The 144,179-nt window shown below is 37.8% G+C and overlaps 1 protein-coding gene and 1 long non-coding RNA gene across 8 annotated transcripts; one reads left to right on the top strand and one right to left on the bottom strand.

The window, feature by feature from the left end:
- Positions 1-45,373: 45,373 nt before the first annotated feature.
- CSNK1G3 (casein kinase 1 gamma 3) lies at positions 45,374-137,953 on the bottom strand. 6 transcript variants are annotated; one of them, XM_042787765.1, is made up of 15 exons: positions 137,696-137,953; positions 116,450-116,860; positions 112,740-112,780; positions 106,046-106,115; positions 89,912-90,060; positions 88,411-88,645; positions 76,087-76,172; positions 75,871-75,955; positions 71,156-71,304; positions 70,005-70,100; positions 69,477-69,572; positions 61,576-61,682; positions 61,194-61,217; positions 48,986-49,078; positions 47,576-47,686 (listed from the first exon to the last, which is right to left on the bottom strand). In XM_042787765.1, exons 2-14 carry the CDS (start codon positions 116,619-116,621, stop codon positions 49,021-49,023), a joined length of 1,368 nt encoding a protein of 455 aa, XP_042643699.1. In that variant the 5' UTR covers positions 116,622-116,860; positions 137,696-137,953; the 3' UTR covers positions 47,576-47,686; positions 48,986-49,020. The 6 variants fall into 6 exon arrangements, with proteins under 6 accessions (XP_042643698.1, XP_032839923.2, XP_042643701.1 ...); XM_042787768.1 differs by having other exon boundaries at positions 69,483-69,572; XM_042787767.1 differs by lacking the exon at positions 48,986-49,078 and having other exon boundaries at positions 47,515-47,686.
- A 220-nt stretch (positions 137,954-138,173) lies between these two features.
- Positions 138,174-141,852, top strand: LOC116959460. 2 transcript variants are annotated; one of them, XR_004405852.2, is made up of 3 exons: positions 138,174-138,402; positions 139,453-139,611; positions 141,142-141,852. It is a non-coding gene; the product is annotated as an uncharacterized LOC116959460 (long non-coding RNA). The 2 variants fall into 2 exon arrangements; XR_004405851.2 differs by having other exon boundaries at positions 138,174-138,712.
- The last annotated feature ends 2,327 nt before the right edge of the window (positions 141,853-144,179 follow it).

Genomic DNA, 144,179 nt, shown 5'->3' with positions numbered 1-144,179 from the left:
CAAAATGCTGACTTTGTTAAAGCACAGACCTCAGCAGGACAAGGAGTGTTGAGGATGATTGATTTAAATTCAGAACATCTTACAAAATTATATCTTTGACATAGCCACCAGGGAACTCTTGTTTGTTGAACTTATTATTCATTCATGTATTCATGAAAAAAAAAAAATACAATAAAAGCATAATCCCTCCACAGTGTCTGAATGATCACATTGAAATGAATCCAGAGCTTTGCAGTGCTAAGCGAGGTCTTTACTTTGCAACAGAAAAGCTTTATGTTGCAATATCATTAGCTGAGCCTAGAGTTTACATTATACTTATAAATCAGCAAGGGAAATTTAACCCTCATTGTAATCTAAGGTTATGCTGAAAACCAGATATTAAAAATACACATGTATAATAACAACTGCTTATGTGACTTTTTTATTTTCTTCTTAAATGATTTAGCAATTACCGTGTTGAAATGTAACTAAGACTGTGAATCTGTTTGCATTTTGACAACTAAAATATGGGTCAGAACAAATCCAGAAATAACAAATAAGCTTTGCTTATTTGAAAGAATTTCCTAGAGTAAACCAATAGCATAGGAAAAAACTGTTATTTGAAATAAATTAATGACAAGATTTATATCAAACTTTCTTGTGTTCAAAATACTGAGAAAATAAAGGATAACAGTTTAAGGGACAAATCCTTATCATAAGCTCCACCATTGAATAGCATTGACATTCACAGATGTGAATGGGATATATATAATTTTACTGTGAAGTATGACACCAAACAATGCCTAATTTTCCATTCCTTACTAAACTTTCCTGCTGTTCCTCTTTCTAAGCTAAACTTCTGAATGTTTCTATTCAGCTTGCACTAGTTTTACATTGTATATTCACATCCTGTCTTATCTTAAAAAAAAAAAAATATTTACACACTAGGTACATCAGGTTTTGCATTACTGATTTCCATAATTTGTCATTTGTTTTCAACCACAATAGATGCAGAGGCACTAGGCAAGGCACTGTTACTGTAGCTGACATTGCATTTGTCAAACTGTTGAGCTAAACCACAAAGACTTCTGGAAATCATCTTGACAAGTTGTTTCCACTTGCTTCAGAAAGAATCTCCCCTCCTCTCTGCTAAATGCTTATAACTTGAGATAAAAGGATAAGGAGTCCTCCTTGACCTTGAAAAGTCTGGGTCAGCTTTTAATCCAATATTTTCTATCAGTGTTGGTCAACGAGATCAAAAAGATGAAAAATCCTTGAGTTAACAACATATATTTGACTGCATAAAAAAATATGTTTGATGGAGGGGATATAGCAAATAATCAGGCCCAAACATAGCCTTCCAAACCTAAGGCTAACTAGAACTGAGACATTCATCTCAGTTGTCAATATGAAAGTTGCAGGACTCCTGTTTAGGGGTGTCATGGTTTGAGCCTGGTCATCAGCCAACCACCACACAGCCACTCTCTCTCCCTTCTCTTCTGGCAATAAGAAGGGACAGAGAGCCAGGTTTGGGGTTCGAGATAGGACTGGGATGGGGAAAAAATCACCCTTTATGGGCATGAGCAAAAGGCAGACTCATTAGGGGAAGAAAAAAAAGAACATACATTTATTACAGACAGTAACAACATTTAACAGGGTAGGACAGTGAGAAACATTGACACATCTTGAGAACACCTTTCCCACACCCCTCCCTTCTTCTCGGGCTCAGTTCTGCTCCCGATATCTCTACCTCCTTCCCCCCAGTGGCACAGGGGCAGAGAATGGAGGGTGCAGTCAGTGCTGCTGCTTTCTCCATCTTCGGGGAGGGGAGCTTCTGGAACTTCTCCCCCTGGTCCATCGTGGTCCCCCTCTCACAGGAGGCAGTCCTCCACAAACTTTCTCCAACATGAGTCCCCACCATGGGCCCCAGTGTTTCCTTACACTGCTCCAGCATGGGACACAAACTTTCTCCAGCTGGATTCCCTCCCACGGCTGCAGCCCTTCCCAAGCTGCTCCAGCGTGGGACTCCCCCGCATGCTGCAATCCTCCCAGCACTGAACTACAGCAGTGGGGCTACCTTATCTTATAAGACCCTGGCCTTCTTCGGGCACAGCACCTTGATCACCCAGGCAGAAACCACAGGCCATAAATCAATGTCTGCTCCACCGCAGATCTTCATGGGTGGCAGGGGGGGCTGCCCTGCCATCTCACCACAGGATACAGGGGGGGTCTCTGCTCCGGCACACCTCCCCCCTCCTTTCTTCCTCCATTCCTCCACTGACCTTAGTGTTCACGCAGCTGCAGCAACTCCTCCTCACAAGTCTGACTCCTCCTCAACATGTCCCTTCTTAAATACGTTATCACAGAGGTGCAGATGATTGGCTCAGTTTTCCAAACAGAAATAGAGCTGACTTGGAGCAGGGGGAGCTTTGAGAATCTTCTCACAGGGGCTGCCCCTATAGCCCCCTCCTCTGTCACCAAAAAAACTCCACCACTCACTCAACCCAGGACACCTACCCTTACTACCTTCCAAAAAACTGCCTCCCCTTGCATTAATCTTTGTTTCTACTCCTTTAATTGGACAAAAGACTTTAGTCAGTAAAGGTTTTGTGGTTGTTCTGTTCATTGTTAGGAAGTTTTTAGGTACGTTAGACTGCCTCTCACTCTTCTAATCATCTAAACGTAGGAGATTTATATGATGCCATTCCAGCAAAAGGAAAAGCATGAAGTTTCATCTCTGAGTTGATGCACTTGGACAGCTAAGACTGTAATCAAGAAAGATTTCAGCCTTTCTGAATAAATAGCACTTTTATACTTGAACAGAAAAATTCATTTAAGGTTGGCTTCAAAATAAATGTCAAGAGACCCTAACACCATGCACGATCTCACTGTGTTCTGTAAAGGTTGTTGGGTTTTTTTTTACTTGAGAAGTTTGAAATATTTTCTTTTATTTGTAGTAAAACCCTTGACCTGTTGTTACTCTTTCTAACCATTTCTCTGTGTTCTTACACAGAAATATTAATATATATGCCTAGAAGACAATAGTGATATTTTCTAGATAATTGTGAAATAACAGCTTTTTAAATAAACTTTTCTCCAATTAGGAAACAGTGCCAATTTGTTATCAGCTTGTCATCAGTTCACTAACTACTTCTGAAATAACTTACAATTTTTTACATTCTTTTCTTCTATGTGTTGTTAACGGTATGAGCTATAAATCAACAGGAAGTCTAAAAGCACTACAAGCAACTATAAACCAGATAACTAGATATTCTGCTAACAAGTCATTTAACAATAAAGATTCCAAGGCATTGGGGACATCTAAAAATGTCATTTAATATGCAATATCAACTCTACTTCAAATGGTAATTCTGATTTGAGTCAAGCTGGAAATTTAAAAAAGTAAATCTGGTTAACAAGTTCATAAATTGCAGAACTTAAATTAAAAGGTTATTTCAGTTGCATAAAAATTGGAAGGTGTTTACATCAGAATTAAAAGGTCAGAAAAAAGGAAACAACCCAGTTTTCAGAAACATATGTATAACCTCTTAGAATTTTTTAATAGAAAATATGGTCTTTGTTAATAGAAAATAAGGTATTTGCATGATGTGATAGAAGAACCTTTCTCCTGTTCAGCTGTAAAAAAAAAAAAAAATGCATGGCCTCTCCTTCCTCATCACTTCAGAGCTAGGGGGTCAACAAAAAGGGATTCTACAAATGCCTGTCTTTTCTCTATTCTCAACACCTTGAGGACTTCACTCAATGCTTTGCTAGTCTTGTAGTAATTTCAATTAGAAAAATACAATTTAATTTCTCAACCTTCAGTCTCATTATGAGATCTTTTTCCCCTTGTGTTAAGTTTGTGTGTGGCAGGGTTTTGAGGGGGAGAGGACTACAGGGGTGGCTCCTATTAGAAGCTTCTTGAACCTCCCACAGCTCCAAGTTGGACCCATCCCTGTGCCAAGGCTGAGCCAATTAGCAATGGTGGATGCATCTCTATGATAATACATTTAAGAGGTGGAACCTGTGAGAAGGAGGAGTTGTGAGGGAAATATTTATGTAAACACAAATGTTAGTGGAAGAAAGGGGGAAAGAGGGGAAGAGGTGCACCAGAGCAGAGATTTCCCTGCAACCCAAGATAAAGCAGGCTGTCCACCTGCAGCCGATGGAGGACCCCACACTGGGACAGGTGGCTGTGCCCAAAGAAAGCCGGGGCTCTACATAAAGCCCCCGCTATTGTTGTTAGGCACTGAGAAGACAGCAATGTGCAGGGGTGCCCCATACTGGAGCAGTTCAGGAAGAGTTACAGCCTATGGGAAGGGCATGCTTTGGAGAATTTCATGTAGGACTGTCTCCCATGAGAGGGACCCCATGCTGGAACAAGGGAAGAGTGTGAGGAGTTGTCCCCCTGAGGAGGAAGGAGCAACAGAGATAACATGTGATGAACTGACTACAACCCCCATTCCCTGTCCCCTGCATCGCTGGGAGGTGGAGGTAGAAAACTGGGAGAAAAACTAAGCCCAGAAAGAAGGGAGGGGTTGGGGGGGAGATGGTTTTAAGATGTGGTTTCATTTCTCTCCATCCTACTCTGTTTGATTGGTAAATTAGTGTTGGTGGTGGTGTTCATATTAAGTAGTTGTTCTTTTTTTTCTTCCAAAATGTAGTCTACCTTTTCCCTGTGACCATAATGGATGAGTCATCCCTCCCTGTCCTTGCCTCAAACCCCAAGCCTTTTGTTTTTTTTTTCCTTCCCATCCCTGAGAGAAAAAGACTGAGCAAGCAGCTGTGTGGTTCTCAGTCCTTATCAAGGACATGTAATTCTTCAGACCAGTGTACACAATACAAAAGTATACTTGTGTACCAGTTTACTGTATCTACAAGGCAGAGAATACTGCTAGGCAGAGGTGATAGATCAGTTTGCAGAGGTATAGTTGTATTCACCCTGATAAGCAGGATTACCTGGTTCAATAGTACTGATTAAATAGTATTGATGCACCCATACAGCTTTCAGGACTTTGATTAGCTCACTTATCTTTGCATAACACCACACTGAATTGTACATCATAATGTCAGAATCACAAATATGCAATATATATGCACACTTACCAGAGCCTTTCTACCAGTCCTCCTTCAACCAAAGCTCTTACAAGCAGGAGCTACCCAGATTCTTTACTTGGAGCTATCATCTCCCTTCATTCTCAAACTGTTCAAGCAGGCTTTTTGATGAATCATTCTCTTAGAAGCTGGATCCCTCTCCCCTGTCTTAAAAGATGTCCAATATCCATATAAGTAAAGCTAAATTGAGCTAATCGGCCTGTAATTGTTAATCAGATATAATAAATGATTGCTTAAATTCTTATCCTCTTCCATCTTCAATGGTTATTGTATACAATTTCCTATATCAAATGCAAACTCAAGGAATACAAGATCTCCTGTGACAGTTAAGAAGAAATGGTAGGTCAATATACCAGGCAGTAACTGCCTCTTCTAGGAACCCTCCTAAGTGACACAGGGCCTTCCTTCCCTCAAACTGTTGATAGATTATAAATATCTCATTTTCTCTATTCATCACATTTATCTGACCTCTTACCATCCTAGTCAGGTAAAACTGAGATGAACCTGCTCTATCAGATTGCTAGATCTTCACTGAGAAGAACCATGCATCCTCTGACAGCAGCTCATGAAAACAGTAGAAGTGTGTCTTCCACTGCAGTGAAGGCTTAATCAATGGTCAGCTGATGTCAGTGAAAGTCAATGGATTTCAAAAGTCTTGATCATTCATATTAGGAAAAAAGTTCTGCCCTGTTTAGCATGCAGTCACTCCTTACTACATACACAAACACCAGCCCATTACCCACTCCTTATTCAACCATTACTAAATTTCTAAACTTGTTAGAAAATTATTCCTAAAATGTCTTCTGCCAACCTTAGTACAGAGAGATTAACATTAAAGTGTTTGGGAGCAGCAGTCTCTCTTGCTCATGCCTAAGTGTTTTGCCAGCTAATTTCAACAGGGTGTGAAAATGACAGTGATTAGACAAGTATAAGCCCCAGTTCTCATGTGAAGTTCATTTTAAGATCAAGGCATCAGTCAGTGCAGCCATAGCAATGGCAATTTTATTGTATCACACTAATATCCAAACTGTTACCATGGAACCGAGTTACAAAGACTTAGACAATCAATTCCGATTATAATAGTAAATGGTCATGACTTAAATCCTAGAAATGGTAATTTTCATGCATGTATTTGAATTAAATATTTCTACTTATTGAGGATGGAACAAATTCTGCTTAGTATTGTAATACCAGTGTAGGTCATTCAGGTTATAATATGCCCTGATATTCACCGAATCTTTTTTCTTTTTTTAAACCTACGGTCAAGTGGCATTCAAAAAGGTAAACTCCTGCTATCTTTGGAGATCAAAGAAAATCAAGGAAATTACTTCCAATCTGATCCTGAGCAATCAAACATTCAGCTGTTCGATATTTCAAAAAGCAAATACATCAGTACCAATTGAAATTGGCTTTTGCAAAGTAATTTTTTATCCTGCAGCCAAATAATAGTACAATTAAATTTCCCTGTGAGTTGCATTTGGAATAAAGCAGAAGAAAGAGAAAAACAATGGAACAGGATCATCCAAAGACATTTTTAAATATAGATTTGGTTATTATTTTAGAAAAGAAAAAAAAAAAAAATAACCAAACAAACAGAATGTCACTATTTGAGCCTGGTCGGCAGCAAAACACCACACAGCTGATCACTCCTCCCTTCTCTTCCAGCTATGAGAAGGGACAGATGAGCCAGGATTAGGGTTTGAGATAGGACTGGGAGGGGCAAATCACTCATTATGGTCACAGGCAAAGGGCAGACTTGCTATGGGAAGAAAAAAATAACATAAATTTATTACAGACAGTAACAACAACACTTAACAGAGTATGACAGTGAGAAGCATTTCCACATCTTGAGAACAGCTTCCCCACACCCCTCCCTTCTTCCCAGGCTCAATTCTTCTCCCGATAGCTCTACCTCCTTCCCCCCAGTGGCACAGGGGCAGAGAATGGAGGGTGCAGTCAGTGCTGCTGCTTTCTCCATCTTCGGGGAGGGGAGCTTCTGGAACTTCTCCCCCTGGTCCATCGTGGTCCCCCTCTCACAGGAGGCAGTCCTCCACAAACTTTCTCCAACATGAGTCCCCACCATGGGCCCCAGTGTTTCCTTACACTGCTCCAGCATGGGACACAAACTTTCTCCAGCTGGATTCCCTCCCACGGCTGCAGCCCTTCCCAAGCTGCTCCAGCGTGGGACTCCCCCGCATGCTGCAATCCTCCCAGCACTGAACTACAGCAGTGGGGCTACCTTATCTTATAAGACCCTGGCCTTCTTCGGGCACAGCACCTTGATCACCCAGGCAGAAACCACAGGCCATAAATCAATGTCTGCTCCACAGCAGATCTTCATGGGTGGCAGGGGGGGCCACCCTGCCATCTCATCACAGGATACAGGGGGGTCTCTGCTCTGGCACACCTCTCCCCTCCTTTCTTCCTCCGTTCCTCCACTGACCTTGGTGTTCACACAGCTGCAGCAACTCCTCCTCACAAGTCTGACTCCTCCTCAACACATCCCTTCTTAAATACGTTATCACAGAGGTGCAGATGATTGGATCAGTTTTCCAAACAGAAATGGAGCTGACTTGGAGCTGCGGGGGCTTCAAGAATCTTCCTACAGGGGGCCACGCCTATAGCCCCTCCCCTGCTACCAAAAAACCCCATCACTCAGTCAAATCCAGGACACAGAATAAAAAGAAATTTTAATGTTTTTCCTGATCGGTGAGAGACACAAGAAGGAGAAGAAAAGGGTGAAATAACAGACTAAGTAAAATAAGTCTCCTTGTAACAGATGACACTGAATGCTTTATCAGCATATACCAAAATACACTGTCTAGTGGTCAGAGAACCAAATATCATAGCTATGCTAGGGGTATAGTTGCTTTGTGGAATCTGATAGGAAAACAAGAATCCAGAATACTCGCTTCAGTAGAACAAGTGCAGCCTTCTCTACTCACAGTCCAAGATACTTCGGGGCCTAAACATAAGCTATACCTACTGCTCATTTGGACAAACAATCAAAGCATGCAGAAATCAAAACAGAGGCTTGTTTATTTCATGCCATCTGCCATGAACATGACATAAACTTGGACAGCATAATCCATTACTGTTTGTGCAACAATAGCATGGACGTGTTTACTGGTAGCAAGTTTTTGTTGAGAAAGTGGGTTTATTTTGCAATTGTTCAGAGAAGATTTCAACTTGTTTACATAATTTCTTGGAAGAATGCTGTGTCAATTGAATTCTTGAGTCCTATTCACCTGGAAAATATAATGTATGATAAGAAAAAAAAAAAAAAAAAAAAAAAAAAAAAAACAAACCATATAACAGCACGACCATTATGCCTCTGCAAAGCAAAAAAATGCCTGCAGTAAAAACCACCACACTGATTTAAACACTGCTGTCAACACTTGCTTCTTTTAGGCCCTAAGGACCAATAGACTCTTACAGGGAAGCAAATCTGGGTCTTACAGACAAGCAAAGCTCCTACTACTGATTATTCACAGTCAGGTCCCCAAGAACTCCTACCACATTTCATATTTTTCAATTTGAAAGAATGCACTACTTATCTTGAAACCTCCTTTTTCCCAGAAATGTAATCCATCAATAAAAATGTAACATCAGCACAAAAAAAAAACCCTACAGAACTGATGTTTGCCTCTGATTTTCCCTTAAGTGTTCAGTAAATTAATATATGACTATCCACCTCAAAAATCAGCATCCAACAGTATTGTCTTATAACCATAAAATAATACCATTCACTTATGTGAAACTAAGTTGGAAGCCTCTATAACTAGGCATAACTGTGACAGCCATCTCTGTCACAGCCTTCTTTTCCTAATTACATGTGTATTTTTATTTCTGGATTAAGCAAATGACACAAAGGAACTGAGTTTGACAGTTACATTATTGTTACAATAGTTAACCATTCATTTCTTTTAGCTGCTTTTTCCATCTCCCTAAACTGTAAATAGAAAGTAGTGAGTTAAAGGTTGATGTTATACTGAGGTGAGAGAAAAACGAGAGGGGTAAAAAATAAATAGCACTGGCTCAGGAGAGACCTGAAAATTCACAGACCTGGTTTGGAGACCTGCAGGTGTTGACACACTCCCGTCTACACTATTATGGTGCATTACCTTTATTCCTCTTCTTTTATGATTAACATCCATGTTTATGATACATAAGAGCAACAAACCATGAAAAGTTACACAAACAGCAAAGAGGACAGAGAAGCACGTATTTGTGATAATAGCTGTTTCACGAGTGTAAAAAATTTCACAGAACATGAAAGAACATCATTGATGTTTCTGATTTGTACAGAAAAAAAAAAAAAAAAAAAACAAAACAAAAACAAGCAACTGATTAAAGATTTATTACATCTCACTTCATATTACAGCATGTAAAATTTCACTTCTCTACCTAATCTCTTTCTTAACTTCTCTTCACAACCTGTGACCATGCTATAAAATATTAAAGCACTTCCCATTATCTAAACATTCAAAACCAGATTAAAACCATGAGTGTGAGCCAAGCCAGTTAGGTATACAGATATAGCTTGGTTTCTCTTCTGGACAGGGGCTATATCTGCCTGTGAATTCCTAAAGACTCTATTCTTTCCAACTAGGACTCATCTTTTATTCAAGTTGCTATCTCTGATCGTGTGAGATGTATCTGCAGAGACTTTTTTGTAGATATGTATCTGGGTATATCAGGTGGTATACCAGAAGACCTTAAAACATCATAGAGCATACATCCTTCAGATTAGACCACATTCTTTTTCAACTAGATTGAAATGTAAACAAAAAAAAAAGATGATTCCTTACTGAAGATATTGATGCAAATACTTTAAGTATAGATGCAAATGATAAACTACAAAGAAAATTTTTCTTGGTAAGTTTACGACTTTAAAACTCCAAATCTTGGATCAAATGGAGGGAACATGGCAAAGAGGATAAATACAGATATACTACTGGCATGTGACTATTTTTGTTTTGTTCAAGGAAAGTATTTTTAAAAGGTCATTGATCAACTTTAAACTGAAAAACAAGGAGCCCCGTAAAGACCAAAACTCTTGAGTCTTTGTTTTTGACATTTTTTTTTCTGGACAGATTTCTTTACCAATATCCCTGATCTTCCCTCTAGTCCCTGTGTTTTATCTCCAGTAGTGAGGAGCATGTGCTTGCTGAGACTGGTGCCAAATGAATGGCTAATGGTTGAGCTCTGCCTGCTGTTCCTGACACTTCTTTCTTTCCGTTGATTTTCATGAACCTTGAAAGAATGTAACTATCTTTAAGAAATCTAACTATCTTTCAAATTTGTTTGAAACTGAACAATTTTTGGAGGGATGAGTGGAATTGACAAACAGATGGCTTCCTTCTACCTTCTAGGCCTTTTAACAGTCATTCATGTACATAAAGAAACAATGGAGAAGTATGGCTATTAGCTTTTTTGCTCATCTGTTCTTGGTTTCCCAGCTTCTTAGAGTGCTCAAAGTACCTAGACTGGCACCTACTCCGAGATATAACTTTTGCTACCATTACTTGAAGGGATGAAGCTATTAGTTTAAGTTTGTCCTGACTTTTAATTCAAAATCAGACATCCTATTAAATAAAAAATTATTTATGAGCAGCAGTACCACCATAACTGCATACAGATATACAGGGAACACAGTCCAACTGCATTATGTGCACTAAAAAACAACAAAAAATGCACTAGTTTGCATAGTAGTGTTCATTTAATGTTTTTAGGTTTCAAAATATGAGCATAGTACTATGCGTTCAGGTGTTCTTGACATATTTGATATGTGGAAGGAACATATATTGGAGAAGAAAGTCTTAAGAGTAGTACTACCTGAAGAATTGTTAACAGACATAGATCATGTGTTTAAGCTGGAAAGGAAGCAGGACAACACCAATAAAAAATGATAAAAAAAAGATATGACAAACGTATCTCAATTTAAACTCTCTAAACTGACAAACCTGAGAAAAAAAGCATCACATTTTCAAGTACGTATGTATTGGGTTTGCACGTCAAGGTTTTGGTAGCAGGGTGGGCTATGAGGATGGCTTCTGTAAGAAGATACCAGAAGATTCCCCCATGTCCGATGGAACCAACATCAGTTAGCTCCAAGACGGATCCACCTTTGGCCAAGGCTGAGCCCATCAGCAACAATGGTAGCACTTCTGTGATAACATTTTTAAGAAGGGGGGAAAAAAAACCTGCATGACAGCAACTATAGCCCGAGAGAGGAGTGAGAACATGTGAGAGGAACGAGCCTGCAGACACCAAGGCCAGTGAAGAAAGAGAGGGAGGAGGTGCTCCAGGTGCCAGAGCAGAGATTCCCCTGCAGCCTGTGGTGCAGCCCATGGTGAGGCAGGCTGTGCCCTGTTGCCCATGGAAGTCCATGGTGAAGCATATCTCCACCTGCAGCCCGTGGAGGACCCCATGCTGGAGCAGGTTTGCTGGTAGGACTTGTTACACCGTGGAGGACCAGCACCGGAGAAGTCTGTTCCTGAAGGACTGCACCCCATGGAAAGGAACCATGCTGGCGCAGTTTGTGAAGAAGTCCAGTCCATGGGAAGGACTCACGTTGCAGAAGTTCATGGAGGACTGTCTCATGTGGGAGGGGAAGAGCATGAGAAGGAAGGAACAGCAGAGACAACACATAGTGAACTGACCACAAGCCCCATTCCTCATCCCCCTGCACTGCTCAGGGTAGAAGGAGAAGGTAGAGAAAATCAAGGGTGAATTTGAGCACAGGAAGAAGAGGGGTGGGGTGGGGAAAGATGTTTTAAGATTTGGTCTTACTTTTAATTATCCTACTCTGATTTTGATTGGCAATAAATTAAATTAATTTCCCTAAATTGAGTCTGTTTTGCCTGTGATGGTAACTACTGAGTGATCTCTCCCTGTCCTAATCTCAATCCACAAGTCTTTTGTTATGTTTTCTCTCCCCCATCCTGCTGAGGAGTGGGCATCTGGACTTCAGAAAAGGTCAACCTATCATAACATATAATTTTCCATTCTGTAGATCCAAAATGCATATTCACATCCACAAAAAAATGGGGAAAAAAAAAAAAAAAAAAAGAGGTTCTGTGAAGAGGATTGGAATAAATTGAGAAGTAAAATTGAATGATATTGACTCATCAGCTTCAGGCAGTGCCAAATACTCCTCAGCAGAATGATTTATCTTCCAAGATTTTATATTTTCTTGCTCTTCAAAAGGCGTTCAGCTTTATGAACATTTATAACGTCTTCTATACCATTAACAGATACATTTAAATTCAAGTTTTTTCTTAAGAAATCTAAAGAAAAATATCAAAACCTAGCCTAACCAAAGAAAAGTAAGCTAAAGAAAAACAATTCCTTTACTATGACAGTGCAGATGCTGTTTGTGTCCAATCAAGTTTCAATAAATGGTCAGAGATAATCTCTTATATTAAGGACATTTAAAATAACCAATACTCAACATATACCATGTGTTCCTTAACTTTTCAACTGTAGATTCCTGTCAGCTCCAAAAATTGCCCAAACCTTTGTTTTTAGATGAAAACATGGGAGATAGAAGATGTTTCCTAGGATGAATTGAAGCCTGCCTTGAAGACCAGTTGTACATACATGACCCTGAGGATCATTAGTGGTTTCTGTATTAATAGTATTTACAAGGAAATAAAATAAATTTTAAGAAGATAGTAAGCATACTTACATTCTCTACAGACCATGGTTTAAAGATGAATCTAAAATATATTCACATTTGAATTTGATAATACTGAAATCACAAGACTGTAGGTCAAAGCTACAGAAATATTTTCAGATTTCAAGAGCTTCCTTTTGACTATTTTCACCTTGAGGTGAAATGGTATAAGAATATTTAGTTTTTCTCTGGTAATTTTGGTAATTTAATTAGTAATAAAGAAATAAACACCTTATATATAAAAGTACCAACAACAAATACAAGACATTTAATTAGGCCTTCAAGTTCAATATTTACCCATAAAAAGTTCAGTTTTCCCAAAAGAGTTTCTGCTGAAATAGCAGCATGTTAATACCATTTCAGTCCACAAATGCAACTTTTGTGTAATAAACTCACTTAATGAAAAAAAAACCAACAACTTGGTCTAAGTTAAATTTTCATTGGAATTATTTATACCTCAGAATAACAAAGACATTAGCAAAATATTTCAGTCAGACCTTCCAAATCTCACTACTCTAAATTGCTCCAACTTAACCGCATTTTAAACACAATAAACCTCAGCAACTATAATCTAAATCATACACTTACCAGTCTTTTTCCCACAAGCCTTGAAGTCTAAAAGTTACCATGGAAACAAATTCTACATTTCCACAAGTTGGAAGAGCCAGTTAAAACCAAAACAAAACCAAAAAGAAATAAAATATTAACTCATTGCTAACTACACCTTATTCAAAGTATAAAGATGGCAATGGCTAACCAGCTTATAAGCAGTCAGGAATAATGACAGTGACACTCTCATTAATTAATTAATTAATCAGAGATTCCAAGTAGCATGGCTCTCATAAGACCTTCTTTAAAAAATAAATAAAAATTACACTATTTCTTCCAAAGAAGCATTTTTACAGTGTATTTATAACATGCTATTGTAACAGTTAATGTGTGATAAGAGTGTCACTAAACCACAAATTACCCTGTAACCTCAATGGAGGCAGAACTGCCGGCTGAAGCTTTAGATTCAAGCAGAATATACTCAGTGTTGCCTACATCAGAGAATTACAGAGAGATTTAATCTCTCACATCTTTGGTTTCCTATCTACAAAATGGGGATGGCAATGTTTGTAATAGCAGATAATATTTGGGAGAGGTACTGCGTAGTGTTTATCTGCATGGTTACCTAACCATGAAACATCATACTATCACCATATTTTGCTCTATTCATATTCCATGATGTTTATCTGTGACCTTGAGCAACACAAAGAAGCTGTAACTCCCAAGGTGGTCTCTTATGTCGGTAGAGGTGAACAGATGAATCTCCTGATATCTATTTTATTACAAGATCTGATACATTTCAGATTATATATGACCTAAAAGCATGTGAAAAATCAAAACACAAGGGCTAAAAGCCAAGAATACACACAACGGGGGATCAACAATCCCTGTTTGACCTACGCCCATGGATTTTCTATGAATGGATGAATTAGGACTGGAATTCTCATTACTCCAGAAGTCCTTTTCTTATCCATAGGACATAAATATGATCCAAAATGGTTTTTATATGGGAATTTGCTTGCAAAAATCTCCTGCTTTGGGGTGATATTGTTCTCAAAATACCTAAGGTAGGGGGGCACCATCCTTCTGTTCAGCTTGACATCTAATTTATCCTCTAAATCCTTGTCATTCATTTTAACCTTGTTTAATCACTATATTGATCTTAAACATTGTGTCTTCTGAGAATGCCAATGAATGTGACAGTCCTGATAATGGCTTATGTCATGTGAATCCCTGTCAATTATAAACCAGTTTCAAAGCACTAATGACATTGAAGTACATCAGATAGTAACTGTTCTCAGCCTAAACCAGATTATACCTAAACATAATATAGAAAAGTAATGTTCAGGTTTTTCACATTTTTTTTCAGTAGATATTTCTAAGAGATCTTTGAAACATGGCAAGCTATTCATCAGTTTTTTTGAACTTGTACAGTAAACAGCCACATAAATGGAAAAAGTTAAATATCAGGAGTTAACTAGCAGTCAACAGAACTTCGGAATGCATTACAGACATATCCTGACTGCATCAGGAAAAAATATATAAAAAAAAAAAAGTCATCTCATTTCTGCTTTTTTTTTTTATTTCATTCTCATAGTTTCTTATTTCTTCTTATAAAATAAGTGCTTTCTTCAGTCTTAATTGTAAAACAATAATGCTACAAAAAAAGACAACAAATATCTGAAGAACTGTACATTTCTTTACTTGAAATAAAATGTAATAAATATTATGGGGATTGAATTTTTTTACTTTAAATTGTGCATTAAAGGCAGACTAACTTCTTCCAGTTCTGCTCAAAAATGAATATAACTACAATGAGATGTCTTAAATCTTCAGCATTGTTCCTCCATGCTGTTTCAGTGCAAACAATGAAACAATTCTAGAAATTCAAACCACTCTTTTAAGTGGTAATTAGTAAATTAAAACCTATTGTTAAATAGAGTTTTCTTCTTATTTTGTCTTAAAAACTTTCCCTTTACAAAAAACAATAAGATATATGCTATTTTTGCTCTAAAAATGAAAATTTGCAAAAATACTATATGCTATTTTTGGCTTTGTAAAGCCCAACTGCAATCACAAATTTTATCAAATTTCCTAGTCCTGTCTGCACAGGATAAACATTCACTGCTCTTAAATGTATGTTTCAACATTCTCAAATGAGAAAAATTAGGTGTTCATGTGTCTTTAAGATATTCTCCCGGTTTCAGATTAGCTGCTGTCTCTGGTCATTAAAGAAAAGTAGATGACAGACCTTATAAGTAAAAGCTTTTTATCATAATAAAAGAAAAAAGTAATAGATACTAAAAGAAAGATGGGAGAGACAGCAAGAGAGAATTGCATATTTCTCAAGACATAAGGCACAGAGAACACTGATTAACTGATAGAATCTAAACCAGAATATTCAAACGGTGTTACATGTCTGCCAAAGCTTTAAGGAACAAAATAACTTTATTCTTTTCTCTGCTAAAAAGTATACACTAATCATCATTTTGAAAAAATATCATTCTGATTCAATCTTCTGTTTCATAAATCTTTAAAGCACCTCTGCATTGTTCTTCTCAAGTCCATTCTCCTGATACAGTTTGATCACCTGTAACCTTGTTCTCCCTCTGAGCCTGGAGACTCAACATCTATTTTTTTCCCACATCTTCTGTCAGGCAGAAAAGAAATAATAACTTCAATGATTTTTGCTTTCATAAAGTGACTACCATACAACTTTGAAACCATTACTACTTTTTGAAACTGTCTTTTCACACAGCAATATGGAGCACACACACTTGACCTGACATTAAAAGTCATATAGTTTATCAATTAATTTCATTTGTATTGTGCCCCGTTATCTGCCATGATAATTGATATACTGTGTAGCAATAAGTATACATACAAGACTACAATCCTATTTTTATCATTTTAGAATACTCATCTAGAGTCAACATAGCCTTTGATTTTCTAACAAACTAATCTTTGCCATTTTTGGACTACAGTCCTGAAGTTACCTCAAACTGACCTTAATGTATAATACCGTCATCAGTCTTCAACTTTATGGATGGTGTTTCTCGAGAGTTTGCTTCACCTTTGTTTCAAACTCATTTACTTTCCCAGTAGAAATTGTGTCTCCACTAAGATTAACATATGTTAATTTTACCACAAATTTTATCTAGAATCACTTCACAGTGATTTCAATAACCAATTACAAGACATACTCTGATGCACATGGAGTTAAACAATAAAGTTTCCATTTAGGATACTATAATCATTAGCACACTGTTGACCATTGAACACTTTCTACAAATAATTCTTCTTTACTATATAGGAAATAGACAAACACCTTATTCCATAAATGATGTACATTTTATCTTCAAACAAAAGTTACAAAATAGCTTTGTTCCTTATTTATATAGTAACTTGGACTAATAGCAGATATTTTTTGATCTATGTTCTCTCCATGTCAAAATTATTCTTCACACAAATGCTTGCACACTAACCTTGTTTGCAAAGTATAGATTCTTCCTTACAGTATTCACTAATGCTCTCCTTATGCAAGCCCTTAGAAATCTGTACTACACTAATCCAGACAATGCTATGTTGCCTTGTTTCCTTAGTTGAAGGCTTGTTTGATTATGTTCTGTAACATGGAAAATTGCATATGTAAAATACTCAACATCTGTTGTAACATTCTAATCTGTTAAAAACGGGAAAAATTTTGAGGAATTTATAGTTTTCATGTTTTGTAACACTTCTCACTTTCTCAAGGATTTGGACGCAGGATATACTTTCTTTGGTTTCATGTACAGCCTGAAAACTTGTTCACTCAAGTGAACTGCTGTAGATTTCCACCTTCTGAAAACTGCCTTTTTAGTCAGACTGATTTTAAGCCAGCTAACTTCCAGCCATATCCCTGTTTTCACTGGACATAACTATCACCAACAAGTGGGAAACACCATAAACTGTAACATCTTCTAATCTCTCAGAAACCAGACAACAATTAAGAGGACATTAGCATCAAGCAACGATGAGAGACTGAGCCATCACATCTCTGAAAACAGCTGACAGTTTGCCCTTACTTAAAGAAGCATTAGCAATGTCTTCCAACAATAGGCCCAAGTCTATTTCACTTCTGTTCCACAACTATATAAAGGGCATAGATCCCGTATTCAGCTGGCTGTACAGACCTTCTTAACACATCTGAGATTGCCAATCAGGACAAAAGACAAAACTCAATCAGGGTAGGTTCCACATTGACATGCTTCTGCCTTCGTATCGTTAAATTGCTGTGGAAACCATTTTATAACTGTTCAAATTGTACCTACAGAGAAAATTGAAGTAGTGTTTCTTCTTTGAATCTACTCTCTGCTATCAGGATACCTGCTTTAAAATCATGTCCCTACTCAAAGGCCTTCCACAATTTGATATTTCCTTCCCTGGAAAAGCATCTGCTAGACTTACAACACACACGTATTTTAATCACTAAAAATAAAATACAATTTGAGAAGAAATTGAACCAAAAAATTCTGTAGGGAAAAATCAGATTAAAAAAATCTAACAAATATAAACACAACTCCACAGTTATAGATTGAACTGACTTTTTTTGTTGCTATCCTGTGAAATATTTTACCAATGCCAGATTATGACCTTTGCCTTTTCATTAATCTTATCTGTACTGTTGTGTTCCCAGGCTACTACAAACATTTCATAAAGCCTTGTCTATACAGTAAGTAAGCTCTATCTGGTTACCTAAGCACAAAACCACCCCATTTTCTATGAACTGAATACAAAATTAAACATCTAAAAATGCAAACCATAGGGGAAAAGGCAACTAAGCTTTTCTGCCAGAATATTATATTTAACATTCATATTCTCCTGTCAAATTTTCAAGCAATGAAAGTGAACAATATTTAGTTTAATTTAGTTTTAAATCTTATGCTAATTGTCAGTGACCCTTGAACCTTGGAAATAGTGCTACCATCCGCATAGCAAATGTAATTATGGAATTTGATTTCCTATATGTTGTAAGCAATGAAACTGCTTTAATTGACACTGATATATATTTGTAATAACTTCTGTGTAAATTAAAAATCAATGCCAATTTTAGTTCCCTGAGTACTATTTTTATCGAAGTGGTTATTTATTTAGAACTGGAAATATGCAGAAGCAAACATTTTGCAGAATGTACAATATATGTTTTAAATGCCAGTGTAGTTTGCATGCATGCCATTTATGTTTAAAGCTTGCATATCTCACACTTATGTACACGCACAGAAAGGCAAATCCCATCAGATCTAGGCTGCTTTCAGGAGATCTTGCTTCCAGCTGATTTTTGATTGATTGTCAAGCATGATTCACAATGACTAAGTAGGATATCATTGTATTATCCAGTATCAATGCTGCAGTGCACGTAGATATCCAAAACAGGGTTACAAAAGAAACTAAAAGTATAGTTATTCACTTTACCTTTTTTTTCCCAATTTTTATAGGTCAATCTAGATTTAGTAAACCTTTCAGCCCTGTTGTGCTTTCACAGAAATACTTGGGAAATATTGCTAATTTGTTTCTTTCTTATTTTATATTTTTTTTTTTTGTCCCCATACTCACTGACAAAATGTTGGAAAGCAAACTACAAATACAAATACCTAAAATAAAGTTACAATTTCATACAAAGGAAGGTATTTTTGTTTGGCATAAATAAAAATACCATCTGGAAACAGGTATTCTTTGTGAATTCAGGTAAATTTCAGACTAGGCTATGAAATAGTCACAATAGCAGCTGCAGGGAGTGGAATATGATCTTTGTGGTTTCAGCCCGCAAAACCATCATGTTGAATTGTATAAAATATTTTTCTATTGTCATAAAAATCACAGTAACTTATAACTTTTCCCTAAAAGTAAAAAGGACAGAAGTTTATATTGAAACTACTTATTATGCTTAAATGGTGTTAATCATATACGCCACACAGTAAATAAAGATGGATTGAGGAACAATGAAGAGAATAAGAACACTCACAGCTCAAAGGTCTTGCTCTCACACACAGCACAGGGCCACATCTGATCTCACAGTGGTTTATCCTGCTGTGACTGCATAGACTTCATTAAGCTTCATCCTTTATATAAACATAAATGAATACATAAATAGAAAGCAAAGCATTGCACAGATTTTATGCTAGAAAAGTGAGGAGAGGGGGGAATCTTAATCAGGAAGCATCCAGCTACAGCTTCAGTTCTGGTTTCAAAAGCTGTTTGTTCACATTGTACTCCTTAGCAAGAAAGTTAATTTGCATCATAGCTGCAAAGCAGAACAAACAGTACAATATTATAAAATATTAGGGAAATTTTGCCTTTCAAAGAAATAGCATTTCTTACTTGTAACGGAAACTCAACATGACCTAAATTAGATCTTTAAATCAGAGGCATTGAACCATATCAGCCTTTTTGCTCTGTGTCGAGAACTCTCTTCTTTCTTGGATCTTTTCCTACAAGTACTGGTCAGTCATCAGGGTGTACCTAGGACTTGCACCCCGCAGTGAGAACTGTTACCACTAATCTTATTCCAAGCTTTTTTTTTTTTTTTTTTCCCCCCAGCAAACTGTGTTTGGGAAAAAGGGAAAATAGACAAAAATCAGACAACTTCAAAACATAATTGGTCCCTGTTAGCTTGCAAAAAGAAGCACATTTTTGTAATCAATTATGTTATTGTAAGCAGCTTCTCATGAACTAATCCCTTTTACAAATAAAGGAACAAGAACAATTTTATAAGATAGATTTTGTAAATGCCCCGGAGGTTCAGCGTAACTCAACATACCTGTAGTTATATTTTACTCAGCAAACAAACCTTCGACTTGCAATTTGCTTCTGAGGTAGCCTAAAAGCACTTTATTGTATTAAAGCTTATTGATGCCTGTAAGGCCCTTTTACCTACAGCTATTTCAAATGTAGTGAAATAATGCAACACTAATCTCTAAGACTTTTATTCCATAATAGATGTTTTTCTCACTAAATCAATTCAAAGGCTAATTGGGGTGGAAGGTGACTATCTCTAGTGGTTATAACTACATTTGCATTGCTATCAATCTTTTACGAGACTGATGTTTAACGAGGCTGAACAGGAGCGCAGTCTGGCCTTAGGACGGTAAAACCGGACTCAAACACGTAGTCAATGCCGCCATCAAGTGCCAGAACTGGCAGTTGCACCACCCGGCAGGTTCCAGCTCAGACCCCCGGGCACGACCGCCCTGACCCGTCAGCACCCACGCCGGAGGAGGAGCACCGGGGAGAGATGGCAGGGATGCAGGATGCTCTTGCTCAATTTCATCTGTGCCCCGTGGCTTCCGAGCAGCCCTCCCCACATGCAGGTGCTGCTGCCCAAGCTCCCTCAGCTCTGCTGGGCACCTGGGACTCAACCCGTTACCATCCACCGCAGTCGGGGGGTTGACAAAAAGCAGGAAGCACCTCATGACGATTTAAACCAGACAAGACTCACCTCAAGGTCTAGGCAGACCAGAAAATGTTATTGATTTCTTCAGTGTTTCTCGGACCCTAGTCTACATCCATACTTTCCAAGTCACTCAAAACATCCATAAGTACATTTCATCCTCCTGTCCAATGAAGAGTCTCTTGTCACTTTCTGGAATAAGCTTGCTCACACACAACCCAGAAAAAAAGGCAAGCACTCTGTAGTTGTGTTGGGCACATAATTTAAGGTGTTGCTCCACAAGTTCCAGGTGTCAGGAAAAAGGACCCCCAATGCTCACCATATGATCATCTCCACAAAATTTACAAGCAAGGCTGTTCGCTATATTCCTGTGAGCTGGGTAGAACAGAATATCCAAAATATAGAACTCCATCTTACCTTCCCCAAAAAACCCGGATTTGTCTGAAACAGGTGACAAGGCTCTCTTTAAACAATAAAATTAAATAAACATTTTGGGGCTGAAGCATGTTTAAAAACATTTTTACAGCTTTTGCCTAATGAGAAATACAGAGATATGGGAAAGAGAGCAGCTGTTTTTTTACCAGAAAGGTTATTTGGGGAAAGAGCCATTTTGTTTACTTGATTTATCTGTGAAACAGACAGATTATCTAAGTGAGCTCAGTGAGTCTTTCTTCCATGCATCATTTCTGCATGGACAGCCTACAGTGGAGTGGATCTTCCTCTTGAAGAGTGGTCTCAACCAATCATTCTGTGTACACCTGCAACTTTTACCCATCACAAGTCAGACTTACAAGCATTATCCATGAAAGGATCATACACAGTGAATGGCAAATATATAATAAGCAAGCAGCCAATACAACCTTTATGAAGTTACAGTATTACCAGGTGCTCTCTAGAGTTTTACAACCAGAGATTTAAAGTAGCCAATTAATGTTATGATAGAAGGCTGAGTTTACTGAAGTCAGCTATTATGATTCCAGAATTTTGTTTTCCTGTGCCTAATGTTGTGGTAAACAGTTCATAAACTGTAAGTTTTGATGTTAAGGCAGTGGGCAAGAAATTCTGTCCATTACTACCAAGCTTTTGAACATATGGTGTCAGAAGACAGTACTTCCTCTGTAAATATTAATGTTGTAGCATGGTACTTCACATTGCAAGCAAAGACAAACCTTTACGTCAATCAATAGACAAGCTAAAATGAGTACTGAAATAGAACTGGAAGTTTAAAGGAAAATAGCATTATGAAGACAGACGAAATGAGCAAAATAAAGTTAAAATTTGTTACAGACACATATACATAATGGTAGTTAATAGCACTTTCTCTAATTGCAATGCAAATGTGCAGTTTTTTAAAAGGAATTAGGGATTATATCCGTCAGATGGTCAGAAAATGAATATGTTTTAAAAGTTGTCAAAAAGAGAGAATCCAGAATAAAAGTTCAATTTAGGAGGCCTGTGGATAAATAGAGAATGAACATTACAAACAAAACCAAACTCCCCTCAAATGGTGGTTCATATGCTGCAGCATTAGAATTGCTCCTTTCATGTGTTCCAAAATCATAGCTGGTGTCACACTGACATTTTTAATTTCTGCCTCAAGTACTTTTAAGCAGAGATGTGTATAATTAGAAGACAACTGAACAGACTACATCTTCTCATTTATTATTTGCTCAGAAATTGAGACCTTCACCATTTATTGAAAGTTCCAAAATACGAGCAGTTGAGGACAAATCTAACTAGTTTGCACAGTGTAAGCAGATGTGAAAAATGAGAAACTAAGTACAGATAAAATATGCAAGATATAAAAGCAGGTATTCTAAATAGAAAAAAGGATAACAGTTGTCCAATTCAGATTATTTTCCTTGTGAAATACTGCAATGCTTTATGAACAACAATTAAAAAACAAGAACAGAAATTAACATGAAAAAGGATGTAGCACTAAATGTGCCAGTGCAACCAAGACTGCAGTCATAACCTGACAATTCCACTAATATTGCAGTGGCTTCTGAATGTCCTGACTGCTGCCATGCCACAGCAATAGAGGGGAGATCTGTGAAATTAGACTCTACCACTGTGACCAGTTGTTCAGTAACGTTGTTCAGCACCAGTCTAAGGAAAGTTTCTAAAATCCTAGTAGCATCATCACACTAGTGTACCTTAGAGCCTTCACTGTTACTATGCAGAAACTGAACCTGTGATAAGTAGAACTGGATGTTTTACAGGAAACAAAACTATCCCAATCAAGCAGTAGCACTTTTATGATCTTGCATTCTGAATATCAGACTCTGAAGTTCTACAATTATTGCACAGAATTACCAGTTCTTTCCTACAGTAGGGCTAATGTACATTTTCAGAAGTTAAAAAACAAACAAACAAACAAAAAAACAACCAAACAAACAAAAAAAACCCAACTAGGTTTTGGATAAGGTCTGCTGAACTAATCTAGTTAACAGCAAGATTTTCCAAGCAGCTAGCATCTAAAAGAGGTACATGACAGTTAACTGACTGTAAACCAGGAAAGTTGGTGTCAAAGATGCTCTGGATACATGTAGAAGTTGGAGTTCAGAAAGCAACCAGGCAACTTAATAGAAGAAAAAAAAAAAAAAAAAATCACTGAGGTTATTAAGCTGATAAATACTGCTTATAACTAAGAAAGTCCCTAAACTGTGGAATGATGAAAGATGTGACTAGTGGGGGAAGTATTGTTATAAGCTTTCATTTTCTCATATTCTTTCTTAGGTATCTGATAGTGATCACTGACAATGACAGAGTACTCTGCTAAACATACATTCAGTCTGCTGCAACATGGCTGTTCTTGTAGCGTGACTTTCAAAACTTTATCTGTTTTCACTCTTAATTTTAATTAGCATACTTGGAAAACCGACATTTGAAAAAAGTCACAAAAATTCATTAGAAATGTCCTTATAATCACCTGTCTGTGCTGAGACTGCCTGTGGTTTCTGATAAGCCATCTTAGTTTAAATATACTTCGTTAAAAGCTTCACAGCTGAGTCTGACAACCTTGTATCTTCACATCAAACATGGACTTGAAGTGATCTACTGAGTTTCCATGCAAACTGATTTTGTGCCTTTAGCTCTGCACCTTCTTTTATAGGTTATGATGGCTCACTGCTACACTGCTCTTACAATAATGTGCTTGCTGAAAGTAATGTGCAAACAAGCATAGCATCAGTGATGACCATAAACTAACATTTTTCTTATGCTAACAGAGGATGTTTGAGTTTAAATCACTAAAACACTTCAGCAAACATAAAGTTCAGTGTATGTTTTAAAGTTAAAAATTATAACATCTGGATATTTATCTATGGTTTCTTTTTTTTTTTTTTTTTTTTTTTTTTATCTAAGAGCAGCATTCATGTTTAAAAAGAAAGACAGTTTTTCTTGCATGGTAAGATCATCCACATGGAAGCAGATGCAAATTTTTTGCTGAATTTGGCCCTAATTTATATCACATTTTATCCAGCAGAAATGCCCTAGCTGTGTTGTACTATGTTACCATCTATTAAAACAAAATCAAAGTCTTTCAGTCCAACAGTTTTCCTTCAAAGTTTCTTATAGGCAGGTTTGATCTTTACATTAGGAATTTCATTTCATTGTAAGCTCTTACATTTATATTACTGCTTAACATGAACTCTCACTGAAAAGTGCCCTGACAGTTTCTATCTATATTTATTCCTGCTAAGCTTTCTACTTAACAACCATTGGGCTAAAAGTGTGGTACAGTTACTGTAGAAATAATATTTCCTTCTATTTCAGACAATGAAGGTCATACCAGCTTAACATAAAAGGAAATGTAATTTTTCATATTTTTCAATTGTGGCATATATTAAATTCCTTGTTATAATCTCCTATAATAGAGCATTTGCCAAAATCGCTTTTTTCCCCAACTCCCTCTTCTTTCTTTTAAATCGGGCATATAGTTTATCACTAGCATTGCCCCACCTACAGGATAAAAATAGCAAATACACAGATACAAAATTTACTGAGCAATACAACTGAAAAGAGAAAGCAAACCAAATCCCAAAACAACCAGGCTGAGGCCTGTCTGTGCCTGAGTTTCATTAATGCATTCTTATCACATTGACAAAATAATTTTACCTTTCTGGAGTATGGATTCAAAGAAAGGTTCCCAAAGAGATCTATAAGCTTCTTAAGTTTCATGTTCTTATTAAACCAGATTAATAAGAATAACTTGCAGAAGTCCAGTTCCATGATGAAAGTTGTGGTCATATTCTAATTCAGTTTTATCTGCACAGTAGCACCTCAGTTCCCAACTGGTCATCAGTAAACAGTAACTGTAGCTACTGTGCTAATTTCTGCAATTTGCACATTAGACTTCCGAAGTTATTGGAGGACTTGGAACAACAGCTATTGCTATCATCAAGAGACAGCTACTGAAAATTTAAACATATTTTTCTAGTTAAAAACATCAGTTGCTTTTTCTTTAAGAAGATAAATGGATTTGGAAATATGCAGATTCTATTTGTGCTCTGTAAGTATGCTTCTATGCTTACAAAAATGCTCTATTGTACAATTTATAACAATATAGTTTCAACAAGTTGTAAAACATACACATATTTATAAGATAGTTCTTGAAAAACAAATTTACAGTCTTTTTTGTAGACTAGTTACATGAGACATCTATTGAACATTTATAAGTTGTCAACATTTACAGCAGTTTAACATATTGAACACAAGATCAGTAGTTGAGTTGAAGTTTTTTTATATGTCTGGTTTTGGGATTTTTTTTAAGCAACACATTTTAGCTACAAAACAGAACATTTTCTGAAGCACTTACTCCATTCCTTGTTACAGTTCCCAATAAAGCATATTTTATTTGGAAATAACTGATTATTTAATTTATAAAACACATAAAATAAGAACTTTCAAATGTCCACTCTCTGTGGCAGCATTGCAGCACAGCTGAAATAAAGTATTTCAGAATCCATAGGAGGAATTCTGTAAAAAAAAACAACAACAACAACAAATAAAACACACAAAAAAAAAAAACCCACCACCATGGAAAATATTATTGCTCTTCAATGTTAGTTTTGTGTCTGCACAAGTGGTACAAAATATTTTGGTCCAGAGCTCTTTCTCTCCCTCAATAGCTCCATGCCTATGGTCCCAGACAGCCCAGATATCTCTCACAACAATCCTTACCTCCCTATTCCTCCCTTCCCACAGGGAATTAACTCTTTCAAGAGACTGAAAAGCTACCTGTTACGCAGTTAGTTTGTGAGAGGGAAATGTGAGTGTGTGGTGAGGGTGGTTATACAAATGCATTATTGAGGTGTTACACTCATATGAGCATAGAGAACAGCTGAGGCAAATATATTTGTGAAAATACGGAACTTGATAGAAACAGCCTCAACACTAAAAACAATCCAACCGAAGTATGTCAGCTGTATCCAATGAAATCCAACAATGTCGATTTAATATGCTGTAGTGCACTGACCAAAAAATTACATTGTGTGGATGTGGGGGTGGGGTGATTACTATTATTTTGACAGCAAATACACAAATTTAAACTAGTTGAAGAACATCATTGCACTCATATGCAACCTATAATTATAATAGGTTAAAATGTAGGGTATATAGCTCAAACTACTGAATGCATAGTACTTGCAGCCCATAATCAAGTTTTCAGCCATCAGCTCTTTTACTAAGTCCCTCAAAAGTTGCATCTAAAAACCTGTTAGCATAGTAACTGTGGAACCCAATGCTAATATTGAGTGTCATACAGCCAAGACATGGACATTCACTGTTTTATAAGTTATTTGTAGACTTCAATATTGAGAAACAGCATTATTGAGTGGTTATGATGTGCTACTAGACAGGACTAGACAAACAGCCAGATGACAAAACTGTTTGGCTGCTACTGACATAATTCTTGGCAAGGTTAACTTCTGCCTCATGGACCAATTTCAACACAGGCATTAGTGTAATAACTTTCCTCTAAACTATGTCTCTTCAAAATTATTTGTCTCTGGAAGAAAGCAGACCATATGTTACAACTTGCATGGGTGACTGGCTAGAGAGTAATTCCAACATGAAATTGAGTATCATTATGAAATATCTCTATGTCCTGGGTTGAGTGAGTGGTGGGGTTTTTTATGGTGGCAGGGGAGGGGGCTATAGGGACAGCCCCCTGTGAGAAGCTTCTCGAAGCTCCCCCAGCTCCAAGTCAGCTCCATTTCTGTTTGGAAACTGAGACAATCAGCTGCGCCTCTGCGATAATGTATTTAAGAAGTAATGTGGTGAGGAGGAGTTACGGCAGCTGCGTGGACACCAAAGTCAGCAGAAGAACAGAGGAAGAAAGGCAGAGATGCGCCAGAGCAGAGACCCCCCTGGATCCTGTGGTGAGACGGCAGGGCGGCCCCCCCTGCCACCCATGAAGATCTACGGTGGAGCAGACATTGATTTATGGCCTGTGGTTTCCAGCTGGATGATCAAGGTGCTGTGCCCGAAGAAGGCCAGGGTCTTGTGGGAAAAGGTAACCCCTCTGCTGTAATTCAGCACTGGGAGGATTGCAGCATGCGGGGGTGTCCCACACTGGAGCAGCTTGGGAAGGGCTGCAGCCATGGGAGGGAATCCAGTTGGAGAAAGTGACCCACAACATAGCAGTGTAAGGAAACACTGTGGCCCATGGGAGGAACTCATGTCAGAGAAAGTTTGTAGAGGACTGTCTCCTGTGAGAGGGGGACCACGATGGAGCAGGGGGAACAAGTTCCAGAAGCTCCTCCCACCGAAGATGGAGAAATGGCAGCACTGACTGCACCCCCCATTCTCTGCCCCTGCGCCACTGGGGGAGGAGGTAGAGATATCGGGAGCAGATCTGAGCCCGGGAAGAAGGGAGGGGTGTGGGAAAGGTGTTCTCAAGATGTGGCAATGCTTCTCACTGTCCTACCCTGTAAAATGTTAGCGTCTGTAATAAATGTATGTTCGGTTTTTTTCTTCCCCTAATGAGTCTGCCTTTTGCTCGTGACCATAATGAGTGATTTTTTCCCCATCCCAGTCCCATCTCGAACCCCAAGCCTGGCTCTCTGTCCCTTCTTATTTCCGGAAAAGAAGGGAGAGAGAGTGGCTGCGTGCTTGTTCGCTGCCGACCAGGCTCAAACCACAACACTCTAATACACTTTCTGTATTAAACATAGAGCCACTGTGTATGACTCTTAGAAGAACATCCTCATCAACTGTTAAAGTTGTATGGATCATAATTGTTTAGTGTGCCAATAGCTCATCCAAGCTCATTTATGAAAGGCATACCAGCCAAAAGCCTGAATAAAATTATCTTCCCCAGATCACAAAATGACCTATCAATAGAAATCACTCTAAAATAGTTGGCTTTTAATACTAGTCCTAAAAATATGGTATTGAATTGTCTTAATTTTCTCAATCCTTCAAACAAATACTGGAACATATGTTGTTTTTGAAAAATACATATATAAGGATAGGATTTTTTCTTCTTTTAACTATCTCAAAGGCTACTATGCTTGTAACCTACTGCCTTTTAATTTTTGCCCTCATATTCCTTTACACAGTATACTTAAATTTTATACAGCTATCAGACTCAAGCTTAGTTTGCGTTATGTGTACAAACATATATGAATTTTAAAATCTGGCTTCGATAACAGACTAAAAAGCGTTTCATGCATTGATCTCTAAAGTATGACAGCAATGTAGGAGAAGAATGAACTACCTTGTATTACTGTCCATATTATAAAGGCATGACTTTCTATGGTACTAGAATTATGAAATATAATTCATGTCTCAGAACTGACACACACTATGGCTACCAATTCATCTGCTATGCAGACAAGATGCACTTCCTAATTAGGCAAAGCTTTCAGATATAAATTTTGTATGTTTATGATGAATAAAAATTTTAAGTTACCAAGAATTACTAAGATGATCTTAATGCATCATTAACCAATCTCATCAGGCTAAAGTTAAGACTGTACTTTCAATTATAATATTGTGCAGTGCATGGAGAATGTGTAATGCAATACAGAGCACATGTGGTAAGCACTAATTCAAGAACACAGCTTCCCTGCAGCGACTCAACTCTTCCCCAGAATGTCATCTCAACTGGGGAACCGTCTTCAGACTAAATGTAGTCTAAATTTGTTTATTTGATTTTGTGAACATTATTCTTCATAAAATGTGAGGAGTGCACATCTCTGATACAGGAAAGATCTAGCACTCTAGCAATCTTTGGAATAAAACCATTAATCCAAGTTCCTCTAATATCAGGATAAACAAGTCTAAAAAGGTCCATCATACTGATTATTCAATGCCCTATTCACTGCCACTCTCGAATAGCTCAAAGATGAAACGGGTCACTTCTGTGATGATCAAATTAATTTCATCTAAGCAATTGTTAACTTTGGGACTGACTAAGCTGATCAATGAGGCAAATCAGAGTAACAGCAAAAAAAAGCAGAAATTACTGCACATATTTTCGATAAAACTATTTTTTTTTTAGTACAGACATGAACAATTAAAAGTGACACTGAGGTAAAATAAACATATTTTAATAGCAGATTTCTTAAATTATGTCGAAAAATAATTTAAAAAGGTCCAAATATCCATGCTGAATTTGCATTTGTGGTATTATCTTTTCTTATAATTTTAAGTCAAGTTACTGTTGGTATCCACTGAATTTCATGTAATTATCCATAGCTACCAAGTAAAACGTATTAGTACTAAGAACTACTTGATTTTAAACATATTTTCTAAGGCAGTTGTATACACAATGGTCCTCTGAGCAAACTAGACATTTGTAGCAAGATTTCCTATCAATCATTGCATTTATCTTTTTCAAAGTTCTAGTTTGTTAGTTCTTACACCTATCCATAAACCAAACTAACTGAGATTAGTTACTCTGTATTGTCCCTGTAACACATCGGATTTGTAAGCACTGACCAAAAACCTCCACAGATTGAGTGCCTTGTAGTCAAAATGAGACGCTATATGAATCCAGCCTCCATGACGCTAAAGAAAAAGCTTTGCATTGCCCATCTGCACAGTGAATTTGACCCTGTGTTAACACATCTGCTAAGGGGAACTATCTAGCATATTGACAGTTTCCTCAAACTTGGCAGCTGGTTTTCTAAAAAGCAGTTGATAATTGCTTTGTAAAACAATATGGCTTTTACAAAATCTGAAATCTCATCCATCATTTTGATGTCAAAATAGTCTTTCTCAATAGCTATTGAAATTGTTTCAAAAGTTATATCATATATTCTTAAAAGGTGAACTAAAACAACAAAAGACACAACAGATAAAAGCAACAAGCAAATAAATATAAAAGATATACATAGTTCCTAAAGGAGTAACTACAAGATATCTGAAAACACAGTATCTATAATTAGTTTATCATAAATATAAATGCCAGGATTCAGAGTGGATTTTTTCATTTCTTTTTGTGGAAAACCTAGCTAACTGCTATTGTAAATTGGAAAGGAAGAATCCCATCGGCACAGACTATGAACTAGCATCAGCTGTGAAATAGAAATTTGAGCACTAACTTTCATAGAATCATAAAATGGCTTGAGTTGGATTGGGAGGGACCTTAAAGACCATCTAGTTCCAACTCCCCTGCCACGGGCAGGGACACCTTCCCCCAGCCCAGGGTGCTCCAAGCCCTAGTCCAGCCTGGCCTTGAACCCTTCCAGGGAGGGGACAGCCACAGCTGCTCTGGGAAACCTGTGCCAGGGTCTCATCACCCTCACAGGGAAGAATTTCTTCCTTGTCACAGATAGAGTGATGCACTTGTGAGAAGCAGCAGTATGTTTATTGATATAAAACAGCTATTTAGCAAAGTTTGATAGTAAATGTGACAGTGGTTTAACAAGATTCGATGGCAAGGTACACTTGATTATTTATTGCATAGAGGACAGGGTCAGACAAAACCACCAGGGAGACCCTCTGTTTTAAGTCATGATATTCAGAAAGGACCCCCTTGCTTTCTAAGCTCCTCCTCAGAGAAGAGTCTAGGTGCAACTGGATCCACTCCTAGTCCCAGACTTTGTCAACAGTTTATGTTTAAAGAATTAGATATGTGCAATGAATCCTTTATAGCACTTAGAATGTATGAGCATTTCTTGCCCCGTGCCTCCTCTTCTCCATTGCCAAGGCTTATGTTACTGGAAGGTGAAGCTGTCATGCCAGAATCTTTCTGAGAGTTGTTTCATGTGCAGGGGAAGTGATGTACCTTGCTGTGAGGAGAAGGTCCTGCTGCTGCTTCTGTCAGAAATTCATCAAGCAAGTCAGATGTTTCAGGGTCACATTGCACTTAGGTGAATCCATTGAGGTGGAGCTGATGAGAGAAGCTTTGAATGTTGTCAGTTTCAAAAACTCTGCAAGGTCCTCTCTGTCCCAGCACATCCTTTTGGAAGGCTTCTTCATCAATGGCAATGCAGATGATATCATCAACCCACCAAATGAACAGAAACCCGTGGTTTTGGAGAATTTTCCAGAGCTTCTTTGGAAAGGTGAGAGAAGGAAAGTCATCAGCTTCACCAGAGGTCTCCTCTGAGAAAACAGGATGGAATCTGTTGGTGCTGTGGTCTTTACTGCATGTTGGAAATGTTTATTGTCCTTGATAGATGCTAGAGCAACATCACTAGGTGCTCTTTTATCCCATCCCGAAGATGTCTCCCTTTCAAACTCTCTTGTCAGGGTTAGACCAAAGTGGTGTTTAGCTGTAAGCATTTCTCTAGGCAGCTGGGCTCTGTCCTGCCAAATGACAAGCACCAACACACTGGCACTATCTGAATGTGAGTGCCAAGGAGGAGTTCTGAAACATCGCCATGATGCCTGTGTTGCATGGTGGTGACATCACAGCCTGACACCTGTGCCTTGACATGCTGTAGCATCATGAGAGGAAGATGCTGAATAGTGGTTGTTACTTGTAATTTCCAGAGCTGCAGGTGTTTGGACTCAAGAGTAGAGCCATAAATCCAACTGTCTTGAAATGTTGCAGGCAATGCCAGGGCAGTGCTGTGTCCCATTGTCTGTAGGAGCTGGTGGCCAGGGAGGAAGAGGAAAGGGTGCAGTGTTGGGCATCAAAGTGCCCCATTGTGGAGGTTATCCAGTCGGGCACATGCAGAAATGTTCTTGCCCTCTTTGCTGTAGTGGTGGCTTTGGAGCTTCCACTTGAGACCCTGTCTGAGCAAGACTTGTGATGGACAGAGCTGTGGCTGCGGCCAGTGCCCAGCCTGCTGGGTCTGTGGGGTGGCTCCTCCTCTGGGTGTTGCTTCGCCCTGACCATGTAATGCCCTGAATCTCACCTTCCAGCTTCCTGTATTTCTATTTGGGTTCTCCAGCTCTGTGTGGAAATGCATTTCCCAAGCTGTGAAGTTGAAGGGAGATCAATGTCTCTGCCCAGTTCCTCTCCACTCCTTCTCTAGCCTAACAAGATCTCTGTGCTTTCAGTAGCACACCTCCTGTCCTGGGCAGCCTAGGTGATGTTCCCTGATTTCAGAAGTCTCGCTGTGGCTAGTCTGTAGGAGTAACTGGAAGTAAAACACTAAGTACATTTTGAAAATGATACAAAAGGGAAATATACAACTGTCCCTCTTTCTTTGATTGGATGGTTATGCTTTTATTTTATATTTAAAATTCAGGAAGCAAATGAACAAAGTCAATTTTCTGTCAACCTTCTAAGTCAATCCCTTCACTACTGAATCAAGCGTTTTTTTCCGTAAAGGACAGGTTTGATATATAACTGGTGGGAATCATCATTTCTGTTCCCTTCAGCATTTGGGTCAGTCCTTGGGAGGTTTATGAAACCTTGACCTAAATATTTGAACAATAAAGGTGAGGACAATAAGCCTTGGGACCCTGTGGGCAGAGCTAAGTGACAGGAGTTTTGGCAGAGCAAGGAGGGTCTCCTCCAAGTGATGGACCATCCCTGAAGGCCTGGCTCAGGCAGATGCAGGTTGAAAATCAGCTGGCCTTTGTTGTTACCCTGCAGTGCTGTTCAACTCAACAGACTGGGGAAGAAGGGCTGAGAAAATGTGTCTGGTCAAGCCAAGAGGACATAGCTAGGGACAAGTTTGTGCCAGCTACTTCCACAGTAGCTAGCACATGATCTGTATAAAAATAGCTACTACTGAGAACTAGTACAGGTAACTGCCTGATGTATTATTAGTTTTACTGAAGTTCATGCAGATGTGATCAGCTAGAATGAATATTGAGGAACAAGGCTTTGGCCATGGTCTGGGAGAACATGTCTTCTCTGGTCCATCTTTCATGCAAGCTTGGGTACCCTTTTAGTTCTTTATAGATGCTAAGGATCACAAGCTGCTCTTTTGTCCCATCCTGGAAGGACAGGAGAGGTTGAGTCTTCCACCTCAATGAGCTAATCTGGAACAGAGGCAGAGGATGATCCTGTGCTCCTCACCAATAGGCTTAGGCAGCAGCTCTGTTGGTTACTTAAAGTAACCGGTGTCTGTGCAAGCCTACCTAGAAAATTGAGGTGTCCGGGGAATTAGACTTAGAAGGTTGACATCTTTCAAAAGAATGATCATTTTACAAGTGAGCTGTTTTTTTTTTTTTTCTTTGAGAACTATGAGGAGACTGTCTTGTTGACAGAAAATGGTCTCAACCTGCTGCAACTACTAGGCTGAGGCTGAAACCCAAACAGCAGCACTACAGTCTACCTATGCTGATGTCTCTACCTGGGCAGACCTTCCAAGGACTAAAATAGTTGTCCAAACCTGAGGCTGGGTCGAGGTCCAGCATCTGGAAGTCCTCTTAACACCTGAAGGCAGCAATGGATGTCAGCTGGGAGTATGCCCAGCTAGAACTTTGCAAACAAAAATCTAAGTTATCAGAAAATCTCAGCAAGCAGCACAGCATCTGGGAATGCAAGCAGGGGATCTATGCATTAGAAACAATGCTGCCAGATAAGCATGTGAAGTGTCAGTAATTGGAGATGCCTTACTGGGAAGAGCTGAAGAACCCCTTTGCTGTACAAACAACTTCTCTAGGGAACCTGGCTTCCTGCCAGGAGCTTGCCTTTGCGATCTCGCTGAGATGCTGCTGAGTCTGATGAACTTTACAGATTACCATTCGCTCCTACTATTACACATAAGCTACAACTATACTGTAATGAGGAAACTTAGGACCATCAAAAGAGACTATCCATCCCTTGGAGCAATGTTAAAAGGATCAGGAACACAAGTGGCTTTCTATATCCTTCTAATCAGAGGAAAAGTTTTAGGAAGGAGGAAATTAATTGTACAGGTAAATGCTTGGTTGTGTAGCTGGTGCGATACTCAAGGTTTTGGCTTTTATAGTCTCTTGATTCCAACATGTAAGAAATCAGTCAAGTAAGGCAGGACACCAGCACGGCTCAGGAAGGACCTTTTGGTCAAACTGAAGTGTAAGAAGGAAATGCACAGGCAGTGGAATCAAATATGTGTATCCTGGGAAGAATACAGGGAACCTTTCTGAACGAGTAGAGATGGAATTAGAAAAGCTAAGGCACAGTTGCAGCTGAATTTGGCAAGGGGTTCAAAGAAGAAGAAGAGCTTTTACAGGGACATTAGCCAGAAAAGGAAGATTCAATGAAATGTACAGAGAGATCAGTCCTGCAGAAAAGACTTGATACTGATGGGTTACAGATTGGACATCAGCCAGCAATATGCACTTGGAGCCCAGAAAGCCAATCACATTCTGGGCTGCATAAAAACAAGTGTGGCCAATAGGTCAAGAGAGGTCATTGTCCCTCTCTATTCCACTTTTGCGAGACCTCACCTGGAGAATTGCATCCAGCTCTGTGGTCCCCAGCACAAGAAAGGCATGGACCTAATAGGGTGGATTCAGAGGAGGACCACAAAAATGATCAAAGGTCTGGAACACCTCTGTTGTGAAGGAAGGCTGAAAGTTGCTGTTGTTCAGTTTGGAGAAGAGAAGGCTCTGGGAATACTTTACATTCTATAAAGTGGACTTATAAGAAAGACAGAGGGAAACTTCTCACCACAGTCTTTAGTGACAGCACAAGGGGCAACAGTTCTATACTGAAAGAGGTTAGGCTTAGGTTGGACATAAGTGTGTCAGTATGCTCCCCCCAAAGTGACCTGACCTTTATTTCCCATAAATCTGTTCAAGTGATAACCAGCAGTGGCAGTCATAACAGATGTGTCTGGTTGTGATGGCTGCATCTGTCTCAAAGTGGATTTGGGGGAGACAGATAACATGATAACCAAGGGCTAATTTGAGCATGCATCAGCCAAAATACAGCTGGTATGAAAATATGACTGTAAGTCAATCATCTTATTCCATAAATAGTGGACAGCCTAGGGCCTGTTGAGCTCTCCTGCATGGCAGCAGGCTGCATGCCAGGATCTCCCCTTGAGTAGGGATGGTTCTCAAGGTTACTTCTCCAGGTTGAGAGATGCCTTGACAAAACAGATTCTCTATAAGTGATTAATTTTTTCCTTGGGTCATTTCTCAGGTGAAAACACAAGGGTGGCCATTACTTGACAGAACTGTAGCATAACCTTTTGATCAGCCTAAACTTTACATTTCAAATGCCTAGAAGACCTCTTCAAGACTCACACTGATCTTTTGCCATAAGAAGGCTCAGTTTTGGTGTTTTCCCATCTCCCAAGGCTGGCAACTAACTTGTCTTCTTTTGCATGTTTTAGTTACTCTTCCACTACAACCCCAGCTCCAAGAGATATGACCTTCACCTGCTCGAGAGGTGCAAGCAAGGAGCTGGCCATAAGAGGAGAGCAACTGCTGCATTTTCACTGGGCCTTGTTTTGAAGGAAAACCACCCCACAAGATGCCCAGATGTGCAGCCGGGGGGGGACAGCCACTGCTTTCGAGCCTCATGCTCCCTCTCTCTTACCACTGCAGCACAGCCAGGCACCACCTGGCCTCCAGCAGTCTGCTTCTGCTCTCCAGCTCCTTCACCAAGCCATGACATACCTCCCACAAACAACTGGACACCTTGCACACAAGGGCTGGGGCTTCCCTCCTTTCCAGCCTTGCAGCCAGGCACAGCAGCTCTGTAGACCCCTGGGGGCTGCCCTGCCTCCCTTCTGGCACACATGGTTTCCCATGGTTGTCCATGATGGCAGCAACTTCTGCTTCGGCCATGCCAGGGCCACCACACGCTCAAATCCCAGCTGCCCCTCCCAGCCCAAACCCTGCTGCTGCAGGCGACGGGCTTGGACCCCACCACCCAATAAACTACATAAAGTAGACACACTAAGAACCGAGCCAGTAGAGCGTCAGACACCTGGGAATAAACTGTCTCAATAAAAAGCCCTTTCCAGTTGTTCTGTGCTGATTTTACAGCCAAATCCCAGATTGAATTTATATTTCACCAATCAAAACAGAAGCAACTGATCCACAAGCAATTACATGATTTCTTGTAACAATCAAGCTCAGATTCTGAGAAATCTCAGATCTTTCATCTAATTTGAGAACTTGCCAAGATTGCATAAAGCCATATAGAAGTAAAACAAGGTGGGAACATGAATTCAAGTAAGGTTCAGAGATGGAAACACACTAAACGTACCCAAGAAAATTGTTACTGTTAAAAATAAGCCAGGGCTGGGGACATCATTTGTACTGAGCCAGGTGTAGAAGACTTCTGGCCTTGTAATGTGGTCTCCCACAGAGGACACAAAGATTGTGCCTCACTTCAGCTTCCTCTGCCTGTGGGCTCCAACCTGGGGTGCACAAACCTCAGAAGTGAGCAATAATATCCCCTGGGGTGTGGGAAGTAGAATCTAGTAGAACTTCTATTTATATTGTTTACACCTAAAAAGACTAAGAACGAAATTAAGCTTTACTAACATTTAACATACAAATTGACACCAATGTTCCCACTCACTTCATACATCAGAGCATCCCAATGTGTCACATATTGTACTGAGGTGTCCTGGGGGAAGAGAGGGTGTCCACAGCACAGAGGGGTTCAAAGAGGTGCCCTCCCTCATTTGCTCACTTTGAGTTTATTGCCACATAGTGCCGTTCATGTGCACCTGCTTAAGTGGATTTACAAGCTCTATAGTCTTGTTTTAAGTAAACTTCCCCTCACAAAATGGACACAGACCTTAGAAAGCTTCCTGTAAAGAGACCACAGATGAAGGATAATCCTAATGCAAGCAAACAAGAACACAGCAGAGCTGACATTTCTCATGTTCCTCACAGGAAGAGCTTTAGCCAAAGCCTTAACAAAACCAGGGGACAAATTAATTATTTTAGATGAACCAAAGAAATATGATAAATAAAATATTACTATTAAATCACAGTATAGCATTTGATATTTAAGTACTGTAGGTTGTTTAACGATGTACTACACAAAGCTGATGATCAACTTGGAGGAAGAACTAACAAACACTGAAATTCCCTATACTGGTCATTGACACCTAGAGCCCATTTCACTTGGAGCATCTGGGTATTTCTGAGAAGAGTATAAAAGTTTACCTTTTTTTTTTTTTCCAGAAAAGGTGTATTTTGTAACTATTTTATAAAGCGGTATAGCACAATCAGGATATAGAGTATGATTTTTAAATCTAAGAAAATAACTCTTTATTGTAGGAACATACTCATTTTGTCCTGCATGTGAGAAACTTTTCAAATTTAGCTTTGCCTCATTTGATGAATGGACCCTTGGGGACTATTGTCTCAAACAGACCAAAGACAGGTCAAGTCTCCTGAAGAAAACCTGTTCACTGCTTGGAGGAGAGGATTGATATGATGTGGTTTTCTCCACTTCCCTCTGGCACTGCTCATGCTGCCTGCTCTGCCTTGGGTACAGAGTGCAGAGAGGCCCAACAAATCAGCGCTCTTTCTCCCACTTGGACAATGATTGGCCCAGACAAGTGGTGCAGTAGGAAATTGAGATTATAAGGGCAGACACAAGGCTGCATCATCTTGCTGCCTAGAACGGACCACCACCAGGCACAGGGAAGATCACTGGGATGCCATGGACTTTGGGTGGTGACTTGTCTCTTACTCTGTCTAACTCTTCCCTTCTTTTCCAACTTTCTTCCCTTCTCCTTTTCCTCTCTCCCCAGTTTTATTGGGAAAACCTAATGGTTATTTCTGGGTGGGAGCATTATTTCCATTGTTTCTGGAGCAAATAAACACTCAACCAGCGTTGGTTGGACTTTGTTCCTGTGGGATCCTTAGAAACCATTTGCAGAGGAGACAGCAGCCGGTGTGCCTGACACTTTAAAGCATGACACCTCAGTAAATTTAGATTGCTTAATTCAATTGTGATTTCAGTCTATGCAGGGAAGTTTTTTAATCAAATCAGATTAATTTATGTATACTTAGCTGTCCTCTAACTAATACTTTAGTTACATCTCTGCCTCCAATTCCTGTTGCTCGCTGACAGAGGGCCCAAACAATGAAAACAAATCTGAAACAGGGATTCTCACGGCAACCCTACATGGCTGAGTGAAGATAGTACATTCACAGCTGATGAAACAAACTGATTTACCAATCAAAGATAAATTCAGAATGAAGTGGACACACAAGTTCAGAATGTACATAATCATGAAACCCAAAATAAGTAGCTGGAGAAAGGATGGGGAGACTAAAATGACAATCTGGTGAAGGAATGTTGGACAAACAGAAGATTAGTGTCTAATTATTACTTCAATGCCCCTTTCTTAGCTTTCAAGTAATCCCTGAAAAGTCACTAGCAAACTGATATCGTCCTACTTCTGATTTCATTTATACGTGGATCTAAGCAATGAATCTAGAGGTTCTGAAACAACTATTATGTGTTTACAAAATGACATGTCACCATACCCTAGAAAGAGCACCTGTCAAACCTGCCAAGCTAAGTTCTCAAAAGCTAAAGTTAACGTTAATTACAATTTTTAATTTGCTACAATATATATTATAATAGATAATTTAATTATATAGACACCTACCAATCTATTTCATCCATCTGTTCCAAAACCAGAAAGTTATGAAATGATGAAAATATTTACTGCAGAAATCATGTGTCATTAATTGTAGAAATAAGAATATGTATTTGAAAAATGTTATAATTTGCAAAACAATGTAGTTCTGTGTTCCTAGCATCTGAGTTCATGTTGGTAAATTGATCTATTTAGAGATAATCTCAAATATGACTAAGAGATTTCATAATAGTATCTCTTCCATAGCCTCCTAGTTTCTTATCATTACATACAGGTGTACATAATACATAGCTCATTCCTCTGGATATTCATTACTTCCTTAAAATACTGCAGCAATTGTTTATTTTAAAATAGAAACATAGACTCATTTAGGTAGCAAAAGATGCTTGAGATCATTGAGTCTGACAATTAACTTAGCACTACCAAGTCCACCGCTAAACCATGTCCCTAAACACCACATCTACATGTCTTCTAAATACATCCAGGGATGGTGACTCAACTACTTCCCTGGGCAGCCTGTTCCAGGGATTGAGAACGCTTCCAGAGAATAACTGTTTCCTAGTATCCAATTTAAACCTCCTCAGGAGCAACTTGAGACCATTTCCTCCTGTCTTATCACTTGCTACATGGCAGAAGAGGCTGACACCCTCCTTGCTACAACCTTCTTTCAAGCAGCTGTAGAGAGCAATAAGATCTCCCCTGAGCCTTCTTTTCTCCAGGCCGAGCAACCCCAGTTGCATCAGCTGCTCCTCATAAGACTTGTGCTCTAAACTCTTCACCAGCTTCGTTTCCCTTCTTTGGACATGCTTCAGCACCTCAACGTCTTTCTTGTAGTTAGAGGCCCAAAACTGAACACAATATTTGAAGTGCAGTCTCACCAGTGCCAAGTACAAGGGGACAATCACTTCCCTAGTCCAGATGGCCACACTATTTCTGATACCAGCCAGGATACCATTGACCTTCTTGGACATCTGGGCACACTGCCGGCTCATATTCAGCTGGTCTTTGACCAACAACCCCACATCTTTTTCCACCAAGCACCTTCCCAGCCACTCTTCCCCAAGCCTGGGGTTATTGTGACCCAAGTGTGGGACCTGGCACTTAAGTCTTGCTGAACTTCTTACCCATTGATCCAGCCTGCCCAAATCCCTCTGTAGAGCCTTCCTAACATCAAGCAAGTCAACAGTCCTACACAACTTAGTGTCCTCTGCAAACTCACTGAGGTTGCACTCAATCCCCTTCTCCAGATTATTGATGAAGATACTAAACAGAGCTGGCTCCAATACTGCGCCCTGGGGAACACCACTTGTGACTGGCCACCAACTGAAATTAATTCCATTCACCACACCTCTTTGGGCCTGGACCTCCAGCCAGTTTTTTACTGAGCAAAAACTACACCCATCCAAGCTATGGGCAGCCAGTTTCCCCAGGAGAATGCTGTGGAAAACAGTATCAAAGACTTTACTAGTCTAAATAGACAAAAGACACAGAACTCCCCTTGTCCACCAGATGGGTCACCTTGACACAGAAGATCAGGTTAGTCAAGCAGGACCTGCCTTTCAGAAACCCATGCTGGCTGGGCTGATCACCTGGTTGTCCTGTATATGCCATGTGATGGAGCTCAAGATGATCTGCTCCATAAGCTTCCCCAGCACAGAGGCCAGACTGACGGGCCTGTAGTTCTCTGGATCCTCCTTCCAGTCCTTCCTGTGGATGGGTGTCACGTTTACTAACCCCCAGTCAACTGGGAACTCCCCAGTTAGCCAAGACCGATGATCAATGATGGGAAGTGGCTTGGTGAGCATTTCTGCCAGCTCCCTCACTACTCTTGGGTCGATCCCATTCAGCCCCATAGACTTGTGTGTGTCTAAGTGGTGTAGCAGGTCACCATCCACTTGCCTTTGGAATATGGGGGCTTCATTCCACTCCCCATCTCTGTCTTCCAGCTCAGGGGGCTGGGTACCCTGAGAACAATTGGGTTTACTATTAGAGACAGAGGCAAACAAGGCATCAAGCAAATCAGCTTTTACCACCATGTTTCCCCCCCCATCCAAGAAATGATGGAGATTCTCCAAGGCCCTCCTTTCATTGTTCATGTATTTTATAGAAACATCTTTTATTGTCTTTTACTGCAGTAGCCAGATTAAGTCCTAGCTTCTGATTTTCTCCCTGCATAACCTCATAACAGCACTGTAGTCCTCCTGAGTTGCCTGCCCCTTACTCCAAAGGTCATAAAGTCTCCCTTCTTCCGTGACTTCCAGCCAAAGCTCTCTGCTCAATCAGGCTGGCCTTCTTCCCTGCTGTCTCATCTTTTGGCACATATGGATAGCCTGCTCCTGCACATTTAAGATTTCCTTCCTGAAGAATGTTCAGTGTACCTGGATTCCTTTGCCCTTCAGGACGGCCTCCCAAGGGACCCTCTCGATGAGGCTTCTAAAGAGGCCAAAGATTGCCTTCCAGAAGACCAAGGTGGCAGTTCTGATGACCGTCCCCGCTCCTTACATCTCTGAGAGTTGAAAACCCTATAATTTCTTGATCACTATGCCCAAGACAGGAAACCATCACATCACTCACAAGTCCTTCTCTGTTCAAAAATAACAGGTCCAGTGGGGCACCTGGGCCCAAAGACCCTCTAAAGCAGATTCGCACGGGACCTTACACACTAATACCTTCAGCACCCTAAAGCTTGCTCTTCTAAAATCCAGGGTAGTGTCTCTGGTGACAGTTTTGCTCATATTGCCAGCGATTTTAAACTCAACAATTTCATGATCGCTGTGGCCAAGACAGCCACCAATCATCATCTCACCCACAAGACCATCTCTATTTACAAACAACAGACCTAGGAGAGCATCTTTCCTACTCAGCTCCCCTTAGCACCTGCAGCAAAAAGTAATCTCCAGTGCACTTCGGGACTCTGAAATTCAGACTTTTGCAGTGGGTCCGTGCAAACCTCATGAGGTTCAACAAGGCCAAGTTCAACAACTTGCACCTGGGTCAGATCAATCTCCACGATCAGTACAGAGACGGGGATGATGGGATTGAGAAAAGAGAAGGAGGACTTGGTGATACTGGTGGAATTAAAATTGGACGTAAACCAGCAACATGTGCTTGCAGCCCAGAAAGCCAACCGTATCCTGAGCTTCATAAAAGGAAGCGTGACCAGCAGGTCAAGGGAGGTGATTCTCCCCCTCTCCTCTGCTATGGTGAGACACTTCCTGGAGCACTCAGCACAGCTCTGGCATCCCCAGTATGAGAAACGCTTGGACCCGTCGGAGCAGGTCCAGAGGAGAGCCATGAGAGCGATCAAAGGACTGGAACACTTCTGCTGTAAAGAAGGGCTGCGAGAGTTGGAGCTGTTCAGCCTGGAGAAAAGAAGGGTCTCAGGAAACCTTACTGTGGCCTTTCGATACTTAGTGGGAGCTTATAAGAAAGGTGGAGAGAGACATTTTACTAAGTGACAGAACATGGGACAACAGTTTTAAACTGAAAGAGCATAGGGTTAGATTGGATTGACAGAAAACAGTATTTTACATGGGGCTGGTGAGACACTGGAACAGGTTGTCTGCAGAGTTGTGGATGCCCCATCCCTGTAAGTCTTCAGCATGATTTAGTTTGAACAACCTGATCTAGTGAAAGATTTCCATGCCTAGGTCAGGGGATTGCACTGCATGTTCTTTAAAAGGTCCCTTCCAACCCAAAACATTCTCCGATTCTATTCGTTTCCTAGACCTCTTCTGATCTGCTGCATGACAGTCCCAGTTAACATCTGGGAACTTGAAGTCACCCATAAGGACAAGGGCAACTGGTCTGATTTCCCTTTAATTCCTTAGAGACTAATACGTCAGTGTCATCATCCTGGCTGGGTGATCTATAGCTGACTCCCACCACAACATCTGCTTTATTAGCTTTGCCCCTAAGCCTTACCCAGCGGCTCTCAACCGTGTCCCCCCCAGTCTCAAGCAGCCCAACGCCTCCTTTACCCACAGCGCTACCCCTCTGCCTCGCCTGCTCTGCCCGTTTCTCCTCAAGGGCCTAGAACCGTCCATCACAGCACTCCGGTCACAGGACTCTTCCCACCAAGTCTCACTTAGGCCACCGCTGTCATAGCTCTGGGACTGAGCCGAAGCTTCCAGCTCCTCTTGTCTGTTCCTCATACAGCGGGCAGTGGCGTACAAACATTTGGAATGTGCTCCACCAGATTTGGTACCTCGTGGAGCAGACTGAAAGCCCTCACTAGCCCACCGCCACCCTGACCTCATCGTGCTGTCCCAGAGCTTGGCGCTAGTGACCCTGTCCTGCCTCGCACCTCTGCAGAGTCACCTTCCCGAGCAACGGCTGCAGCCGGGGCTTCTGCAGGAGAGGGCAGCCAGCGCCCCTCACGTGGAGGGAGGGCTGCTGCGCTTCAGTGCAACGCACGCCACGAGCAGCAGAGCACAGCACGTGCCACTGCGTTGAAGATTTGTGCTGTGCACCCAGCTGAAACACTGGACCTTGGAAAGAAGAGCTGGCCTGTGCAGGCAGGCCAGCCCTTTTGTCGACAGCCATCTTGTATCGAGCTGCAATGATGGGGTTGGGCTCGTTTCTGTTGGGGCTCCCCCTTGTCCCCACTGCACAAACACCACCCTGAGTCAGCCTCCAACCACCAGACGACCCACAAGTCCTTCTCTGTTCACAAACAGGTCCAGAGCAGTACCTTCCCTAGTCAGCTCACTCACCAGCTGTGTCAGGAACAATCTTACACACACAACAGGAACCCCCTATGCTGTTTCCTCTCTGCTGTATTTCCAGCAGATATCTGGCAAATTGAAGTTCTCCATGGAACAATGGCTAGCCATCGTGAGACTTCTCCCAGTTGCTAGCAGATTATTTCATCTGCCTCTTCATCCTGGTTGGGTTGTCTATAACCATCTCTCACCATGATATCTGCTTTGTTGCCCTTTCCCAACTCTTGCCCATAAACACTTGAACCTTTCATCACCATGATCAAGCTCTACACAATTAAAATATTCCCTAACATAAAGAGCTAACCCACTGCCTTCTCCTTCCTTGCCTATTTCTTTATACAAATCCCTTTACACCATCCATTATAGCACTGATTTTCAATGTTCTTGAACACTACTGAAAGATCTAAGGCTCAACCCTGTATTCCCTAATAAAGACAAAAACCTGTATTTTCAGCACTATATTTTCAGTTTAGCATCACAAATATAAGGTGATTTTCCAAAGCCTCAAACACAACGTAGTTAGACCACAGTACAGGATCTACAAGTCCTCAATCAACTCTTACATCCTTAAGGCTTTTCAGAAAAAAAATAAAGGCAGTTTAGGGATTAACAGAAATAAAAAATGGTCAGCTACAATAATCATAACTCACCGGTCCTTGCTTCCTTATCATTCACTGAGTCCATCAAGTGCTTTAAGTTTTCATGGAATTGTGAGTATCTAATTATCACCAAAGGCCATGTATCCATGAATTCCTTGTTCCAGGCAATAGAGAAGCTCAGAGCACTGAGGTAGAGATCTACAGTGTACAAAACATCTTTCCAAAAATTAAATACTAGTCTCTGCCACAAACATGACAGTAGCTTAATCACTCAAATCTTTACAAAGCAGTTTGAGTGTTCTGTATTTTTAGTTGTCCATTTCAAAAACCCAAGCATTAAACAGTCAGGGCTCGCTAAACACTAAAGTGCTCTTCAGTACAAAAGAAAACAGAAGTGTAATCTGAAAAATAATGTGCATCTCAAACTAGTCAGTTAAGTTGGAGAGTTGACTCTTTGTTTTGTTTTCTTAAACAATACTTTTAGATTCAGTAGCCTTTAATGACGACAGGATAATATTTCAGAGGCAAGTTGTGTGAAGACATAATAAGTATCGTACGCACTCTGTATTATAGTATGTGTCACCGCAGGAAGTCCCATAAATATTCAGTGAAGCTGTAATTTGACTAAGGTTCAAACAGGTGTGGTAATAAGATATGGAACAGCCTATCTTAAAAGAAAAATAAAAATCAAGTATCTGAGAACTGAATACTTCCTTAAAACTATACTACCTCAGTTACTATTACTCATCTTGAAAACTTAAAGAGGAACGTATATGTTCAGAAAACATGCTATTTAATTTGATAAAACAATCAATGAAGCTCTGCTTAATTCTGTGGCTTAAGTGGCTTAATTCTGACATAATAAATTCTGCAATCTTCATGTTTGAAATAGTCTTCAAGAAAGCTACTAAGATCTCCTAAAAAGCTACTGAAAAAAATACTTGGGAGTGCCTTTTTAAGCACTCAGGTGTTAAAATTCCAAGTCTTAAAAAGAAGTTCTGAGGAAAACTTTAGTTTGAATGAAAAAAAAACCCATAAACTTGAAAAAAAAAATATTTCCAGTATTTCTGCAGATCTGTAAGAGGACAAGCAAACAAAAATATCCACCTGTAATAAAAGTGCTAGAAATCTTAACTAGAAGTCTAGCAACAGATTTTCCCTATTAACATTGTTCCCAATAACAATAACACCTGTTAACTAAGCAAACAACTATAACTGCAATGTTGAGGTAGCATTTCAAGTAACATGCTTTCAAGTTCCTTGCCATACAAAATTAAAACTGTTCAGCAATTCTTAAAACAGCTTCCATTAGTTAATCCAGGACTGTAGGAAAAAAGACAAAAAGGCAAGTTTTAAAAAACTATCTTTATTTCTTTGTCTTACATTTAAACAGGGATGTATTTTATTTTTAGATATCCAGCCAATATTCACTTCATTAGCTTAGACAAGAAAAAGGATATAAATGTAAATCGTATTGGCATAACATGAACATACCTGCATTAGTCCTTTGCTTTGCTAGACCACTTTGCTTTGCTAGAAGAAAATGTTCTTCAGCATTGAAATCAAACACTTAAAAAAATATTGTTGAAAAGCAAGTGCCTAGATACTGATCATTTCAGCCAATAAACAGCTTTTATATATTCAAATATTTTAAGTCTATAATATACACATTTTCTTCTTATGTGTATGGAGTTCAGATCATACAAACACTGTACAGGTCAAAAACCTCTGAGAATAAAACTATTCAGGCGTTTGAGAAATACACATACTACATGTACTTACAAATCTTATGAAGCAACAAATTTGGTAAAGTACTAAAGAGAAGGATGTGTTCTCAGATGTCGTCAAGTAATTACCTTTTCAGCTCAAATAAAAACAAAGAAGTAACTTAATGAATTTGAGATAATACCACTAATTTGTGGAGTAGAAACTTATGACCTGTTAAACAGTATGTTTTTAGAGGCCAAGTTCAGGTTTTTTAAAACAAAAACTTAAGAACATGAACAGTAATCAGGACAAAGATCAAAGTATACATATGAGCACATAATCCAAACAACAAAATAAACTTTTGGCTGTTAAGGAAAAATAAATTAAAAAACACAATTCAAAAACTTGTAAATGCAATAATGAATTCAAAGGTGTGCATTTATTTCAAAATACATTTTAAATGCTACCACAAAACAGACCAAAAATAAATAAGTATGCCAAAAGGCATGTGTGGATAAAAAAATGCTAATTAGCTTTAGAAGAATTAAAAAAAAAATTGAGATAATCTGAGTTTTGGTCAACGAATCTGCTTAGTCACTTCCATCTTTCACACCCCTTCTTCAATAACTGGCAGCTACACATGACAAAAGCACACCTCTGTCATTATGGCTTTAAAAGAAGCATATATTTCTGAAAACTAGAAAACAAGCTGCCTAGTCTACAGAACTGTTTGTTCATACTGCAGGCACTTAATTAGACTGTGGGAAAGTACCTGATACATCCTTGCCATCCTACTATAGTAGTGACATTACACTGAAAGACAAGAAAGTTCCAGGGGAAAAAAAAAAAAATCTCAGTAAATTTTAGATGCTATAGGCTAGTGTGCAGAGAAGGGAAAAGTGTAACTCACTTCCAACACATTTGTTTTCTAAATCAAAGAGTAAAATAATTTACAGATATCTAATATTACATGGCACATTCATATTTGCAAGTTAAAGATGTTGTCAATCAATTACTTCAGTGAACATATAGGCTTTAATATTGATTCCATTTTAACCAGATTCACATTTATTTCTTCTTTTATAATTCCTCTGTGGATCTTTTCTGAAAGTATTTAAATCTTACTGGCATTACTGGAAGCATAACTTAAATTGTATAAACTTCCGTATTCTTTGTACAAACTCTCTTGTCATTACCACTGTACTGCAGTTCCACTGTAGGCATAACAAAAGCAGGTTTTTAAACCCAGATGTTACTGGAAATAATTTATCTTCATTAGTATCAGCAGCACTTAGACAACAGTCAACAGTTAAATCAGCCTTCTCAGTATCTCTAGACAGTGACTGTACAACAGTACCACAGACAGGGTTTAATGCTGATACAATTTGACTACAGTATCACCAGTAATACAGGGAGAAAAGAAAAAAATAATCATTGCAAGTGTCAGAAAATAAATCTGAGTATTTTATTATTTTTCTACATGGCTGTGCATCTGTATTTTTCTTCTGCCTTTCTGAAGAAAATTGCTTTTGATACACTGCTACAAACTCAATTAACAGATTTACGACATATGTCTTGAGCTACGACACTGTTAATACTTCCTAGGACAGGAGAAATACTTTAAGTTCAGTTTTGCTGAAGATACTGTTCATTTGTACCATTTCATTGGTCCATTTATTGATGGTCAAAGATGCACTCATATTTGACAAAACCTTAAAGCTTTCAGAAAAGATGAATTAAGGAAAAAAAAGATGGATGCAGGAGAACCAAATCATAACACACAGGCATGACAGTGTTTCTAAGGAAGTCCTTGGAAAACACGTGGTCATTACAGAGTGGTTTTTTGTTGCTTGTATTTTTTTAAGATCACAAGACAGCAGTTGAGCAAATAAGCAGTTTCCCATGTTCTGCTTGGTTCTAGTCATTTGTGGCGCTGAATGCTTTTCCTTTTCTTCCGCTTGAAAAAACAGCAGCACCTGCAGGTGTGAAATGAATTACATATCATATGAAAAGAAATCACAAAACTATATTCTGTTTACTGTGTTTGCTTCACTTGAAGTATATAGTTCAGGTATAGCCAGCACCACAAGGAACACATTAAGCTCTCTATCAGGTGACTGATTTATCATTAGTGAAAGAAACTGAAGTAGAGATTTTTGACACATTTCACCTCTTTTTCAAAAAAAGTAACAAATTAAAAAAGATATAATAAAAATAGCTATTTAGAGTATTGTGTGAGGGCATCAAAAACATGGGCATTTTAAGCAGACTTAAAAATGTAAGAATAAGGAATGGTCCATAATCTGAGTACTCTTTCATAATAACTTGTAATATGCCAAACAGAAGCTTATGATTGTGTCACGAACTGTGCACAGAAGACATTACTGTCACTAACGTAAAAAAAAAAAAAAAAAACCAACAAAAAACAAAAAAACACAATTTGAGCTTACTTTGTCAACCAGAACTTGGAAAAACCTTCCCCAAGGCTATTACTCTATTTTTTTAGAAAAAAAATGTTCATCAACAATACAATTTATTCTGATACAGTGCTGTGATGATATTACTACAGTGAAAAATTACAGCTTTAAGTATATGGAATTATACTGACATCCTTTCTTCTCCTTTATTGCATACTACATGGAGGAAACTAAAATTGACAAATACTGTGAATTTCACTTAGCAAATACAAACCATCTGAAAGTAACTGAAGAAACACTACAAAAGGTAGAAGTGGAGGGAGGGAGTTAGATAATACAGATAAGGACTGCAGGAGTTCATGAAGTATTTTCAAAAGTAAACTAAAGAAGAAAGCGACAAATACACTAATAAAAAATTTTCATTTGCATGTAATGTTAGCCTTACGCAACTCCCAGCTCCTGACCACTACTTTTAAAAATAAAGCTTCCACTTAGTATTTACAATTTGCAATCAAAAGTAAACATGCAAGCTTTCTACATTAACAGAGCTTGCCCCATGGAATTCTGCAGTTTGGTTGTTTAATTCTCACTTGCAGTGCTGTACATTCACGGGTCTTGTCTTAAACGATGAAGTACAACAGAATTGAAAATATAAAGGTGCTGCATCGATAGCCTATCTGTAAGTCCTTAAACTCACCAAGAATTTTATGTCACTAAAATTCAAAAGTGATCATGCTAATTTAATTTGGAATATGGGAAATGGGGAAAACATTAGAAAACAAAGGAGAATAAAGGTCTAAAATTAAGGTTCTACAGGGGGTGAGAACAACATCCAAAGTAAGGGGAGACAGAAGTTACCTTCTCAAAATATCCAAGGGCACCCTGTCGCTCAGTCACTGAATAAGTAGCAGTGGGCAGAGGCAGACCAGAGCTGCTCTGAGAGTTACATAACTTTCAGTAGAAAAAAACATTGGTTATTGATGGAGAGGAAGCCCAAAATTAAAACTTAGTAGGGGAAACAACATAGATAAATATTTTTACAGCTGGCAGAAACAGACTGTACTTTTTAACTTTAAAGTACTTCTAAAAGAGACATAAATGTTTTGAATGCTTGTAGCCACCAACTGCAAGTGAAATAACTACTAAGCCTCTTTCTTAGCATCTGTCTACAACCACTAACATCTACTATTACTTAAGCTTTAAATTTATATGCAGATGTATGGAACCCAATTTAATTTAATCTTTCTTCTCTCACCTCAGTCTTTTCCCAAATATTTTATATAAGTATATACGATAAACTTCATATTGAAATACAACATTTTACAGTGCTCCCTCCCTTTCACTGTGAATTATCCCGTGATCCTATAAATGAGGACATCTTACTCTGGACTGTGACAACAAATCACTTTTCCACCTGTTTCAGACTAGGAGGCCTCACAGAAAGCTTACAGAAAAATTTTGTCTTGATTCATAATTTTAGTATATACAGAACACAGGTTAGGTAAGTAACTGTAGGAAGATGAAAGTGTGGCAGACAGCTAATTTATATTCATAGAATTATAGAATGGTTTAGGTTTGGAAAGGACCTTAAAGACCATCTAGTTCCAACCCCCTGCCCCGGGCAGGGCCCCCTTCCCCCAGCCCAGGGTGCTCCAAGCCCCTTCAACCTGGCCTTGAGCCCTTCCAGGGAGGGGGCAGCCACAGCTGCTCTGGGCACCCTGGGCCAGCGCCTCACCACCCACACAGGGAAGAATTTCTTCCTTATATCTAATCTAAATCTACCCTCTTTCAGTTTAAAACCTTTACCCCTCATCCTATCACTATACCCCCTGATAAAGAGTCCCTCCCCATCTTTCCTGTATGGCCCATTGAAGTACTGGAAGGCTACTATAAGGTCTCCCCAGAGCCTTCTCCCCTCCAGGCTGAATACCACCAACTCTCAGTCTGCCCTCATAAGGGAGGTGATCCAGCCCCCTAATCATCTTCATGGCCTCCTCTGGAACCACTTGAGCATATATTCTAGAAAAACAATCTAGAATTTTCACTCTTCACTGTTTAACTTCATTTTGCTTATATAGAACAGGTCTCAAAGAACAGCAGATGACAGGTCTTAAATATCTAGAACTACTTGGATCTGCTGTGCAATTCAAAAACACTTTAGGTTTTCTTGCTTTCCTTCCCAGAAGATTTTAACCCATCCTCGTTGCAAATCTGATAGTGTCCTCTATTCCTTCTCCACAGCCTATTTAGTTTGCTACTTCTCTGTCAGACAGAGAAAAAAGGCATCATGCAATGGGAAATTCTAACTTTAACTAACATAAAAGCTCTGCTTTTTGTAATCTCCTGATCTTCTAGAGTTTGCATAATACTATTACAGAGAGTATAATTTCTAATAGCAGTTGTTGTTTGTTTTAATTATAATAACTATTCAACTGTATTCAGGTGCAGGCAATTTCACTGAATGCTGAAGACTTACCTAGTGTGGGAAAATAAATCCCTTATCTATATATATATAAATCCCTTACCAATTGATATGTCAATATCAGTACAAATTCCCTAGAGCATTGTAAACCACAGAACTGTCCTGGAATCTTACTGAAATGTATATTTATCAGCCTACAGGTGCTAGACCTGTCAAACCTTCCAATGCCAAATAAATGTAATTTAAAAATATATGCACCTTTACATAGGAATAAGACAGGTCAGAAAACATAATAAATAATAAATTTTATGAAAGAAATGTAACCCTGAAATTAGAGATCCATAGTGCATAATCTCTTGAAGAGTAGAATTTATAACAGAAATGCAGACATGCTGCTAAGAATACTGTCACTAGAGGGTGTCATTATCACTTTTTATATATATATATATACACAATTTATTGCTTGAGGTCGTATTTAAAACTACAGGTAGGAGCATTATTAATGAGTATTAAGCTATAAATCTATGACATTATTCAATACGGATGCAAAATGCATAAGAATATAATTGAAAATCTCTAATTCTAGGAAAGGAACTTTTTTTCTTTTTAAAGAAAGAATTTAGTAACTGCTAAACTTTTCCTCTAGAGTATAAAACATTTCTATAGCAGGCAGTATAATACTGATTTATGGAACTTGAGAAACAACTTTTCCTGTACAATCTAAAGTGACCTTTGAGATATTATCTAAGGCAGCAATATCAGTATTATGGTTATGAACATTTCTTGTCCTATTTAAAATATTACCATACCTTTTTTGTGTTAAATAACCTTCCCTCTACTACTTGAGCAGCCCCTTAGCACAATATGCTAAAGCAACTTCACTTCTCATTTGTGTCTAGATAGTTCTGTTTTTGTATTTTCCACCTAGCATGTGGCAGCACTTTACTGCAGGATTATTAATAGGTGTTCAAAGTGGCAAAAAGAATGCAAGAAGCACGGATGATATAAATTTTTTCCTGCTTGCCCTTCTCTGTCCTTCTGTAGCAAAGCCTTTTGGTTATCCAAATCACACATGCTTCATAGAAGCAACTGTGCAGATGGTCAGCAGAGTTAAGGAAAGAAAAGCTAATTTCTCAGTGATAACTGGAAGACCATCTGTAGAATGCAAGATCTGCAAGTTTCAGGGCAGAAGAGTGATCTGGTTAGTTTTCTCTCTGCTTTACAACTCCAATAAGTAGTAACTGAAATAGGGCTGAAAGCTATTTAAAAAAACCAAACCAAACCAAAAAAGCCCAAACAAAAAACTAAACAAAAACAAACAAAGAAACAAACCAAAACAACAAACAAAAAAACCCCAAAACAAAGACAAACACCAAACCCAAATAAACAAACAAAAAAAAAAAAAAACACCCCCCCCAAAAAAACCAAAACAAAACAAAAGTAAAACAACAAAATAGAACAAAACAAAAAACCCCAAAAAACCCAAACCCAACACCCACTGCTAAATCATGCTTGCTGCACAGTAACACCTGAGGAGCATGAAGATGACAAAGCATAAGATTTAGAATATATACTGCATGTGAGTACACAAACATGTATCAAACAATGGAAGTGTTGGATGAATGTCCCAAAACAATAAAATGTTTACTGAAAAAGGCCCTTAACCTTCCTGGTTTACAGGATCCCACTGAAATGCTAACAGATGATCTAATATTCAGCTAAACAGTATTTGTGTTCATAATTAAAATCACACATGATACGGCACCCTTTCTTCAATCTTAAAGATATAGCCATGTTCAGCTTCTAAAACTATGAAAACATTTACAAAAAAGAATGAAGCATTTCTAAAAAATATTCAAGTTTGTCTCCTCAGAGTATAAAGAAATGCTACAAGCAAAAGATAAGAGAGGTTAACTGTGTTCATATTTTCAGATGTAGAAAAGATTAAGAGGCACAAAGTGAGAGACTTAGTAAAACAATGTTTACTTAAAACCAAAAACGTCTATATCAAAGAAATTAAAGATACTGGTGCTTGCATTTCCTTACACTCTTCAGCAGTGTGATAAGTAATAGAAGAATTTTGCTTTCGCTAAAAGTAATGAAACAATTACTTCCTAGGCTAAAGCTATTATTAGTACAATGATCCAAATGTTAAGAAAAGTAAAAGACTTTACTACTGGGAAAAGGGGGGGATCGATCTGAGGAAACACCAACCCAACAGCCCCCCCTATTGGGATGCTCACCAGATGATCCATATCAAAGGGTGGTAACTCCTTTGCAATGGAATGAGAAAGAACAGAATGGGTCATCTCTGGTATCCCTTGTCCTTGAGATAAGAGAGGAACTGAAACCACTGAGCCAGAAAGACAAAGGAGCTGCAAATTGGCCCAGACTTGAAGGAGAAGGTGTACCTGACCACAGGACTGAAGAAAGAAGATAAGGTTGTAGAAGAAGCCAGGAGGCGTGCCGAAGGTGGTGAAACCGGCAGCTGGGTGGATAAAAGGGGGTTTGAAACTTAATCAATTTGGTGAGCCTGGACGGAGCTGTGACTCCTCGGCCACCCCAGCGCTGCATTTGCTCTCTTACCTTAATAAAGATTCATTAATCCATATTTGGATGTGATTGGCCTTAATCTACCTATAACAAAATTTGGTGCCGTGACTCGGATCCAGACAGCTGGCTCGGAATTCAACTGTGGGAGGGCGCCCCCATCCTTGGATGGTCCCAGGGGGAATCCCGACCTAGCTCACCTGGATTTTCTGAACCGAGATAGGGGAGCAAAGAGGATACGGGGTGGGGGATCGGACTCCCCGGTAACACCCCAAGACGGCCGTTCCCCGGAATATTTGTGCACGAAGACCAAACGAAGACTCTGGACTGAGTGAGTATATTGCGATACCGTTCGGTTGGGGACTGGGTACCCGGAGTGTGAGTGACTGAGACGTCCACCGGGCTTAGGAGTCCAAGGAGCGAAGCGAGCGTGGACCTCCCATTAGTGCGGTTCCCACTGCCCGCGAGGGCGTGGGCCACGGACGGGGGAAAGCGAGTGAAAGCGAGTGACTCGTGTGACAGAAGGCACTGCCCGAAGATGGGCCAGAGCGAAAGTAAGGCTGCTGGCACCATACAGAATAAGCAGGGTGGGGGTGGTGAACTCCCTAAAATACCTCCAGATAGTCTGTTAGGGCTTATGATTAAGCATTGGGATAATTCCCCCTCCCGAAGAAAAAAATATCTAGGGAAAAGATGATCCATTATCGTATGGAAGTATGGGGGGGGAAGGAGATAAGGAGGGATTTATATTGGCCAGTTTATGGCTCTTCTGAAGACTGGATATGTCAACAATTAAATATTTATGTAAATGACAAACAGCCATTTAATAAGGAGGAGAGTGAATACGCCTTCTTATGGATTATAAGTACATCACGAACCTCAAGTTTATTTCTGTTAAAGGAAAAGAAAAACAACAAGAAAAAGAAGGATATAGATGACACTCCACCTCCTCCTCCTCTCTGTGTTTCCCCTTTTTAATCCACCCCAAGACTCTGGGCGGGATTCTTCTCCCTCCGCTCCCTCAGAGTCCCTGTTAATTAAAAAAAAAAAAAAAAAAATCAATTCTGAGTCTGATGAGGCAGTAATTCCTCCTCCACCTAGGAGGACAACTAGAAGTCAGATTCGGAAAAGCAGAAGGGAAACATTATTATATCTGTTAAGGGAAACAGCAATGGGAGGACCCCAGCCTGGAGTTGGTTTTGTATCGATCCCACTCAGCTCCGGGGATGTGAGAGAATTTAAGAAAATTGGGACACTTATTGGAGGAACCTCTAGGGGGTGGCAGAACGGTTTGATCAGTTCCTTGGCCCAAATATTTACACCTGGGATGAGATGGAATCCATCTTGAGAATCTTATTTACTAGTGAGGAACAAGGAATGATCAGAACCGCTGGTATGAGACATTGGGACCAAAGACATCAACAAGGACCCGCTGGGGATACAAAGTGCCCCCCCCCAGAGACCTAATTGGAATAATTAAGTCCCGGTCCATAGAAATAATATGATCGACCTCCAAGACATGATAATTCAAAGAATTAGAGATTCAGTACCGAGGGGCCAGAATATTAATAAGGCCTTTAATGAACAACAAAAGAAGGACGAGACCCCCACTAAATGGTTAGAGCATCTAAGGAAGGGCTTGCAATTATATTCAGGTCTGGACCCTGATAGTCCAGTGGGTCAGGCACTATTTAAGACCCAGTTTGTGGCTAAATCCTGGACGGATATAAAAAAGAAACTAGGAGCTAGATAGTTGAGTTCCCAGGGTAATAGGGAGCCAAGGATTGCCACATTTCCCACACAATCCATTAGGGAAAGGCTGGGAAGAAAAGCCTAGCGGTGGGGGAAAAAAAAAAAAAAAAAAAAAGGAGCAAGAAATTACCAGGTGGTATTCCATCAGACAGTCCATTATGAAAGAAGTTAACAAATTGGGATTACAGCCCATATATCAGAGGAAAGAGTAAAATCAAGATGGTAAATTATTGTATGTTTAAATGGATTAAAGGACCTATCAGGGAAGATTCGATGTATGGGCCAAAATATGGATCAGAAGAGGATTGGATTTGTTAAGCTCTTACTATTTGTTAATTCAAAGGAACCATTTAATCAAGAAGAAAGTGAATATGCCTCATGTTGGAAGGGGTTGCGGAGATTTGGGATTTTTTTTTTTAATTGAAGCAGGGGGAGGTTGAAGAAGGTGAAAGGGAAAGAAAGGAGATGGGACCCTTTGGATAATTTACCCCCCCATATAACCCGGCATACCTAGAAAATCAAGGGGTGAAGGGGGTGCAGCAGGAAGATGCGGGTGAGGAGGCCCCTGTTGTTAATATCAGACCTGAAACCCGGCAGCAACGAAGGGGGGTGGGGGTAGGGGGGTGGAAATCGTTTAAGGGAGCACGGGGAGGCTAGGGTTAATCCCTTGCGGGGGGGGGGGGGGGGCGAGTTCCAGCAGCAGGAATTCAAAGGGAGGGGTAGGATTTGTGGATGTGCCGCTCACTAATGTAGAAGTGAGGGCGTATAAAAAAGAAATTAGGAAGCTATTAGAGGACCCTGTGGAGCTGTCGGAAGAGATTCATCAATTTTTGGGACCCAGTGCATACACACGGGAAGAAATGCAATCGATTATGGGAATCCTTTTTTTCCCCTGAAGAGGGACAGATGATCAGAACAGCTGGAATGTGGATATGGGAGAGAGAAAATCAGCAGGGGATACCCGGGGAACAGAAACTCCCTGTAACCCCTCTGCAGTGGAATCAGAATGAACAAGAGGGGAGGAGAGATATGAGTGACTCTAGGTCATTATAATAAGAGTCTGGATGAACTCCTGAGAGAAGCACAGAAAGTATATTTGGAAAAAAAAAAAAAAAAAAAAAAAAAAAAATGGGAATTAAAGGGAAAGTGGGACCAAGAGAAGAGGCACCACTGGCTAGGGAAATCCCAAGGGGATGTTTTTATTGTGGGAAAGGCAGGGGGCATTGTAAACAAGAATGCCCCCAGAAAACATGGGACCTGTTGGTGTTTGAAGTAACCCAACAGGATGAGGGTGGTAATCACTAGGGGTGTCAGGAGCTCTACCTCCTGGGGGGTATACCAACAGAAGAGTCCTTGATAAATTTGAAATTAAGTCCCCAGGAGGAATTTTATGTAAAAGATACAGCCTGCGCTGTATGGGCCAAAGGCAAAGGGGTTTTGGTCCCAGTTATAAAGAATGTGCTAATAAAAGGGGAAGCTCAATATGCTGTTAATGATCTGTTGTTAATGCCAGGGGTAGGATGTAATTTGCTAGGTAGAGATTTACAAGTGCAATTAGGAATAGGTGTGGTGCTGGATGAAGGAAAACTGGTGGTTAAATTCCTAGAATTATGGGAGTATATTCAGGAACTAGAGCATGACTGTGTGGATTTTATAAGTTATCAAAAGAAAATAAGAGAAGATCTGTTAGATGAACCTTTGCCCTATAGGAAAAAAACTATTTATTGATGGGTCCTCTCGATGCCTAGAAGGGAAAAGAATATTGGGTTATGCAATTATCGAGGGGCAGAAGATGGAAGTGTTTGAAAAGGGGAAATTACCTGCTGGGTGGTCAGTACAAGTCTGTGAACTCTATGCCCTAAAACAGGCATTGGTATATTTGAGAGATAAGGAAGGGACAGTGTACACAGACTCAAAGTATGTATTTGGAGTGGTTCACACATTTGGAAAATATGGGAAAGAAGAGGGCTTATAAATACAAAAAGGAAGGAGCTAGTAAGTTTTAGAAGCCCTGAAGCTCCCTACAGAAATTGCAATTGTGCATGTGAAAGGACATCAGAGGGGAGCATCAATGGAAATAAGGGGGAATAATTTAGCAGATTAAGTAGCCAGAGAAGCAGCTAAAGAATTATCATCAGTAGTTTTATTGGTAATAACAACGGGGGATTATGAGAATTTAGCCCCGAATTTCACAGAACAAGACAAGGTTATACTTAAAAATAGGGGGGGAAAAGATACAGAAGGAAAATGGACTTTACCAGATGGAAGGTAGATGTTAAATGAAACATTATCATGAGAAATTCTGTCATTAATACATCAGAAAATACATTGGGGAACGCAATCACTTTGTGATCATTTTCTTAGACAATATGGGTGTATAGGAATATATATGGAGGCTAAACAACTAGTTGATCGATGTCTGTTTTGTTAAAAAGTGAACAAAAAGGTAATGAGAAAAAGGTGGCTGGGGAACAGGAGCTAGCCATACAAAGCCTCCAGGTAGACTTAACAGAGCTACCTCAAATACAAGGGTGGAAGTATTTGTTGGTATTAGTGGCTCACTTAACTCATTGGGTGAAAGCAATCCCCCACACCAAGGGCAATGGCAAGCATGGTATCCAAGGTGTTATTGGAAAACATTATCCCCAGATATGGATTAACAGAAAGAATAGACTTGGACAGAGGAACACACTTCATTTTAAAAATTATGCAACAACTATCTGAAGCCTTAGGGATTGAATGGGCGTGGCACACCCTATGGCACCCTCGGAGTTCTGGAAGAAGAGAAAGAATGAATCAAACTTCAAAACAACCCTTGACTAAGTTAATGATTGAGACTCAGATGTCTTGGATTAAATGCCTGCCGTTGGCCTTATTAAGGATCAATACTCAACCACGAGTGGACCTGGGTATTTCTCCCTATGAAATGATGTTTGGATTGCCATATATGAGTAATGACAGGGATATTGTCACCCCTGAAGTAGGAGATCAGTACGTAAGAAAGTGTGTAATAAGAACTGCTAATGCTTTAATGAAACTAAGAAAGAAATGGCTTCTGCCTCAAATACCACCATTGGATTTTAATATCCACAATGTAAAACCAGGTGATTGGGTATTGATAAAAGTGTGGAAAGATTAATCATTAACTCCTGAGTGGGAAGGTCCATTTCAGGTGCTGCTGACCACCGAGACAGCAATCCGAAGAAAAGGAAAAGGGGTGGACTCTTGCCTCCTGAGGAAAAGGACCAGTGGAAAAGCCTCAGGAGTGGACTGTGGTACCATCAACTGACCAACTACAAGTCACCCTCAAAGGACTAAGTAAATTCATCAGGAGGGGACTGAATGACTCTTAACCAGTGGTTTGACTGGGTTTTTGACTGGGTTCAGAGGTAATACTGTGAAAATTTACTTATTCATTTACTTACTTGGTGTATAGGGAACCAAAAAAAAAAATGTCAGGGAAAAGATGGCCTTTACTGAGCATTAACTGGCAGACAAGTGTCAGAGTGGCTTTTGGTAATAGATTATGAGCATTTTGGATTCGATCAGGCATTGCTAGAATATCAATCTAATAGGGTAATACCTTGTCTTGAGTATATATACGGATGTCATGAAGTGTGGGTTTTGTGTGAATGTGTAATGTGTCACCAAGAGGTGGTATTTCTCGCAGATGGAGAAAATTGTGTTATAACTGTAATAGGGACTGTGAATATAGGGAAGGGGCACGAACTGTAACCTTGATTTATGGGAAAAAGAGGTTAGTCCCCGGAATTTTGGATGTCCCTGAGGGTTGATGGAAGGACACTATCAGAAAGTGCCAAAAGTTTGCTTTGCTTAGAAACAAAGGAAGTGGCTACAAAGGAGCTGCACTTGAATTGACTAACTCTTAACCTCTGTGCTCGCCACCAAGAAGACCTTTTTCTCAGCTGTGGGCTGCAACCCCATAGGCATGAGAAGTGGGAGTATATGTTATACCGGACCTCTGCTAATCATCCTGGTATGGTTTGCTCTAATAGCGGCAAATCCGTGCATCAAGTACTTACTATTATGTCCAACATCAGAGTGTGGAAAAAGGTTGGATTTTTCTTCCTTTGTGCTATGGCAGGCTTACTGTTCTTACCATGTTTAATACCCTGCTTTATATGGCTAATATCTCATGTTATTGAGGGGATGCAAATAACAGCAATGTCGATAAACCCTGAAATGGCTGCATTGGCTGGTGCCCACAAAGTTATGATATTAAGAGAAGAATGAGACTAAGTGTTAGTAAGCTCAAGCAAAATAGAGTATTAAAAAGGAAAAGGCGTGGTTTGTGATAAGTAATAGAAGAATTTTGCTTTCGCTAAAAGTAATGAAACAATTACTTCCTAGGCTAAAGCTATTATTAGTACAATGATCCAAATGTTAAGAAAAGTAAAAGACTTTACTACTGGGAAAAGGGGGGGAATCGATCTGAGGAAACACCAACCCAACAGCCCCCCCTCTTGGGATGCTCACCAGATGATCCATATCAAAGGGTGGTAACTCCTTTGCAATGGAATGAGAAAGAACAGAATGGGCCATCTCTGGTATCCCTTGTCCTTGAGATAAGAGAGGAACTGAAACCACTGAGCCAGAAAGACAAAGGAGCTGCAAATTGGCCCAGACTTGAAGGAGAAGGTGTACCTGACCACAGGACTGAAGAAAGAAGATTGTAGAAGAAGCCAGGAGGCGTGCCGAAGGTGGTGAAACCGGCAGCTGGGTGGATAAAAGGGGGTTTGAAACTTAATGAATTTGGTGAGCCTGGACGGAGCTGTGACTCCTTGGCCACCCCAGCGCTGCATTTGCTCTCTTACCTTAATAAAGATTCATTAATCCATATTTGGATGTGATTGGCCTTAATCTACCTATAACAAGCAGTGTAAAATCTATGAAAGTATGTTTAAATGTCTCACAATATCTTTTGACATTAAGCTTATAACTATCATGTTAAAGTGTAAAATTACCTAAAACTTCTACAGTGTTGTTACTGAGAAGAGATGTATACCTATACAGTGATGCTTGATAGTAATGCTGGGGAGAGGGTGTGGTTGACAGTGTCCTCTGATACGAGGATATGAACTTCACTTTTAAAGCAGCTGCAGCATCTTGGCTTCTGCGAATTCTTACTTTCTGTCCATAACTGAGCATAGGTTTAATTGTGCTACACACTACTCAAACCTTTATAAATTTAATCTTTTCCTATGTGTACATAAACTGAGCACAGGGAAAGTTACCATTGCATTTCTGTGAAGGGAGGGGTTGGGGAATTTCTCTATGTGCAGTCTATCAACATGCTTGCTCTATGAGGTCTTTTTCTTCTTCGTTTTAAATATATGTAAGAAAACTGAATTCTTGCCAGAGTAATACAGTACTCTGCAAAGATGGCAGAAAAAGAACTGGTTTTCTCAGTGCTTACAGAAAGCTAGTGCACAAATGTGGCTCAAACACACACCTCCATTCACAGTTTTTAACTACGCATGCACACAAGTCTTACATTCCAAAACCAGAACCTGCAAAACAATTAAAAAAAATTGTACTTTGAGAAATTTCCACTTATCTAAAAGTTAGGAAAATGGGCCCTACAAAACTTATTGCTATTAAGGAGTACTTACTGGACTGTTCTGCTACTAACATATCCTTCATACCCAAGTGCCTCTACTTTATGATTAACTGTAGCCATACCCTTGTAAAAGTCTATTCCAAGCACAATATTTAAAGTTATACTGCCTTTAGCTATCAAGAATACTTTTCTTTACTGTTCCAAAAGTCTGACTTTACTACTCAAATATATATACATTAGTTGTCCATCCCATGTTAACACACCTTAATATTTTCCCCTGTTATGATACTGCAGCTTTAAAGGAACCCTAAAGTTATGTTGCAGTAATCAGTTAGCAGGTTCTCAAAGACTAATACTCTGGTAAATGCTATGCTTACAGAAGTAACGGGCAAAGATCAAACATCTGCTAGCATTTATTACTTGTTCATGTAAGTGATGTATTTTCTAGATGTTAAAATACTAGCTGAATGTTACTACCCCTCTAAGACAGGATAAGAAAAAAAAAATCTACTACCTGCTAAAAAGGATTAAATAAAGTACACCACAGACTACACAACTTAAAAACAAGCAAGATTTGTAGCAGGCAAAATAGCTCCTGAAGGTGGCTGTTTATAAAAACAGTTAATTGTTTCACAATATTAAAACATGTTTTGTGATTTCCAAATGGACTGGTTTTAAAGTTCTCTGAAATTAGTTTTAAACCAAATAATAACAAGAAGGCCCCTGGGGCTATTTCTGCCTGCCTGTGCTGTAGGACTCACCACATGCTCAACACTTTCTGGCAGCTATACAGAAAGAGAGTAAGGAAAAAAAGAGAATCAGAATATCACACAGAGGAAGAATTTTACATCTTTTGTACAGAACTTGGTAGACAGAACACCAGCTTGAAATACTTCAAAATTAGTTGAAATACCAAAAATACATGCACTTCCCTAGTATAGAGAGATGTGCTATTGAGGGTTTAGCTTAAAAAGCACAAGCTATAGAAAGTTTATTATTTAAATATTTAAAGCCAAAATGTATTTTTTTTTTTTGCCCCCAGTGGCTGTTCAGTTAAGAAAATATTTTTTGAATAACTATACAAGTAAAATTCTGAAGTAGCTGAGCACACAGGATGTAAATAATATAAAAAGATGGACATACTTAGTTTCATCCATTACTTCTACTTCTGCAGGAGCTGTGATGGGTGCATTTGAATGGCCTGCAGTTGGGTCATCTGTGTTCAGTTCTCCATTTGTTGAGCTTACTACCTGAAATCACCAGAAATACCTGAAATTATGCTAGTGCCAGACATATATTTCTCAATTCCTAAAGTTACATTATATCTTCAAAAATTACTAATTTCTGTTAATACCATAATTCTTTTTATTCCAATAATAATATATTTTCCAGGTTTTACTCCTGCATCCCTGTACTCCTGACATTTTTCTTTCTCGTCTACTAATGGAACTGACATCTACTTGACAGACACAAAGTGAGTGGGTAAGCAAAGGAATTCTGTTGATCAGGTCTCCTGATGTCCCCCGTGTCTCTTCAGACCCTTAAGGGAAGGCACTAATCCTTTTCCTGGTATCAATTCAATCTTCCCCTATCTCTGCTTCTTTGGTGTATTTAAGCTCCTTAGTTTCCTTCTTTGTGTGGCCTGATTCAGCTGTATCTCAGAGTACTCACCAGAAGAGGGGAAAACTAAGATATTTTTTAGACCTAAGAGTGTAGGTGGTGTTTTTGGTTTTCACTCTCAGAGCACAAGAACACTTATTGCTGTCAAAAAAAAGATCAAAAAAGTCATCTTAACTCCCATTAATTTACTCTCAAATTCCTTTGTCAATTCTTGAGCAACTAGGACAGGACAGCACAGCTCTGGTTCTTTGGGAATGTTTGTTTTGACTTTAAACCAAATGGAAGGCAAAATTATCTCTCTCTCAGTTCTCGTCAGCTTTTCTGCATGACAAATGGAGTTATTCCAGTGGCACCTCCCTTACTCACCTCACAGAATCTGCCAGGAAGCTGGTTAACTGGATACAAACAAGTGTATATCTGATCAGGGCTGTGCTAACTATGCCATTAAAGTATCAAGAGGTCTACTAGCTACAAAGTAGCAGCAATGCTTTGTAAAGAAACACCAGACAAAAATACCATCTGGACCAATAATGTATGGGCCTGCAGAAAACATCTGTAAAACATAATCAGCTACAGGAAAGTAGACCAAGAGTAGTTGACAGTTCAAGATTCTTACCAGCTGTTGCATGAAGGTCAGAGATTAAGGTGGAAGAAAGCAGAGGGAAGTAAAGTTATCATCACTTACTTATTCCCCTTACCTTTCCAAACGCTCCTCTTAACATAGTAGTTATGTCTCATCTATTTATAACCAGAGTTAATAGCCTTGCCTACCAAGGTTTGCTTTGTGGTTCCTATTGTAACTAAGTACAGAGCTTCAGAAGTTTGCTGAACTTAAGCCATTTCCCATGCCATATCCCTTCATCAGACTGAGTTTTCATTTCACTAAAATAGGAACCGCTGCCAAAAAAACCCTGCAGCCCAATAACAAAACAAAAGGATAGATGTCTGAGATTACAAGAATCTAATTACTTAAATTCTGGTCAATATACCTGAAGGAATTTCGGGAGATTGGATTTTATTGCTGTGATGACAGGTAAGTCACTGGAGTTTCCACCAGATAGCTTTAGCTTACTTACATATTATTGGAGCCTGCAGAAGCACTAAACATTCAGTGACAGAAATAGGTAGGAATTGTACTTAAACCATAAGATGGTGGGTCAGACATCTTGAACTAAACACCCTGAGTTAGTAGATTCCTTCTTTTTTACAAGTATCTTAATATTTGTTGTTATCATTGTGTACATTTACTAGTAAGGGGAAACAGTATATCCCAACTGTATCACCATGTATCTTACTGTGCAGATAATTAATTTCATTACCTCTTGTGAAATACTCAGTGGTAACAGTTATAAGCAGAGTGGAAACTTATGGTGTTTGCGTGGGAAGTGCTTGCTAAGTAAGACATGATCATTCATGAAAATGTAATGGTAAAAAAAATTTTTCAACTTTTCCAAATGAATTCTGTATCCAAAGGATCTAAATCATAACTACGTAACTAACCACAACTACAGCCTGCACTAATCCATATAAAGCCATTAAGACTGTAGTTAACCTTGCCTGAAGTCCTAATCATTCAGGATTTGTTCCATGATCTAGACTTAAACTGAACTTCTCTAAAGAGATCCTCAGACCTCTTGTCTGCACACAGTTTAGTAACTACAGTTAATTGGAAATAGAAGCCTTTGTCTTCAGTTTACTGAAGTATGGGCAGGGTACGCCAAGAAACAAGAGGTATATGCCGCTTTCTGGATGGGAAGCAAACCCATACGCTTTAGCATTCCTGACTGTTGTAAAGAACATGTGACAGTTTGCACAGGTATTTGCAACACCTGTTGTTTTCTCCTCTTTTCCTACAAAAAGCAAATGAAAACATTTGACTTTTATTCAAATATCAAACACACTGCCCAACTCCAGCGTCTAAGGAATATGGCATTCTCCTTCACACTTCTTTGCCCAGAGTATCTATTCAGTCATTCACCTCTATCTTCTTGGACAGCAGATTCAGAAAAAGTGATCAAACTCAAGCATGTACACATTCTTCATTTGAAGTGGAAAATATGGAAGTAGATACGCAAAAATCCTTCCTACCTTAATTACCTAGTTATTAATATTATTTTTCAACAATAGGTTGAAAAAATCCGTCTTCCCTTTCTGATGGATAAAAACTTTATAAGAAAGGGAAAACATTTTGATGGGAACAGAGCTGTATCTAAGCATGTCTTTATAGTCTGCCTGTCTATCATCACTAGCGGAGATTATTCTGGAGAGGCAACCAGATCAGCAAAAAGAAGTTTGCTACTCTGGTTCCAGATTCATGGATGGTTCCTATTAGTCTCCATCAACAACTCTTTTCTGGTGTCTTCTGACAATTGTTAAAAGAACATCTGCAAGATCTGAACAAGTCAAAACACCTCCTGCTTCATAACATGTTTGGGTTTTGTTTTTTGGGGGGGGGGTTTGTTTTGTTGGGATTTTTTGGTTGGGTGTTTTTTTGTTTGTTTGTTTGGTTGGTTTTGTTTTTCTTTTTTTTTTTTTTTTTAGTTAATCGCAGTTAGTTACAATCATACTAACCAAAGCAGACTTCAGCTTTGAAGAAGCATTAACCATCTTCTGCTTGAGTCAATGTACTGCCATATGGTAACAAAGAACAAACCTTATTTCAGGGTTTCCCGTGCTTATAATAGAGGAAGCAGAGAAGCTATAACAAACTGTTTGGTGATCCTTTTTTTTTAAATTCTTCAAATTGACTTCTAAAATGACTAGTATTTCTTGTCAGTGGTTTTCTTTTGTGAGAGAAGTCTTTCTTTGCAAGATATCATTTGTCCTAATGTGTTTTTTTATTAAGACGACTAATTTCTCTAAGAAACTTTCACACAGTATTTGTAGAAACCTTCACACCAGATAGCAGAAGACTCTCCTGCCTCACTCTGGTTTGTCTCTAGCAAAAAGATAGAGATCGTGGAGAAAGAGACCTCAGTCCTTCCCATATACATACATTAGACACATCCACCAAATACACAGCCTAATATGATCAAGTATAACTGCCCAGTGCATAGCTTAGTTTAGATGGAAGGAAAACAAAGTTCATCTTTTTGGAAAGAGTTGTGACCTCTGAAAGTGTAAGTGAACCAAAGTGTATTGGTAGTCTGAAACACATCATTAGTCATGCTTCTCCAGAATCACAAATACCAAGTTTCACTCTAGTCTACTTCTGCTGAAAACAGCTCTAGTAACAGTCTCCAGTAAAATGAAGAACCAAGAAATAATACACCTGCAACAGAGCAAAATATTTACCTTTTAAAAAACCTAACAAAGACTCATTTAAAGGAGCACAAGAAATAGGGAGAAGTGCTCCAGTTCCAGTATCAGTAAGGCTACCATCTTACAACCATAAATTCTGTATCTTGCTAAGAAAAAAAAAAAAAACACCAAACTAAGATGCCAAAGTTTATTCGCTATGACATCAGTAAAATATTTTGCAATCTGATCAAAAAGTGCATTTGGTAGAACACTGATAATGCAGGGTAAATGAAGCAGGGTTAACACTCAGCAGTCTGGTGAAAGATGGGAGGCACAATTAATCTCAATAGATTTGTATACAATTGTAGTGGAAAAAAATGTGGATATTGAAGTTATGTATTTTGCGCCTAAAAATTCTGTTAACAAAAAGTACATAAATATTTTTCCACTAATAGTCACAGAATTAGATTTCTGAAAACTAGTATTTTAAGCTAAATTTTAAATTAGAAGTGTTATAATGTTGAAAATTAACTTAAGCTATTCACTTACATATAAGTTAGAGATTAACCACTAAATAAAATACCTAAAACAACTATAAGCATCTTGATAACAGATCTTATCCTGGTTTAAATTTAGTTCCTTCAAATTTTATCAGTTCTGTAAAAGTTTAATTTGAAGAACACATATATAAAGAAGCATATGTGTCACATTGGCTGTTTCTTGCTACCCTCTATGCGATAAGGAAAAATTAAAATACTAGACCCACTACCTAATAATGAGACATATTAATTGCGGAACACTTTAGTTTCTTAGATATATGGTCCTCTGGAAGCTTGATAAGCGTAAATTATAACAACGAAGTTAAGCCTGCATACCAATTCCCCAAATGGTAACAGTAAACCTTCAGGCTAGCCCCATGCTTTGTTGTGTAAACTAATCTTTCACTTGCTGTATTTAAAAAGCAGTTAGCCTCTCATAAAACAAATTTTACTGATTATAATGCTTATATTCACGATAACGAATTGCAAAAGTCTGAAAAAGGCATAGAAATTAATCCTTCTTTTCATTACCAATCTCAATAACTTAACTCTCCACTCTTTGAAAAATAAAGCCTGCCTTCATGCATAAGCAATTCATTAGTGATACCACAGAATGCTATACTTTACCTTCAAAAGAAGGTTCAAAATAATCAAAGAGGTCACACTACTTTTTAAATTCACAAAAGTTTAAGGAAATTGGTTTGCTTCATCCAGCACATTACTATCTTGACTTCTTGAAGGAGAGGTGTCTTGCAACTCAAAACTACTTATATCAAATACCTAACCTTTCAAGCCATTCTCAAACACCTTTCAAGACCGACTGCACTTTACTGGGAACTCTTTAATCTGATCTTTTAATCTAAGATCCTTTTAAACAATTTCCAAATGGGAAAACAGAAAGAGAAAGGGCAAGAGGAAGGAGACCATCTAGGAAGTAATGAAAAAGAGTAAAGAACAAATTAGTACAGTCTTTACAAGCGAATAAGCAGTTTCCAGTTCATGCAGAGAAGGAAATAATTCAATGTTGCATAACTGACATTTTTGGAAACTAAGGCAAACAAAAATCAAGTCACAGAGAGATGCTGAATGAATTGACGGGAGATAGAAGTTGCTCTCATTAATAAAGCTAGACAAACTAGACAGACAGTGCCACACTACAGCATTTTTATTCTAGACAGACATAAGTGGAAGAAGGAATGTGAGCTATCTCTAGAGGTCTTCCCTTTTAAACTCAGTTTGCTAATAGTATTTGAACTTTAAACATGAACTGATGCTACAAAGTAAAATTAAACAAGATTAAGCACATTAGTGTATCTCTTAACATAGGCCTAGAGAGTCTGAGGTAATTGAAAACAAAACCCTGAACAATTATTATTAATAAGCCAACCATTTAGAACCTGGATCATTACTACAAGCATGAAAATATATTCTAAAATACATATACACACATATCAATATTAAGTCCACTTGAATTTAATATGGCCACAGTGAAGAATCACCAACACATTTTAATAATCTTCTACAAATAAATCTCAGAGATGACATCAGCAGTACTACTACGATGACTAACAGCAGTGAAAAACATTCCACTGTCACTTTAAAATAAAATTATCTGCCAGATTCTCATATCTTGAATCAAAACAGGTAATTCAGCATAAAACTGATCTCAAAGATGGGCAATGACTCAATGTCATGGAAAAAATAGAACACTTCAATTTCATACCTTAGACTCAACTATCCTTTGAACAATTATCTGTGGCACTTCTAGAACTTGTCTTCTTGGGGGCAACTAGGAATCCAGATGAAGTACCTAGCTAATCATCTAACTTAATAGCACAATTCAGTTAGTATCAGTACAACAAAGGGGTATTTGACAACAGTCCAGGGCTCAAACTTCAAAACAAAACTGAAGACATAATGTAGCTTTATAAGTGACTTCAATGAGAAAGCATGACCACTCTACATTAAAAAGCAATCCAATTAACCTAGCTTGAAAAGACCCTTCTGTACAACACTTGAACTTCAAAGACACAGACGAAATGGCTGCAGTTTTGTACACTGTTCTTTTTACATGGCAACTGTTTAGTCTCAAATTTAAGTGATCTGAACTCAAAATGCCCATACCCTTTGAGAAAAAAAGAAAAGAACAATACATTAATAGAAAGGAATGCTACTGGCATCTCCCTGAAAAAGTTGTTTCTGCCCCCAAAGGGTATTTAAAATATATTACAAAGGAATAAAGTATCTTTTGATTGTCACCTCTACCTGAGAAAGAATACAAGGTTTCTTAAGTGCTACAATTGTCAAAAGAATAATATGATATAAAATTTGAAAGTTCTAACTGGAATTTATCAAGTTCAATATATATTTTTCTAACCTAAAAAAATAAAAATAAAATATTAAGAAATGTAATAACTCTGGAAGATACAATTTCTAATCCAACTTTGATTCCACATTACTATTCTGTTCTCAAAAGATAAATGACTAGCTTTGAAACTGTTGTTATTGAGAGAACTGCTGTAGTTCAAGTTATATATACAGGCAAAGTTTTTAAAATATTTGTTAATGGGAAGCACAATTTTTAAACTTTTCTTGATACACTGTGATAATTATAATCTATTAGGTTTTCTTACATGACACGTGACAGTAGTTCCTAAAGCAGTAAAATTTAGAGAGCGTTAATTTGGAACTGAGTTTCAAAGCATTTAAAGAAGATACAGAATTATCACACTGGTGAGACTACAGCACTGTTTTTTTCAGCCCCGACTTCTCTTTCTTTCTTCAGGCATTGATACATTTTTTCCAAAACAAAACTTCACGAGACAAATATGTAACTTAGACTATCACAATCAAAAAAGCAGCAGACAAAACAATATTTTTCACCCCCAGGTAACACTTTACACAAAGCTAAATTATTTCTATTTTGTACTGAAAGCTCAAAACCTCAAATGGACTTTGCAGCTGGCACTTTCCATCTTTCTACATAAAATCTGTATTTCCTTATGTATTCTCCCAACCATCTCACCCCTAAATATATTTAAAGAGCAAGACACCAAAAAGGAAAATTAAGAGTAGACCAGGAAAGAGAGCTCTTTCAGGATGAAATAAAGTATAAGGAGGAAAAAATGTTGGTTTCTACTTTTTCCACTGATAAGTGTGAAATACTGCCCTGGGAAACATTCTTCTAGTCAACTATTGTTCGAACAAAAGTAGAAAAGTTTAAGCAAAAATCATTATTTAACACTTCCATTTGAATTTTGCTTAAGGAACAAAAACCATGACTTGTGCAACACTGAATTCAGTCAAGATTGTTTTAGTTGCTAGTACAACAAAAGTAACACATCCAAAGTCTAAGCATCAGTTGCTTGCACTGATGTAAGTGTATATTCCCTCAAAATAAAAGTTAGATCCACTGGTTTAGGTTTTCACTAAGAAACATGTAGCAGTAATTCCACATAAAAAAAAGATCCATAGTTTCTTGCACCTGTTTTAATTTCACTTTAGCAATTATGAAGTAGGCAATAATAGAAACATTACTAGAAAGCAAACTTAATACGAAAACAGGTATCATGTCATGCACTAAAGGAAATTAGTATTATATAATGCAAAATGACTGATTATGTCATGCAAAGAAGAAGAAAATACCTGTACCGAGCCACCATGTCTGTCAGCTGCTAGGTGAGCCCTCAAATGATGTGGATTGGCTTGCTGTGAGTTCCAGGCTGCCCTATGGTCTGTTGACTACAGTTTTTTAATGCATTAGGAATATATGCAAAAGAAGAAATAAAGATTTCAAAACTAAGTAATTCATGCATTGATTGCATATTATTTTTTAAGAGCACAGAAGCACTACATACTCAACTCCTATACAGATTGTACATCATCTGCTTGCTTACATATGCCTACACATACATTTCCATAGAGAAAAAAAAGTATCAGCAGAGAGAAAATTCACTCCTAATGTAAGCTATATTGTATTACAGCATCAAACAAGCAACCTTTTAGGACATTAAGGTCTACAGATGTGGAAATATATTAACAAGGATCTCAAAGGAAAAGACTAAGAAAACCTGGAGTCAATTTTATTTTGGAGTTCTAATAAAAGCAACAACACAGCACAAATCATTAGACAAAAGACAAAGTAATCCTGATAATCTTACATGAGCAGTTTACCTGGTTTTTAGATTGTTGCATTTTATCTCTGTGCTGATGTGCTTCTCTGTTTGAAGACAGTGCAGGATCTGAATGTATTGAACCCACCGGAGTAGGCTACAAATATAAATAATATGTAGCAACTGGTAAAAAAAATAAATTTCCAAGTCCTACCAAAAGTTACTTATATGTAATAGAAATTAATCTTTACATCTGACAGTTTCCCATAACCTAAAATTATTAAATTAAAGCAAAAGCTTCACTAGATATTTATGAATACCAACAAGAAAAAAACAGGCAAACCAAGACTCATTATTTCATGAAGTAGCAATTCTGAGTATTATCAGACACTCATTTTCTGAAAGACTGTAGGCATTCTGAAAGACTTTAGATATTTTCTGCAGCTAGTACTTAAGACATTCTGATAAAATCCTGAAGAATGGCTTAAAGTTTAACACTAAACACTGAAAGATTGAGCAATAAAATACTACGATTCTTTCAGAGAGTTACACAAGAAACTTCAAGGTAAAATGCGTAATCGAAAATTGTCCAACTTAGACACAATCACTTTCCTGCTTATTAAAAAGAAGCAAGGAAAAATTTGAGGTATTGAAAAAACCATCTTTTATCCTTTCTTTAAAGAATATAAACACAATCTTAACAGTGACTTTAGATGCACTGTGATGGAAACTGATATTCTACATCATATTTCATCAGAACAGTGCATACAAACAGATTCTTCACAATGAACCGATAAATATCTGGAGTATATCTCAGATGCACAAAAGTGATTGTTCTACATTTTAAAAATACTGGGAGCAAGAAAGTCCCCAAAGCAAGAAAATACATGCAATAATGACAGTCACCTGCAAAGTTTTAAACCCCTTTTTCAAAAAAGAAAACCAGCCTGAATTCCTACAAACTTGTTTTGGACTGAACAGAGATTTAATTTGGTATTTAGAGTGCATGTTCTAAAGATAATCAACATGAAACATCTCAAGCCAAAGGATAATGTTTGAAAATGCATCTGAAAATAGGTTTGTAAAAGCAGCTGTTCACAACTCTAATAGCAGCCATGAGATGCATATGTGTTCTGAAACTGAAGACTAACACTGGCTCAAAACCGTTTACCAAAAAACCCAGTATATTACTAATAGCTTAATTGTACTCACCAACTGTTTGCCAATCCAGTCATATTCATAATCAAACATATAGCCTTTCCGATCAAGTAAGTCTATGAAGAGTTTTTTTAAGTAGTCATAGTCCGGCTTTTCAAAAAAATCTAGCCTTCTTACGTAACGTAGATATGTAGCCATTTCCTCTATATAAATAAGAAATTTACGTAATTGCCATACCTGTTTTAATGGCACTCAAAACCCAGTATTCATTACATTTTAAAGCAACCTCTACCTCTCACCATAAAACCTGAACATTTGTTAACCATGAGTCTGTGAATTACAAGAAAAGTTACTTAACAGTAATAGTATTCTGCATTATATACTGCCATATTCTAAATATATCCTACCAAGTGACTCTCCTGCAAATTTTCCTTCTGTATTATCTGTTGAGATCTTCCATTCAACCTTCCAATCCTGATGCACAATGTGCCAAAGAAGTGGGGAAAAAATACCTCTACTTTTTTTCAAATTCTTTGGTTTTTACGTATTCATTGCACAAAGACATGCCTAAGGGAATGTAAAGAAGGGGTACTATGATGCACAGGATGGACTATGTCTCAAAGAACACCTGTTACTGTAATGTAACCTTCATTAAGAGAGGATCCACACATGTTTCTAAAGTGGGCAACTCCAATTGTCCTGATAAAACACACTTGGTGCAGACCCTGTTGAGGTGTAACTGTAGCATGACTATGGAATGCTGCAACCGCACTGAATGCTTCAGGCATCATATTAAGTGAAGGTGTCAAGCAGAAGTGGCAAATATCCTCAACAGAAACACTACAGAAACGTACTAAGGTTACTTGAGCTCTTATAGAATGACTTCTGACCAGTGTCAGTTTAATATTGCTGTTTAAATACCATGTCAGCATATAAATGGAGAGTCATTTGGGTAGGTGTTACATGGAAACTGTAAGATTCTCCCAGTAGTGGAGACAATGAGGGAGTTTTCTGAAAGGGTCTAAACCTGTAAAGATGAAGAGAATTCCTAGTCATTAAATGTCATGAAGTACAGACTGCACACTAGCCGCCAGAACCTTCTAGTCAAGACAAGAGTTCCAACACAAACCTCTTGGCAGGTGAATAAAGCACACACAAGTCCCATTCTTGATAATGGATTTAAGCCATGAAAGGCTTCTGAGACAATAGCTGTAAGGAACAAGCATCCTTATGGACAGAAGACTACAAGAATCCAAGGACTAAAAAGGAGGACCCATGAACATCTGAAGCACAAGCGTCAGACCCCATTGAGAAACTGTTCAGACATGTAACTACATTTGCAGTAACTCCTTCAGGAATCAGTGAAATAAAGGGCATGTGTAAATACAAAAGTGAGAAAAAAAATCAGATGGTGAAGAGAGAGAAATGTTAACAAGCTTTCACAAAAGACCAAGTCCTACAGGTCCTTTGACTCCAGCAGGTATTCTAAGAAAGAAATAAAGCACTGGAAGAGTAAGAGGGCAACAACCTAACCATATTGAAATTTTGGTTCATTCAGACTGCATCTGTCCATATCTTCCTGTTATAAAAAGAAAAAAAGAGGAAAAAAAAAATCCCACTGCAAGAACTTCTCACAATCTGATATAGAACAGACAAAGTCCTTGATCTGAGTCGTAGGACATGAGTTTCAGATGGACAGAGCTCTTAATCTAACATGTTTAGTAGCCTTTGTAGCTCATGAAAAAGTGGGAAATCACCCACTGGCAAGCCATTCATGGAAAATCAATGACTCCTCACTCTCAAGCCAAAAATGTTGTCCAGAAGGTCCCAAAGTACAAGAGAAGGCACCTCTATATGACCAGACAAATAAGGTTGAAAATAGATGCCACCAGCATTCACTGATCCTATGAAGATGTATTTATGTCAGAAGCAGCAGAACAGTACCACTGCACACTCACTCTGATCCACACATATCACATTCCAGTAAGTCTAAAGAAGCTGACATTCTATAGTACAAACAAGGTGCTGTAAGAAGCCTATCTTCTGCTGGAAGATGGCTGAGAAGTATAGACGCAGTGGTACGACTGGCCTATGCTAAATCAAATTCTTTCAGATAGTGGGGTAGAAAGAGAAAAAAGTGAATGTTTGAGACCAGTCTAACAAAAAGTTTTAAGGCAGTATCATGTTGATGCTGTCAAGAATGCACCACAGGAGGAATTCCTTGGCACCTAAGGTCCAGCTCAATACACATGCAAGACTTCAGCAATACAAGATCAGTGTCTGAAGAAGACAAAACGTTGACACGCTGCTAGGGAACTCTTTAACCACACCCTCCAAATGTAAACTAGAAACCAAAGCAAGGTATGTCTTCAGAGGTACGAAGGCTGGAACTGAGCCATTTAATGCAGCTGAATCTGCTACAACTGGTTCACTCCAAAACCCAAACACCACCCTTATCACGCATTTCAAGGGGAAACTCCAGAGTTTAAACTCTTGTTCATATTTTATACAAGGCTTGCAACCGCAGTAGTTTTGCACACTCAAAACCAGTACAATTCCACAGAACAGATGATGAGAGAAATAAGTGCTGCACATGTGAGGAAGACCAAAGTACATTTCACTGATCCTGGAGTTCTCTTGCCTTATGGATCATCAATCAGCTAGCTTACTGTGCAGGCAGACTGAAAAGAACTGACATAATGGTGGATGTACTTCTCATTCTACTCTATGTCTAAAGTAACAAGGACAGGAAAAGGTTGAAAATCCTTGGATATCTGACATGCAAAAATTTCCTGTGCTGCGTTTGTGTCATGGCGATTTTGGATTCTAAAACTATACAAAAATTAGCATGCAACATATGCATGCATTAGTGGATGCAGAAGATTTATATTCCAGAACACACTTTTTCCCCACATACAAATTTTTGTCAATTCACTGAACACAAGTTCAGACGATTGTTCCAAGATCTCTAACGAAAGTCTATTTCACTTGATCTTATTATTTTTTTAATACACAGAAGAAAGAGAAATTAAAAACTTAAGACAAATTGATAATGGACTCATTTTTACCAGAGGCTTGGAAAGAAGAGGCCATCTAGTGTACTACTCTATCTCATAGCAAACCAGTTAGCTTTTCCTGTCTGGTTTGTTTCCACACAACTCCAGTGAAAGAAGCTCCATCGTATCACTGGCAATGGCAATCTCTTCATACTCTTCACTGTATTTGGAACACAGGAGTTAAAGTCTAAACTTCACTGCTTTGGATTACATCCATTACTTTGTCCTAGCTGCTATGGATGTCGCAAATGGTTTCCTTTCATTTTTGTAGCAGCCAAAAGGTACAAAAGATCTTCTTTCCTTCACAGTCTTGGCTGAATCAACCTTCATTCCTTCAGTCTTTGGTGATAGGTCTAGCAAACATATCATCCAAGCACTCCCACTTCTTTAAGAGACCCTTAAAACAGGATACATTACCTTGAAGTATAGCCCCCAAAATTGAACACATGGTTTCATCTGAAGCTTTAGAAAATTGATTGTAAATGGAAATTCATCCATCTTTCAGACTACACCCTGTTTATATAATCCAATTTAGTATATGGGGGGTTCGTTTGTTTGTTTTTAAAAAAATATAGCAGCATGACACTGTTCACTTGCATTTACTTTGTGACTGACTTTGAGTCATTACCCAAGGAACCTTTTCAGACCCAATAACTCTTAATTTGGATCTGATTCTATCTTCATATACTGTCTTGAATATGACTTACTGAACTGTACTTTGTGTTTTTAAGACTATATTTGTAATCTTTCAAGATCCTTTCATTCTAACCACCGTTGAGCCTACAGATTTCAAACGTAATTCTCAAGTTTAATAAATATCCTCAATTTTACAAGGCACTCAAAAATACTGAACAGATCCGGCACAAATCTCTGTGAAATACTCTTTCATGTTTCAAGTTTGGCAACATGTACTTAACTACTTCAAATCATTTTACTCTCTTCTTCACATAGTAGATTGCTTGTGATAAAGCTTTTAACATTACTTGAAAGGATATTTTAAAAGAGCATTGAAAGTAAAAGTACTAAGATTTCATGACATAAAAGATCTGCCTCCTTTCCACAGGATTTCATTTCATAAGAGGAAATCAAAACAGTTTGTCATGAGGTATTCTCAGATTTGCTTATCAATGATACTGTGATTACTTGTCAAGGTATTTATTTTCATTCTGACAAAATTGTGCCCATGTCACATATGTTTCCCCTGTCCTGAGCTGATTAGTCAAACTTTTAAAAAAATGTCATATTTGCTTCTCTACAATTTTCCACTACCTCATTGACTCTCCATGCACTTAAGGAGAAGTAGAAGTGACACCTGAAACTAGCTGCAAGTTACTTTAAATATTATTTCAAGCTGTTGCTAATATAATTTGTTTAAGAAGAGATATGGTATCAGTTATGAGCTGAAAAGGCTTGCAAAATTGTGTGTGAAGATACAAGTGTAGACTACCTGAGCACTGTAAGAGTATGTATCATAGTATTTTTTTTACTGTTTCCTTTAGAATAATCTATCTTTGAACACCACCAGCATTAGCTTATGGCTGCTTCAAAGGATAATTCTTGTATCTATTACCATAGTAATTACCATAGTACATAATACACATATTTGGAAGCATTATTTCATTTATGTTTTAAAACCAAAATTAAACAACTATCTATACCAGTTTAAATTTCTAAATCAATACACAACATTTTTTAATTAGCACTAGATATTACCTGGGAAGTTTTCACACAATACTTCTATAGGGGTTGCTCGTTTTGTGTCTCCAATTTTCTGGTAACGTTCTTTTAATGTATCAGCCTATGATACAAGAACAAAACAAGCTTTTTAAGTTATGCGACTTGTAGACAAGCTTTCAGAAAGAGAAAGATCATGGCAAGAAAAGCTGATGATCTAGAGATAGGATAGAGGAAGATATAAAAAAACACTACCTTTAAACCTTGCCATGGAAGGCTTCCTCTGAGAAAATACATAAACATATGACCTAAAGCTTCCAAATCATCTCTTCTACTTTGCTCTGAAACAAAATTCAAATATCATTAGAATATTCAACCTGTGTAATTTTTCATTATATTTAAAAGGTTTTCTTCCAAAGCATGTAAAAATAGTTGGGAGGTATAAAGTACTTGAGATCAAACTGAGCATGTGGGGGGCTTCTTGTGTACTATGGACTCCACTAAGAACATAGCTAAAACAAAACAAAACAAAACAGCATGATGCAGACTACAGGCATACTCACCTTAACAGTACTTTAAACCAATTATCTCACTATAAGAAATTGCTCTTTCTTAAAAATACATTTTGACTCCTTACATATATAATAGCATTTTAATTCTGGTATTTTTTGATCCATTAGTTGTGAGCTTGAAATAATTTAGGAAAGCTTTAATTGAACTCATTTTTCCTGTATAAAATAATGGAAAAGATGGTAGGTTTCTCAGGGACCTTCTGTAGAATTTCTGAATAAGCAAAAGATGGACTGGAAAAGGTTCAGAAATCTTATTTGATCAAAAAGCAGTATGGAAAGGAATGTACGTACATCTTGCTGATTTAAAAGCTAAGTTACAGAAGACAATGTCTGGCATAGCTACAATTTTTCATCTACAGTAGAGCAGGGGCAGTTCTACAAAAATTTCACGTGACATTAAAGGGAAGTAACAAGCAGAATACAGTGCACTCAGTAGTTCAAATTTCTCAGAGTATACTCCATATTTTTAAATGAAATTCATTTTCCTTAGGAAAACAATGTAATAGAAAATAGTAAAAGTCTTTAAATGATTAGTAGAAAACAGATGTTTACATTTTCACCTGACTTCATTCTGTACCGCTGTTGAAAAAACTGTTACACTGTATTATATTTTGTAGTAACATGACATTTTTACCTCTAACTTTGTTTTCTTCCCTGACACAATGCAGAAAACCAAAATATTAATATTGGTTTTACTCAGTATTTTCAAAGACAAAAATCACTATGCTTTGACAACAAAAGAAATGGAGCAGAAAAGCAAATGAAAAAATGTTTGTTACATTTTGAACACAGAAAAGTGAAAGCAAATCTGGCTTTGATCTGATTGACAGAAAATATGGCCACAATGCATGGTATCCAAAAAACAATTCTTACTTTTCGTATAAAAAGAACAATTTATTTCTTACTATTTTGTAACCATATTGTCTCATTTGAAGACTGAGTAAACACATAGTAGCAAATGAGTAAGAGAATACCAAAAAAATGTATGATAATTCAGAGTATGGGCTACATTTGCCATTTCTGACTCTTTCACAGTTACTACTCCTTCACTCATGTCTGTATTTCTAATTCTCTTGGCAACACTCTTATTGTTTGTGTCCACAGTGCCACTGTGTCCACTCTTTCTGTCCATTGCTGTCACTTTCCTCAGCGAACACCCTCCAGATAATCCAGTCATATCTGAATTTCTCTGTCAACACTGCAATATCCCATTTCCTAATCATATGCTATCCTGATACAACCCCCTAGGTTAAGAAGAAACGAGGAGTAGAGTTCTGTGTCTGAGAGCTTTCAGTGAAAAACTGACTCAAGTTGCCTGTGGAAATCCTGTGTTCTTTATGAGATAGAGTGGACAGGGAAGCTATGAGATAGAGCAGACAGAGTACTTTGTGAGCACTGCTCATGACGAATGTTTTGTGCAATGCAGTGTTTCATGTAAAACATGAAAAGCATACAAAAAACATGCAAAGCATACAAAAAACATGCAAAGCATACAAAAAAATGTTACAACTGCACAACAGATGGCCAATCTTTGAGTAATATTAAGGCATGGCCCACAAAAACGCATTGGAAAGTTCTATTTGGTCTTTGCTAAAGGACAATAATTCCTCTCTGGCATTAACTTCTGCAGGCTACAATGATGAAAAATTAACCACCTCTTAAAAAAACAAACAAAACCAAAACAAACAAAAAACTTGAGGCAATTGCTCCTTCACTGTAAGTCCTTTCTATGAAAGGAAAAACTTTCAATCTTTACTCTGTAATGATTTATCATTAAGATGACTATTTTTAAAATAAGCTTTGCCACATTGGAGATATTTCTGTAAGATAGTTCTGTGGGAACTACTAGGATACACCATTTGCATTCACAACACCCTCAAGAACCTGCTATGGAAAAACAAATTATTTTGTTTGTTTTAATTTGGGAAGATTGCTATTTAGAATTCATTTGAGTTCTTCATTGATCATTTTGGAGTAATTTAAAAATAATAGTCAAATATCCTTTCCTATGCATGGAGTTCTTCAGGATAATCCTGAGAAACAGGAAATCAAAATATTATACTGCTATTGTTGGAAGAAGGATCTATGAGAACTGGAGAAAGACCAGCAGCTGACTAGCTGGAATACAAAAGGATTTCAAGCATCAGCTGGAGGAAGGGCTGCTGATGTATGCTGATCCTAGTGCATCACAGTTTAATGATATTGAGAGGATCTGTTGCCTAAAAGGTAATACAATCATAAGATAACAAACACACAACAAAGCTTTTGGGCACATGGTCTCCTCTCTCTCAAGGAGATCACCTGAAGCTGTAAGAAACAACTATCTGCTATTTAGTTCATAAGCTATAGACAAATTAATCATCTTGATTCAAACAGGTTGATTTTTATAAGAACTAGAACCTCACTCAGCAGGCTATATCCAGATATTATCATTTTTAGCATACATTGTAAAGTAACCATAACACTGATCAAACTACATTCAGTCTTCAGTAAGCATCCATTACAAACACTGCATTCCTCTCCAAAGAAAGCTTTAATGCTTGCTATAGGAATACTGAAACAGTTGAAACATGCTATCTACTTGGATCAAAAACACAGTATTAGCTACCAGATGATTACATGGTTTAATACACAGACTCATTACTGTAATCACAAAGGATATGGAAAGTGACAATCTACATATCCTGAACTAGCAGTCTATAAAGTTGGGCAAAAATAAATTTGAAAGTTATCACCCAGAGCTTGCAGTCTTACTAAAAAAATGTATGATTCCATACAATAATATAATTTGAGGGAAAGCATACCATCCCTTCCTGAACAAAATAACGAATCCTGGAGTTAATGACTCTAGTACATAGAAATTAAGTTGTATGCCAATTTTATCATAAGCACTGATAGCATACCATACTGCTGTGTTGAGAATAATGTGGACTTTACAGAAAAACAATACTATTTTCAGTTATACTTTTTATTACAGAAGCAAAGATTTGTTTAGCTCTGTTTGTTTTAGAAGTGTTGTTTCATATAATTATGGATTTATAAAGCTAGTTTACACAAAAAAAAAAAAAAATATTTAAGGCAGCTACAACCCTGCCCCTGAAGTCCAGTGATAATTCAGTGGGTATGAGAAGGAGACTAGTGAACTTCCTATGGGCGTCCTAGGTTTGGGAAAGACCTTCATCCTGTACCACAAGCTCAGTGACAAGTAAAAGCTGCTAGTACTCCTAGAGGGCCATCACCACAAAGCATAGCCTGTAACTGCAGAAAACAATTTTTTTTCTTTGAGTTCCTGGAAAAACTCCAGGATTTAAGCTAATATGATTTTAGGTCCAAGCATTTATTGTTCTTATAATCAGAAATGCATTAAAGTTGACCCAATGTAGAATTGCTTTTTGTTGGTTTAACCTAAACAAGTCTGGCCCCTAAAAAACTGATTTTAAATTTAGAACATATGACAGCTCTGATAACAGAGTAGATCTGCTATAAAGGCAAGGGTTGGGTTATTTTGGTTTTGTTTGAAGATAAGCACTGTTTAAACAAATTGACCTCATTTGGCCTTTCAGTTAGCATTAAAGAACAGAGTTGTTTCATTCTCAAAGAGAGTCTCAGCCATTAGTTGTAAGATAACCTCTGTCTCTTCAATAATTAAGCACTATCAAGAAAAGACCAATAGAAACAAAGACATTACTTGTTCCTCAGAGACCAGAGATAGCCATATTACAGCAGTTAACAACTTCATGCAGCCACACTTCCTGTAGCCAAATAACTTCCACAACAATTCAGTACACTGATTTTCCTCAATTTAGGGAAATCCCAAAAGAATTACCAATTTAGATTTCCAGCAAATACAGAAAAACTGTAGGATTTCTACTGATGCAGATTTTTGTCTTTAAGCTCTCCATCAAAATGTACATTCTCTGGGATCCCACTTCCCTTCCCGAAAATGAAGGGGACTGGAAAAGAAACAAGGAGTAATTTTATCCCCAAGAGCAACTACATTATAGAAGCAAGGGCATCATCTACATGCTGATAAGGACTGCAGAATACTTGTATTTCCTTGAAATAGCTATCTGAATAAAACCACATTATTTCTCACATAAACCAAAATACCTTCTATTCCAGATACAAACTCCCAGCTTGCCACAAAACTACCAGAAACGTTTGATCAAATGTCTTTCTTTGGAACAGAAGATTATTGAAATAATTGGCTACAATGTTCAGTGACTATACATCACTTTCTATATACACCTCAAAAGAGTGGGCCTTGATAATTTTGCGCAAATTTCAACTAAACATATGCAAACACTTAGAAGTCTTTCTAGTTACTATGCATTTGTTGTGACAGTTTTAAACAATACAGATCCTAAAATATTCTTTGATCAAAAGTACAAGATACTTACTTATTCATACATACTAAGATAGAACAAGTTACTGTTCAATAAATGCATACTTGAAATCAACCTATAAGAGAATGTGAACCTGACAGTCCTCCTCTTTACTGAAAACACACTTCTTTTTTATAAGGGTCAGCTGACACCTTGGATAGTCAAGCAACAGTAATACATGCATTAGTTTTGCTATGAGACCATTCAAGTTGATGCAAAAGTTACCAACAGGCTGAAAATATTGGCCTAGAAAATTCTCTGAAGTTCAGCACTGGAAATACTGTTAGTATCCTATATGCCCCTGTCTCTTCAACCAAAGGGACAAGAGAGTTTGACAAGCTTCTGTGTTCTGTACATTCCACTGTATCAGTTAAAGAAATTATACTTTTAGAGGGGATTCACAGAACATACAGAAAAACAAATTCTGCATCAAGGAGAAGCTATTAAAGTAAGAGCCCCATTCATACTGTTCAGTGTTTGTTAGACCTAAGAGATCATCTCAAATAGTTCTGTCACCCAAAACCATCAGGTCAAGAAGAACCACTGCTCTGAGTTTGAACTGAAGCCGAGTTAATACATGAGATTGTGCTCCTCTGTATGGTTTAGCAACATCACTGTAAAGATTTCAGAAAGGTATTCTAAACCTCTTCCATCCACATTTAAGCATTATCTACGTACTTGAGAATCTCCTGTGAGAAGGAGGCTTACTACAGCTAAGTGAGACAAGCTACTGAGAAGACTACTGGCTTTGTCACAACTGCTTTGGCCAGAAGAGCCCATATATACCCATCCATTCTTCCTCATGGCTTTGCATCAGCCTGGGGTGTACAGAACTACACATGATACACAAGTTAGATTTGGCAAAACTGTAATACATGTTACCGTTACACAGAAATAAACCTGTCCAAACAGAGAACAAGAGTCTACCTAAGGAGTGGAAAACTCTCCCTTGAAGGAGAACGTGTCAGCTACTATGTTCCTGTGTTAAAATCAGACATGTAATCCCCTCGAAATTCAGTTACGTTTTTCAAGTGATTATCAGTTTTTCATTTTGGTTAATTTTCTTAAATGACATGGGTGGGTCTCTTATTTAAGGACTGAAAACTTTATTTGATTTTAAAATTAGTTGCATCCCCTTAAACTGACACCAATTTGGTATACCATGACTGAAAAATAAATTGAGTGCTTCCTTTAGTTGAGGAACTTGTGTTCTAGAAGTTATGTTTAGGAAGCTCAGACCCTGTTATCCAGTTTTTAAAAGTGCTTGCAGTGTTAAATATTCATGATTCTATTAGAAAATGCTAGTATTTTTACTATTTTTCTTTAAATGAAAAATCATTTAATTTAATCTTTATGTTCTTTGGCTCTAACACAGCTTTAAAACAATGCAGTTTCAGTCTTGGTGAAAAATAATAACATAACACAATAACATAACAATAGTAAATGACAAGCTTGCCATAGTTTAGTTACATTTTACACACCCTTTCACCATGTGAATGCACACAGAATTAAGGCTAGCTTCATATAACAGTGCATTTTTGGATGAGTAAGTGGGGTGGGGGATCTTTCGTTATATTTAAATTACTCAGAACATGCTATTGGTTTCTTACCAAGAATTTCTAAACCCACTGACAATGATAGCAAGACTTGGAGTCATGACAAATTTGTCATCATTATGGTTGTAACGAGAAAATATCATTGCTCTCTAGTAAATACTGCTGTATTATAAAGATAAGGTACTCCTTCCATTTTCAAATACTGAAAGAACTTCTCAAATACCGGTAACACTCTGTTTCATTTCTAACATGGGGGAAAGGCCAAAATTTCTTCCAGTAGGCCAGTTCTCAGATATGATTTTAATACCATAATGGAAATAAATTTAACTGGAAAGTAAAAGGATTCCTATTTTTACACAACTGTAAAACCAGAAAAGAAATCTTAGTTTAAGCTCATGACCGTTGTCTCTATTAAATAAAAAAGATAATAAATAAACCTTTTATCTATCTGGCAAACTTCTAACTGCAACTACTAAAACAGTAACAACTTAATGTGGTAACAAAACAAGGAAAGTTTTCTGCTCTGTATATACTACACGAACATGTATTACTGGCACAGTTTGCCCAAAGAGGCTGTGGAATCTTCATCCTTGGAGATACTCAAAAGCCGTCTAGACACAACCCTGGACAACCAGCTATCGGCAGCTCTGCTTGAGCAGGGAGGTAGAACAATATGATCTTCAGAGGTCGCTGCCACCCTCAACCATTCTGTGATTAGCAGTCCACTACTGGAATCTTCACTTGCCAAGGGACACCAGACACTCCTGTAATGAGGAAAGGAACCACAGTGGCCATGATGCTATGCCAAATGGGGATGCTGATATTTAAACTGTCCACCACTGAAATACTTCATGCTGAGACATTTTCTGCAACTCAAGCCAGCAGCTGAAGATGCACAAACTCAGAATGATGGTAACATCCTGATGATCTGAATTATCAGTTGAAATAAGGAGAGATTTTTGCCTCATTCACATGAAAATATGTGGGTAGATAGCTGCAAGCAAATATAGTTGTCAGCTCTGAAGTAGCCAATAGCTAACAAAATAGACCTTTGGAAACTATTGGTCACTGACTGTGAAAGAAGAGTATCAAATGGCTGACACTGAGTTTGGCCCTCTCCTCACAGCCTGAAATTGCAGCCCTGTGGAAGGGTAACTGAACACTTGGTGAATCAACCTCTGAAACATGACAGGTTTTTAGGGCAGTTTAGATTTCAATAAACTGGAATGGTTTCTAGCTTTAATACCCAGTGCTGAAATCTGTAGTTCTAATTTTCTTCATTATCCATTTGGTCTTCCTTTCCATGACAACTACTACCAATCATCATTCTTTCCTTCTAGAAGCAAGCATCACATTCAGTGGCCCAACTTTTAACCCGCTATCGCACTGCAAACTATATCTTTTAATCTGGAAACTACATGTCCTGGGTTGAGTAAGTGGTGGAGTTTTTTGGTGGCAGGGGAGGGGGCTATCGGGGCGGCCCCCTGTGAGAAGCTTCTCGAAGCTCCCCCAGCTCCACGTCAGCTCCACCTCTGTTTGGGAAATTGAGCCAATCGGCTGCGCCTCTGCGATAACATATTTAAGAAGGGACGTGGTGATGGGCAGTGGGACTTGTGAGGAGGAGTTGCTGCAGCTGCGTGAACACCAAGGTCAGTGGAGGAACGGAGGAAGAAAGGAGGGGGGAGGTGTGCCGGAGCAGAGACCCCCCTGTATCCTGTGGCAAGACGGCAGGGCAGCCCCCCCTGCCACCCATGAAGATCTACGGTGGAGCAGACATTGATTTGTGGCCTGTCGTTCCTGTTCAGCTAATCAAGTTTCTGTGCCCGAAGAAGGCCGGGGTCTCATGGGAAAAGGCAGCCCCACTGCTGTAGTTCAGTGCTGGGAGGATTGCAGCATGCGGGGGAGTCCCACGCCGGAGCAGCTCGGGAAGGGCTGCAACCGTGGGAGGGAATCCAGTCGGAGGAAGTTAGTGACCCATGACGGAGCAGTGTGTGGAATGCTGCGGCCCGTGGGAGGAATTCAAGTCGGAGAAAGTTTATGGAGGACTGTCTCCTGTGAGAGGGGGACCACGATGGAGCAGGGGGTAACAAGTTTTGGACACTCCCCTCACCAAACATGAAGGAAGTGGCAGCACTGACTGCACCCCCCATTCCCTGCCCCTGCGCCACTGGGGGAGGAGGTAGAGATATCGGGAGCAGAGCTGAGCCCAGGAAGAAGGGAGCGGTGGGGGGAAGGTGTTCTCAAGAGGTGGCAATGCTTCTCACTGTCTTACTCTGTTATGTGTTGTTACTGTCTGTAATAAATGTATGTTCTTTTTTTTCTTCCCCTAACGAGTCTGCCTTTTGCTCGTGATCATAAAAGGGGGATTTTCCCCCATCCCAGTCCTATCTTGAACCCCAAGCCTGGCTCTCTGTCCCTTCTCATTGCCGGAGGGGAAGGGAAAGAGAGCTGCTGCGTTGTGGTTGGCTGCCAATCAGGCCTAAACCACGACACTACACTAAACCACTATATAATTTCCTGCGAAATTCATTTTCAATTTATTAAAACCCTTGAAAATCTTAAAATTTTCATCACTATATTCTATTTAGAGAGAATAAACTACTCAGAATGAATACTAATGAACAATCTTTCAAGATACGAACAACAAGCAGATTTACTCCACAAATTGCTTTGCAGACATTAGCTATACAAAAATGCACATTGTATCTTTCAAAGGAACCACTATTCATACTATTTTATAAAGACTATATTTGCTTAAAAAATAATCTTGCTCATCAGTGAAGAGCTAAATAGAAAAGTATATGAAGACATCAACATACTGGAGGTATTGGAAAAGTTCTGTAGAAGGACAGAATGTCTTGGAATCTAAATACGGAAAACAGAGCTATTTAAGTACTTAAGTCAAAGTACAAAATTTAGGCCCTTCTACTCCTCAGCTCTTTTGTCCATGTCAATCTTATTCACAAATTGATTATTTGAAGGAAGGATGCTTTCAGAATTCATTTACATTATCAAAAAAGGAAGTCTGTAAAAACAATTAAAAAACAATTGCCCTCAAACTACCAAGACTTAACTTGCCAGCAGAAAGAAGACATATATCATCTATTTCATTCATTCAACTACAATATGACAGTTAAACTCTGCTGATTAACTTTATGTATGAAAGCTTTAGTTTTTAAAAAAACAAAAGCAAACTGTATAACTTGTTTCACAGCTGCTCTACTGCTTATAAAACCAGTTACCAAGTTTAGCCAAGCAAGCTGTATTCCAGGATGCTCACAGAACCAAGAACCTCAATTGTTCTTCACAAGATTTATATTCTAGGTATTAAGTGTGTTTCTTTGACAAACAATACTGTTGAAATTTGTGCATGCCTGATGTATAAGCACAAAGAATTACACCAGTGCTTCATATATTTAGAAAGTACCTCAAATATCTAATACTTTAATTCTATGCTTTCTATAGAGTAATTCCAAAAAACTGAAGAGACAGGCACAAAAGCCCAATCTCCCACCTCTTTAAAAAGGAAAGCAAGTACTATTTTGTCTGATTTTCAGAACTTCCCTCTCAAAGCATACATTTAAGGAAAGTAGCCACTCTGTGAAGATATTTCCAATGAGATTTTAAAAGCAACAAAAAAGGCTGCATCCAAAATCAGGTATCACATACAAAGGCAAGACAGTTACACATCAAACGGCACTTTCTTTGTTTCCCTAAAAAATTATGCAGTGCGTAAATATGTAGGAAATAACTTCAATTTAAGTGTACAGTACCCAAACATAACCCTTACCAAATGACTGGGATCATCTTCTGGCAATTGTCCAATTCAGTGATTTCTGACCATATGCTTGTAAATAATCTCGGTATCTTACATGCAGTGTTAATCTTACATATAGATATATAACATAACCATAGCTATACCTGCTTTTTTCTCCCTACTTAATGAAGAAATCTGAGGTTCTTTTAGAAATCTGTGTGGAAAAAAGCAAGATCAACTCATGTCAAAATCTGCAATGAAGGGCAGAATTGGTTGGCACATCATGAAATTAAATCCTTCAGCTTTGTTTGTGAAGAAACAAAGAAGCCAGAGAATATAGAGAAGCAAGCCTGCTGAAATACAATTCAAAACTGACTTGAAATCAGAAAGACATGTTTCATCGTACGAAATCAGTACCCTTTTGAAACGTCAGTACAGAAAAACATCTTTTCATCATCAGTTAAATGTATCTGCTTAAGTCTTCCTCCTATCTGTTTTGAAGATTTGCAGGTTCTATTTAATTTGAAAAATTCTATAATCTTTAACTTGCCTGAAGATGCTGCAAATTTTCAAGTTTGCTGTCCTGCAGCACAATTGAATGGTGTTTTGCAAACACAGATCTACATTTGCCATGGAATGCAGAAAACAGTAGTTGTATACATTCTTTCTCTACATTTTCACAGAAAAGGCATATATCAAGTCAGTTTAGCAGCCAAGAAAGTTATGTAGGTCTTTCGTTCTGATGTATTTTGAGACTAAGGAAGGCACCAGGAGACAAGTAGAAATGGGCAGAGAAGCCTCATACTGATTAAGTAAAAAATGTTTGCCTACAGGTGAGGTAATTTAATTCCTTTTTAAAAAAGGTATAAAGGCTGAACACATATGCCTAGTTATCATCCTTCAAAGGAAATCAATTATTACTTTATTATAAAAAATACATTAAATTGAACTATATTTGAGACACTGGAGCATGTCCAAAGAAGGGTAATGAAAGCTGTGAAGGATCTAGAGTACAAGTCTTATGAGGAGCAGCTGAGGTAAATGGGATTGTTTAACCCGGAGTAAAGGAGGCTGAGGTGAGATCTTATCCTTCTCTACAACTACCTGAAAGGAGGTTGTAGTGAGGGTGGGTGTGAGTCTCTTGTCCCAAATTGGAAGTGAAAGAGCAAGAAATGGCCTTGAGTTGCATCAGAGGAGGTTTAGATCAGATATGTAAAATTTCTTCAACTGAAGGGTTGCCAAGCACTGGAACAGGCTGTCCAGGGAAGTGGTTGAGTCATCATCTCTGGAAGTATTTATAAGAATTTTAGACATTGTGCTTAGAGACATGGTTAACAGTGGACTTGGTAGTGTTAGTTTAACGGTTGGACTCATTGATTTTAAGAGTCTTTTCCAACCTAAATGAGTCTGTGATTCTACATGTTCACATCGTTTCATTGGCTATGACTGCTAACCACAAGCTACTATGGTCCAATTTTATTGATAGAGCTTATTACTATCTAGAAGATGTGGTTTACCATTTGCCATATTAATATGAAGCACCTTTGAACTACAAGTTTTGTGCAACATTTTTCATAGGCAATTCAAAAAGCAACCTAATCAGTGATTACCATACAATGAGAAGCAACTGGTTTACACAAATTCAAAGGTGTCAAACCTGTTTTCACTAGGAAACCTCTGTATAAGTGGAATAAGTAAAGGCCACTTGAAGTGCTAATGCACGTTTTTACAGCTAAATTTATTAATTCAAAAACAACTTATCTCTCTCTAGAAGTAAGCTTATCATATTTACAACACTAGCATAACCTTTAATTATTCTGACAAGCCTCATAAACAGTATAAGCATTTAAAAAAAAACAAAAGTCAAGAAATTAGTATCAAATATAAGCTACTTTTATTCCACTTCATGGTGCATTTCAAAGCAACCAAAGAACTGGCAAGGTAGCACTGGAAACTTATCTTGTTGCAATTTACTACCTTTGGTATCTTTAATAAGCATATCTACTTCCTGCCTGTATGTATTCCTACAATGCTACAATACAGAAAGATACACCTCATCTTTCTTTTATGGATTTCTAACAAAAATAACATATTATTTGCTGACACATGACCACAATGATTAGAGACCCAGAGAATCATATTCCCATTAATAGTATTTTCATAAGGACAAACTATAATATTGCTCTGTACACATCACTTGCAGTTCTTAATGACAACAGACTGATAAAAATTACAACTTGAAAATAAGATGATTTCAGACAAATGACAGTTGTTAAATTCTTCTTTCCACACTTAAAAAGCACACATACCTTTTCCTAAATGTGTATTTATACTCATGTATCTAGCTGTTCCTGTAAGGCTCTTGTGTTCTCGATATGGTATGTGCTTCTTTGTTTCTGGATCTATATATTCTTTTGCCAAACCAAAATCTATAATATGAATAATTTGCTGGGTTTTGTTTCCAGGTCGTCCTATTAAGAAGTTCTCAGGTTTCACATCTCTGTATATCAAGTTCTTTGAATGGACATATTCCATACGAGAAATCTTTAATAAAAGAAAAAAAGACAGCAAGTTCAGTTTAAGCTTCAGGTTGACACATTAAATTGTGGTAGAAGATATATATCTTATACTGGATTCATATTTAGAGGAAATCACCCCTGCTATCACCTTAAAGCCAAAGGGCTATTGCTTTTAAGTTCTCACAGTTAAAGTAAATGAAAACTGTATATATCACATAAGCAGATACACCACATGGTGTACTGGAAACTTTCACAGTGGACATTAGACATGCATCAGAATATAAAGGAAGTTATCTTTGTTAAGAACAGCTGGCACCAAGTACGTTTTGTGCACATTAAAACCATACCCAGAAATTATGTCATCAGGCAGTGAGCAATAAAGTTCCATGTAGATCTACTGCATATTAAAGGTATAAATGAAAGAAGCACTGCAAGTTCATCACTATGCATATAATATCCATTCTAGCTGACTTGATTTCTATCAGGACTTATTTACTCAGAAACAAACAACAAGTACTAAATAAATGCAATCTTCACATCTGTGAAGATTTGACCATTTTAAAAAATGAACTTCATTGTTTTCACTGTAAATAAGCTGAATATGTCTATATGTCTATAGCTGTAGACCTGTTATACTATTACAATCATGTTTTAAACACCTATTTTTGCCTTTTTAGGCGAGGTTCAGTATCATTAATATTTCATAAGGACTCATTTAAAACACATTGTATCAAGAGAAACATGCAAAGCCTTATTTCTCTTTCCTTCCACTTCCACTCATCCTCAGTTTGAAATCAAATCAGGATATCTTTTAAAAAAGGGACAATTTCTTCATTGAAAAATTTTGTGATATTTTAGTACTTCTAGAAGGGTTTGAGGGATTTCTTTGCTTATTTGCTTTCTTTCCAAGAATGCCCAGGAGAATATTTATGCTATTTAGGAGTCCAAGCATCCAACTGCTTTCATGGATTAAAACTATTTTTATTTCATTAAGATATCTTTTTAATTCTATGAAAATAAAATTCACAATTTCACATTGTGATTATGAGAACTCAGAAGACACAATGAAACTACATTCATGCAATGATTCTTGAAAAACTGAAACAAGGTAAATGGAAGTGACATGAGACAGTCTTCTTGCTAAAACTGTATCAGAGGGTCTTTATAAGCCACCAACACCAACTTAAAACATGGGAAGTACAAATCTCTGAAGTGAAATAAGCATTAAAACCATTAAAGACTGACTTAAATTATTCTAATAAACACTGAATTTAACATCTATTCTACTTACCAACTGCACGGCTATCATAAGAACGGTTTTAAGAGAAAATGTCCTACCACACAAGTCAAATAAATCTTCCAGACTAGGTCCAAGTAGTTCTAGCACCATAGCATTGTATTTGCCACATGGACCAAAATAGTAAACCTGAGGTATTCCATCTGTAAAGTGAAGATACAAAGTAATTATAAAGGGTTAAATAAGATTAATGAACATAGTAATAAAATTTACCCAATTTCAAATTGATCTGAAGTTAAAAACATATTTTTCATACAAAAGCAACAATAAAACCTTGTAGGAACTACACGTAAAAAAACAACAGCAGTCATGACAGCAGTACCAGTTTCATTAAGTGTTTTTCAAATATTACATTTGACTTTTAAAAGATTTAAAGCTTTCTATAAAAAAAAAAAAAAAAAAAACAAAAATCAGTATCTGTTAGGTTTTGTAACAGTACAATGAAACAGGATTTTTAAAAGGTATAAACAGAGGTTTAAATAAGCTCCTTTTCAAAAAAAAATAGGAATTTAAATTTAACTTTTAAAATTAAGGCTATGATAAATCTACAACCATAAATAAAGCCACCTTATCTACAGAAATAATTTTAAAATGTAAAAGATTAATGAATCCTCAAGTTTAATAAGACATTAAGTCAAGTTTTAGATGCATCATCAAAATAAAAGTACTATAGATGACAATTATAGTCATCACTTATCAGTATTCATTTTTTCCCCAATACAAGCATTTTCTACGTAAATTTGCACTGGAAGGCTTCTCCTGTCTTCTGCTCTTCCATTATTTTTGGCTTCTCTAAGTAGCACATGAAAGAAAACATTTTTCTGAAATGCGACTTAGTCCATTAAAAATCTAAACACCAGAGAGTGGAAACTTGCTGGTTTTTTAAATCTAGATTTCTAGCAAAATGTATGGTAGACTGAGACTTACTGATTCAAATTGTATTAAGGACAGGGATTTAATGTAACTTCAAGAACACATGACAAAGGGAATTTTTAGAAGTCTCAAGGGGAACATATGACACCCTGATTTTACTTCAGAAGTATCAGACCAGACACCACCCTTAACTTCTTAATTCTTTCAACAATTGATGTCCAGATTGAATCCATTAAACTCTGTTCTTACTGTCAAATCATTGAAAAATTTAAAAGACAAAATATTTGAATAAAACACAATTTCACATTTAAAATTTTGAAGTAACAAACAAAAATTTAAGTTTTTGTTGTTTTGGTTTTGTTTGATGGGGGTTTTTTGTTGTTTGTTTTTTTTTTTTTTTTAGAACGTAATTACAATAAAAATTAAGTTCGAAACAAGGCATACTTCATTTCCAAACACAATATGGGAACAAGAATATCCTACCATATGTTCAGGTAACCATCTCAAACACTTTTTAAACAAGTATAAAATATATCTACATAGGAGAGCAAAGGGCAAATTTAGTGTTAGAGCCGCATTTGTTTTCAAATCCTGTACGGAGCCTAAAATGTGAACTGTCACTCTGACATCTTATTTCTAAATAACATTTTTCCTGATGTAAAATAAGTGTTATGTTCTCCAACACAAAACACATGAATTATATGTTTATTTGCTGTTCATAAAAAACTATAAAAAAATACTGTACTATTGTGTTGAAAACTTGATTTTTGCTGAGTTATCTGTGGCAGCACTCCAGAAAACCTAGCAGGAACACATACTTACAGTACATGTTTCCTCAGTCAGCTAGTGATACGTAGGCCATAAATGTCCTGAAAACTAGGGCTAAAAGTAACATGCACTACACTGAGATGATTCCCTTACTATCTAGTCTGTTAGCAGAAGCATTGAACAAAGGTCTCCTGATGTGGACAGTTTAGACAAACAAAACTACATGCCACCTGAAAAACTTACTTCTGTTCTCCCTGAACAGAATCATAATAAGCATGTCCATATAACAAGGTCTCTCCTGGTACAGCAGAAGAATCAGTTAAATAGCTTAACAAAACAGTTAAGGTTATCTAAAGATTTAGTAGAGGCATAACCCATTTCCAGTTTAAGTTAGTGCACATATGATGACCCACTTCATTAGAACGTGCTTCCTGAAAGAGTATGTCACAAAATAAAGGCAGGCATCAAAAGACCAGAAGTGTTCTTTAATATTCTCAAGCAATGCATTTACAATTACATCAGCAATAATGTCACATTCTACCTTCATGTCCATATATCTTCATATATCCTCATATATTTTATGAACGACAAACAGCACATTCCAAAAATTAATATGAAAATATTCTGCACTTCTGGACTTTATAGCTTTATATAAATACCTGCCTTACGAAGCCAGACAATCCAGAAGTTTGAAAATATCAATATTTAAGGCCTTATGATCCAATTTTACTTTTGCCTTTTTGTACATATGCATTGTGCGACTATATAATTAATTGGTCACAAAAATAACAAATAAAAAATTTGTATCAGTGCCTCTATTCATCTTGTACTTCCTCATATGCACAGGACCTCTTCCCTACTCAGCAGAATAAATTTTGTTCATTAAGGAAGTTAATTGTTCTGGACATTTTTTGTTCTTCAGCACATATCTCTGTCTCATTTACTCTAAATATTCAATACTCTGAAAACGTAATTTTTTTTTCATGTGATCTTCTATGGTGTCTATTGTTACAATACTGTACAACAGAGAACGAACCAAGTCTATTTACAGAATAACCTTATGAAACACTAGATTTCACCCTCCTTCTCTGTAAGCTTAAAAATTAAATCTTCTGTAACTGGGTGGTTTTAAGCTACAAGAACTCTCAAGTTTTTCATGCCTTACTACAATGCTACTTATGCTCAGGGCACAAACTTGTAATTGTGTCCACTACGGCTTTGGGTAAAAAACCCAACTTACTGCTTCAGCAAAACTAAAAGCAGATTGCATTGTTTGTAAGAGCATTTCCACTGATCTCTTTTCCTGCAAGTGACAATAATGAAAATATAGCCCCTAAACAAATCCAATTAAATTGTTCGATTTTCTGAAGACTAGAGCTTCCATTTATTTTTAAAATATATATTATCATACCCATATCTATACTAACATACTTACACATGCATAATAGCACCCATTTCAGAAAGTCTTCACAGGATTTGCTTATTGCTACTAATGAAGAAGCACAGACCACACTGCACATTACATCAGAACATGGTATAAGATAGGGATTATATTTTTAAGGTTAAAACCACTAACTATCAGATAATGGATCAGAAAAGACATTTGTACACATAAGGGGGCATCATAACTCTAGAATTCAAGATTTCTGCCTCCACTTTCCTGGTATGGTAGAATCGCATGGAAATGTGGGTGTATTCGCAGCAGCAAATTAAGTTATCTGACATATGTACCGAGACATCAGTCCAAAAAACACACCCAGTCAAAACAAAAAAAAAGCAACCACCTGTACATATAAATAGAAATAAAAGAAAAAAAGCACTGGGAGTTTGGAAGAAGGAACAATATTTGTAATGGCCTGAGAAAATATTTTGAGAATCTCTGTCCATATATTTGCTCTTTTAAAGACATTAACTCCAAAATATTCTCTAAAGAAGTCAGTCTCCTCCATTACCACTGCACCTGCTCTGCGTCCCTTTATAACTTTTTTAAATATTAAAGGCACTTCAAAAATACAGAAGCCAGAAGACTTAAGGTATGTCTAGATTTATAGAACGTAACATCATTTGTGTTATTTGCATTACTTCACATCTCTAGATCTCCAGAAGAAAAGTCAGAAAGCAACACATTATTAGTAGAGTATCTGAGTTTTCTTCCACACAGCTGTGATATAAATGTAAACTCTTTTATATAAATCTTTAAGAAAAATTGGTTAAGTTAGAAAAACAAAAACTTGAATTTCTGGGAAATTAATTATTCACCCTTCTGTTGACAAGATAGTCCAATACTTACTACCAATTAAAAGCATATATTTTATTTCCATTTTGTATTACTCTGGTTTCAACGATTAAAGCCCTCTGCTGTAAGCATATAAGGAGAAAATACTGGGAACTCATAAGGCACATCCCAGTCTTCTTTCTGTGAAATTGAAGTAATCAGTGGTTTTGGGTATCTTGCTCAGTAATTACTTCGATTACTATTCAACACTTTCTATTAGCTTAACATATCTTCTACCACATTCTAAAAAATCCTTTTTAAAAAGAAGTACACACATGCACCCCCAAGTTACATGCAGAATTCACCACCTGTCACACTAATGTTCACTATGAAGTTGCAAGTAACTTCCTATTCTTCCATCAAGGAAGAAACTCACCTGTGGACAAGAAATAGTATCACATAATCAAACTAAATCACTTAAACGCTAAAAAAATCTGTATTCCTTTCTAGGTTTGCCACTCTGAATGAGGAATCCTTATTTTCAGATATGAGTCACATCTGACCCCTAGATCTCTATATCTGCTACAAGTAAAACACTTTCATTTAAATGGACTTGATTTACTAAAGCCATCTACAATGCTGTCATAAAATTATAAGCCTATTTTTAAAACAATATGACTTGTAAACCCATTTTACTCACGGTAAAAATTAAGAAAGTTTTGACTTGGGAATTCACTACTTGAATACTGCTTGGATTCCAGTTTCTTTTTCTAGAAACATTCATTTTCATTAGACACATAAAACTTTGTTACTGTACATCAGTGGTCTCCAAAATAGCGCATAAGAGTACCTACCGGTGTGCTGGAAAAAATATGAGAACTTTTTTTTTTCATCTAAAAGTAAGAAACTAGACTTCACTAATATTAAACGTACAGCTTGACACTGGATCACTCACATGGTCAGATGGTTGTGTCAAGCACAGTGCACACAGGAAAGATCCTGGCAAAAGAGTGGGGATGCCGAGATGACAACAGGAGTGTGTTTGTTCACTCACTTTTGCTTATTGCAGTTTACACATGCTCAGTGAAATGGATTTACTGACTATATTATCTAGTTGTCACTAAACTACCTCTCACAAAACAGACAAGCTGCTTAAAACAATTCCTACAAAAACCCCACACATTGAAGATAATGCTACTAATGCTAGCACAAGCAAACAAGAAAACAGCAGAGCACACTTTTTTCCTTGTACAAGGTTATTTTCAAGAAGAATTTTTGGAAAGTGTGCTGGGTTTGTGTGGCAAGGTTTTTGGTAGTGGGGGCGGGGGCTACGGTGGTGGCCCCTGTGAGCAGCTCCTCAAAGCCACCCCAGCTCCAAGTCAGACCCACCTCTGGCGAGGGCAAAGACAATTAGCAACAGTGGCTGCACCTCCGTGAGAATGTGTTTAAGAAGGGGAACAGGAGCTGTGAGGAGTTAAAGAAGGACAAACATCCAGGTCAGTGAAGGAAGGAGAAGAAAGGGAGAGGTGTGCTGGAACAGAGATCCCCATTTTCAGTGGTAAAACAGTAAGGCTGCTCCCCCTGCCACCCACAGATCTTTGAAGTACAGCAGAGATCTGCCTGTGGAGGAGTTCATGGAGCAGTAGGTGGCTCTACCCGAAGAAGGCAGGAACTCTTGAGGGGAGAAGCAGCCCCCACTGTTGTAGTTCGGCACTGGAAGGACTGCAACACACAGAGGTGACCCACACTGGAGCAGCTTGGGAATGGCTGCATCCCATCAGTAGGGCTCACGCCAGAGAAGGTTCATGGAAGACTGTGTCCTGTGAGAGGGGAGCCACATGGCCATGGGAGGAATGTGCAGGGTTCACCCCACCTCTCGAGAAGGAAAGAGCAGCAAGCTGAGTGTAACCCCCATCCCCTGCCCCCTGCGCCACTGGGGGAGAAGGGAGAGAGATGGGGAGAAGAGTTGAGCCTGGGGAAGAAGGGAGGGGTGGGGGGAAGAGTTTTTAAGGTGTGGCAATGCTTCTCACTCTCACACCCTGTTAAGTGCTGTCTTTGTTGGCAATTGAATTAAAGTGATAATGTTCTTGTTCTTCCTCTGAGACTGTCTCTTGACAGTGACCTGTAATGGGTGAGTACCCCTCCTTGTCCTTATCTGGATTTCTGATGCTTTTTGCTTCATTTTTACCTCTCAGGAATGGGAAGGAGAAGGAGTGAGTGAACAACTGTGTTCAGTTTCATTGCCTTCTGGACTCAAACCACAACAAAAATCTAACTCCAGAAGGAAGACTACCCTGCTGTGTTTATCAAATCAAGAAAACTGCATTAAGTATTCTATATAAATTATATGATAAAAATTGTGCATCAGAATAAAAATATTATCAAAATATCAAACAGGGGACACATATCCTCCAGTCAATAATCTTTTCTGTAACTGTATACACTGCCAATTCCTCCAGTGTTTTACTAAATCAGACTTATACTTTGCTTCATATTCAGAGTAGAAAAGGAAAACAAGTGTTGGTTTCTTCTATCCTGCTCCCAGCTTCTTAGCACTGAGTAATGAGTTACTGAATACAATCACCTCTGTCACCTGCCAGGACTGGTTTATCTCTCAAATGCTTTAGTCCACCATGTTTAGGTACATGATGTCCAGAGGTTTTTGAAGCTGACAGGTCTGATTTCCTCTATAATAACAAGATAAAAACATTAAATAAAACAGTATTAGTAGATTGCAACTGTATTTGTCAACCATCTTTAAAGTAAAATCAAGTAGAAGTTATTTCTAGTTCATGATCATTATCCACACTGGCTGCTATCTTATCAAAAACTTGAGCATCAAACCTGATTTAAGCCTGGGCTACGTATGCTGTTCACTACAATCATCTAATGCAATATTGTGCCGGTTTTGGCTGGGATAGAGTTAATTTTTTTCATAGTAGCTAGTGCAGGGCTATGTTTTAGATTTGTGCTGGGAACAATGTTGATAATTCAGAGATGTTTTAGTTACTTCTAAGCAGTGCTTACACAGAATCAAAGCCTCCTCTACTCCTCAGTCCACCCCACCAGCAAGGAGGCTGGGGCAGCACAAGAAGTTGGGAGGGGACACAGCTGGGACAGCTGACCCCAACTGACCAAAGGGATACTCCACACCTTATGACATCATGCTCAGCATATGAAGATGGGGAAAGAAGGAGGGGAGGGGACACATTTGGAGGGATGGAGTTGGTCTTCCCAAGTAGCTATCACATGCGATGGAGCCCAGCTGTCCTGGAGATGGCTGAGCACCTGCCTGCTGATGAGGAGTGGTGAATGAATTCCTTGTTTGGCTTTGCATGCACAGCTTTCACTTTACCTATTAAACTTGTCTTCATCTCAACCCATGAGTTTTCTTGCTTTCACTCTTGATTCTCTCCTCCATCCCACCACAGGGGGATTGAACAAGCAGCTGTGTGTTGCTTAGTTGCCAGCCAGGGTTAAACCACAACAAATATGTATAATGACTGGCATGAACACAGATCCATATCTTAAAACAAAAATCCTGACTGCTTGCTTTAATAACAGAGGTAATATATAGTATTCTCAGTTATGGCATGTGTGTGTCCTTATTTCAAAACAAAAACAAAACCAAAAACAACAACAAAAAAAACTTGATAAACAAGCAGCAGATACTGTCTGTCAAACAAATAGATAACAGGCCAATGACAACACCACTTCTGCTTAACCTTGTGTTCCCAGTCTACCACTGACTTAATTTTGAGCCATATCTTGACAAAATATCTCTATAAAGAGAACCTACATTCATAAAGGTATTGAGTAAGCAGTTCCTCAGGGCTTTTCAATTTCTTGTAATATTAGTTTCCTTTTAGAGTTTCCTCCAAGCCAGTCAAGAAGCACATGTGACCTGCGTTATATCTTATTGCTTAATTTGTCTGCTAAATTAAATCCATAAATGCCAGTACCGTACACAAGATTGCACTTGAACAAGCTGTTTTGTATTCCGCTTCCTGTGTTCTGCTGCCTTCTATCTGTAGTTTTAATTTTTATATGTTGCAATTTATTGGACAGAAGCAAAATACTCTGAACTGAGTAGGCTGAAGATTTGCAGTAACAGCCATCTTCCATGGCACATTTGTACTGGTACTCTGTCAAGGATGCAATTCTACAACCTACCACAAACACAAGTATTCTGTACTATGACTACAGAATCTGGCCTGATTCTTCTGAAAGTGATTATAAAATCCAGGATAGTGCAATGTGTGGTTTTTGACTTGAACTGAAGCATCATGAACAAAACCATGCATACACAAAACCGAAGCAGCATACACGGAAAGCCATACAATCTCCTGAAATGTAGCCCATTATAGCTACTGAAACCATGACCATCCATGCACTGTAAAACACAGAATGAGTCACTCTATGAGCAATATGACTTCAGCACTTCTAAAATGTCATGTTGGAAGCATGCACCACAACACTTATATTTGCAAATAGGAAATGTCTAAGAATATATTTGCAAATAAGTAATAAATAACAGTAAGATTTTTCTGTTAAAATAGGTCTAATATAACTATTTGCTACTAAAACATAGATGTACATTTTTAATGTCTTATTAAAACAAATATCCATTTATCTAATACTCACAATGTTCTGTGAACCGTACCATTACGCCTCCTCTAATTAAAATTATTATATTTCATACAAATAACACTGATTGATCTCTGAAATGTGTGTAATATCACATTCCAAAATCAATACAAATTTCTGTATACGGACAGGCTTCTTCTAGTAAGTAATTATTATTTCTCAAAAACATTAACATGTGCACCTGTAAATTACATTTAGACTTATGCAGCTGCCATTCTTACCCAATCTCTTGAACTTACTCTAGGGAAAAAAATTACTTCAAATATAAATTGAGAACATCCCATAAGCTTCCTCAAGCCAAATAAATGCTAGAAATGACTGCATAAAATAAATAAAAAACCTACCAGCAACATCTCTTACAGTTGTTATACTTCAATTAAAATTAATTTGTAATCATCATCCTTCATTAACTTAAATGTAACTACTATCATATTCACATTAATAATTGAGCAGCTCAACCTTCCTATTAAAATATATCAGCAACAGCATAACTCAAAACTGAGTCTGCTTTTCCCCAAAAAAACTCACAAAAACATGTAGCAGTCATTAATACAGAGATTAACCATGCATATGAACCAATATCTCTTCAGTCAAGAGATTATTTGATACATCTTAAATGCTTTTAACAATAAGTTTTTAAATTAAGCACAGAGTATGATTTTCTAAATGCACCTGCCACATATTTCTATTGTTTGAGAGATTTAAAGCCACTTCAGCTGCTTATTGTTTATTCTTCTATATAACCTGAGTCAAAGTGGAACAAAAGTAATCAAGTAGGACAGCATTGCCAAAAAAATTATAAAATGAAGTAAAATTCAGTTTTCAGTTTAAGAGCAAATTCTCACCTACCCACATAAGAGTATAGCTCAAAACAACATTCATGCGAAGTTATAGAAAATCCACTTCCCATTTATACTGAATGACTGTTAGCAAGATAAATGAACAGGTTATGAAGTGAGACAACTCAAACACACATAGATAAGAACTTACGATACCTTATTTACATATATAAGACTAAAACCGCTCTGAACTGAGTTATTTGCTACCTCTGTAGTTAATAGCTATGCCATTTTGTCTCCTACTTTCATTGTTCCTGCTTGTTAGAAACATAAAACACTGGTTTCAGAAATGAAATTATATTCTAAAATCTGAAGGTCCAGTAAATACCTACTGCTCTACTTAATTACTGGGAACATTCAACTAATTAACATTTGCACATAAATTGCATTAGACTACTCAAAGAATCTTCTTCTCAAACTCACTTGAAACCTTGGTAACCTCTGTAATTTTTATCCTGTAACAACACCAGGTACAGGACTCCAATCTCAAAATATTTTTAAAAATATGGAACGGGATAAGTTATTTTACATTGTTTCTATATGATCCATGAACAAAAATTATCACTCATCACATTAATTTATCTACAATTTACTTCTAGCACTACAATCAGACTTGTTATTGAGATACCTGCTCATAACATGATAGAATATTAATCCAGTAAGTAAATTACAACCTACCAATTGAGAAAGGAATTAAGGCATCATAATAAAGTGATGATAATTTTGTCTCGGGAAGAGTTACAGCAGAGCACAGATGCTGATACACTGTGATGAAATCATGCTGTGCTGCGTTTTATTCCAAAGGCATCAGTGGAAAGCAGGGTGGATATGGCCCAGGGAATGAGCCACAGTGATCTCAATAGCAATCTGAAATCTCATTGTCTTCTACCATATAAAAGTAGTATTTTTAGTGGTCCACAGTGGAATAATTAAAAAAAAAAAAAAATCACCTATCACTACTTTAAATACAAAAGATAGCCTTCCTTCTGGCGCCAATATTTGCCTCATGCATTCTATGTTCTGAATAGAGTTGTATAAAAAAAAATTTAGAAGGTATCATTGAACATTCAAATCTCACATACACACTCTCAAGCTGGTCTGAACTGAAATTTAATGAAGAAACACATTTTTATTACCATAAATATATTTGGGTTTACCTACAGAAAAAAGCACCAAACACTGAAATACTGAATTTGATGCTTGACCTTCAGCACAAACACCTTTTCAATATAGAAAACAAGGAAAAAAACCATAAACAGCAACATTTACCCTACCAGTCAATATTAAACTGGGTATAATGAACACTTGTATGTTATAAGGTACAATCTCAAGACTTAAAGTTCTCTGTATCAAAAAAATCAGAAATTCTGCGTATTTCAGACTCCGCTACATTCCCAAACCAAAACAGTCATCCATCTGGAGAATCTCGATATTCTTGAAATGCTAAAATAAATATTCTACTGAGCTTGATTACCAAAATAGTGAGAAGATTCCACTCTCCTACAACAGCAGCCAACCACTATGCACAAATGCTTAATGCTTCCCCAGCTGCAACTTCTCAAGATTACATACAGATTTGTTCTGATACTAGCAGTGTTTACTAGCCAATGCATACACAAGTGAACTAGTAATGTTTTTGTATCTTCCAAAGTCGCATTACACCAACACTGCAATCTTCTTCAACCACTAATCCAACAGTAACTTTAATACCACTTTTCAAATAGTAGGATTCTGTTTTGTTTAAAGCAGGCTCTCAAGACCTCAAACTGAAAAATATATTTTTTGATAGCAATGTAGAGCACATTTACCACATGACTGTTAGTACCTAACCATGAAAAAGATACTCATGTACAGAATGCAATTCTTTGCATTTATTTCACTGGCCATAACCTTTTAAAATACAACACCTTTTTCCATAGTACACAAACATCTCTCTTATACATGCACTAGCCAATGGTCACCCTGTAAGAAAAGTGTTTGACTGCCAGTTTTAAGAGTGAAAGTGTTAACTATACTTGACCTAAAAGAAGTACAAATTTAAGAAAAATAAAATATCTTTCACAACACTAAGCATCTGCCTTCTCTGGAATGTTAATACAGCAGTTTCAGAAGTAGGATAACCCACAGCTGAACAGGTCTGTGTCTCTTTCAAAAATGACCTCAAATGAAGAACTAAAAACCTAACAATGGATACCCCTTGTTGCTATAGATAGGTTTTATAGTAACAGTCTGTTCTCAGTAAAACAGCAGCATTGCAGACAAGCTCTACTAAACCAGGTCAACCAGCAGAAGCCTCCCATTCTTTTGTTCCACTTGTCAAATGGGTAAATACAAAAGAGTCCTCATACTAATTTGTAAGGAATTCTAGCTGTTGTGATTAAGGACCCACAGATATGTTAAATGTTAAAAACATCAGACAATAAGAGTTAAATAGTTTTTACACTCTTCAACACATAACAGTATCATTAATATTTACAGAGACTCCCTATTTCAGATGGGAATTGAACCATACTGTAAATACCTACCTGTCAATGAAATAAAACATTTTAAGTTTTCACCAATTAAGTTTTTCAATTGAAAAAAAATCCCACATTAAAAAAATTCTCAGCTTTACTGCGCAATACTCAAATTTTGCCAGCAGTTAGTGATTTCTCTCCACAGTCACTCCTAGTAGGAAAGCACACTGAATTTAGGTGCAGTTAAATTATGGGCATAGCACATGGAATATATCTACAGCTCATATTCTTACCATGAGGATGAAGATTGATATCATAACCATGAACACAAAAATCAATTAAAAAATACAAACTTTTATATACATTCCAAAATTCTTAGTGTAATGTCAGGTAAGAATTCAGCTAGTTTTATTTGTAATACTGCACTTATGGTAACGTATCAGTTTTTCTTATCATATATTGGATATTAGGAAAACACACTTAATTGAAATTTCATTAGAATTAAAGTTATTTTAAAATTTATCTGCAGGTTGCTCATTCAGTTGACTAGAAATTTCTGCATATTGCCTAAATGATCTCAAATTTCATTAGGAGAACATGCTCTGAAACTGAATGATGAAATTATAGCAGGGAAGTCAGCAATTTTCATAAAAAATTCTATTGGTATATAAAACTTAAATGAAAGCTAAATAATGATGTGATTAAAATAAGCCACATCTTTAATAACTAGTTTTAATAAATTTTAGATCCATTATGTGGAATAATTTAAAACGCTTCAAAGAAAGGATGAGAAGTACATAAAATGTTTCTAGTTTATGAAAAAATCTTCATTTTTTTTCCTGACAAAAATCTACATGCTACTGTACATTCACAGGTATGTTCAGTACTAGGCATATTTGCCTTTTTTCAAGGATGCCTTTTTTCAAGGGCCCAGAAAATCAGAGCAAGCACTAAAATGCTTTATTAAAAAGCGTTAGAAGATAAGAATCTGTTGCCCAATAACATTTTCTTTATTTGCTTTCAGGAAGATATTTCAGGTTAATAATCTAATTTTCTTCCAGAACTATTAATTCACATGTTAGTGCCTCTCCCTTCTTCCCATGCCACCCCCAAATAAACCAGGATTTCACAGGTGCTACAGGTATTTTATTACTTACGCTTCAGGTTATTTCACATTAAGCATGAGTCTGACTATAGGATAACCTGTCAAATTAATAGTTCTTATTTATGAAAAATCAAGTTTTGTTTATGGGAAATAATGGTTCCGCTTACAGAATTGAGAAAGAAAGGAAGTACTATTCCCATTCACCAGTTGCTTCTGAAACCATTTCTTAGTAGTCACTTGCTATTAATACAAATGTATGCATGTGTCCATGAGACGAACAAGTGGAAAGGTTATTTAATACAATTAAGTGAAAAATAAGCAGTCCACATTCAGCTATAAATCTATCAACCAAATTACAAAAAGTTTTGTGTGAATAAACAAAAACAGGTAAGGAAAGAACACTTCATCCTGATTAAGAAAACCTGCAAATGTGGATTCATAAAAGCTTTGAAGCCAGGAGACTCCAGACAACTGGAAAAGCTAGCACAGTGAATAATTACTTCTCAGAGAAGCCTCTTATCTACTCATGATTACTATACTTCAAATTTCTTCCAGCAATAACAGCTAGTTTTACACCTTCTATGATGGACTCCTCTGCTGCTTGCACAATGAAAATATACTTCCTTCAATTTATTGACAAAAATACAACCACTGTCCATAAAGCAATACTACCTACATGGATAGATCTGGCATAAGATTTTTAGTATCTCCTCTTCTACATAGGAAGGATTAGTTACTTCCTAAATTTATCATTTGGTCTATCAGTTCCACCACTATGCCTTTCAACTGTTCATGTGACAATTCCTTAAATCCACACTTGACAGCAAACACGTATGTCATGAAAAATCAGTGAAGTAAAACCAGTTGCGTCAGATTACATGAGGACAAAAACTACAGAATTCTGCAACTTTTTTTTTCTAAAATAATATCAGAGTTCATAATTTCCTGTGCTTGAGGGTCCAACTCCTGCAAAGATGGAAAAAGGGATAATGCTGTAGCAAAACAAGGAATCAGCACTTTCTTTTAACTTCACTCTAGGAAGACTGCAGCATGAATATTACTTTCTTCATGATGAGTCCTTCCCACAAAACCCATTAAAATGAGTCTCAACTAGGGTACCTGAGAAAGTCAGACAAGACTCAAAGGAGCTTACAGGGTTCTATGCCTGCTGGGAGGCCACTTTCACTTTGGAACAGAAGCAGGTTACTCTGCAAACAGAGGTCTACAACAAAGTGGTTCATAAATACTGAAGATGGTTAGTAACTCATCAGCTATATCATCTTGTTCTCATTCCAAAGGTCTCCATCTTCACACAAAGAAACACAGATCATTCACTCTTACAGTACTTCCATCAGGTAACAGAGGAAGCAATAGAAGTTGTTGCAATCAACAACTAGGGTTACAAAGACTTACTGGTATCTGAAGTAAAGCAGACTAACTTTGACTTGCCTGCATTCTTACATTGAACACTTCCCAATCTTATCCAGTAAACAAAAACACCAACGAAGTTACATTTGCTAAGACATTTTTCCCAATAAATTTTCCCATAAGAATTCCTACTTCTGAGAACCACTGACTATTTTCTGAAGTCTGAACCAGTCATCACAGCTTTATTTCTTACCTCCACTACCCAGCTACTTTGCAATTTTGGATAGTTCCACCTTGGTTTTCACAGATAGGTACTGTCCCTAACTTGTGGGTTGTGGTGTCTCATTGGTAAAGCAATTAAGTTCTCTGCTTTCCACTTACCAGCTATTTCACAATGCTAGTGTAGTGTATACTGGTAACTTACAACTACTTACAAAAACCCAGACATTATACCCTGATGACTTTCTCCAATTAGCAAGCATGTAAGACTCAACATTTTGACTAGACATTCTGCAACTTAATTTTCCATCTATGAACAGGAATAGACAATGCCCTGTCTTCCAAAGAGTAAAAATCTAAGTATTCCTGGCTGTAGACCATTCATACTATCGCAACAAAAAAAAAAGTCTATATGAATTGAAAGTATCAAAAAGTATGTTTCCCTAGAGAGCGTTTTTAAAGAAGAACATAAAATTTTGAAAGCTACCTAATAAGAGAAACACTATGCAGTCTATGCATCAATGAACATATGATCCTGAATTTCTGAAAGTCAAAGTAGCATTTAAAAAGTATTAAAATTCATCATAACACACACGTGCTAGGTAACAAAATAAAAGTGGTATGGGCATGTTCATTTTGTATTCTCTGACTTGTGAAGATGACTCTTCAGCTTAAATGGTATTTTAATGTAGTTTAAGCATAACTTTAAACTCATCATTACAAAATCCAAGCTGCCTTTGATAGAAAAAAAGGAAATGAGTGTGCATGTAGAAAACAGCTATTAGTCATCCATTTTATACAATTAGCTTCTACATTAGTAAAAAAAAAAATGGAAAAAGTAACTAACTACATGACATATGAAAAACTACTCTAGGAATTAAATTAACATTTTCAAGGAAAAGGTATGGTAAGATTTTTCCTAGAGTATAACTGATTTAGGGAAGATTTGTACTCACTTCCCTGGTTCAATAAGCTTCACCTCTTGCTGACTATATACAGCTCTGTGAAAGGCACAGAAGTATGTGAAAAGTTTTAGATACTGTTCACCTATAAATGCAAAAGGTGATACTTGGATCATTGAGGGGGCCATTCTAAGAGTACTTCTGGGTGTAAAAGAAGGAAGGGGAGCAAAATGCACAATTCAAATCTTAAACTGCACTTAAATTTACACTATTTTAAAAAGTATTTGAGAGGCTTAAAACTACTAAGCATCAATATATACTGTATCAGTGGAAGTGAAGTTAAACTGAGACTGAAGCTCTTTAAATATTATAACAACTTTTAAAAAACAACTTTGATTAGCAGTTTGGTCATTATAGTGTTCATTCAAAGAGAACACACTAGCAATAGTCTAAGACTACTTAGTTTAAGGTATACTCATATGCACACAAGTTCTGTGATATTTAAGACTTACTCAATAACTTTAAGATTTCATAAAATTTTCTTTAAAGAATAGAACAAAAGTCTTAAAATACTAGAAAAATTAATACCTTAATCCACTGACTCATGTGGCTTTTTTTCTGTTTCCAGTAACTAGGGACACTTAATTAAATAAATTTATACCCCTAAATCAGAGAAGTTCTGTCAAAAATTGATCCTGGATTACATCACAGTAAAATGCATGACACTGCTTTTTACCTCCAGATCCTAGCTGCTTGTAGAATCTGTATTCCAAATGTAGCTGTGGTGCTCTCGACTTCATTGGCTCCTGATTTAAAAACAAAAACAACATTTAAAACAAAGCCTCTCTGCCAAAGCCTAACTACTAATACACTAACCTACTACCAGCCAAATTAACCCTACTGCTTCCAGGCCACATGAAAAGTTTCAATGTTTCTTCCAAAATGACTGGTAATTTTGAAACTAAGGAAGCTAAATCTCAGTCAGGTGAGACTAGAGTATACTGGGACTTTTACATCTTGTATTGCTTCACAGGACTGGGGTTCAACATTCAAGTCAAATCAGACCCTCAAATGGAACTGCTAAAAAATAATCTGCTTTTCCTAAACATGTAGGTGATATTGATATGCAGCTTAACAGATTGAAAAAACTCTCCATACATCTACTACCTCTATCAAAACACAGGCTTTGCCCCAGGATCTTGACAAAAAAATATCAGATTCTTCCACCAAATAGTAACATCTTAGCAGAAATTAAGTAGCACTATTCTAAACTAGAAATACAAAAAAACCCACCACCCACCAGAATACGTTTGTAGTTAAAAATCTTTCTTTTCCCAACATCAGTTACAGAAGTTAATGAAATCTTAGTTCTGTGTTCTACAAATCAATGTGGCAAGGTCCCTCATAAGAAAGTGACATACGATCAAGCACAGAAACACACAAGCAACCTAAATGGGAGCCCTAACTTCTTGAGTGTTTCCCTTTGCAAAGCAAAGGTACTTTATCATAAGATTTTTAAAGTGATTCCTAAAGCATATGCCTGGTTTCTTGTGATATGTAGTATCATCCAACACACTGGTGATAATCTGGACATTAATTGTGCATTATTGCCACACAGACTGCTCCTACTAGAACTGCAGCACATAATGAGTAAAATTGTTAATGCATTTATCAGCAATAACTGATACGGCTAGATGTCAGTTTTCAGGAAAAGTTTAGGCAAGGTGCTCAGCTCTTTCCCCACACCATCTTCTCTAGAAGATAAATTTATTACCCTGGGCTATCTCCCACTGACACATCCAGGCCATGAAAACCATAAGCCAATTTCCAATCACTAAAAGCAGTCCTCTTCCTCAACCCATCTCCCCCTAACACTCACGTTTCAAATTGCTGCTACTGCTACAGCCAAATTCCCTGTCACGGTACATTTATGCATTTGATTTTGCCAGGATGCCAAAGGTTGGGGCCCAAAAGTGAAGAGGGCCCAATGTAACAGTTTCTACAAAAAACAAATAGAACGTAAGTTTTTTATCCAAGTGAGCATTCACACTAGCTGAACACTGCAATTCCTTGCAGAGAAGTAAGCAAGAACTTTCTAAAACAAAGAGGCTGCTGATCCTTCACAAACAAACTAAGCAAGAATAACTGGGCCACCAAAAGGTCCTCTTACAGTTTGAGTAGAAGACATTAAATTTATTGTCAAGTATTTAATACAGCCCTTAACAAAACACTTCACTGTAAACGTGGACCTAAGCAAATCAGTGCAGCTACCAACTTTTAGTACTCAGCTTTCAGAGGCATAAGTAAATCCACTATGAAGCAGGTTACTGAAACATTTTAGTCTTTTAAAAAACTGAAATTTTGCTACTAGTTTGCCTGAAGTAGGTTTGTTAGTTACAAAATATACCACACTCTACACAGTCTCTAAAGTTTTTAGTTCTGACAGCTAAGAGGAAAATATATCAGTCCATAAAACTGCATGTCTGCTGAATATACTAAGACAAGACACTGGCTTATGGGTAGTTTGATTTTGTTCAATTATACAGTTTTGCCTTAATTGATAGAATATTAACTTAATCACCACTCATTGTTACAAGATGTTCCCACAATAAAGATGAAAAACAGCTTGGATGTGTTAAATTAACTTAACACACACCCCCCCCCCCCAAAAAAAAAGGCCTAGGTAAGAGAACTAGCTTTGAATTTTTTGATATACACATCTACACTTTTTCAGATGAATGCTGTTTGTTCCAGTCATCAGTAGGAAAGAGTTCTGATGAGCCTCCAGAAGGAAAATGTTCTCCAACAGTCAAACAAGTTTACACCTGACACCTGTACACCAGCCTAAAGCTGATGATAAACCCTGCCTAGCAGAGGCAGAAGTAAATACTTTTACTCCTTCCAGTAATGGTGGGAAAAAAAGTGTGGTAATATCTATTTGTAGTCCATTTATTGGCTGACAGCGTTCTCGAATTGACTTACTTCTGTAAGGAGGCTTAGATATCTTCCTGATTAATCAGTAATTTGAAATATACAAGGGAAATATAATCTTTTTTTCAGTGAAACTTGTAAGAGGGCAAACACACAATAAACTTTTCACATAAAATGTTTTGTCCCTACACATCCCACATCACAGTATGCAGTGAACTACTGATAAAGGTATGTTAAATGTAATCTTCCACCATAACTAAAGAGTGAAGAATACACCATGAACTACACTTTTGAGTAAATCTAAAAAAACATGTTCAAGAATAAAAAATAAATGGCAAATTATGGTTATTCCCATTTTCATTAGTATTTCAGTACATTTCAGCATCTAAAAATAAACTCGGGAACACGTAAGTGCTCAAACGTCATGTTAATCCCAAAGGACTTTGAAGCCAATTTCTCTTCTTAAGAAAATAAATTAATGCATTTTGTTTACTTAAAACTTATATCTTCAGTGAAGTATCCTGAAAGAACTGTTCCAAGATTTCTGAAATGCTCTGTAAACGACCATCACGACACTGCTTTTACATTCAAATCTAATTATTTCAAAGCTTTTACATTAAAAACATAGATAGCTTCTTTTCCGTGCAAAAGAGCATTTCTCTCTCAATGAGAGTCTTGCTACCAAAGAATTAAAGTGGAGTTTATTAAGCACCAGATACCTAAGCAGCAGAAACAACAGCTCCTTAGTTCACCAGAAACTTCTTCTGAACCAAGTTTTTTCCCCCCTCCTTTTTCCTTCCATGCAGTGCTTACACATTCAAACAAAATGATAGACACCCAAGGTGTAAAATCTGTTTGAAGTACATAATGTGGGGATCATCACAAATTTTTGTGCCAAATACATATAATAAACTGTATTATTTTCAAGATATGCCACTACCCTTCTAAAGAGCTTTGAGAAAACAGTTTATTTACTCTAAGGTTAGAAATTTCCAAGAATTCCCATGTTAACCCAAAGCACAAAACAAACATTCAACTATTACCTACTTCTCATGTTTTTAGCAATTCACTGAGAACTCCTACTCAGTATATCTTTTGTCTCTGCTTCATGTTCCCTTAAACAGCAAACAAGAGCTATTTTCAAGCAAGAAAAAAATCTTTAAGAGGTTGGGCTCTGGTCACAGGAAAAGCAGTATATTAAACAGAGTTGCCCTTGATTTGGATATATTACAGCCTTCTGGAAAGGTTCTGAAATGCAGTCATTCTAGACTGCAGTAATTCTTTAAAAGCAAAAAAGGGCAAAAAAAAAAAAAACATTCCAGCCTTGGAAACAACCACAGTCTTCTTTCCACAAACACCCCACTTATAGTTTTAAGGATTAAAACCTTAACAATTCAATGATTAATGAACTAATTAAAGATTACAGATTAAAAGCAGCAGTGACTACCTTGTAACTTGCTATCTTTCACACAAAGAAAGAAAGAAAAATTGACTTATTTCCAGCAGCTCAAGCAGGAATTCCCTTAGTCGGTATTTGGTCAGTGGTTAAGCTTCCTGCAGAGGAGATAAGTTTGGGCAAAGAAGAAATTTGTCAAAGGTAAAGGGAAGAAGAATGAAGGAGAGAGTAGAGCTGAATAGGGGAGATATTAGTGAAGCAGAGAATAATGTAATAAGTAAATCTAACAATAAATGAAGAGGTAAGCAGTAAAGCTACAGTTCATGTATACCAAATGGTCTTTGCTGATGAACCACCTGATCACAAGATACCAATTTGTATACTAATAGACCAGTAGAAACATACAAACAGCACTAGACAGACAGTACACAACTGATAAAGCACAGTTCTTCAGTCTCATTCTAGTTCTTAAATAAAGTCTGTTCTAACCTTTCAGACTTGGGTATCTGCCCAGCCAGACAAATCATAATGAAACAAAACAGATTAAGATCCTGGAACTGTAGCCATTTTACCAGAATAAATATGTATTTACATATAAACTGTATATATCAGAATGCATACATTGTATGACCCTCAGGCCTCACGCAGAAAAATTAAGTGTTTAAACTATTTCCTTACATAAATCCTGAAGTTGCCATGAGTATTGTAAACAATAATATATTTGTATAATTTTGTCTACAAGGGAAATATTAATGCAACACACTGAAAAGTTTAAGTCAAAACAGTAGTTACAAAAATCCATTTACTTTTAGCATCAGAAGCAATCCTGCAAGATGCTGTACAAATGCAGCTATTATAATTCACGCTCTCAAGAGAAACACATACAATCCTCTTGCACTAGAGCATGCAATTACCATCTATACACAAAACACCTGGCACATGAGATGTCTTACTGTACATAAGAAAACAGTATGTCAGCTAAGGAATGCTACCGTGAAAAACACAAGTATGATTTTAGGATATTGCAAGAGCCATTACCAAAACCGTACCAGCTAATAATACTGCTGAAACTAAAATAGATACATAATTCAAGTAACCCTAATCAGGAGGCCTAAACTTGAACTACAACAGGTATAAAACAGAGAGAAAATTAATAGTGCCTCATTTAGGATAACAAAACAAAATCTGAGCCTAGGCTTAATAACTGCTCTCAAAACACACAGGGAATGAATTTCAGACACTGGGAAAAACTGTTAGGCTTATTTTAAAAGGGAAAGGATGGTACATCATGAACAAGTAAAACCTAACTGATAAAGTCCTAGCACTGCTTCCAACAGGAGAAGAAAAACAGCATAAAAAGCATAATTCAACTAAATCATAAAATTTGATGCAGCTCTTTTTAACAGACTGAGCCATGTGACTCAAATCCCTTCCAATATGGAAACAAATTCAGAAGAGCTGAAAGATATACTAAAAATGAGAACCATGTTAAAAGAACCCACTAGTTCTACCTAATAAATATATTTTTACCTTACAATGATAATGCAAGCACCAGTGTCGATTTTTACTATGATTCCTTCCATCTGATTATTGCAAAGACACTATAGCGTTTCATATCACTAATGTAAGAGGACAAGCCTAAAAGTCAACTACATATTCAGAGTTCTTTAAGTTCTAATAGTAAATTAGACACACCTTACTGTACCGGTTCTTTAGTGACTTCCAAGTAAGTTACTCAGTAACGGTACTTCAAGCTTTTTGCACAGCTGTAAAAGAACAGCTGTAAGATTGAGTAATTTGGAAACAAATAAATTGACCCTGAACAGTATCTTTAAATGTTGAAATGGGTTGAAATGGTATCTGATTTTATTAATGGTTACATATAAAAAACTGTTTTAGCATTTTTGATTTTACCCAAGCTCACTGATCAGAATAAAAAGTTCTCTTGCTCTACATCAAGTAACTAGTGCTTAAAAAAAGAAATCATAATCTTGCAAACTATTTCTCAATGTGCTTTATAGTAAAGAGCCTTTAACTAGAGAAATTCTCAGACTGTTTTCATGTTTTACCAGATACAGAGAATAAGTTCAAGTTGTTTTAAAACAGAATTACTTTCATTTTGTATAATACACATACAATGACCCTCAAAGATGCATCCAATGTTGCTCTTTCAAACCATAACTTGGATGGTTTTTACATCTGCTAATTACTTCAAGTAAATATTTTTAAGCAAAAATAGTGATACAAGTATTTTTCAGTTTATTATAAAAATTGGCAATGCTTTTCAGATTGGCCATCTAAAGCCCTGTTTCTGGTTCCATAGTTTAGCTTTCACTTCATGAAATAAGAAGTTCACCATACTATGCTATGAAAAGTGTTCTGTCCTACTGCAGCAAGAAATTTATAGGAGTCCTAAAAATTCCTTCAATTACAGTAAGTCAACAACTGAATTACATCTTCAAATACTTTGCTTATGAAAACAGTCATTTACCCATAACTTAAAAACATCCTGACCAAAACATGAAATAAACGGAGCAGTTCTGATAAAAGAGTCAGAAAAAGTAGGACAATGACATATTAACAAAATACCCACATTTACCATGTTTGTAAGAGAAGGTAACATTTTACACATAACTGCAAATAAAACATGTCTACTGAAACAGATGTGCAAATACCAATTATTACAGATGAAAAACAATTTGGGGCAGGAATAAGGTTGTTAAAATACAGGCAGTCTGCAGAATTTCCAGAGCTTGCTATAGTCACCTGATGTTAGACTGACATTAAATTTGGTGTTCCTCTACTTGTTGCACAAAAAAGGAATCTACTAAGACGACTGCTGAGCATAGCCTTGAAGCAGCAATCATCATCATCTTCACAAACACAGATTTAGCCTTGAGAACAGTGACAACAATTAAATTTGGTTTTATTCAATATGGCCAAAGTATATAATTACATCTACCACTAACTGTTTTCATCTAGTCAATTGAACACATACAGGATGATCAAGGATTTAAACTAAAGAAATCAAACCATTTTCTATGAAAGGAAAATTGTGATTAGTTTCTCATTCCAAATCCTTCAAAAAAAAAAATTAACTTACCAGCTTAATTGCCACATATTCATTTGTGTATAAATTTTTTCCTTGAAAAAAAAACAAAAACAACAACGTAAGACATTGGCTTTCCAGTTCAAGTAAAATGTCATTTAAACCTGCAAAAAGTATTTGAAACATTTTTGATCTAAGGTGCTAGGTGTTCTGCTAGTGACTTAAAGATGTGGCTTTATTTGTCTGATACCATACTTCAAACAGAACTCTGTTCTTGAATAGTGTAAGAAGCAGCAGTTTCACCAAGAGAGTGTTTCAGCTATTTCACCAAGTTTGCAAATTTTTTATACAATAGAAAAACTTGAAAATTGGTAAATTGCTCTAAGTGGAATGTGGTATTCCACATTTTCATGTTTATTGCTGAAAATAGTGTAAAAAGTTATTTTAAAATTATCATATGTTTTTGGAACACCAGACACTGAAGTTAGAATTACCTAGGAGCACTTTTTTTCCTCAATTCTGTAATTTACTAAACTTAAAGTTAGGACAAACAGGGCAAGAATATTACCGAGTTAAATGCCTACACCTTTTGGAAAATTCATCTGCTGCTTTGAAAGTGATTCTGCAATGGGATAAGCATATTTCAACAAACATTACTTCAAACTGTATGCAATGACTAAAATACTAAGCTCTATGGGTGTAAAATTTAAAAAAAAAATAGCAGATCAAGGAAAAAGTGAATTCACACAGGCACTTTTCTCGACAGTCTTCAAATGAGTTTGGTGTGTATTACTTTCAATTACAATCCTACTTTTTTCTCTGTAATATTACTCAGGTCTGAATTTCCCACATTTTGTTAAAGAAGTCAAACAAGGAAAAGACATGGACCAAGACAAGAAGTTCTGTACAAAGACAGTTACATTTATAGCTGAAGACTATGATCTCAGCTCTAATCCTTATTTTTAAAAATAGAGCAGTCCTGCAAAGCTGAAAAGATGTTTTCAAGTCACATGTCCATTACAGGATCAATTTTACAAAAAGCAATGGTACCCGAAGGTTGTAAAATAAACACAGAATCAGTACAGGCATCATGCCCTAATTTGACCACCAAAAGAATGGCTAATTCCAAGACCTATCCAGGGACTAGAGTCAAAATCCAGGCATCTTAAATAATTATTTCTTATGATCATTTGAGTTATATTTTTGACAAAAAGTGCACTTAGTTTCAAGCTGCTTCTGTGTCTTTGCATGCTATTACAACCTAGAAGACATTAAAAGAAACATTTGCAGAGAACCCGCTGATTCAGACTATTAGATATATAAATCAGCCACTAGAGTAGCTAACAAATCCAGTTACAGTTAAGTGACTGGATACTGGGTTGCAGTAACCAACAGGCTTATTCTGAAGGAACATCAAAAGGACATCATAACTTTCCATGTGGTGATTCAAGGCAACTGTCTCTAAAATACAGAAGACAGCAAATGACACCACTGTTGATTTATCTCAAAACAGAATAGATATTGCTTAACACATGCAGCAGTAGCAGCAAGCTCTCTTCTACTACCCCATGAGTTTATCTGAACTCAGAAAAGCCTGAAGATTAACAGCTCAATATTCAAAACAATTCAGTCCTTTGCAAGATAATAGTTGCATATCACAGATGCTCATTTGCTACATTTGCCAAATTACCATTCGATCCACAAGCCACCACAGAAGTCTGGCCACTCCTTTCTTCTCGGGTGGAAGAACTACAATAGCTAGTGATCCATAGCTGAATTTTTATCCCCTGAAGTGCAACTTCACTGCTCTTCAAGAACTTTATTGCTCCTCTAAGATCCTAAGACACATGCTCAAATTATATTCCATTTTGCAGAAGTACATAAAACAAATTAAGCGCTTGTGTACATCTTCGTAGGAAGGATGGACACTTTAAGTTACTTGCTACTGTAGTAAAGTACATGCAAAAAACAACAAATTTATATCACAATCTGTAAAACTAATTTTAATTCCTGATTTCAGTAACTTACATTTAAAACATCTCACCCCACAAATAACAATAAATAAGGATGTGAAATATCTACTATATATGCAACATACTGTAGCATACATATATGTGTATATGCATCTATGTAACAGTGTAACATACTATATACACTACACTTATTTTCCTCATGTTTCTTTTACTCATTTGTCCTATTTTCAGTACTATCAGACTGTAAGTCTTAACTACTTCAATACTGTACTTCGAACTAAATAGATGATTCTACTCCGCATCTGCTGCAAGCAAATGAGTTAGTCTGATGTTGATCTGAAATAGATAATCGACTCTATGTTGTGACCACTCCAAGGTAACAGACAAAACAAGTAACTCTGAGTTTGCAGTTGCCTTCAGTAGTGTGACATTAATTATACTCGTTTGATTTAATTTATGGAGGGGTTTAAAAGAAAAATTATCAAAGTCAGTTTAGAGAAGTTTAGGAGCTTCAGCTTGACTTGTGGACTGCAGAAGCACATATATAACACTGTAAATGTGAAAATCTATCAATCTTATTTAACTATTCATATGAATACCAAGAGTACCTGTAACAAGAGACTCTGTTAAACTCAGTATCCTCAATCAGAGCTCCAGCAATGTTATCTTCCATCCCTCTACAGTATAAATATGCTAAGCTTGTCTACATTCTGACTCAGACTGGATATAAGGCCCCCAGAAAGCACTGTATTAAAAACACTGAAGGACAATGAGCAGTGTTTCTACCAGCAAGACAAGATTAACAGCAACACAACACCTACATCGCCCACCCTACTCCCAAACACCCTACTTTTGAACCCATCTCATTAAATCTTGAAGCAGTGCATTAACTCAAGCCTCCCAGGAATACTGGAATGAATTCTTGCCATGAAGTTTTAAGTTATATTTGTTAACACATATGGAATTAGCAGATCTTGAAAACACTAGCTAATCATGCTGTCATCATGGAACTTTACATCTCCAGAACTAAATACATCCTCTTCCAAAATCACATGCCCATCATTTATTGTCTAGTTTAATAAATGGTAAAATTTCTAACTTTACTGTCTGAATTATTCAAAATTCCATAGGTCCTCCTCAGTCCATCCCTTCATCATTTGACTTTCATCCATCTGTCCAGCAGGAAACTAAGTGACCCAATTACCCATCCCCCAGATTCTCTCTCCAGAAGGATTCTCACTGCCCCATCTAACAGCAGCTCACTGTTTAGCCTCACCACACTGCTGTTCATGCAAAGGCAACCAAGGAATCCAAGAGCCTGCTGCTACTAAGAACACTGCAGTGCCTGCTACACTTGTCTCCAAAGACATGTCCAATAGTATAGTACTGTCAGCTGGACCTACAGGAAGAGGATATATTTCACATACACTTAGCCCCAGATACATCTAAATAAACTGCTTCAGGAAGCCAGGAAAGGTAGCAAAATGCAAGAACTGTGAAGTAATTTGCAGCATCTTGGAAGAGACAACTAACTGAATTCAGGATAGCATGACACAGTTACAAAACATTTTTAGTCTCAGAAAGTCTCCTGTTACATTTATTCTTAATACATAATAGAGCTTGCACTGGCAGGGTCAAGCCACAAAAGATGTGCAAGGCAAATTTAACCTATCTGAAGCTTGAAGATACTTCGAAGAGCTGTATGGTGTGTTCATGCAGACATTTTCATGCCTAGACTGCATACAATGGCCTTGAGTAATGTAAACTGAAATTAAAAAGCAATGATCTTACCTAACCGCAGCTCTCCAAAGTTCCCAGATCCAATTTTCTTGCCAACTCTGAAGTTAGGGCCGACCATTAAGACTCCAGAATTTGAAGAACCAGTTCCACGTGGATTATGGCCTGACCTCCCACTAGGCCGTGTCATTCTTTCATCTACCTTGTCTTTCCTTTTATTATCCATGTCAAGTTTACGGTACTCCACTTTGATTTCTTCCTCTCTTTAAAAATCAGTATAAGCAAACTCCAATTGGACAATGCAAGAAGGAAAACATCACCAGTGAAGTGCCCAGCTGGTTACTGTCAGTGAGCAGTCAACAGCAGCATGTTCATCCCATTCACAAAGCCTTGGTAGCATCTGTAGTAAAAACGTATCTCCAGAATGCACAGCACCAGGAATATTTACTAGCAGTTACAGGAATTCTGTTAAAGAAAAACAAAGTTATTCAATACAGTAAGACTCTTGTACTAAACTACCACTCCCTTCAATGAGGCAATACCATTAAGCTATAATTAACTACATCTATTTTACACATCCTCTATGAAAAACACTAAGCTTAAAGCCTCTGGTTCTAGCATATAAAGGCAAGAGATACTGCTGTGACTGAAATGAGCTAAAAAAATAATCTCAAAAGCTTAATGCAATTGAATTTCAAAAACCCGCAACCCTATAAAACTACTTCTTGAGTAGGTAGGACACTTAAAATCGATATTTAGAAACTCATTGCATCTTACGCAAGCTCTGTAAAAGCAGATGCGTTTTTTTCCCAAGTAGTACCTGTTGATCTAAGAAAACATTCAAGCTGCACAGTTACCGAAGGTATAAGAAGATGTTCAAATTTTAAATTATTTCATTATCTTTTCTCCATAATAATTTCTTAGATACACAATTTATAAACTCATGCCAATAACACTTCAATTCTTTCAAAAACTCCTAGAATCGGAAATGAAAATATATTTATTCTCCCCTGCCCCATTTAATTATGTCATAAATCTGATTCCCCACTCCACTTGTCCACTTTTTAGCATCATTGCTTGGACACTAATTCCAACACTGATTTCAGCAAAACATGTTAGTTTACTACTGCAATAAAAAAAATCCCAAGAAAACTTTCATTGTTATCTTGCCCATAAGAAAAGTTGATACTGCTTTCTATTTGACACAGTGGTTTAAAAACCCAGAATTCAGAAGACAGATAGATACAACATAGGCAAAATTTCAGGGTCTGTTAAACATCTGTTCAAAATAACTTTGCTACATTTGCTTCAATATTAGGAATACACTGCCATAAAAAAAAACCTCTGAAGAAGTAATGCATTGTGTGCTACAGACTAATTTAAAGAGAGTAAGCAGCAGCTCATTTTAAACACTAACTGAAGACACTTTCATTTCTTAAACCCATTTCTCAAAGTAAAATTTTTACTCACATCACAGCTTATTACAACATTATAAAAAAAATATCAGAGCCAGTAGAGAAAAGATACCCGAGAATATGAACAACCACATGAATCACTGCATCTCCTTCATCATAGATACTTATAACACAGTCATAACTAGACAATATTTAAAAATCACTAATCAACAGCTCACTAACCTATCACCTGAACAATGAAACACATGGAAATTTGTTTGGGAAACAAGCATGATCACCTTATTATGAAAGGAGAAATGGAATACTTGCTCTGAGAACAATCAAAAAACACAGATTCAGCTTCCAGACCAATCAGACTTGCTTAATGAAAGGGAAAAGGACTTCAGCAGTGAGTAATGCATGAAGTGATGTGGTACACTACAGACAGAGGCATTTAAGTGAAAAATACAAGCTTGAACTTGTAGGTTCAAGCATCACCACTGAAGTCGCTTTCCAAACCACTCATCTCAGAGGAATAGACTTAATAGGAAGCAATAGGTAATTTTTATTCACCCACTGTACTACAAAAACTATGAAATAAGAAAACCAGAAGTGGAGTGTGTTGAGGAAGGACTTCAAGGGCAACATTTAGTACTTAGAAAGAATGTCAGTAAATCTGATACAGCAGAATGCATAAATATTTTAAGTACCAAAGAAAAATGAATTTTGTTCCATATCATACCACTTCTCCAGTGAGAAATGACAAGCTAAACAAACGTGGAATTTCTAGTGTTAATACAGAGGCTTCATGGCAAATGGAAACAATACACCTAAGCACATATTACTGCCAACACCAAAGAGTAAAAAAAGCACAGACAGGTGTTAACACAATGCTTTTGTGATCTCAGAAGCAGTGGAAGGCCAAACTGCCCGGCACGATTTTCCACATACCAAAATCTTCATAGTACCACACACTGTAAGACATACCTTGGAACGGTGAAAGGCTAGAAAGGCACTAATAGATCATACTAATGGCACCAACCAGCAGGTTCCACAACAGAGCACTAGGACAACAGAAGGGACTAGGTACGCAGGCAAACCTGAAGAAATCCAAATCTGATTTCAGAGTTAATAGGATTCTTAGTTTAGAAGTTTTCCATAGCTTATATGTTGACATATATAACATAACTCATCACATGTCAAATGAGTTTAAAATTGTATTCTTCTAATGCATCACAACTTCATTTTAGAAAGATAAAACAGTTCCAGTTTTGCCATCTATTTCAGATCTCCTCATTCTGTCTTTGTATTTAATTATCACCTGAGCACAGCACATAGCCTTGCTAACTAAGCAGAAAACTTAGCTTTAACAGACTGGGTTCTGAGGGCACTAAGAAGTACCTCATGATGTATCAGGAACATGGAATAACAAGGAGACAATGAGGACAAAGGGCACCAGAAATTCAGTATCAGCACTAAGGCAATGGTGATCTCTAAGAAAGCAGCAGTAAGCCAAAGAAAGTCCATCATCACCAGAAAAGCTTCCAATCTCACAATGTTTCAGTTCATGTAGCAATAAAACAGTACCAGAGAAGACAAACTGGGATCTCAAGGACAGATTATCCAGTATTTATGTAAAGCATATTAGCTGCCCTGTGTGCACATTTGTCCAGATGAAGCCTAGTAGTTAATAAGACACTGAAGCTCTGCCAGTAAGAAATTCATTTACCCAATACCTTTTTTTAATCCATCTATAATCACAGGAAGATCTTTCATTTGGAAAGTCCAAATCATAACCAAGCCCACCCCTTAACAGTAGTATTAACTTAGAGATGAAAACTTGCAATGCATCTAGAAACTTCAATTTCAAAATACCCTATGTGCACACCCAAATACCTCGTTCCACAATTTAACTGTCTAATATTTTAGATACTAGGTTATTTAGGCACTAATGGCAACAGAATTTAAGTCAGTTGATACTACTACTGCAGTCTTCATCAAGAGAACTTTCCTGATTACTCAATACACACAGCCTCAGACACTGCAAATACCTTATAACACTGTACAATTAAACAAATATCAAATCAGATGCTCTTAAGCAAATTATAATACATAAGTTAATGTATTGAAACAGGCAATTTGAAACAGAATCCTGTCAAAAAAACTATTGCCGGTATTTTTAAATTCGTCTTCACTCTGAAACTGAAATTACAGCCGTTAAGTTTTAATTATTTTCAAAATCTGAGCTAATTTACAGAAGAATCTTCTAGCTTTTTTTTCCTACAATGTGCCCACCCAGACCCTCTCTCACTCACCTTCCTCAAAAAGACAGTGGGAAGAAAGAAATATGAAATGTTCACGGGTCAAGATTAAGATAGAGATCACTCATTTGTTATTATCATGGGCAAAACAGACTTGACTTGAGCAAGATTGATTTCAGTTATCACCAATTAAAATAGGGTAGGATGGTGAGAAGCATCCTGTCATGGTTTAAGCCCAGAGGACAACTGAGTACTGTGCAGCTATTCATCAGAGATGGGGGAGAGGGGGGAGAGAATATGGAGCAGAAGATGCTAAGCTAAAATCACCTTGCATCACCATGGTCTTTGACATGGGCTGCAGGGGAATCTTTGCTCTGGTGCCTGGACCACCTCTTCCCACTCCTTCACCCACCTTGGCAACTGCAGGGCTGTTTCTCCTACAGCTGCTGTGCAGCTTTTTTTACCCTTCTTAAATATGTTTTCCCACAGGCACCATCATATTCACTGCCTGGCTCAGCCGTGTCCTGAAGCACACGCAGCACAGGGCATAGCTGGCCTCTCCTCAGAGGCCCCTGCAGCTCCCCTGCCAGCAGCTGGGCAGTCACACAGTATTTTTACAAAAGCAACGCTCATGTCTTTAAAATAAAATTTGTGCAAGTTTTGCATAAACTGTGAGTAACTGCTTTTTTAAAGCAACAAGTGCTTCCAGGAGAAAAAGCCTACCATACACTTTTCAATCTAAGAAACCACTGCTTCTGAAACTTCTGTGTCCACACACAGACCCACCACAAACTATCTGCCAGATGTCATTTTAAAAACTTGAGAATGCAGTAACAGAAAATATAAGTTACAATGGATTCAAGGGATAAAGATAAGCCTGAGTATAAGCTTCAGTATTTACCAAGCAGATTAGTTCTGTAAATGATACTAGAATTTTGAGAGCAAATCACAAATCCGGAAAAAAATCCTAATAAAGCCCAATAAAATACTTCAGAATAAATAGTAGATAAACTGATTACTGAATTACTTCCTAAAAAAAGGTATTTTCTTACAATGTTTAAGTAATGCTTTGTTGAGTGTTTTACAGAAATTTAAGAGAACAACACATGAAACCAAACACAATATTAAAAAAATACATGTCAGTTTCCAAAAATGCATCTACTATATGGAGAAATCCTTATACATTAACTTACACCCTTCCCTCTTCTGCTGTTGAACCAACAGATATTCCAGTTACATTATTGGTATGCTTTTCTATGTAAGCTGAAATTAGCACCTTTTATCGGATTCCTGCTAAACAAACATTAAAAGCTGTGATGGGTTTCTGTGGAACAGTTTTCTGTAGTAGGGGAGGGGGCTACAGTGGTGTCCCTTGCGAGAAGCTTCTTGAAAGTTCTCCCGGCTCCAAGTCAGATCCACCTCTAGCCAGGGCCAAGCCAATAAGTTGAGCCTCTGCGGTAACGTATGTAACGATGGGAACCTGAAAAGGGGTTGGGACTTGTGAGAAGAACAAACACCCAGGTCAGCGGAAGGAAGGAAAAGGACATGGGGGAGGTGCACCGGAGCAGAGGTCCCTGTATCCCATGGTGAGACAGCGGGCCTGACCAACCTGCCACACATGGAGGTCTATGACGGAGTAGAGGCTGATCTGAAGCCTGTGGAGCAGCTCATTCAGGGCAGGCGTCTGTCTTTCCAGGAAGCTGGGACTCTGAGGGGAGAAGCAGCCTCCACTGTTGTAGTTTGGTGCTGGGAGGACTGCAACATGTGGGAGTAACCCATGCTGGAGCAGCGTGGGAGCGGCTGCAGCCCATGGGGAGGACTCATGGTGGGCAAAGTGCATGGAGGACTGTTTCCCATTGGACAGGAGCCACATGAAGCAGGGGAGAAATGTGGGGCATTCACCCCCCCACCTCCCTCACCCCAGCTCAAGGAAAGAGCAACAAGCTGACTCTAACCCTAATCCCCTGTCATCTGCACCTGGGAAGAAGGGAGGGGGAAGCATTTTTGGCCGCTGTGGCACTTTTCAGTGTCTTCACCTTGTCTGTTAAGTGTTGTCTTTGTTAGTACCTGAATAAAAGTGATGATTTTTTTTTTCCTCCCATAACATCTGTTTTTTGACAATAACCATAATGGGTGACTCCTCCCAGTCCTTAGATGGATTCTTTGAGCCATTCCTGCTCCATATTCTCTCCCCCCTCTCCCCCATCTCTGATGAATAGCTGCACAGTACTCAGATGTCCTCTGGGCCTAAACCATGAGAGAAGCCCTGTACATTTTTCACACACTACATGTCAGAAGAAAGACACCCAAGTGTTCCTGTCACAGTTTCTCCAGGACACAAGTGTTCTCCTACCGTATTTCCTAACAAAATAATCAGTAGCTAATTTGAAATAAGGAGAACGGTTAGATGTTCCTCATATTGAAGTTCCTATACAACATTTTATGAAGCATTTGCCTTAGAAATATGAAAGGCATTCATGGTTTTGTTTATTTACACTGTGCTTACCTATGACAGAGTTACACTGTTGATGGTAATGTATTTTCTTCACCACAATGCTCACATTCTAGAGAAAAAGCAATAAAACTCAGAGATATAGGTAGATGTAGGATTCACAACTACTTGGGCATGTAAAAATTTCTGATACAGAATGTAAGTAAACTACAAGTTATGGGAATTGCATTAGTTTTCCTAGACTGTTGAGGAAGATCCACCAGATTTTTTTCCAAGACTTAACATAATTTGTAAGGCTCAGAACTCAGACAGTTCAAAAGTGTGCATCGTAAGTGCAAATATAACACATACAGTGTAATCATTCTAAATTATTTGCATAATCCTTATCTTGCTATGTGCTAGTTATATGGGCTATATTCTCCTTACATGTAATCTGCCTGAAAAATGTGTGACCCTTGTTCTCATTTCACAGCCTGATTTTCTGTTTAATGTTAATTTTTCATCTCTGCCTACATAAATGAGCACACTTGACGCACAAGCTTCAGTCAGAGATCAGGGAATATTGTTAGAATTTAAATAAGGACTCTAGCTCAAAAACTGTATGATTAAATGCCAATAAAATGGCAAACACACCACCAAAGCCAAGTTAACTGAGCAATGTCATTGAAGTGAAATGACTATTTATGTTGAAGTAAGAAGAGAAAGAGAAGGCAAAGGAAGATATGAAAAAAGTCAAAATCCTATTCCATAACAGGAAAACTCATTAGATTTCAAATCCACATAGATTGAGGATAAAGGGTGAAACAAGACTGAAAGTCCTGTAAGGAAGCACACAAGAGTAACTGAGATGCAAAAATAAAAATCACTTATTAGAGGTTTGATTTATTTAACAGGCATTCCCAAGCACTGTAGAGAAACCACTTGAAAAGCAAGAAGAGTGCTGAAGACAAGCAAAAAGAGCTAGGACAATTAACAAGTATTTCAGCTGACTGACAGCAGTCATACACCTAACACCTGCAGAAGAGTAAAAGGAATCTCAGGCTCCGTTTCGGAAACATCTGTTAAAATTGATGGCAAAAGACAGCTAGGCTACTGCTCCATGCCAACACATCACTTAAATACAGAACATACAGTCAAATTAAGCAAATAAACATCAACTTAGTCACAAGACTATAGCAATACCATCCTGAAACAAAATCCCAGTATGCAATGAAGGAACACGTGAAAACAACTGCATTGGCTGGGTCCATAGAGAAGTACCTATTTTTACCACATTTGATGTTAGAAGTCAAGGGTAAAAACTAGACTGGATTCACCAAAACATTGGTGTGGCTAAACTGCTAACTCTGGAACTACAGTAATTCCTCCCAGCTCAGGAGAGTTTGCTCAGTTTTCTACTCAACTGAATGAGTAAGTGTCACAGTTTGAGCCCAGAGGGCAACTGAGCACCACACAGATGTTCACTCACCCCTTCCCCCTCAGTGCTGGAAAGGAGAAAATGAAGTGAAAGACTCAAGAATTGAGGTAAGGACAGGGATGTATGACTTAGCCATTAAGGTCACTGGCAAAAGACAGACTCCTTAGGGGAAGAAAAAGAACATCAATTCAATTCAAACACTAACAAAAACAACACTTAACAGACAGGAGTAGGACAGAGAGAAGCTCCACCAAATCCAGAAACACAACACTTGCCCCAACCCTTCCCTCTTTCCCAGGCTCAGCTCTGCTCCCCAACTATCTACCTCCTCCCTGCCAGCTAAGCAGGGGAAAGGCAATGGGGGTTACAGTCAGTCCTCCGCTTCTTCCATCTCAAGGAGGGGGTGAAATCTTGACTTTCTTTTCCCTTTTTCTACATGGTGTCCCTCTCATGGGAGACAGCCCTCAAAGGCATGAGTCCTTCCCACAGGATGCAGCCATTCCCATGCTGATCCCATGAGGATCACCCCCCTACATGTTGCGGTCCTCCCAGCGCCAAACTACAATAGCAGGGGCTGCTTCCCCCCTCAGAGTCCCGGCTTTAAGTGCAGATGCCTGCTCTGGTATGGGCTCATCCACAGACTACTGATCAACCTCTGCTCCACCATGGACCTCCATGGGTGGCAGGGGGCCCTGCCATCTCACCACAGGATACAGGGGGGCTCTGCTCCAGCACACCTCCTCCTCTTCCTTCTCCTTCCTTCCACTGACCTCAGTGTTTGCATAGGTGTCTTTCCCATAACTCCTCCTCACAAATCCCCCAACTTCCTCTCAGGTTCCCCTTCTTAAATGCATTATTGCACAGGTATAGCCACCATCACAAATTGGCTCAGCCCGGGACAGAGGTGGGTCTAACTTGGAAACAGAGGAGCTTTTAAGAAGCTTCTCACAGGGGCCATTACTGTAGCCCCCTCCCCTGCCACCAAAAACCCCACCACAACATGCTACAACTCACCTACACAAATTATCACTTCCAAACTTTTGTGACCTTAACCTCACTACTTCAATAATATTCTTTAGGCATTACAAAAGGTGCTACTTCAACAACTTGAGACAATTCCCTGAAGACCTCTACTGCCTCAAGGTTAGACGAGCAATTTTGTGATATCTGAACAGGACAGACAGACAACTATTTCCTTAAAGGGGCATTTTAACTCTACAGAATGTTTTACACACTGATGACTTGAACACAAAACTTGCTTACTGAATAGACAAGGAAATTCCAACTCAGAAAATCGAGCTTGTTTGAAATGTTTATTTTGCACTGTGCTGCATAAAATTTTACACAGACAGCAACTGAATGAGTTTTAATGGAGCTTTACAGGTATGGAAACAGATATGATCTCTCAATTCACTACTGTACTCAAACTTTTATTTCAATTCATGTTGTGCTGTTGTCTATTCCTGAAGAACTCAGAACACTGAAAACTCCCTAAGAATACATACAGAACTAGATATAGAAATTCAAATTAAGCAAATATCTCACTTCCAAATGAATTTGCTGTAGGAAAACTTCAGTATTTCTCTAGCTCTAGCAAACAGATTACTATCTCTGAACAATATAAGACTATTTGCCTAAACTTCAAGAAAACTGTTTAAAGGCATTGAAGAAAAACACTAATATTCTATACATGGTGAATAAATAGGTGAGTTAGAAAAACATATTCAGGCTCTATTCTGTCTTCTATTCCATTATACTCTCACTATATCGAACAGCTTTGCTGCTGTTGTTCCAAGTTCACACATCACCCAAAAGAACACATTTCATATTAAGTGAACATATGCTGCTACAGGAAAACTGTGAAGCAAAACAATCTTTACCTAAAGCGACACTGGAGACATTTTCCTTTAAATCCTCTTACTCTTTTCCTCCTTGATTCAGTATTCAAAACCTAATAGCAGTACAACACCAGCTATAAGACAAAAGTATAATTACACAAGGCCACAAAAAATTAATCAAATCTTTTAATCGTATTTGTGTCGAAGTTCTCCTTTTTCAAGTGCCCTGGAAACAACTGCCAGTTTTTTAGGTTGCACCACTAACCGAATATCATACACACCCACTCAAACACAAATTCTTTCACATCTACTGGTGAAAAAAAAAATCTCAAAGCCCTGGTTGGGGTAGCAATTTTAAAGCACCATTGAGTTTTCTTATCGCTCAAGTATTTCTCCTTTCTTGCACAGTCACATTCATGTAAGAACATCCCATTCAAAGTTTGCTTTAGGGTCAAGGTCAAATTATTGCCAGAAAGTGGTACACTGCTAAAATTCAAATTCTAGTACAGGGATTGGCACATAAAAAAGTGACACCTAGAAAATATTTCAGACATCTCTAGATTACAGAGATATGTACCTACACATCTCTAAATCTGAGTTGAAAATGTGCCAAACAGTACCAAAAACTATACACCACATAATAAGAACCCTGCTCTGCAGCAATAAAGACTTTCCAGGGACCTATAAAAGGCAGAGTAAAAGACTAAATCATTTAAGCACCTTCTTTATTCATACATTTCTCAAATGGCTGAGCCTGCAGCAGCAGCACTACTAATAACATGCAAGTTTACATATTCTGAGGTGTATGTCCTAACAACGTTCACAATCCAATGTGCAAATCACTTTTAAAACAAAAACTTACTAGCTACTCCACTCCTTTTTCATGTTGCAGGTTTACTCTTAAGTAGATCTATTAAAAGAACATTAAAGCTGCTAAATAAAACATTCCACTCTCCCAAAGTGACAAAGTTAAATGAAACACACAACCATAACTGCTCCCTTAGGTATCATAGGCATTACCTTTCAGAGTTTAATTGCAAGATCCTGTATCACTGCTAGTACCAGTATACTAACATTTTTCTGTAGCTTTAGAGAAAGCACACAGTAGCATAAGATCTAGGGAGGAAGAGATTCCATGAAACAAAAGGAAAGATGGTAAAGAAACTTTTTTACTTTGTTTAAGCACAAACCATTCAAAAATTTACCCAAGCTCCTACCATTTTCATACATCTTCAGTTTTTCTCAACCCTCAAGCTTCACTAGTCACATACTTCTACTCTCAAGGTCTCATGTTTCTTGGACTGACATTAATCTAGTAGCAAAGCTTCTCCTCATACCTTCTACAAGAGCATAGAGAAAGTTTCTAATTACTGTCACGAGCCTCCCTTTAACAACATATAGTTTTTATAGAATAACTCACTTTCTATGTAGCCCTTATTTCAGATGGAAAACTGTCACATTCAATTTCCAATATTCATTTCAATGTTACAATACATTTGGACCACAGATAGAGCAACATGGAATTTTAGTCAGTAAATCTCCTAAAGAAGTATTTAACAGTATGAATTGCAATTTAGCTACCACAAATCTGAAATCAAGCTCAGAATAAGTTTCACTGGGAGGTAATCAATACACAAATCAAATATCCAATCAACTATTTCTGGTATTGTTTGTATGCCTCAGGGAAATATTAAATTGCTCCTTCTAGCCTAACTCTAAGATGTCTGGATGATTCCCACTCATTTTTATATGTGTCCACGCAGTAGAGAACATCTGTGCTATTTCAAATCCATGGCAAAAAGGTTCACAATTGAAGAGCCCTTGAAAGTTTAGAACATCAATTTCTAACCTCAGAAAACTCTTGGAATAGAATTTTCATTGGAAACTGTTTCTAAATGTATATATATGATTCAGTAAGATTCATTGTTTACATAAAGAAAAACAGGTTCACTCTTTAACTGTGAATTTTCAATTTAGTCCATTGAGCGAAACTGAAACCTTCACACAATCTTGATGTGACCCAAAAAAGTAGAGTTGCTATTCTAACAATTTATATTACAAATGAAATTGTTCTGGGTTTGGCTAGCATGCAGTTAATTTTCACAAGAAGCTGGGAGGGGGCACAGCCAGGATAGATGACCCTAACTAGGCAAGAGATACACAATATAAACATCATGCTCAGTATATAATGGGGGGAGCTAGCCATGGGGTGGAGAGGTCACAGCTCAGAAAGGGTTACTGTGTGGTGAGCAATTGCATTGTGCGTCACTTTATTCATACTCTTTTACTAGCATTATAGTTGTTAGTGTTTTCTTCTTTCCTTGAGTTGCGCTATTAAACTGTCCTTACCTCAACCCATGAGGTGTTGTCTTTTTCTTCCGATTCTCCTCCCAATCCCACTAGGGGATTTTTAAAAAATCTTTTAAGATAAAAAAATAAAATACAGCTTCACGTTGTCTGATCTTTCCTTTTTGCCATTTCTAGCACACCTCAAGATTTGTCATATTTTCAGATGTTCACTGATTCATCTAAGAATATTTTATTCTCCCCTTTCTTAGGTACTTATCATTCTGACTTCAGTCAGGTAAAAAGAGTCTTCCACAGATGCTTTCGTTTCCTTTCTATGACTAGCTCAGACAACCATGCTGTTCAGGCAGCATCATGTCTTTCTGCTTCTATCTTCTGTAATATCAACTCATTCTAGTTTAACAGAACAGTTTTGCAAAGCAAGAACAGAATTTATGAATGTTGACATGCAAATGAGATTATCAGCATTCCTTAAAAAATATTTTTAAAAACCCCTATTTGTTTACTTTTACAGATTTGTAAGATTCTCCCTATACAACATAACTTTTTATATAATTGAATGCAAGTCTACATACACATACTTTCAATTCACAGCACATACAAATGAGATTCCCTCAAATAAGCAGTCTAATTGAAAATGTCAAGGTAAGACCAAGTGGCTTTCTCATGAATAAAAATTTACACAGCCAAGCATTATAAAGTTGGGTTTTCCAAGTTGTGTGTATATATATAATATAAATATATGTATTTTTATATATATAAACATCCAAAATCACATTCCCCTCTTACAGTACCAACTGCCACACCATGTTTTCAATCAACAATTAGTTCAAGACTCTAGAATAAGCTTTTAAATTTGCACATATATAGCTATTTCCTTAGGGAAAGTTCATCAGCAAACCATGTATGGCCACATATAATCTATCTATAATACAAAAAAATCTAATAGAACAACATCTTACTTTAACACATTTAATTAAATCTTCCTCTGTACAATAACTAACCAATATATACTTCAACCCTATTGAAGCTTGTTTAAAAAGTCCCTTCTACTCATGCTACTGTAATTTTTCTTGTACAAAGGTTTAAAGTCACATGAAAACATCTGAGGGCTATCCATAACCATAATATAATATCTGATCTGTACTTTTAGTTTTGTCACTTGAAAGACTACTACCTAACAAACAGTAATGCAGCTCTTTCTACCACCCAATAGCCAGTTCTGGTCAAAATACTATCAAATCACAAGAAATGTACAGTACACAGGCTCACCCTAACTCAATACAATTTTTCCCCAAATGACAGACTGCACTAACTACATAACAATTAAGATCCCCAAGCAATCTCTTCATGTCTGTAAACTTAAATCAAACATCAACTGAAGACTGCTATTTTCTGTCCAGTGCATAAACATTGATATTTGCTCACTGACCTAGAAGAAAAGTTTGGCCCTAAACCACAAGTCACACTTCACTATAGACTTTCACCACAAAAACCCACCAACTTGACTTTGGGATTCCATGTAATTGAATGCATTCACATGGTTAAATTTTGTGTATGCATCCTTCTTTCAGGATCATATAATCAACATCTTAGAGTAACAGTTGAAAAAGTCAGTTTTCATAAAGGAGTGGTATTAACATAAGCAATAACTTTTAAAAACCTAATCATGACAGTATTAAGGTTTATTTACTAATGACAAATGAGGTAACTGATGGTTAAGCAGCATTCCAGTAATTTTTTTTTCAGTTTTTCAACACCACACACATTTAAATGGGCTATATTGTCCAAAGTTGATGGAAAGCTAATGCTGAGCTAGTTAATACTACATAATGGATGCTACAATTTTCTGCATCAGCACTAAACTGTTATATACCTTTCAGTTTTTCTGCTATATTAGCTTAAAGCAAAGCTAAAGAAACTAAAGCTGAACACATCTAAAAGTCAGAAAACAAAGCAAGGATAGCATTACATGTCATCTAACTACGTCTGAAGTCAAAATTAAGCACAATGGTGAAACACTCCGGTGCTATGTGGAAAAAAACATTTTCTAAGTGTCCAAAACACACTAATTCTGTTTTCAGGTTGTAATTTAGATAGGATAAACTACATAGTGTGCTCTAGCATTCCACGGTGATTGTGAAAAGCAGTTTTCAAAATGAAAAGTCTACTTAACTCACCAAGACCAATTCTTCCTCATCCTTATCTTTAATTACACGGTCATATTCAACTGTACGAACCTAGAAGGGAGCCAAATTCAAGGTTAGTGATTTTAACTCTGGAATTATTCAACTTGCAACTGCAGTTATATCAGACATTAACTATTATGCCACACTCCTGAAAAACAAGTCTAGAAAAATCAGACATCACATGCTCATGCCTGACAGATGACTTGATCCCGTAAGATAGTCATCTATTACCAGTAGTATTGAACATTATTCCTTTTTATCAGGACAGACTTCCAGAGGCACATATTTAAGGTTCACAGGCTTTGACAACACAGAACTACTGAGAATATATTTTAGTACCTCTGCCTTTCCTCATACTGGCCTTACCAAAATTAATTTGATTTCTCAGCTGTTCCTAAATCATTCAAGGTTTTTCCTCCCTGTAGCTCTCCTTTAGTCCAACTACAACTGTACTGAACTGCAACTCCAACTATGCTCTTCCATATGTGGCCAGTATGGATACATACACTGTGATCTGAGAGGCAGGAAATACTGCTTTGTTACCCAGCTTAGACAAAGCCTAGGCCACAGCCCTAGTCACCCACTCACTCTTGAAGACATATGTTTCCTTTTCCTGCGTAGGAGCAAAGAAAACACAGAAATGAAGCTGGAAAGTCACTTTGTGTTAAAATCCAGTGCACAGCAGCACAGTGATCTCCTACTAACACGAATCAGCAGGTTCAAGAAAAGTTTTGTCCTATTCACACAGCTCAGACTTGAATGTGGTCAGGACAATTTTTGTAGAATTTCTTCCAAATTGCCACCTCTGTTGGTATTTCCAAAAGCCTTAGACCTCAGCAAAACTTGACTAAGTAACAATGAAGAGACTGATCAACCACCCTGCCAAAAATCTAGTACATACTTTACTTAACAGTACCGAAACTTATGAAGTTGGTTAGTTGGGTGAGAGTTGTCCTTCAGTTTTGTTTCACCCACATCCCACCCCCATATTGGTAGGTCTTTCTCTATGTTTATTTTCCAAATCAGCCAAGTGGTTTAATTTAAACTATTCTTATTCCTCTATGATGCAGAAACTAGTATGTAAAACTTCAGACCTTATTTGACAAAGTTTTTGCCATTGAAAATATACAATGTTAAAACAGATGTCAATCACAGATGTTCATGCCAACTCTGCACATAAGGAAAGGGATAACCCACAGCACAGGAAAACATCTCCACAGTAAGCTTTGTGGCTATGAATCTGTCAAGATTTTCTGACAACAACAAACCACCTGGCAATCAAATGATTCTACTATTTTAATAGTCTCCATAAATTAGGTATCTTCTATAGCAATGAATTACAAGTACTTTACTACCAGATGTACCTGCAACTCTACCTTCACACACATGGCTTTCACTGCAACATCTTCCATGTTTTCACAGGATTCCCAGGCCTCCCTGTTACATCTTGAGCTCTGTTTTTTGCAGAAACCCTAGTTTCTTCCCACAATAAAGCTTTCTTCTTTGCTGAGTGCAAAGTGAAGGTAAGATGTACTGTTGCTTGCCCAGTACTACAAGTTGTAAGCTGAACACCTGTCAAGTTACTGCAGCACAGAACAGATAACGTCCTTCCTTCACTGTGGACAGTTAACAAGTATCTACTCTACCTAAACTTTTTTTTATGAAGTTTATAGGAACATATCTTCAGAAAAATAAAAATCTAAGCTTGGTTAAAACTGTCCAGTGAGTTCCACATTTGTTTAGGCAGCAGATGAGAACTGCAGATCAAAAATACCTTATTTTGTTAAAAACAGATTTTTTTTTTTCAGAAGAAAATTCCAAGTACAATCAACAGATTCTACTTAGAGCTCGAGTCAGAAAATTAAAAGCAAACATTCAAACAACATTTCTGTAAGGCAAAGACATTAATCTCTCAGTCTGGCAAAAGCTTAAGAGAAAATTCTGTCTTCCTGCTGTCAGCAAAATTCTTCTCTGCCAGTCTACTGTTTCCTGTAAACTGAAGTTTTATCATTTGTTATCTCTCCAAATTCAGAGATGCCCCAGTCTACTGGCAGCAAGTGTTAAACAGAAGTAAACACTTTTGTTAACTGATACATTGACCAACCTGCTCCTGAAATACGCTAAGAAATTAATGAGTAGCAACTGTTTGAAGCAATCTTCCACAGAAAGATAAAGGAAGATCATTTTATACTGAGCTTGATTCTTTTCAGAAGTCAGTATTTGCAAAGTACAAATAAGAAAATACTAGTGCTTGACATTAAAATGAAATACGTCTCCCATGACCGTTAAAGCAACCACGTCCCTTACTAATCTCTGCAATATCACTCCATCTTCCCAAAATTACTGCAGAATTTAAGATATCTCTATTTATATGCACATTCTCTACACCTAAACTGACATCAACAATATCAATATCTGAAATTATGTACTTTATTTTAAGCTAGTGGAATTCCTCTAAAGCAAAAGTGAATGTCTTTGTAAGATTGCTTTGTATCATTACATTAAAAACTGTTGAAACATGAGAAGTCTTTCATGTCTTTATATATTAAATCCAACTACAAAGACCTAAAATGGATAAAGTTTTGTGCCTTAAAAACAGAAAGGTACTCGAGATTTTTCTATACATAACATTTTTTTAAATAGTAGTTTCTTCTAGACTGCAAAGGTGTGCCCTACACTGGCTCAAATCACAAGTTCCAGCATCACAAAGGTAACCTGCCAAAAAGCTAGTACTTCTGAAGCACAACAGTATTCTACAAAAATACAACTCATGCAGCCCTCCAAGAGCAACAGATGAACATTTACTATGTAATCAGAACCCCCAACAAACAAACGGAACCAAAAAGTACAGTTTTAAGGCTGCAATACAATCTAAACTTGAAATTTTGTTTTGAAAATGCAATTAGACATGGGTCAGCATGGCAGCTCTCTTCTGTTGCATCTGGCCACAGGTATCTGCTGCTCCTGTTGCTTACCTTAGACCAGCCTCAGCACTCAAACACCCCTATAAAGCCATTAGACTCACTAATCCTGTAGAAACACACACTCAACAGTAACTTGCTACTACACAGAAGCCAAATCAGCGCAGAGGATACAAACACAGAGCAAGAGTGGAGGTACAAAACTGCACAGCCAGGAATGAGACAGGAATAAATACCTGGTAGTATAAAGGACAACCTTCCCAACAGCCTGCGACAAATTTTAAATGACTGCTGTTTCACAGTAGGTTTAGTACATCTCTTAAGACTCTTGTTCTCAGTGACCTCCATATACTAACCACCATCACTACTAACTATGCTTCTGTTTGTTGCATCTACTTCCTGTTACCGTACACGGTTTATTGAATAGAGAACATGGCACCTCAAATTATTCAATGAATAAACAGAGATGACAAGGAAGTATGACAAACCACAGAATCTAAACTGGAATCTGTGCCCTGCTTGTCATAAAACAACAGTATTTTTTTTACTACTGAAGAGGACGTTATCCTCCATTCTTATAGTCTACATCCTGTCCGAATCGAAAATAACATAACTTAAATATGTGACTGATGAAGAGTATAAATTCCCACACAGGCTATTACAGCCATGTAATCTCAAAAAAAAGAAAAATAATCCCTTCTAGGAAAATGGCATTAAATTACTAACAGATTTTAGTTAAGCGAAAGTTATTTTAAAAGTCTCGGTATGTTAGAAGCTAAACAGGCTAGTAAGCTTAGAGAAGATCATAAAGTAGAGGAAAACACTGTTGTAATTACATTAGTGATGTTCTACACAAAGTCAGATTAAGTAATATATCTACCTAAAGTATGCAAATCCTACCTGTGTGTCTGTCATGGACTTCTGTGACCTACAGTAATCTGAGTAAACATTTTTGCAGAAGATAGTTCTGACAGATCAGTATGTCCCCTCCCACTCCTAGCTCCACTGCACCAGGCAGCAATAGGATACTATACACACAAATAGCAAAAAAAAAAATTAATCTTTCTATAGCTGCAGAGTACACTTATTTTCTATTAAATACCCCTCTTTGAACAGCCAAAAGTAGATATCGTCTATCATTTATTAAAAAGCTTTCCTAAAGTTTATGCCAAGCTTTTACATGTAGATATACTCAAAAACACCAGATAAAGGAATAAATGAGAGAAGAGTAAATGAGAGGTAACTACAGTGAAATATGTTCAAACCAAAATGCTCTATGCAACAGATGAAATATAATGCAGTTCAGTAAATGTGCTAGGAGAATTCACTAGTAAACACACTTGTAATATTCTGAAATATTTAATATTTACAAATATTCTCTACAGCTTTTCTTAGAAAGAATCCTCCTACTCCATTTAAGGTAATGAACCTATTATCTGTTGAACACTAGAATTAAATGTAACAGGTGAGCTACATCTGTTCAAAATAAATTCATATATTTTTTGAAAATAGGTGTGCACTCACTACTTACGAAGTTTCAGAACTTCCTCTGAAAGTACTGCTTTCAGAAGGGTCTCCAAGTAACCAAAACCCAAACCAATTCTACAACAGATTGGTGTGTAATGTCTCCTCTTCTACCTTCTCCCTATGCTGAAGAAGAGACATTAAATTATAAGTGGCTTACCTAAGGTCACAGGGAGGGACAGATGTTCCAGTCACTGTCCTTATCTGTGATCATGAGCCTAGCTTTTAACTACTTTCTTACTAGTCTGCTTTCACTTATGCAACCATTTAGCTTAAACACATGCATTTTTCTTCACCAAACTGTTTCAGCTGTGGCCCACAAACCCCTAGAGCCCTAGTGACAATGTCTAGAAGAGTACTTAGAACCACAATCAGAAAAACAAGCTCAGCAGCAGCAGGCTTGATTTCACCACACAGGTTCTGCAGCAGCATTGAGGAACCATTAAAATTCCCACATAGCAAAAAAAAAAAAAAAAATCCAAATTAAGGATTGCCAGAAAGTATACAACAATTAGGTAAAAGTTACTTTTTTAATCTTTTAATAGATCAGGGAAAACAATCACATAGAACTCTCAAAGCACTTTCTGAAACAATGTTAAAGGCCCAGAAGCAAAGCAAACATGTTACAGTTCTTGTGCTTCTGCCTACTCTTCCAGGTTGCATCAGTTGCTCTCTGGTAATATATCATCCCATTTTCATTGCTAAATAACCCCCAGGTATCATGATCAGTTTAAGATCACCTAACCACAGCCAGCTGCTGAAAAGCACTGTTCCACTCTGCTGTTAAGCACTGTGTCAGCGCTTTTGTTCATACAACTGTGGGTGGGGTACATAGGCTTGACTGAAAATTCATGCAATTAGTTTCCAATTGAATCAGTGAGAATAAATTGTGAAGCAGCACCCCAAGCTCCTGTACAACTTCGTTACTCCTGTGGTTTATGTGTGCCTTAGGCTGCGTTACTACTTGCCTGTATGTCATCCCAAAACCATCTGTTATAAATAAAAAAGAAAAACCTTTAAGAAACAAGAAGTAGCTATATGTTTATCTGGTATGATTTATTAAGAAAAGTTAGCTACAGATAGCTAACACAGCTGACCAGTACCCTGTTCTTTAGGAAGCTGTTTTTTGTAATTACCAAGATACTGGAGGAAAGTAATCACTGTCACTTCCCTATTCCTCACATTTAATCTATTGTCACAAAGCCATATCTGAACTAAATTCATCTTAAACACTAGAGGAATTCCTAATACTTAAACACAGTTTTAACAGTAAATACGTTATAAATACATGTTACAAACTTTGATACTTCTAATCACAGAATAATTTAGCATAGTCACTACTGAAGCATAAGCAATCCTATTTTCATAGGACACACTTTGCAGATGAAGGTGGGACACTAAGTTTTGATACATTGCATCAGCTCTATAAATGTATTTAATCTAGTTATGAGATTATTAAGTGAAAAATTACCACAGGAAGTAAATTCAGTCTTGTTAACTGTATGTAAGTACAGATTGAATCTTCTAACTAAGCCTGAATATCTTTATCATGATCACACAGGAAAAAAACATGCAGAAAACAAGATGTTATTACTGCATCAAGAGCAGGTATTCCACATTCTGAAATTCATTCACACTTTAAACACAAATACATCTACTGGATACAAAAGCAGAGTAGCAAGACAAAAAGATTCATTTCACTAGCTCAAAGTCATTCTCAGCTGATGAACTAGTCTGCTGCTTGTCAGGTAGTTTCTCTATTTCAGGCTAGCACAATAAAGTAACACTTATTTCCACTGAAAATACTACTTCACTTGTTGAAACTTCTCTATTCAAAATGAACTGACAAAATGTTGAGGTCAGTAGAAGACATCTCATAAAAGATAGTTAACAAAGAAACCTCTATCTCATCTTTCCCCTCTAGAAAGAAAATTGCATTACACCCATCTTGGATTTTAACATCCCAAAACAGCTCAGGATAAAATGCATCCACTAGACATGTATTAGCGTTCAGAAAAGGTGTGAGTCTATAGTGCAGGTAAGTTGTTTAGCCCTGTAAGTAGTCCTAACGCAGGCAGCAACACTGAATACACTTAACAGTGTTCTTCACTTACCATCACGCTTAAGAATGTGCAAAATAAAGGATAATTTTGCACAATATATATTTGTAATTAAATATATACTTACAAAAGACCTTACATACAAAACGCATTAAGAAAAAAATCTTCAATTTTATACCAACTCCTATTACACATAGCACATCACTTTAATACCCACTAAGGGTCTGCCAGCAAAGTCAACAGGGAGGCCTAAAAATAAGCTCTGTAGAAGTTTCAAAGCAATCACCTGAAACATTATTCTCAGAGATTTTACTGAATCAAATTTAAAACCACGATACACCGACTGTAAATAACTTAAAAAAAAAAAAAAGGCACTGGCAGCTCAGTGTGCCTCTAATCTGCTAACCAAGACAGCACGCATGCACCCCAGCAACCTGCTTCTACAGAAGAGGAAAACAAACTTACTCACTTGTTCCTGCAAGAACAGCTCGGTACTCTGTCAGACTAACCCCCCGCCAGCAGCACCGAGATGGGCGATTACTCAGGAAGCCAAGCAAGCCGCCGAGCAACGCTCCTTCAGGAGAGGGCAGCCGGAGGTCTCGCAGCGGCAGCTTTTGCCACCGGGGAAAATAACGCCGGGAAGACGAGGGGCCCTTCCACCGACAGCGGCGGATCGCGTCCCCTCGCTCCGCGCCGCCGAGGGGCGCGCGGCACCACCACCCCCCACGCCCCCCCCCCCCCCATGGAGGAAACCGGGCAGCGTGGATCCTCCGCGGCTCCCGGGGGCTCGGTGTCTCGTGTCTCCCCTCAGCCCCCCCCCGCCCGCCGGCGCGAGCCCCTCCAACCGCCGCCCCGGGGCTAACGAAGGAACCGGGCAAAGGGAGCGCCGCGGCCGCCACGGTAGACGCCCCCCCGAAAAGCGGCCGGGGACACCTACCTACCGCGTCCCCGGAGCGGCGCAGATCGCTGCGGGGGCGGTGGGGGCGGCGGGCAGCCGCTGCGCCCCGCGGCGAGGCTCTGCGGACTCGGCGCTCGGTGTGCGGCCGTCAGGGTCGGGCGGCGGGCCCTCCACCTCCGGACACCGCTCCTCCCGCTCCTGCCCTGCCGCGGGAGCTCCCAGGCGGCGGCTCGCCGGGAAGGGCGCAGCCGGAGAACTGTTCCGAGTCACAGAGGAAGCGTCGGCGGCAGGGAGCGCCCGCCCTGACGAGGGGAGGGGGGGCGGGCTCACGCGTGGGCGGGGCCTCGAGGGCAGGGGAGCCGCCTGCCTACCCTCCGCGTGAGAGACTGACAGCACCCGCCGGCCACTCGGGAGACGAGAAGCGCACGCCAGGCCTCGGGAGGGGGCGGGGATTGCTGGTGGGCAGAGGAATCAGCCAATGGGAGAGGGGCTGGGCGCGGCCGGGTGGTGGCGGGTTCCGGTGCCGCCCGACCCCTCCTCAGCGCTGAGGGGGCAGGTAACGGTCACACAGCGGCGGGCGGCGGCGGCCGGAGGGGACCGGCTGGAGAACGGCGCTTGGGGCCCTGGGAGGCGTCTGGCTGCCGGTCCCTGGGTGCGCTCGCCCCGCTGCTTCCCCTTAGGACTTAGAGATCTGGTTCGAAGCCGGGAGGCGGTACCGCCTCAGCTGCTCGCCTTCCCAAGCCTCGGTGAGCTGGTGCGCCACGCCGCTCTCCTTCGCAGGGGCAAAGGTAGCGGCTGAAAACGGGAAGGGCTGGCTGCTAGAGATTGCCCTGTGCCCGGGCGCGGCTGAGGCCGTTTCGGACCACAGCCGAGGCGCGACAGGAAAGGGTTAGCCCTAACCCCTTCATTCTCTACCGGGCACCAGGCCCCAGAGTGCCAATATCCTGCGGTGTCGAACAGCTCGCATTTGATAAGTTTCTCAAAAACGCCATTGTCCGCTTCGCAGTCCCCGCATTTGACAGGGATAACACTGCTTGTTTGGCACAGCAGCTACAGGTGGGTGAGGTTGCACACTGCTGGCTGCACTCGGGCCTTGTGTGCTCCCTGTGTATCCATCCAGGAAATGGGGAAATCAGAATCCCAGTCTCGCTTGATGGCAGGGAGGGCTACCATGTAAATGTTAAAAAATAGACTGTAAGTCCTATATAATAGACTTTGTGCCAACAGTTGTGCAAAAGAAAATACCTTGTGGCCCACTTCTCTGATCGGGAGAGTAGCATTTAGGCCAATGAGGGTCTAAAGTTTTAAGTAAAAGGATTTTTTTTTTTTCTTCATTTGAATACTTAAAAATAGCTTTAAAAGTTTATTCACAGCTTGTTTTACAGTCATTATAAATATGGAGGAGAGAGGATGCATGGGTTATGTGTCAGAGCTTCTGACATATCTTGAGTATTGCTTGCCCAAATTTTCTAGGGAAAGTTTCCATCTACCAAGAGCCTTCTAGAAATCCTTGCAGAAGAAAGAATTAAAAACAATACAGCTGCAAGAGACTTTAAGAAGTCATTCACTCAATCTTCTTTCACCAGCTGAACATTTCCTAGTCTCAGTAGACATTTAATTACTTTTGCCAAAAAAGATCCATGAGCAATCTGTGCTGTTACTCTGATTAAGAAGGATTTTGCTGATGTTTAACTGTGATATTGCAACCTAGGCCCATTGATAATTGTCTTGTATTCATGCTAAGTATTTTGTGGTGTGCTAGTATATAAGGTAATGTCATTGTCATTCATTTGCAGAAATGTGTAACTCCTTGTTTACCCTGTGGAGCACAAATTCACCTCCAGAACATGTAACTTTCTTCCAGCTGAAGAGGGTATACAATTCTCAGCTTCACAGCAATTCACCTCATCTTGTCTAGCATGATACTGGATGCAGTCCTGGAACAATGCAGAGAGGTTTGTGCTGTTTTGCATTAAAAGTTTCCCCTCTATAAAAGATGGTTTCATCAAAGAGGAGTGAGCATATACTGAATAATTCCGGTGTTTAATCCTAGACTGAGCATTAGTGCCTTCATGGAATCTTTTCACAATTCCTGCACACACAGCAAAATAGCAGAGCTTGCAAGATACCATGACTCTCAACTTTCCAGAGCTTTTAATTTTTAAGAAGTACTTTATCATGAAGTTGACAAGATATTTCACTCCCTATAAAATTTCAACTTTACTATTAATCATTTTGCACTGAGATTTCAACAGATGTTTCCAGAAGGCTACACAATTTCATTTATGCAGTATTTTTCTGATGAACTTAGTCCTCCATGCCATGTGAAAATATTTAATTACTAGATACTAGTGAATTAAGAACTTGCACTAAAATCCCTACAGGCATACTTTTAAGTATACAGTTCAGATTTCCCTTAACAACTTAACAGCTCTTCCAGTTTGTTAAAATCTTTGTTCCTTTCACACATGTGGAAGAAATAATCATATGATTCCTCCTTCCATCCACTGTTTTAAACTCGTATTCAGTTCTAAAAACTGGTCTTTCCACTGTCAAGCTCATTTAGAATGATTGCTTTCCCTGTAGTATCTCAATCACAGTCCTTTCAAATTTCTGCCATTCAGGATCCTGTAACTTAATCCATGTACCTAAGAAGATCTCAGCACCTAAAAATAGAGCTAAACAGGCAGTAATATAAGCTGCTGCAGTACATTAATTCTTTCTTATGGATCATCCAAATTCCATTTCTCTAACCTTTAGCTTAGGTTTTTTGTTCTAGACTAAGTGTTCCCAGCATGTGATACAAAACTTGCTGTGACATAGTAAACTAGAGAGTTATGAGGCAGCACTTTGCCAGCTTTTAGCCCTATGTGGAGAGGCAATGTAGGGAATCTGTTTCTGGCTGTTGTAACTGGGTGCCTGCAAACAGAAAACAAACAACACTGGGTACTTTCCATTTGTTTTAGAGTTCATGAAATTTGGCATGTTTCATGCTGTTTGTGAAGGAGAAAGCCTTACCTGGCTGGACTCAGCAGTGTGCACTGGCAGATTAGGGCTGAGGTATACTTGGTTCTAAAAGCTCAGGACTGCAAGGAACCTTTTATAGTCCTCTTCTGAACATAAGAGAGCACACCAATGAATCTAGACTTGTTAACACCCCATGAAGAAAAGCATGGGTTGCCTTCTGCTGTGCATGAGTGGAGCCCAGCAAAAAAAGCAGGAACTGTGGTGATTGCTGGTGTAGTGCTGTCATTGCTAGTGTTGGTGGCAAAAACCATGCCCAGTTTGAGAATCCTTGTAATACATCATCCTCATACATCATACATTAATCAGTTGACAGATTGTCATTACTTCAAAAAAAAAAAAGCAAAACCAGGCTTTGGATGTTTATGTCATCTGACCTGCATACAACTTTCTCTCCATAATCCTGAAGTTGCTGGCTGCACTGACTTCTCAGCAGTTTGCTGTTCTCAATTTTTCTTCAGAATTTATAACCTGGGAGGAGTACTCTCACACAAGGGAGAGATGTGAAGAAGTGATGTGCTCAGGCTGATCACTTCCATACTAATGGACAACAATGAGCATTTAAACGCTAATGGAAATCAATTGCACAAAAAAGCAGAAAGAAGACATGTAGATCTTCACTGGTACAATGCCTCAACTGCATCAAAATCTATTTCAGTACAACGGGGGAATTAGCCTGTTAAATTGTATAATGAAAACATGAGTCATGTCAAGTGAAAGGACTAAAAGGGTGAACCATGTGATGAAGTACAGAAACACAGGCACTTTGGAAGAATGCTAGAATTCTCAAGTTTGAGATAGTGATAAGAGATCTGATTGTTGAATCAAGGCTTCTTCATGTACACAGATGTTTTTGTTTGTTTTGAGCGTTTAATCATAGACCCACTTCAACCAATGGTAATAACTTTGTCATTTATCCAAGAAGCTGAGCAGAAGTTACGTATTGTTTCATTCAGGTAAAAGTGATAGTCAAAGCTCCAAGTTTAAGGAAAGGAAAAATGGATAGATTTCTACAAAAGAAAAAAAAAAAAAAAAGAAAAAAGAGGTGTTTGAAAAGGTTTTCTGCCCCATAAGCACTTTCAAAGCAAAGCTTCCTAGTAACTGTTAAAAATAAAACTGGATCTTTGTGTTAGAATATTTAGAAATAAATGTATTGATTTTATTATAAAGCTACTTAATTTTCATTCTGTGATTCCAAGTGCAATTAATTAAATTTAATGCTGATACAGCCTTTTAAAAATTGAGGTTTTATTGATATAAAAGGGTTTTTTAGAATAACTTTTTTTTTTCAGTACTATAAACTTCCTTATATTCTCTTTCCCCCATTTACTGTTTTCAATATGTTTTAGAAATGTATCCATAACCTGCAAGTTGAATTTAAAAAAAAAAAAAAAAAAAAAGAAGAAATACTGCTATGATGTGAACATTTTCAATATTTTTCAGGCACTGCATCTTGATGTTTATTTTCCTCTCTTAATGTAACAATCAGGTAGTATAAATAAACTATTTATGTGTTTCATGCTATTCTGCAGTATTTCCACTCCCTTCCATAACAGCAATTAGACAAGTTCCAGGGTTTTAAAAATGCTGCATTTGCTAATATACCACAAACTACACTATAAATTGTATTTGTTTTTTATGCCAGCTGCTAAATGATTCACCATCTAGCTTCACCAGTATTTACAATTCTTCCTAATCCTATCCTTTAAAGAGGAGCAATGAATAGTCCTTTGCCTGAATCTAGGTTTTTACCCTTCTTATCCCCAAAACCATACACTCACATCCTGTTCTCTAGTTTATGAATTGTTTGAATTCTATCTTAGAAAATCAATAGTGAGTTAGTCACAAAGCACTAATTCTTAGCGCACAGAGTACTAAGGTGACTCTTCTCCAATGAAAAACTTACATTTTCCAACCATTGTTCTAGCCACCGTTCCTCAGTAACTGACTCACACACTCTGCCCTCTAATCATTTCCAGAATAGGTTATGTGAACAAAGCAAAAAAAGGAAGGTTTCTTAGAAGCAGCTGGTAAAACTGCAGAATAATTTTTTTTTTTTTTTTTTTCCCCTGTGGACACTTCTGCCTCCTTCCTGTCATCTCTTAGAGCTGTTGCTCTTTACCACATGTCAGATGATGGGCTTCAGTGTTTTCCAAAGGAAATCCCACCACTGTCAGTATTCTATCTGCTTCCCATGAAACTCTGTCAGTTTGAGAGATGAGCAAAATGTTTCATAATAGCACCGAGTTAATTTGTGTGCTATTGTATTGAGTATGGTCAAAGGTAATCAAGTGTAGTATGAGATCATTTAAATGGAAAGTATATGTGGGAGCAGAACTGTACTCAGATGACGGGACTCATTAATTAGCTTGCTCAATCACTGCAGCTCTTTCCCAAAGCCAATTATTTTTCTTTCAATGTCATATAACATTATCAAGAATATCCTGTTACTTATTAGGAGATCACATATTCCATAATCTCTGTAAGCCAGATTTCTTGCACACACCAAGGGCTCCCTCCATTTCAACACAAAAGCCTCCTATGTGCTACCTGTCCTTAGGAATCTTCTGGAGCCTGTATCTACCATTAATTCTGTATATACTCTAATTTTGACTATCCAAAATCACAAGGTTTCCGTTTGTCATTTACCCTTACATGCCAAAAGCTATGCCATTTGTGTTCCTTATTTACATTCTAGGAGTCATTTTCCAGCCTTGTTCTACAGACAGTGAGTATATTTACATTTTGCCCTTTGTATAAAAACAGTTGTTTGATTAATGGAAAATGATGAAGATGCTTGAGTCCATCACTCTACTAAATAAGCAGAACAGATTCTACATGTTTTCCATTTTCCCCTTTTTGTCTTTCTAGTTGCTTACCCAATCAATAGCATTCTGCCCATTGACACTACAAATATTTCTTGAAATTAAGGAATTGAACAGATACAGAGCTACTTGGCAGAATTATGGCTGTGCTACCCAGACCAAGTGGTTTTTGTATAGTAGAAGTTAGAGGAATTCACAGAAAATTTGTATCCCATTGTACTTGCGCTTATGGATGGGAATGTATATTTCTCATTAAAATATTAAAGATAAGCAAACCATATCCATCATCACTTAAGTCTTGATTTCCTGTTAGAAATAACTAGTTTTACAGTAGTAAAATTCATATTCAGATTTGTATTGCTTTTGTTTGGTTTTCCAGATATAAATACTGCACTGAACTGATCACTGTATTTTATGTTTTCTCTGAAAGTTGAGATTAATGAACTATATTTCACAGATATAAAATCACGCCAAAACTGGCCATAAAAAATAACTTTGCTGCTAACTCACATGCAAAAGGAGATTCTCTTGCCTTTATTTATGTTTCTATCTATACTATTGATTTCTTAAGAGTTTCTTCCACTAGTTATGAGTCAGAAAGCTTTGAAGTTCTGTTTTATTTGAGCATTAACCCTAAAGAAGCCCTGTGTATCTCTTTAAGATAGGAGTATTAA

The sequence above is a fragment of the Tyto alba genome, unplaced genomic scaffold (assembly GCF_018691265.1).
Source record: "Tyto alba isolate M040663 unplaced genomic scaffold, T.alba_DEE_v4.0 Super-Scaffold_13, whole genome shotgun sequence".
In the NCBI taxonomy this organism is placed as follows: Eukaryota; Metazoa; Chordata; class Aves; order Strigiformes; family Tytonidae; genus Tyto; species Tyto alba.
This window is presented reverse-complemented; position numbering and strand designations above follow the sequence as displayed.

What these genes read in the sequence shown, in the direction of transcription:
- CSNK1G3 (XM_042787764.1), bottom strand. Translation starts at nt 116,621, where the DNA reads ATGGATAATAAAAGGAAAGACAAGGTAGATGAAAGAATGACACGGCCT. An exon ending in CAAGCAGCTAGGATCTGGAG is followed by an intron (nt 90,061 to 106,045) that starts GTAAAAAGCAGT and finishes TTCACTTTACAG; the next exon opens with ATGGAATACCTCAGGTTTAC. An exon ending in TGCAACAATCTAAAAACCAG is followed by an intron (nt 69,573 to 70,004) that starts GTAAACTGCTCA and finishes AAAAAACTGTAG; the next exon opens with TCAACAGACCATAGGGCAGC.